This window comes from Manis pentadactyla, chromosome X (assembly GCF_030020395.1).
Source record: "Manis pentadactyla isolate mManPen7 chromosome X, mManPen7.hap1, whole genome shotgun sequence".
Classification (NCBI taxonomy): Eukaryota; Metazoa; Chordata; class Mammalia; order Pholidota; family Manidae; genus Manis; species Manis pentadactyla.
Window position 1 is genome coordinate 43,219,593 of NC_080038.1, and position 142,114 is coordinate 43,361,706.

General features: G+C 44.0%; 6 protein-coding genes and 1 long non-coding RNA gene across 33 annotated transcripts; 3 read left to right on the plus strand and 4 right to left on the minus strand.

The window, feature by feature from the left end:
• Window positions 1–506: 506 nt before the first annotated feature.
• On the minus strand, window positions 507–20,098 carry GRIPAP1 (GRIP1 associated protein 1). 3 transcript variants are annotated; one of them, XM_036917155.2, is made up of 26 exons: window positions 20,005–20,098; window positions 17,946–18,012; window positions 17,739–17,800; window positions 16,707–16,733; window positions 15,681–15,788; window positions 12,459–12,609; window positions 11,429–11,613; window positions 11,187–11,234; window positions 10,468–10,499; window positions 10,318–10,365; window positions 10,084–10,183; window positions 9,895–9,972; window positions 9,614–9,706; window positions 8,735–8,869; window positions 7,851–7,946; window positions 7,379–7,591; window positions 7,132–7,245; window positions 6,287–6,364; window positions 6,089–6,184; window positions 5,906–5,962; window positions 5,706–5,805; window positions 4,029–4,159; window positions 2,742–2,864; window positions 2,518–2,611; window positions 1,613–1,767; window positions 507–755 (listed from the first exon to the last, which is right to left on the minus strand). In XM_036917155.2, exons 1-26 carry the CDS (start codon window positions 20,044–20,046, stop codon window positions 663–665), a joined length of 2,526 nt encoding a protein of 841 aa, XP_036773050.2. In that variant the 5' UTR covers window positions 20,047–20,098; the 3' UTR covers window positions 507–662. The 3 variants fall into 3 exon arrangements, with proteins under 3 accessions (XP_036773050.2, XP_036773052.2, XP_036773051.2); XM_036917157.2 differs by lacking the exon at window positions 20,005–20,098 and adding an exon at window positions 19,865–19,984; XM_036917156.2 differs by lacking the exon at window positions 20,005–20,098 and adding an exon at window positions 19,618–19,656.
• A 47-nt stretch (window positions 20,099–20,145) lies between these two features.
• LOC130682034 (uncharacterized) lies at window positions 20,146–68,160 on the plus strand. The gene is made up of 3 exons (XR_008995339.1): window positions 20,146–20,217; window positions 65,181–65,317; window positions 66,950–68,160. It is a non-coding gene; the product is annotated as an uncharacterized LOC130682034 (long non-coding RNA).
• A 159-nt stretch (window positions 68,161–68,319) lies between these two features.
• TFE3 (transcription factor binding to IGHM enhancer 3) lies at window positions 68,320–79,089 on the minus strand. Of its 2 annotated transcripts, none has more exons than XM_036917163.2 (10): window positions 78,725–79,089; window positions 76,362–76,475; window positions 75,048–75,351; window positions 74,382–74,441; window positions 74,011–74,115; window positions 72,296–72,413; window positions 71,900–71,956; window positions 71,648–71,723; window positions 70,615–70,762; window positions 68,320–70,140 (listed from the first exon to the last, which is right to left on the minus strand). In XM_036917163.2, the coding sequence occupies exons 1-10, from the start codon at window positions 78,838–78,840 to the stop codon at window positions 69,697–69,699; spliced, it is 1,542 nt and encodes a 513-aa protein (XP_036773058.2). In that variant the 5' UTR covers window positions 78,841–79,089; the 3' UTR covers window positions 68,320–69,696. The 2 variants fall into 2 exon arrangements, with proteins under 2 accessions (XP_036773058.2, XP_036773057.2); XM_036917162.2 differs by having other exon boundaries at window positions 74,196–74,441; window positions 78,725–79,088.
• Window positions 79,090–90,069: 10,980 nt separating this feature from the next.
• LOC118928166 (ATP synthase-coupling factor 6, mitochondrial-like) lies at window positions 90,070–90,401 on the plus strand. Its single transcript, XM_057495813.1, is given in 2 exon segments — window positions 90,070–90,216; window positions 90,218–90,401. Coding segments are annotated over 2 exon segments (321 nt in total). The 5' UTR covers window positions 90,070–90,079.
• A 15,477-nt stretch (window positions 90,402–105,878) lies between these two features.
• On the plus strand, window positions 105,879–121,014 carry CCDC120 (coiled-coil domain containing 120). Of its 15 annotated transcripts, none has more exons than XM_057496033.1 (12): window positions 105,879–106,254; window positions 110,844–111,007; window positions 114,257–114,415; window positions 114,532–114,586; window positions 114,770–114,903; window positions 115,597–115,737; window positions 116,124–116,418; window positions 116,773–116,835; window positions 117,099–117,273; window positions 117,404–117,502; window positions 118,471–119,379; window positions 119,874–121,014. In XM_057496033.1, exons 4-12 carry the CDS (start codon window positions 114,574–114,576, stop codon window positions 119,986–119,988), a joined length of 1,944 nt encoding a protein of 647 aa, XP_057352016.1. In that variant the 5' UTR covers window positions 105,879–106,254; window positions 110,844–111,007; window positions 114,257–114,415; window positions 114,532–114,573; the 3' UTR covers window positions 119,989–121,014. The 15 variants fall into 15 exon arrangements, with proteins under 15 accessions (XP_057352016.1, XP_057352015.1, XP_057352018.1 ...); XM_057496032.1 differs by having other exon boundaries at window positions 114,257–114,356; XM_057496035.1 differs by having other exon boundaries at window positions 114,257–114,299.
• Window positions 121,015–121,429: 415 nt separating this feature from the next.
• PRAF2 (PRA1 domain family member 2) lies at window positions 121,430–124,683 on the minus strand. Its single transcript, XM_036917140.2, has 3 exons — window positions 124,184–124,683; window positions 122,743–122,960; window positions 121,430–122,307 (listed from the first exon to the last, which is right to left on the minus strand). The coding sequence occupies exons 1-3, from the start codon at window positions 124,360–124,362 to the stop codon at window positions 122,168–122,170; spliced, it is 537 nt and encodes a 178-aa protein (XP_036773035.1). The 5' UTR covers window positions 124,363–124,683; the 3' UTR covers window positions 121,430–122,167.
• Window positions 124,684–124,801: 118 nt separating this feature from the next.
• On the minus strand, window positions 124,802–130,258 carry WDR45 (WD repeat domain 45). 10 transcript variants are annotated; one of them, XM_057496042.1, is made up of 11 exons: window positions 130,120–130,258; window positions 128,403–128,474; window positions 128,200–128,274; window positions 128,006–128,110; window positions 127,005–127,164; window positions 126,790–126,884; window positions 126,247–126,326; window positions 125,930–126,138; window positions 125,749–125,850; window positions 125,521–125,666; window positions 124,802–125,264 (listed from the first exon to the last, which is right to left on the minus strand). In XM_057496042.1, the coding sequence occupies exons 2-11, from the start codon at window positions 128,455–128,457 to the stop codon at window positions 125,155–125,157; spliced, it is 1,137 nt and encodes a 378-aa protein (XP_057352025.1). In that variant the 5' UTR covers window positions 128,458–128,474; window positions 130,120–130,258; the 3' UTR covers window positions 124,802–125,154. The 10 variants fall into 10 exon arrangements, with proteins under 10 accessions (XP_057352025.1, XP_057352024.1, XP_057352020.1 ...); XM_057496041.1 differs by lacking the exon at window positions 130,120–130,258 and adding an exon at window positions 129,894–130,046; XM_057496037.1 differs by lacking the exon at window positions 130,120–130,258 and adding an exon at window positions 129,833–130,046.
• Window positions 130,259–142,114: the final 11,856 nt, after the last annotated feature.

The window sequence follows — 142,114 nt, forward strand, 5'->3', positions numbered from 1 at the left end:
GGTGCAGGAAGAAGAGTGAAGTTGCAGCCAGATACCACCCTCCTCATGCGAGACATCCTTCCCCATTCCAATGATGTGACCTCCCCACCCTCCCCATCCTTCCCCTCATGGTTGGAAAGAATGAGAGCAGACAGTCAGTGGGGTGGGCCCATCTGGCCAGATGGTATTTTGGTTGCACAGCCTTTACACACACATGCGCATGTGTGCACACACACACACACTCACATACATACATGTTGCTAGAATGCTAAACATGGGCCACGCCTCACCCAACATCCCCAATCCCAAATGCAGAGTACCCAGGCTTCCAGACATAAATTAAAAAATAAAATAAAATAAAATAAAATAAAAAAGAGTTGGTCTCTGGGAGGGTGAGCTCATGCAGAGATGAAGGCAAAGATCCCTGGGAACCAGGGTCAAGAAGGAAGAGAAATCCCTGCCCCTCCCCACAGGATCCCCACTCCCCCTGGGGCTCAACCCTAAGACAGGGTCATTAACACCAGCCATCAGGCCTCCAACCCCTTCAATGTCCAGTTTCCCACCCTATTGGATTTTGGCATTAGCCCTCCCCACCCCCCCACCCCATTTTCCCACCACAGCTCAAGGGAATGGTGTCCTGGCAGGGGTGCGGAGGGGAGGGAGTGGGTGCAGCCTGCAGGTCTTTAGCTGGCTCCTCCAGGTTGTAGGTCTGGGCCAGGGGACCCGACACACTCCTTGCTGAGCCGCACAATTTCCTGGGACAGAACTTCGATGTCCTAAGAAACAAACAAGCCATCAGGGGCCAGAGAAGACAGCAGAGTAAGCTCCTTCACCAAGTCTAGGGTATCATCTTTCCCACCCCATGAAATCAATGCCCAGTTATGTCTAGCCTGGGACAGGAAAGTATTTGGAGAAGCTCAGAGCCCTCAGTTGTGGGCTGGACTTGGAAAATGTGTGTACGAGTGGTAGGGAGCCTCTGGAGCTAGGGATGTAGATATGGGAGGGATGGGACAATAACAATGAACCCCCCAACCTTCTTTTCTACTAAATGGTGAGCTTGCTTCTCAGAGGCTAAGGATGGATCTGCATCCTTTCTGACTCCCCCAGAGATGGGGGAAATATTTGGTGTCAGAATGGCATGTGGATGTGTGCGGGGACACATGGAGGATCCATGGAAGGCATATAGGTGGACAAATGAACTGTTTTGGAGGACAGATGGAAGACAACCAGTAGGCAGGCAGGTCACTGGGCCAGTGGGTAAAAGGTAAAACAATCAGCAACTGGTGAGCAGATGTGAGAGCAGTATGTCAGGAAATGGGTGTAAAGGAATGGGGCAGATGATGAGATGGGTAGAGAGTATCTAGGCAAGTAGTAGAGCACATCAATGGGAGAGCTGGATGATTGTGTGTGAGTAGGTGAGGGGGTGGATGCAAGGATAAAGGGAAGAGTGAAAGACTAAAGTAACAGGAAGGAAGATGACTGGAAGATGACTGGAAGATGGGAAGATGAGGACTGAGGAGCAGTCGATGAACAGGGTGGGTGGATGGGGGGACTGGCAGGTGACTCAGGGGCTGTGTGATGGGTAGGCAGGTGGCTGGATGGACAGACAGGTAGGCTGGTAGGCCACACTTGCCTTGTGCAAGTGCATATTCTTGGTGAGCTGCTCCTCTAGCATGTTCTGCAGCTTCTTGTTCATCTCCCGAAGGTTCTCATCACCTGGCTTCACTAGGTCTCTCAGGACGCTGCCCAGCCCGCTGCGGTCTGTGTGGCCTGCTGCCACAGACACATCTGCAAGGGCCCAGGCTGAGAACCATCCCCTCGGCAGAGCCAAAGGAGAGACGGACCAAGACAGGGCAGAAAAGACAGAAACAGAGAGCAAGAGAGAAAGGTGGGGGCGGAAGCCATGTAGTGTGGGGGACATAGGCTTCCTGAGATACAGGCATACTAACTCATGAAGCTGGAAAAAAGTACATGCCTGAATGTGAGGCACAGAGCACACAGTCCATCCTCAGCACATCAGTCAGTATTACTCTGATTAATAAGGAAAAAACTGGGAGGTCTGAAAAGGAGCAAAAAAGAAAAAAAAGACAGGGAAGAGGGAAAGAGGAGAGAAGGAAGAAGAGATAAGGACCCAAATGGGATATACGTATAGAGATGACAACTTCCAGAGATGGAACCATAGAGATAAGCAGTAGGAACAGTGAGACAGGATGAAGGGGCATGGGGCACAAAGAAGAGACAGGGAGAGAAAGAGACGCAGGGAGAAGAAAAGAAAAAGAGAAGGACAGAGAGACACACTAGAGAAAAGAGAGTGGAGATATGACAGAGACCAGGAGAGGAGGGAGGGGCCGAGATGAGAGGCAAAGCAGAGGGAAAGACATAGGTGGGGACAGGCCTCAGTTCTCCCCTCCACCAGCTGTTGTCTTGTCAGTAACTTTGCTGAGTCCCCAGAGGACAGAAGCCACAGTACTGGATTGGGGGGTGGGCAGTAAGGGGTGGGTAAGAGGCTGGGCAAGGAGGACTAGGGGGGGCACTGACCTATCCGGCTGTCCATGACATAGGTCTCAATGATGGCACTCTTCCGGCAGAGGTCTTCTGCCATGGAGGCACTGCTCACCTCCAGGTGCTTCACCTGCAGGATGGCCCACCCACCTCAGACCACCTCAGACCACACAACTGCATATGAGGTGGGGCCTGGCCAGACTTTCCCCCACCCTGACCCCGGCCTCCTCATCAAGGGCATGCCAGCAGGCAGACAGCACCTTCTCCTCCAGCATCCACTTCTCCTGCTGCATCTCAGCCAGGCGCTGAAAGAGCTCAGCCACTTCCTCATCTGACAGCTCTGTGGGCCTTGGCGGCTGGGCCTGAGGGCTGCTGGACAAGGACTGCAGGGGAGAGGAGGGGAGAGGCCAGCCCAGGATCAGTGCCACAGCCCAAGACAGGATCAGGGCCTGAGAACCACGCCAGGGGTGGAGCAGGGGGAGGTGGGCTCTACAACCGTGGCTGCAGGCTAGTTTCAGCAGCTCCAAGAGACTCTGGATTCCCCTTTGCCTAAAGGGGAGGCAGGAACCACCATGTCACAGACTTATTGAGGGGATGAAGAATCTGTAGCATATGAGCTCTAACTTGCAGCTGACATGAAAACCAAGGGAGAAAGGAACATGCTAAATGACACCACTAGAAGCCAGCAGAAAAATCAAAGGTGGGACACTTTCTGCAGATAACTGGGCCGGTTTTTTCTACAGACTGGTGTCAGAAAGAAAAGGGACCACACAAGATTCAAGAGACTTAAGTGACATAAAGCAACCAGATACAACATGTGCTCTGAAACTGAGTGCTGCTTTTCATAAACCCAGCAAGAAAAGGCATTTGGGGACCAATGAGAGAAATCTGATTAAGGTCAAAGTATCAGATGAAATGAAAATTTACCAAATTGGGAGGTAGAGATCAGCTGAACAAAACCAAGTTATTTATAATCTCATTTGGGTTTGAAAAAAAGACAGAGAGGTCTGGAAGGATTTATATGGCCATCTCTGAATGGTGAAAATATGATTTCTTTAGATTTAAAAATATCTTTGCTTCTTTGTTTTTTAAAATGTTTTACAATGTACACATACTACCTGCGAAAGAGTAACAAGTTATTTCCAAATAAAAGTGGCTGGCAAGGAAGCTGTTGTGATAGATGTCAGTAACAATCAGTGATAATTACAAATTAGAAAAAAGGACCTCCTACATGGATGGTGTACCTGGTGAGCAGTTATGAGAGCAGTATGTCAGGAAATGGGTGAAAAGGAAAGACACACATTTTATGGCACTAGGAAAGGTGGAATTAATCCACAAGTGATGAAATGGAAAGTCAGTGTTAATAATTTGCCCATCCTTCATTTAACAATCTGAATCCAAGTTGGTGAGCTTGGAGAAAAGTCGACAAGAAAATGTGTGTGCTGGGCCCCAAGTAGGAAATGGTTGCAGGGGAGGGAAAAGAGAGAGCTCCATCCCAGAATTTGGGTAGGAGAACCTGGGGCTATCAGCTCTTCCTTGCCCCATACCCTGGCTGGAACAGTTGAACTCTCCTTTTCCCGCAAGATCTCCCGATAGCTGAAGGAGGAGATGCTACTGCTGTCTCCAGTCTGGGTCCGGCTTGGTGAGTTCATCTCTGAGAGAACCAGCTCCTCAAGGCCTGGGCAGAGAGGGAAAAGAAACCTGAACCCCATTCCCCAAGGGTCCCAGGGCAGTGAATGGCAGAAGAGGCAGAAATAGATTTGACAGAGATGGAAAGAGGCAAAGAGACACTCAAGCATGGGGGAAGGTAGAAGCAGATAGTTGGTAGGGGAAGACAGAAACAGAACAAGGGGGTGCCTCTCTAGGCAAACACACACACCACAGGAGGGACAAAGGTGAAGACAGTGGGAGGGAGTTGGCATCATGGACATGAATGGGCATAAAGTGGTGTACAACTCTGACCCAGGGTATGGGGAAAGGAAGAACTGATGGATGGAGAGGGCCCAGGGCAAAGCACGTGCAAAGGGCAAACCCCAGAGAGACAGCAAGCCGGAGCACATGATAGAGGCCAATGGAGACCTTGGATAAGGACGAGTCAGAGCAGAGACAAAGAGAACAAAGACGGAGACAGGCTCATAGCCAACACCTAAATCTGAACTTCAGCTAACAGACAAGGAGAATGTATGGCACACAATTTGAATGTTTGTTGAATTATACATTAATCTACAACAAAACAGAAACAGAACTCCTCTTTTACAAAGTGAGGTAACTTCAGGAGACTGAATGCCTTGGACAGACACTGATTTGATGAGAGATACATCCATTTTTGCCATGTCACTTACAACATGGCCACTGAGCATGGGCCTCTTCTCTTGCAGCCATTTCTGGGTGTCAGGGGCAGTGGGGGGCTGATACCACATCCCAAGGACCTCCAGTGAGAGCTGGATGGCTGGGGAGGGGGGGCAAGCGAGCAAGTTCTCTCTGTGCCTGTGATATGGAAGATGTACCAGAGCTATCACTGTATCTTAGTTAAACATATTTATAAGCCATTTATTTATAAAAAAGGATCTGAAGCAAAATTCGTTTTGTTTTATCTTCTTCCTTAAGTGGCATAAATAACATGGATTTTAGCTGTATAATAATAATAACGCAGTGCTGCTATCCAATTGTAAGTCTGGCTCCCTAGCTCAACTGGGAGTTCCTGGAGGACAGAGATTCGGTCAGTGTCCTATCAGGAACCCTGGACGTGAGTGTGGGGGCTCAGCTCCTATTTACAGAATGAGAGAATGGATATGAGATTTAGAGACACTGGGTGAGGTGTGGGAGTGTATATGAGGGGGTAGTGGGGAAACAGACATAGACAGACCAAAGACAAAGAGAGAAGAGAGAGATGAAGAGACAGAACGAGGTAAAGGGACAGAGAAGGAAAAGGCAGGAAGAGAAAAAGAGATAACTAGAGAAAGCAGAGAGAGGAATCCAGATAACAGGAGAAAGCAGAGAGACAAAAACAGAGAAGAGACACAGCAAAAAGGAGAGAGACAGAGACATAGAAAGAGAGAATGTGGAGAAAGATCAAAACCCAAGAGAGAGATGTAGAGAAAAGGTAAAAGACAGGACAAGTTTAAGCGGGACAGAAGGTGCAGGCAAGGCCGGCGGAGGAGGAACAGGAAGCTGCTCAGGCTTTCAGGCCCGTGCACTGCCTTCCAGCCTGGCTGGTCCCTCACCAGAGCGGCTCTTGCTATTAGTGAGGATGTCCTGCAGCCGCTCCTGCAGCTTATCCGCCCGTTTCCGCTCCAGGTGTAGCTGCCTCTTGAGGTCCTTGAGCTGTGGGGAACGGGAAAAGACAGGCGATGAGGCCCACTGAGCCCATAGGCAGGGGGCTACAGGGCAGGACGGGCCATGTTTGGACATCTCCCTATCATACCGCAGCACTGCCCTTCTTCTCCAAGATTCGCTGTCCATCCACGGTATCCTTCACCTCCTGGGAGATGGAGAAAGCAGGGCTGGAGGAGACTGGAGGGGATGGGAGTGTGATGCACTCCCTCCCTGCCCCATCACTACACAATGAGGCCCAGCGTGTACAGGGGACTGTGGAAGGACAAGTGACCTGCTTCAGGTTGCTGATGGTTTCCAGGTGGCTGTCCCGCTCCTCCTGGGCCTGCTGGAGCTGATCCTGCAGACCCAATAACTCCTCCTCCTTGCTCTACAAAGCAGAGGGCAGCTCAGGCCACAGTTGGGACATCTTAATTCTCCCACCAGGGCCTGTCCCTCCCTGCAGAGAGGAATGCCATCATGCAATAGCCACCTTCAGCTCACTGGCATGCTGCTCCCGACACTGTTTGAGGGCTCTCTCTTGGTCTTGCTGCTGCTGCTGTAGAGATTCCTACAAGACAAGTCTCAGGTCTGGTCAGGGCCCCTACAGAGGACCTCATGCCTAGTGAGGGGTGTGAGAAATAGAAGCAGGGCCCGCAATGTGCAGAAAAGACACTCCTGCAGGAAACATTGCATACCCTTAGGCAGTACACAGGGTCATATGTAGGGCTTCGCTGTTCACCCTGTAGACCACCATTTGCAGTTAATTTAATTTTATTTAACAAAATATAACACAGCGCTTAATCTGTGCCAGGAATGTTGTAAGGATTTTACCTATTATTAACTCATTTTATATAACCCTCCCATCACACCTAGACAAGCAGGGATGACGGTCCCTTTCTTACTAATGATGATAACGGGCCACAGAAGTCAGGTAACTTGAACCAAAGTCACACAGTTAGAAAGTAGCCCCGCCAGGATTCAAACCCAGGCAAATGACTCTCCACTGCTACGGGACACTCTCTCTTAGATATAATTATTAGTTTTCCAGAAAACGGCAATACAAACTCTTGTTTGAACAAAATTGATATATTACAGTAATTTTCTGACAAGTAGCTTCAGAAGAGGTGCCTTTTCAAATTTGCACATCTGACTTTCTGCCTACTGATGGCCATCCCTTGATTCCCTCCGGAAGGTGCTATTGAGCTGGGGGGGCTGTGGGATGATACCCAAGTCCACAGAAGCTCAGAAAAGTTCCAGGGCCCGACCACTCCCAGTTCTTGCTTTGGCATGGGTGCCCCCCAACCAGTCTCTGCACCTGATCAGGCACCAACTCACTTCTGCTTCCTTCAAGCGCCGTTCATACCAGCCCTTGGCTCCATTCATAGAGTGTACCTGAACTTGAAGTTCCTCCACTGTCTGCTGGAGATTCTCCAGCTCCTGAGCTCGGGCCTGGGAGAGGGCAGACCATCATGAGCCAGGCAGGTGGAGCAGCGGGCCTCAACCACACCATCCCCAGGCCCATCAGCAATGCTGTGCTCCCCTGGTTTTAGAGGCGAAAGGGCAGCATCATCTCTCCACCGACCTTCTCTTCACGGATCTGCCCACGGAGCTCCTCCTCCTGACGTTTCTTGTCTTCATGCAGCTCTCGGAGCTCACGCTCATAGCGGGCGCGCACCCCCAGCACCTCCTTCTCATGCTGTAGTCGGACCGCTCCCAGCTCTTCCTTGTGCTGGGACTTCTCCTGCAGTGTCTCCATTGCTAGCTCATCCAGCATGGCTTTCCGCTTCTCAGCACTCTGTGGGCCAGGAGGATGGCTGCCAACTTCCTCCCCCAATGCCAAGGCCCACCACCCTCTCCCAGGCCCCGGGAATGAACCAAACTCCACCTCCTCTCCATCCCCACAGAACTGGTGAAGTCACTCACCCATCGTCATGGAATTGGTCACTTTCTACCCACTCCCACTCCCACAGGTTTGCCCATAGCACCTGCCCCATCTTCAGGGACTGAACCAATCCCTCCCCCTGCAGCCTCCCCACCCACCCAGCACTGCCCACCTTCCGAGCCTCCTGTAGCTCCTGAGTCAACTGCTCCTTCTCCTGCCCGACTTCTTGAAGTTGTTCCAGCAGCCGACTATTGGCCCGTAATGACTCCTAATGAGGGGCAAAGGGAGTGAGTTTGATAAAGAGCTCCCAGGAGGTGCTGGTCACTCAGGACACTTCTGATAAACCATCTCCCTTAGGCCTAGTAAAGCGGGTGCTGTTCTCTATTGCTCGATGAGAAACATGGCACAGACTGCTAGCTGCTCCCCAGTTTACAGTCTCCCCTTCTTGTCTAGCAACAGACTTTGTAGTTTGGCATGTGATTATCTAGCTAACAGCCCCCCCCACCTCTCGAGAAGTTAGGTGTGGTCATGAGACTCATTTCTATACGTAGAAGTGGTGAGGTAACTTAAGTTATGTCCGTTAAAGAAAGGGGTATGCCGGGCCCTTCCCCCTTTCTTCTTTCCAGATGGAAGACAAACACGATGGTAGGAGAGCTTGAGTAAGCATCTCGGATGCCAAGACAGAAGTTCTGTGTTCAAGGTGGCAGAACAGCAACAGAGAAGGAACTGGGATCAGTGGTAATTGGAAAGCCACTGTCCCATCCTTGGACAACCTATCTGGGTTCTTACATAAGAGAGAACAAAACTTCTATCTTATCTAATGTGCTATTATTCTGTATTCCTCTATGGAATCAGAATGGCTATCCTAACTAACTGAAGAAGCTTTGTCTCAGAGAAGTGAAATGAGTTGGTCTAGGACACAACGTGCTAGTAAGTTAGGGAGCCAGACTGGAACCTGTATCCTGGCTCCATAGTCTTTCCATTGTACCTTATAGGGGACTCTGCTGAGCCAGCACTAGGGTACTGGAAGTAGACAGGTCAGACCAGAGACATCACCTGCAGCTGGGAGTTGAGGTCATCTTTCTGTCCCATGAGGTCCTCATACTCTGTTTGCCGCTGCTGCAACTCAGCTGTCAGCCCAGTATTCTGTTCCCAGAGCACGTTCAGTTCTTGCGTCTTTGCTGTTTGGATCTGGAGAAAATGGTGGTGATGGGATGTGGAGTGAAAAGGGCCCAGGGGCCAGTCACAGGGTGTGAGCCTCTCAGTTCCAGGGAGACAGGGAGAGGGGTGGAAAGAGAGCCAGGAGAAGAGAGAAAGAATTCCAAACAGAAAGACAGTGAAAGAAAGAGATTGACAGGGGAATCAATAAATGTGGTGTATTCATACAATGGAACACTACACAGAGGTACAAGAACAGACAAAGGCTGCATATGAATAAACCTCACAGACATGATGCTGCAGGAAAGAAGCCAGACACAAAGATGGGGGTCTGATTCCATTTACATGAAGTTAAAGAACAAGTAAAACAAATCTATTCTGCTAGAGGTCCAGAGGAGGGTGACTTCTGGGCAAGTACTGATTGGGAAGGGGTAAAAGGGACCTTCCCAGGGGCTGAAGATGCTCTATATCTTGATCTGGGTGATGGCTACATTGAGATAGACAGACAGACAGACAGCAATGATTCACTGTTTGTACACTTAAGATTAGTACACTTCTTGCACTTTATTGGAGAGAAACCAGAATGCAAGAGAAGCAAGGATAGATGGCCAATGATAAGAGGGGTGAAAGCCAACAGAAAGGAGAAGCTGAGAACAAAACAGAAACTGAGGCAGGAGAACAGTATGAAGTCCAGACTACCCTGCCCCATGTGAATGAGAAGCAGAGAGAGATGGGGTACTGAGGAAGGATCAGTAAGGGCTCCCGGGTGTCCTGTACCTGCTCCAGGGCAGCCAGGCTAGTCCTCAAGGCACTGTTCTCTGCTAAAAGTCCTTCCACGTGTTCCTGTGCATCTGCGCTCTGGATGGACACCTGGCCCCAGCCCCACAACCAGTGAGAGTGGGTACAGAACAGGGGGACAGGACCTACCCACATCCAAGAAAGGACACACACACACAGGAACCACAACCAGGGGAAGCAGGACTCTTGGGGCCTTGAGGGCCTGTACAATATCCACGGAGGTGGCCCCACCCCTTCCGAGCCCACCAAGTACAGCATACCTTATCTTGTAGGGCTCGTAGAGCTGCTGCATGCTCCAGGCGTTCCCCCTGACACTGATCTCTCAGCTCTACCAAGCTCTGTGGGGACCAGGTTAGGGGAACCCATTCCAGACCTCAGCCTCCCCTGAGGTGCAGTCTACACACCCAGCCCTGGTCCCTATCCCAGCAATCCCAGAACCCAGCCTTCACCTGATTGGCAGCCTCAAGTTCTTGCTGTAGCTTCTGAGTTTGAGCCAACTGGGCTTTGAGATCAGCTTCCTTCCGCTGTTGTAACTCCTCAATCTTATTCCTGGGGATGATGGGGGTGGGGGGGTATTCACCACGGCCTGAGACTCAGCAACCAGGTCTGCCCCTGTGGTCTTCAGTTAATTCTGCTGGGTACCATCTCTGTTGTCCACCAATACACCCAACCCTGGTAGTTACCGGCTGTCGTTGAACAGCATCTCCTTTTCTGTCTGCAGACGGCAAAAACTAGGAAGATAAAGACAGACATAGATGGGTCAGTTCCACAAGTCAGTCCCCTCCCTAGTCGCCCAAAACCCCTTCCCCTGCCTGTGGAGAAGAGAAATTTACCTTTCTTGTTTCTTTTTCAGTTTTTCAGAGAGCTGGAATGGGGGAGGGGAGACAGATATGTGATAACAAGAATATTAATAAAGATCAAAATAAAATATTTACAAACAATGCTTGTTAAATCCTGTTTTGGAAGCTGGAATTTACTTATGTTATCTTGTGGGATCCTCAAAATAGTCCTAGGTAAACTGCTGGTTTTACAAATGCAAAAACTGAGTCTCAGAAGTTTTAAGTAATTTGGTTGCCTATCTGGTCTTCAGCAGCAACATGATCTCCACCCAGTTCCTTCAGGCTTCAAAGCTTAGCATTTATGCCCCCAATATATTGACCAATGGCCATGTCATAGAATGGCTAGGCTGGGAGGCCTGGAAAGATGGATCATGACTGAGTGCCTCACTACTACATCTCCAGTTTGTAAGATCAGAGCCAGCAGTCAGTCTGCTTGGTTAGATAGATGGACAGATGCATGGATAGATGAACAAGCAGAGCTGGGAGGACACAGAAGTAAGGGATAGGGCCTGCATGCACAAGACTTAGAGAGACCACATTAGCCCATTCCGTATTGAAAACAACTTTGAAACACAAATGTGAGTCTCTCCATATCACAGATAACAGAACTTTGAGTGGGTACTCTGCCCCTTCAGCTCTGCCAGGGCAAGTATGGCAGGTGGGGAATGGTGGGTGGGGGTGGCATAAGTCCAAGGAAAGCTCAGCAGCCCCACCTTAGCAAGTTCTTCCTGCAGCCTGGATGTTTCAGCCTGCTTCAAGCTCTGCAGGGAAGAATGAGGGAGGGGTTTGTTATCAGCAAGGGGCCAGTAAGGCCTGTACCTTCCCCTGCCTTCCTGCCTCCCTAATCCATCAGCCCACAAGATGGTGATGTCACAGACATCACCATGGGACCATAGGCAGAGCCAGGTCATCTGTCTGCCTCCTGGCACCCCAGCCCCAACAGACCCAAATTCACCTCCAAGCCTTGTAGTTGTTCCCAAAGCAACCTCTTTTCTTCCTTTTCCATTTCCCATTTCAGTTCCACTTCTGCCAAAGGCATGGGGGACAGGACAGTGGGTGCTGGGCTCCCTGGGGGATCCCCTTGGCCCTCATTGGCAGTTGGGGATTTTCCAGCTTCTTTCTCATAGCGCTCCTGCAGGGCTGGAGGGTAGAACAGAGAAAAATGATGGATGAGGTGGTCTCTGAAGACCCCTGCCATACCTCAGGTAGAGAGAAAATTGGCCTTTGATCCCTCAGGTAGCAGACACCTTGCCCCGAATGACCACAAGCCTGCAAAAACAAAGGTTCAGCCCCATCTACATCTCTCACAAATCTTTTAAGCCCTACCAACCACAGAAATCCTGTCTACCATCAATCAAATCAGCCCATGATGGTTTCACAAGCACCACCTCCTATCCCCCAGGCCCCATCCACAACCCTCCAAGGTGATGCCCAACATCCCCACCTGCTACTTACAGCTAAATCCTCCTATAATCTCATAATCCCTGGCCACATTCTAGTCTCCTTCCTGATCACCAAACTACCACCCACCACACCACAAGCCCCAGCTGTTCCAAAAGTCCACACACTGGGACCTTCCTGCACTCTACCAAACTTTCTTTCAGCTTTCATCTCAGACCCCATGGGGAATATGGACTCAGACTCTTCCCAACGATCCTTCATTCACATTCTCCATTTAGTAAGCATCTCCTTTCTGATATTCAATCTGCTAATCTAAAATTTTCTAGGTACTAGGCACTGAACTAATCTCAGACAGATACCACCTTTTATGTTGACTACAATCTTCCAGGTTGTGGACATCACTACATGCACTTTGTAGACAAGGAACCTTTGGCTCAGAGAGGTGAAAGGGCTCGTCCAAAGTTCATGAACACTGGTTCACGGCAGAGCCAAGCCTGATTCTAAAGTCTTTCCCCTGCCCCCAGCAGGAGAACACTCTGTTCAAGCCCCAAGGTCCCCACATCCCCAGGAGAGTCTCCATGCACCTGCCACATTCTTCTGCAAGGCTGTGTTCTCCGCCTGCAGTCTCAGCAGTTCGCCATCCACGAGGCCCACAGCTTGGGCAGCCCCTGCCCCGGCAGCGCCATCCTTCAGCTGCTGGTTCTCTTGCTCCAGATGTTCCATCTGGCTGCACAACTGAGGAGGGGAAGAGTGAGGTAGCAGAAAAGCAGAGTATCAGAACAGTATTTGCTGAAATACACCTAATAGTTGGCCCAAGCACTTAACAATTCACTTAATTCCAATAACATCTCTGTGATGTAGATGCTCTTGTTATTTATTACCCCCACTTCACAGATAAGGACATTGAGTCACAGATGCCAAACAACTTCAAATTCACATATCTGTTAAGTTGCTGAGTCACAGAGGACTGAGAATACTGAGAACAATTTTCTGCTTGCCCACTCCAACCTCACAGTCACAGTCCAAGACTTCAGTCTCCTCCAAAAGAGTTGCTGGTCTAAGATGTCAACATCACAGATAGGCCCACTGTCAGCCCTCATCTATAGACGAGAGGTCTGTATCTGGGAGCCTAGCTTTCAGGTCCAGGGCCAGCACTGCCCACAGCCCTCCACTGTGAGGCCTACAATGCAAATAAAACTAGGCCAGGTCCTTGCTCAACTCCTGGCAAAGATACAGTTGTCAAGGCAGTTCTGATAAGATCCTCTGTTCCCATTTTCAGATGAGAATACTGAGTCCCACAGATAATTTGCAATTTATTGCCTGGGATATTTTCTATCCAGAACACTAGTCCTTTCATGTAGCTCTCCACATGACTGGCTTCTTTGCATCCTTCAGTGCTCTGCTCAAATATCACCTTTCAAGAAGTATTGCCAAACACAGAAATTCCAAAACTGTCTAGCACAGCACTCTGTTCATTTCCTTCTAACCTAGCACTAATCACAATTAAATTTACCTAATATGTTCTTAATTTTGTAAAGCTCTGAAAACTTTGGGATTGTCAACTGTGACTGACAATTATATTTTATTTTGCAACATACAGTCACAAGAACAGATTCTGAAACCAGACTGCTTGGATGTGAATTTCTACTCAAGCCATGTGACCTTGGGACAAATTACTTTATCTCTCTGGGGCTCAGTTTTCCACATCTGTTAAATAGGGATACTAATACTATCTCACTGGCTTGTTGCAAGAATTAAATGAGAGAATAACATAAAGCAATAATGAGTGAATAACAAAGATGAGTGAATAGCACAAAGTCAAATAAACAGGACTTTGCACACACAGTAAACCGTATATACCTGTCAGCTTATAGAACTATCACTTATTTACTATGCTATCATCTTTCTCCCCATCCCACGCACAGAATATAAGCTACCCAAGAGTGGGGACCATTTTGTGCTGCTCGCAACTATTTCCAGAACACAAAGCACATAACAGGTACTCAATGACTATTTGCTAAAGGAACAATTGAATTGAAAAATCTTGGCAAATATGTGATGGAGGCAGGCCTTAAACCCAGGTCTCTCTGTGAGCACTTCCAGTTCCTAGGAAGTGGTGCTGGAAAACATGAGCTAGATTTATGGAGGAATGCCTGTCCCTGCCTCATCCCAAAAGCCATGATACCACTGAGGCTGGAGGCAGGAAGCAGCAAGAAGTGAGGCAATAAGGTCTGTTATATGAGCACCAGGGGCTCTGAACTTTAAGGGGCAAGGACCCACTGGGAGGAGGTGTTTAAATAAGTGATACAGTTAACAACGAAGCAAAACTGAAGGAACAAAACAGCAGCAGACTCACAGACTCCAAGAAGGGACTAGCGGTTACCAAAGGGGGGGGTGGGGGAGGGTAGGGAGGGAGAGAAGGAGAAAAGGATTGAGGGGTATTATGATTGGCACACATGGTGTGAGGGGATCATGGGGAAGACAGTGTAGCACAGAGAAGGCAAATAGTGACTCTGTGGCATCTTACTACACTGATGGACAGTGACTACAATGGAGTATGGGAGGGAGTTGACATGGGTGAATGTAGTAACCACATTGGTTTTCATGTGAAACCTTCATAAAAGTGTGTATCAATAACACCTTAATAATAATAAAAAAAGAAATGATACAGTAAGACCTGCAGGTCAGGATAACCTCTAGGGCTTGGACTAGTAGAAGAAGCTAGAAGGAAGGAGACCAGCAAGGAGGCTGTGAGAACACAGCAGGTGAAGAGGTGGTAGGGCTGAGACAGGGCAAGGCCACAGGATGGATATAAAACTTTTAAAGGGTCTTAGAGGGAAAATCAATTAATAAAAGGATACTATTAGTAGCTAACAGCTACATAGCTGATCATGTGCACAGCTCTGTTCTAAGTGGTTTACAGACACTGACCCATTCAGTCTTCACATAAACCATGCAAGGCAGGTACTGTCATTATCATTTCCATTTTAAACATTTGGGAACCAAGAAACAGGCAGGTAGAGGACTTGCTCGAGGTTACAGTTAGCAAAAGGTTAGAACCAAGAGTTTAATCTAGGTTCTGGCTCTTTACTACTACTTACTAAATCACCTCTCCTGGTATTTTACCTGCTTAAAGGTTGTTTTTCTTGCTTTGTTTTTTTAAGGTCTTAAGCACTACATTCTCACATGGAGCCTTGGAAATACCATTTTTGTTGCTGTGAGGCTTTTTTCCTTGAAACACACTAAAAACTTACAAAATTACTGACAATGTATACAGAAGCTAGATAAGGGTACAAAAGACAAGGTCTTCAACTGTCCACTGGGTTTAGAAACAGCCCTGACACTAAAATCAGTGAGGAGAAAAGTATCCAATCCAGGATGAATCATCTAGAACAAGAACCCAGGCTCATGTCAGATGAAGGGAAGGAACAGAAAAGGAAAGTAGTTCAAATATCTTTCCATCCCATGTTGAGGCACTAAGAACTTTACCTAAGACCCAACCAACATGCTGGGGGACTCCATAGCATTAGCTCCAAAATATACAGAAGGAGACTGAAACTCAAAGAAAAGGAGTGTTTTGGTCAGGAACCAGCTGACCTCCAGGCTTGCAGCCTCCTAATCCCAGCCCAGTGGGTGGCCTCATCTGTCAAATTACTGCTCCCCCATGAGAGACCCAGGTCCTATTTCAGCACCATGGACAGTGACACAGGGCCAGATTAGTCCCACCACGCTAGCATGCCCTTAAGCCTCAACTCAGGCCCTCCCTACCCCTGCGAGTTCCCCTCGGCTATCCCAGGCACCAGCACCTTGCTGAACTCAGCCATAAGCGTGCTGTTCTGCAAACGGAAGTCTTCCTCCTGGCTGTGCAGCTTTGCCTGCAGCATCTCATTTTCACTCAGCAGTCCCTCGACTTCCTGCAGTGGCAAACATGGGCCAGGTCTCCAACAGAGGCATAAAGGGTGGGGCAGTAGGGCCAAGAAACAGAGAGAGGGAGAAAATTACATGAGAGGAGAACAGAGGGTACAAGGAATGAGATGGGTGAAATCAGGAGATACAGGGAGATAAAAACACAGGGAGGGATAAAGAAGAAACAGGGAGATAGACAGAGACATGGCAGGTAGAGAGAAGGGAAGATGGGGAGCAAGAGAGGGATATGGGGGCAGAGAGTGGGAAGAAAAAGAGGAGTAGATAGAAATAGGAGAGAGGTGGCAGAAGGAGATGGGGAAAGAGGGGTAGATATGAAAGGAGAGAGGGATGAGGAGGGAGAGAGAAAAGTGGCAGGAAGACAGATCACAGAGAAAGAACAGAACAGAGAGAGAAGAGAAAGGAGATAAGGGAAAGAAATGAGTTGAAGAGATAAAGAAGTGGGGGAGAGAAGTACAAGGAATAAGAGAACAGAGAGAAGAGAATGGAGATAAGGGAAATAAAGAAGTTGAAGAGATAAAGGAGTGGGGGAGAGAAAAACAAGGAATAAGAGAGAGATAAAGGTAAAGGAGAAAAAAGAAAAACGATGGCAGACATAGAAACAGGTTGGGGAAAGACAAAGAAAGTTAGGGAGAGAAGCAAATGAGAGAGAGAAGAACAGGAAAACAGAGACAGAGACTCAGAGAGAATAGAGAGAAAGGGAGAAGGGAAGCCACCCAAAGAAAGGCAGAGTGAGAGACAACCCAGGAAAACAGAGACAGACACAAATGCCTGGCAGTAAGGCAGTCACAGACACAAGTGCACACACTGAGAAAGGAAGGACAGTACGAGGAGATCCCAGCATCCAGAAATATCGCCGCTAAGATAACAGTCTTTCAGACACATTCACCCACCATGGGTCCCCTTACCTGAGCTTTCTTGCTCTTGCTCAGTGCCTGAATATGAAAGGGGTGGGAAGAGAGACAAGGTGAACAGAGATGGACTCACTCACTAGGGAATGGAGACATTGTGGCAAGTGTTCAAGGGAGGAAGGGCAATGATGACAGGAGTTGGGGGATAGGTGTCTTCAACCACAGAGCTTGCATGAAATTTGTAGCCCACAGAAGTGATAGAGTGAGTGAGTGTATGAGGGACATTCTGCTTATATCCTTTCCTCTAAGCTCCTGAGGTTGTTCACGGGTCTTAGTATTTAATCCTTCATGGGATGGGTCTCCCGGCTCAAAAACTGTGGCTTAATTGCTGCATATGTCCAAACAAGTCTATGTGGTCCCCTCTCATGCACTGTGGAAGCTGCTGTTCCCCTGCTGGGTGGCCAAGGGCCTTGCCAGATTGGGAAATCAGTACCCTTCCAAAGAGAAGCCCAGCTTCCTGACTGCCAGAATTTCTGCCTACTGTATTCTTTTACCTAACAAATATTTATGGAGCACATACTATATATAACATTGGGCTATGCATGGGGACAGAGAAGTGAAGAAAGAGGCAAAGAGGGGCCTTGAATGCCCTGAGGGGCTATAATAGGTTAAATGCTATCTCATCTATCTCATCTTCAGAGGATCTGAGAGATAGGTTTAGTTTCACTTTACTAATAGGACCAGGACAGGGATGGGAAGTAGGAGCACAAGGCAGAAGTGTGAGTGGAAGATAGGAGGCTATTCAAGGCATATTTACTGACAGATTTGACTATTTTGTTAGAAGTTAGTGAATGAGAATGAGTAATTGAAATTATAAGTGAATTAAGAGTAAACTCAAATTGATCAATAAATTAAGCAGGATTAGGTAAAATTACCAAACTAAAGAAACTTCCATGAGAACTTTTTGAATGACTAATAACAGCATGTTACATTAGGTCTGATTCACTGTAGGTGCTCACTGGCTAGATGAATGAGTCAGATGGCTACAGGGAAGCCCTGGTGGGTGTATGAGTGGGTGGCAGCAGGTACCTTCTGAGCTTTGTTGAACTCCTTATCCAGGTAGGCAACCTTCTGTCGAAGACTGGTGAGTTCTGGTGTGGGAAAAGCAAGGAGTCTTGGTCTCAGTTAGTGGCAAGTAGCTAAAAGGACTTCCTGCCAGGCCTCTTGAGATTTTTTTTTCCCCTTGGCCTCTGCCCCTCAAAGCCACCCCCATCTAATGAGACCCTTTTGGCTCACCAACACCATTCTTCCGTAGTTCATCTGAAAGCTGGTAGTTATTTGTCCGGAGTTCCAGGAGCTGAGCCTTAGGGGAAAGCAAAGAAGGGAAGCACCTTGGTCACGAATGTGTACCTACCCTTACCATGAACCCCACAGATGCTGCTGCCCTCCATGTGCCTCTCTGGTCACTCAAGACCTGTGCATTCTGCCTCCCAAATGAGTTTCCAGCCCCTCAGCCCCTGTTCACCTTCTCCAGTTCTACTTATAACCACAGCCAACCTCACCCCTCCATCTCCCTGCTGCCTCCATGTCTTCCCTTGCAATCCACTGTGCACTTAGGCCATTACAGAGTGCTGACCCAGTCAGATTCATGTGTGTTCCAGGGCTCTCCATGCCCACAGGGTAACATTCCTCCTCCTCCTCCTGGCTAACCTCATCAGACACTAAACACTATTCTGTCTATTCTTTTGGCCAGACTTGGAGACCCCTGAGGGTAGAAGATAGGGGCTTGCCTTCCTCCCTTTCCCAAGGGATGAGGGCCAGGTGGTAGTCACCTGCCCAATTTTCACTAGTCAGGGGGCTGCCTGCGGTCCCCACCCCCAAAGCTTTTAAAATATGTCCAGACCCCTTTCAAGAATTAAGATTAAGTGTGGGCCATTCCAAAAAGCATACCCTATCTACCAGCCCTGTAGGGCACTGAGGCCAGTTCTTCCCAGACCCACTGTCCCTTACCCCACCAGGAAATTTCCTTCCCTCCCATGGCACCAGACTCTATGCCCTGGTGGGTGTCTGCTAAAGGTCAAAGGGCTTGTCTTCTCCCAGAGCCAGTGATCTGTCTCCATGAGTGCTGATCCAATTCAAAGACCTTTGGCACCCACTTACGAGTTCCTATCTATAAGATCCATCAGAAATCCATGGTTTCTCCCTCACTCATGGCCCATTGTGATCAATTTTCCTCACCCAGGGGTCTCCCACACCCCTTAAGATCTCCCCAGTCATGCATGATACAATGGGATGGCCCTACTTCCTTCAGGGTTTCTATCCACAAGACCTTGAGTGAACCGGTTGGATTACTCTTAAGGAGAATTCCCTGCACAGTTACAGGGGTCTTCCCCTTTCATGATCCAATGATCTCACCCTTCCACCCTCACATCCTGCACACAGGGACACTGGTTTCCCTCATTCAAGGACCTTAGCAACACCTATCCTCACTCAGAGTTCCTCCTCCCCTCCCACAGGACCCTACTCAGGGTTTCCGCCTTTCAGTCTCCCTACACCCAAAATCCAGTGGTCTTACCCAGTAAGGAACTCTCTCAACAATAGCCCACTCTAGCCTTTCATCCCATTTCAGAGTCCTCCCCAAAAGAAACAGGGCACATCTCCAAATCCCAGTGATCTCCCCTCCACTCTGTCCAAAGTGGACAACTTTCACCTCCTCTGGCCCTCTCTCCAACAATGATTAAGGATATTGCCCATTCTGGGCCTTCTTCACCCCCAGAGCCTAATGGGATCATCCTTAATCATCCAAGGGTACTAACCCCCTCTCAGTATCCACCACTCACACTACCACCGCTCACACAGGATCTCCACCTCCCAGGAACAATGACAACATGTGGGGTCTTTCCCCAGTGCCCCGGCATAGTAGTATCTCTCACAAAAATTTCCACCTACCAAAAAAAATGGTTATTACCCTCACAAGGGCTCCCCCCACCATGACGCAAACGTCCCAACGCCCGCTTCCTCCGTCTCCAGACAAAATGGTTTCACGTTCTCATGATCTCCTGTCCTCGAACATTATCATTACACACCATGGTGTCCCCTCCTGGTCTGAGTGCGTATCACCCATGCTGGGACTCTTTCCTCCGCCCACAAAGCTAACAGAATCCAACCCCTCAGAGCCCAGTAGTATCTCGGAATCCAATATTCTCCCTACTCACAGTCTGTTTCCCTTCTTCAGACCAACCCTTTAGACACAAGGTCCATCCCAACCAACCCCTTCACAGAGCCGGTAGCACGACCTCTCTCTACTTCGCCCCCCTTCGCCTAGCACGATGATCTTTTCCCAGGTGAGCGGCACCTGCATCCGCTGAAACTCCTCCTCAGACAGAGCTTGCGCCATGTTCCTCCCCCCCAACCCCCCCAAGTACTGCTTTCTGCGCAGACGCAGTTCGTCCCTCCTGTCAGTATTAGGGTCAGGCCAAACCATTGGCCCAGAACGGAGGGGGAGGAATCTCCTCCGGAAGTTCAGTGTATTGCAGGCAGAGAGAAGAAAATGAAACCGCGTGGTCAGGTGAGTTGCAATTTAACATTTTATTAGAATCTAGGTCATCTGATACGACTTTTGAAACCTCATAGACCACCCATTGTGATGCAATTCTACGGAATCCCTGTGCCATAGGTGGACTCGTCTCTAGGGAAGTGTTTGCCGCTGTACTCCCTACCATAGAAATGAAAGCAGAAGCTTTGCGCAGGCCTGTTCCGGCCCTCCTCCGGTTGACCCTTAAAGGGAAGTGCCGCCTCTTGTGAAGCTCTTGGCTTTTTTTTGTAATTTGACGCTGATGTTCTTAACATGATACTGAATATCATGTTAGGTAAAGGGCCTACCCACTAATAAATTTAAAATACCTAAGAGGAAAGAATAACAGTGAATCAAACTAGGGAGCGTCATTTAAAAAACAAAGCAAAACAAACAGGATGGCAAAACACCAGGAACACTGCAATAAATATTAAAATGCATTTTAAGCCTCCCTTGTTTTCCGGATCCCCTCAGGAAACCCTGCCACCCAAACAGCACCTTTTATTTGGGAAAGAAAAAAATTAGCATGTTTGGCAACAGCATATAAGTTCTAGAATACTCCCTATATTCTTTTCTCTCTTTTTTTGGGAGAGAGCATAACTTAATTTTGATACCATTTTAAATGAACAGGAAAGCAGGAATGGTACAGGGAAATTCTGCATACTCTTTACCCAGATTCATCAGTTGCTCACATTTTGTCACCTTTACTTTATTATTCTCTCTATCAATTTTTTGAACCATTGGCTTCAGCATCCATTAATGATTTTCTAACACCAACATTCCTTTGATATTTGTTACTATTCTACTGTAAGGAAGAGCTGTCTCTTTCCCCCATGACAAATCAAAAACTATAGAAATGGAGAGGTCTCTGAAATAAAAGGGTTTTTTAAGCGGTTACAGATGCTACCCAGAAAAACGACAGTCCTGAGACAGGATATTTCTGTTTCACCAACAGCAATGCCAGTTAGCAGAATCAACTTGTCCACCAGATTCAAGAAAGGGGGCACATTTATAAAGAATCTCAAGGAAAGACAGTTGTTTAAATTTACATTGAAGTGGGGATAACTGTAAGCAGGGTTAGTCTGGGATAGGTGGTTAGTTCACAGAGAAGGCTCAAGGTTGGTTGGTGGGTGATGGTCAGGGACTATTCACGTGTAAAAAGAGGGCTGCAGTAGTTCTGGGGGCCTTCATTTAGGGACGTGGAATCTCTGGTTAGCGACAACTGAAGCTATTGATTAATTATCTTCCCTTGACTCTTTCCCCCATTCTCAGGCCCTTATGTCACTTAATTTTAGGACATCTCAGAATCTTTTCCTCATCACCCACTCATGTATATATTTATATCTGTACAGACTCATGTTCTTATTTTATTTAATGAAGTATAACCAATCAATATCATTCTTTCCTTTGATGCTCAAAATCTCCCACATTGACTAGTCAGAGCTCCTTCAAGTTGACTTCTGTGTCCCTTTGACAAGCCCCATCATTTTTCTTTTAGCACTTTCTTGCTTTTTGACACTACAAGATGTTCCAGACTCATCTTATTTTTTCAGCCCCAGTTGAGAAAGTATTCACTGCTATTAGAGTATAATTATTTCTAGGCCCTCTCAGTGTACAGAGCTAGGAAATATATGTATATATTCTAATCCATCTATACACACATATCTATTTCTATTTATATATTTTGCTATAGGTATATATATTTTTAAAACATAAATTCATTATTAATACCTTCCATTTCAATCCAACAACACAAGGTTCATTTTAGCTTTCTCACTTTACATATTTGTAAACCTTTCTCCAATAGTAAGAAACCTGGCTCCCATTATCCACAGTAAATTTACTTACTTGTATAATCATATAATACCCATTAATTAACCAGAATTACTAACCCATAAGACTGAAAAATCTACCAACTAGAGGTCGGTGCTTTATTAGTTTCTTTTATCTTTCAGTTCACATGATCTATAGTCAAAATACTGTGTTTGAGACTACTGTTGCTTCATTATTTGGTGTAGTTCCTTTTGTCTTTAACCTCATGGTAGTCAAAATACTGTGTTCAAAAATTACTTGGGGTAGTTCTCCTTCCCACTTCCCCCTTCCATGAGGCTGTGTGATTCTTTTGAAATAGTTAGGTTCCTTTGTTTCTGTTTGAATTCCATTTGCCCCTCCCACCTTTGTTGAGGTAACCAATCTACTTACTTACCTGTTTATCTTTTGTGTGAATCTTTTTGCACAAATAAACAGATACATATATATTATCTTATTTATTATACAGGGAAGGTAGCCAACTTTGCATTTTTCCTTGATATCTCCTCTCTTTCACAACTATGTAGTATCCCATTTTGTAGATGTATTGTAATTTAACCACTCTTTGATGTTTGCCTATATTTTGGAACTATAAACAATGCCCCAAAGAATACCTTTGTACATATATATATTTTTTTACTAGCTGAGGTAAATTCATACAACTGGGATTGCAGCATCAAAAAGCACATAAGTAGGCACAAGAACAGACCCATAGACCAATGGAAGAGACTAGAGAGCCGTGACATAAACCCAACCATATATGGTCAATTAATATATGATAAAGGAGCCATGGACATACCATGGGGAAATGACAGCCTCTTCAACAGCTGGTGTTGCCAAAACTGGACAGCTACATGCAAGAGAATGAAACTGGATTATTATTTAACCCCATTCAAAAAAGTAAACTCAAAATGGATCAAAGACCTGAATGTAAGTCATGAAACTATAAAACTCATAGAAGACAACATAGGAAAAAATCTCCTGAATATAAGCATGAGCAATTTCTTCCTGAGCGCATCTCCTCAAGCAAGGGAAACAAAAGCAAAAATGAACTCATGGGACTACATCAAAATAAAAAGTTTCTGTAAGGTAAAGGACACTATCAACAGAACAAAAAGGCATCCTACAGTATGGGAGAATATATTTGTAAATGACATATCTGACAAGGGGTTAACATCCAAAATATATAAAGAACTTACACACCTCAACACCCAAAAAACAAATAACCCAACTAAAAAATGTGCAGAGCATATGAAGAGACAGTTCTCCAAAGAAGAAATTCAGATGGCCAACAGACACATGAAAAGATGCTCCACATAACTAATCTTCAGGGAAATCCAAATTAAAACCACAATAAGATATCACCTCACACCAGTAAGGATGGCCAGCATCAAAGACTAAGAACAACAAATGCTGGCGAGGATGCAGAGAAATGGGAACCCTCCTACACAGCTGGTGGGAATGTAAGCTAGTTCAACCATTGTGAAAAGCAGTGTGGAGGTGCCTCAAAAAACTCAAAATAGAAATACCATTTAACCCAGTAATTCTACTCCTAGGAATTTACCCTAAGAATGCAGGAGCTCAGTTTGAAAAAGACATATGCACCCCTACGTTTATCGCAGCACTATTTACAATAGCGAAGAAATGGAAGCAACCTAAGTGTCCATCAGTAGATGAATGGACAAAGAAGATGTGGTACATATACACAATGGTATTCTATTCAGCCATAAGAAAGAAACAAATCCTACCATTTGCAACAACATGGATGGAGCTGGAGGACATTATGCTCAGTGAAATAAGCCAGGCGGAGAAAGACAAGTGCCAAATGATTTCCCTCATTTCTGGAGTATAAGAACAAAGCAAAACTGAAGGAACAAAATAGCAGCAGACTCAGAGACTCCAAGAAGGGACTAGTGGTTACCAAAGGGGAGAGATGTGGGAGGGCAGTTGGGGAGCAAGAGAGAAGGGGATTGAGGTATATTATGTTTAGTACACATAATGTGGGGTATCACGGGGAAAACAATGTAGCACAGAGAAGGCAAATAGTGAATCTGTGGCATCTTACTACACTGATGGACAGTGACTGCACTGGGGTATGGGGGGACTTGATAATAAGGGTAAATGTAGTAACCGCATTGTTTTTTCATGTGAAACCTTCATAAGAGTGTATATCAATAATACCTTAATAAAAAAAATTTTTAAGTACATAGGTAATTTTGTTAAGTATTTCCAAATTCCCTCCCAAAAGGGCTCTTTCAGTGTCATTCCCACTAGTAACAAATTTAGTGTCTGATTCCCCACAGACACTCCAATTGTCTGTACGGTCTTATTTGAAAATTTTCTCCCATGTGAGAGGTGAGATCCAGAGGTATCTCACTGTAGTTCTTTTTTTTTTTTTAACCTCATTTTCCTAGAAGTAAATAAGTTGCCTGCTGTAGGAAAATGTTTTCAGTGAGGGCTCCTTTCCTTTCATAATTTCATGAACTTTATTGAGATATATTCTTCCTCCCTTTCCTATCCCCGCATCTCTTTCTCTCCTGCCTCTCTCTCTCAATCTTCCTCTCCCTCTCCCTATCTCCCTCCCCCTTCGCCCTCCCGTCTCTCCCATCTCCCTTCTCCCTCTCTTCCTCTCTCCCTCTAAATCTCTCTCACCTGTGTCTCTCAATATCTCTCCTGTCTCTCTTTTCTCCTTCTCTCCCTCTCTCTCTCTATATATAAATATATAGGTTAAAAGACAAACTGAGGCATATTACAGGGTTATTTTTGGTATCATTAATCTATAATTACATGAGGAACATTATGTTTACTAGGCTATCCCCTTCACCAAGTCCCCCACACAAACCCCATTTCATTCACTGTCCATCACCGTAGTAAGATGCTGTAGACTCACTACTTGTCTCCTCTGTGTTGCACAGCCCTCCCCGTGCCCCCCCACATTATACAGGCTAATCATAATACCCCTTTCTTTTTCCCCGCCCTTATCCCTCCCTTCCCACCCATCCTCCCCAGTCCCTTTCCCTTTGGTAACTTAGTCCGTTCTTGGGTTCTGTGATTCTGCTGCTGTTTTGTTCCTTCAGTTTTTTTCCTTGTTCTTATACTCCACATATGAGTGAAATCATTTGGTACTTGTCTTTCTCCGCCTGGCTTATTTCACTGAGCATAATACCCTCTAGCTCCATCCATGTTGTTGCAAATGGTAGGATCTGTTTTTTTCTTATGGATGAGTAATATTCCATTGTCTATATGTACCACCTCTTCTTTATCCGTTCATCTACTGATGGACACTTAAGTTGCTTCCATTTCTTCGCTATTGTAAATAGTACTGCGATAATCATAGGGGTGCATCTGTCTTTTCAAACTGGGCTGCTGTATTCTTAGGATGAATTCCTAGAAGTGGAATTACTGGGTCAAATGGTATGTCTGTTTTGAGCTTTTTGAGGAACCTCCATATTGCTTTCTACAATGGGTGAACTAATTTACATTCCCAACAGCAGTGTAGGAGTGTTCCCGTTTCTCCACAACCTCACCAACATGTGTTGTTGCTTGTCTTTTGGATGGTGGCGATCCATACTGGTGTGAGGTGATATCTCATTGTGGTTTTAATTTGCATTGATGACTAGCGATGTGGAGCATCTTTTCATATGTCTGCTGGCCATCTGAATTTCTTCCTTGGAGAACTGTCTGTTCAGCTCCTCTGCCCATTTTCCTTTTTTTATTTTGGTACAATTAATCTACAAATACATGAAGAACATTATGTTTACTAGGCTCCCCCCTTCACCAAGTCCCCCCCACATACCCCTTCACAGTCACTGTCCATCTGCGTAGTAAGATGCTGTAAAATCACTTGTCTTCTCTGTGTTGCACAGCCCTCCCCGTGCCCCCCACCACACTATACATGCTTATCGTAATGCCCCCTTTCTTTTTACCTGCCCTTGTCCCTCCATTCCCACCCATCCTCCCCAGTCACATTGGTAACTATTAGTCCATTCTTGGGTTCTGTGATTCTGCTGCTGTTTTGTTCCTTCAGTTTTCCTTTGTTCTTATACTCCACGTATGAGTGAAATCATTTGGTACTTGTCTTTCTCCGCCTGGCTTATTTCACTGAGCATAATACCCTCTAGCTCCATCCATGTTGTTGCAAATGGTAGGATCTGTTTTTTTCTTATGGATGAGTAATATTCCATTGTCTATATGTACCACCTCTTCTTTATCCATTCATCTACTGATGGACACTTAAGTTGCTTCCATTTCTTCGCTATTGTAAATAGTACTGCAATAATCATAGGGGTGCATCTGTCTTTTCAAACTGGGCTGCTGTATTCTTAGGATGAATTCCTAGAAGTGGAATTACTGGGTCAAATGGTATGTCTGTTTTGAGCTTTTTGAGGAACCTCCATATTGCTTTCTACAATGGGTGAACTAATTTACATTCCCAACAGCAGTGTAGGAGTGTTCCCGTTTCTCCACGACCTCACCAACATGTGTTGTTGCTTGTCTTTTGGATGGTGGCAATCCATACTGGTGTGAGGTGATATCTCATTGTGGTCTTAATTTGCATTTCTCTGATAACTAGCGATGTGGAGCATCTTTTCATATGTCTGCAGGCCATCTGAATTTCTTCTTTGGAGAACTGTCTGTTCAGCTCCTCTGCCCATTTTTTAATTGGATTATTTGCTTTTTGTTTGTTGAGGTATGTGAGCTCTTTATATGTTTTGGATGTCAACCCTTAATCGGATCTGTCATTTATGAATATACTGTCCCATACCATAGGATTCCTTTTTGTTCTACTGATGGAGTCCTTTGCTGTACAGAAGCTTTTCAGCTTGATATAGTCCCACTTGTTCATTTTTGCTTTTGTTTCCCTTGCCCGGGGAGATATGTTCATGAAGAAGTCATTCATGTTTATGTCCAAGAGATTTTTGCCTATGTTTTTTTTTCTAAGAGTTTTATGGTTTCATGACTTACATTCAGGTGCTTGATCCATTTCGAATTTACTTTGTGTATGGGGTTAGACAATGGTCCATTTTCATTCTCTTACATGTAGCTGTCCAGTTTTGCCAACACCAGCTGTTGAAGAGCCTGTCATTTCCCCACTGTATGTCCATGGCTCCTTTATCATATATTAAATAACCGTATATGTTTGGGTTACTGTCTGGAGTCTCTATACTCTTCCACTGGTCTGTGGCTCTGTTCTTGTGCCAGTACAAAATTGTCTTGATTACTGTGGCTTTGTAGTAGAGCTTGAAGTTGGGGAGTGAGATACCCCCGACTTTATTCTTCCTTCTCAGGATTGCTTTTGCTATTCAGGGTCTTAAGTGGTTCCATATGAATTTTTGAACTATTTGTTCCAGATTGTTGAAGAATGCTGTTGGTAATTTGATTGGGATTCCATCGAATCTGTATGTTCCTTGGGGCAGGATGGCCATTTTGACAATATTAATTCTTCCTAGCTAGGAGCATGGGATGAGTTTCCATTTGTTAGTGTCCTCTTTAATTTCTCTTAAGAGTGTCTTATAGTTTTCAGGGTATAGGTTTTTCACTTCCTTGGTTAGGTTTATTCCTAGGTATTCTATTCTTTTTGATGCAATTGTGAATGGAATTGTTTTCCTGATTTCTCTTTCTATTAGTTCATTGTTAGTATATAGGAAAGCCACAGATTTCTGTGTATTAATTTTGTGTCCTGCAACTTTGCTGAATTCAGATATTAATTTTAGTAGTTTTAGAGTGGAGTCTTTAGGATTTCTTATGTACAATATCATGTCATCTGCAAATAGTGACAGTTTGACTCCTTCTTTACCAATCTGGATTCCTTGTATTTCTTTGTTTTGTATAATTGCCCTGGCTAGGACCTCCAGTACTATATATATTGAATAACAGTTGAATAACAGTGGAGAGAGTGGGCATACCTGTCTTGTTTCTGATCATAGAGTAAAAGCTTTCAGCTTCTCACTGTTCAGTATGATGCTAGCTATGGGTTTTTCATATATGGTCTTTATTATGTTGAGGCACTTGCCCTCTATATTCATTTTGCTGAGAATTTTTATCATGAATGAATGTTGAATTTTGTCGAATGCTTTTTCAGCATCTATGGAGATGATCATGTGGTTTTTGTCCTTCTTTTTCTTTATGTGGTGGATGATGTTAATGGATATTCAAATATTGTACCATCCTTGCATCACTGAGATGAATCCCACTTGGTCATGGTGTATGATCCTCTTGGTGTATTTTTGAATTTGGTTTGCTAATATTTTGTTGAGTATTTTTGCATCTACATTCATCAGGGATATTGGTCTGTAATTTTCTTTTTTGGTGGGGTCTTTGCCTGATTTTGGTATTAGGGTGATGCTGGCTTCATAAACTGAGTTTGAAAGTATTCCCTCCTCTTCTATTTTTTGGAAAACTTTAAGGAGAATGGGTATTATGTCTTCTCTGTATGTCTGTTAAAATTCCGAGGCAAATCCATCTGGCCCAGGAGTTTTGTTCTTCGGTAGTTTTTTGATTACCTCTTCAATTTCTTTGTTGGTAATTGGTCTGTTTAGATTTTCTGTTTATTCCTTGATCAGTCTTGGAAGGTTGTATTTTTCTAGGAGGTTTTCTATTTCTTCTAGGTTTTCCAGCTTGTTAGCATATAGGTTTTCATAGTATTCTCTAATAATTCTTTGTATTTCTGTGGAGTCTGTCATGATTTTTCCTTTCTCGTTCCTGATTCTGTTGATGTGTGTTGAGTCTCTTTTTCTCTTAATAAGTTTGGCTAGAGGCTTATCTATTTTGTTTATTTTCTCAAAGAACCAGCTCTTGGTTTCATTAATTTTTTCAATTGTTTTATTCTTCTCAGTTTTATTTATTTCTTCTCTGATCTTGATTATATCCCTCCCTCTGCTGCTTTAGGCCTCATTTGTTCTTCTATTTTCAATTTCGATAATTGTGTCTTAGGCTATTCATTTGGGATTGTTCTTCCTTCTTTAAATATGCCTGAATTGCTATATACTTTCCTCTTAAAATTGCTTTCGCTGTGTCCCACAGAAGTTGGGGCTTTGTGTTGAAGTTGTGATTTGTCTCCATATATTGCTTGATCTCTATTTTGATTTGGTCATTGATCCATTGTTTGTTTAGGAGCGTGTTGTTAAGCCTCCATGTGTTTGTGAGCCTTTTTGCTTTCTTTGTACAATTTATTTCTATTTTCATACCTTTGTCGTCTGAAAAGTTGGTTGGTAGATTTTCAATCTTTTGGAATTTACTGGGGCTCTTTTTGTGGCCTAGTATGTGGTCTATTCTGGAGAATGTTCTATGTGCACTTGAGAAGAATGTGTATCCTGTTGCTTTTGGGTGTAGAGTTCTATAGATGTCTATTAGGTCCATCTGTTCCATTGTGTTGTTCAGTGCCTCTGTGTTCTTATTTATTTTCTGTCTGGTGGATCTGTCCTTTGGAGTGAATGGTGTGTTGAAGTGTCCTAAAATGAATGCATTGCATTCTATTTCCACCTTTAGTTCTGTTAGTATTTGTTTCAAATATGCTGGTGCTCCTGTGTTGGGTTCATATATATTTATAATGGTTATATCCACTTGTTGGACTGAGCACTTTATCATTATGTAATGTCCTTCTTTATCTCTTGTTACTTTCTTTGTTTTGAAGTCTATTTTGTTTGATACTAGTACTGCAATACCTGCTTTTTTTCTCCCTATTGTTTGCATGAAATATCTTTTTCCATCCCTTGACTTTTAGTCTGTGCATGTCTTTGGGTGTGAGGTGAGTCTCTTTTAAGCAGCATATATATCGGTCTTGCTTTTTTTTTTTTTCCAGTTATGGAACTGAAGTCTTCTGGTTTATTTTGTTAATTGAACTGGCACAATAAAAAAAAAATCTTTAGCTAATAAGTACGTATTTTTGTTATCATTAATCTACAATTACAGAAAGAACATTATGTTTACTGGGTTCCCCCCTTCACCAAGTCCCTGCAACATACCCCTTCACAGTCACTGTCCATCCGCCTAGTAAGATGCTGTAAAATCACTACTTGTCTTCTCTGTGTTGCAAAGCCCTCCCCGTGGCCCCCATGCACTATACATGCTAATCGTAATGCCCTCTTTCTTTTTCCCCACCCTTATCGCCCCCTTCCCACCCATCATCCCCAGTCCCTTTCCCTTTGGTAACTATTAGTCCATTCTTGTGTTCTGTGATTCTGCTGCTGTTTTGTTCCTTCAGTTTTCCTTTGTTCGTATACTCCACATATGAGTGAAATCATTTGGTGCTTGTCCTTCTCCACTTGTCTTATTTCACTGAGCATAATACCCTCTAGCTCCATCCATGTTGTTGCGAATGGGTAGGATCTGTTTTTTTCTTATGGCTGCGTAATATTCCTCCATTGTGTATATGTACCACATCTTCTTTATCCATTCATCTACTGATGGACATTTATGTTGCTTCCATATCATGGCTATTGTAAACAGTGCAGTGATAAACATAGGGGTGCATCTGTCTTTTTCAAACTGGGCTGCTGCATTCTTAGGGTAAATTCCTAGAAGTGGAATTCCTGGGTCAAATGGTATTTCTATTTTGAGCATTCTGAGGAACCTCCATACTGCTTTCCACAATGGTTGAACTAGTTTACATTCTGACCAGCAGTGTAGGAGGGTTCCCCTTTCTCCACAACCTCACCAACATTTGTTGTTTGTCTTTTCGATGATGGTGATCCTTACTGGTGTGAGGTGATATCTCATTGTGGTTTTAATTTGCATTTCTCTGATAATTAGTGATGTGGAGCATCTTTTCATGTGCCTGTTGGCCATCTGGATTTCTTCTTTAGAGAACTGTTTATTCAGCTCCTCTGCCCACTTTTTAATTGGGTTATTTGCTTTTTGTTTGTTGAGGCATGTGAGCTCTTTATATATTTTGGATGTTAACCCCTTGTCGGATATGTCATTTTCAAATGTATTCTCCCATACTGTAGGATGCCTTTTTGTTCTATTGATGGTGTCCTTTGCTGTACAGAAGCTTTTTAGCTTGATATAGTCCCACTTGTTCATTTTTGCTTTTGTTTCCCTTGCCCGGGGAGATATGTTCATGAAGAAGTCACTCATATTTATATCCATGAGATTTTTGCCTATGCTTTTCTTTCTAAGAGTTTTATGGTTTCATGACTTACATTCAGGTCTTTGATCCATTTGGAGTTTACTTTTGTGTATGGGGTTAGGCAGTGATCCAGTTTCATTCTCTTACATGTAGCTGTCCAGTTTTGCCAGCACCACCTGTTGAAGTGACTGTCATTTCGCCATTGTATGTCCATGGCTCCTTTATCAAATATTAATTAGCCATATATGTTTGGGTAAATGTCTGGAGTCTCTATTGTGTTCCACTGGTCTGTGGGTCTGTTCTTGTGCCAGAACCAAATTGTCTTGATTACTGTGGCTTTGTAGTAGAGCTTGAAGTTGGGGAGTGAGATCCCCCCCCACTTTATTCTTCCTTTACAGGATTGCGTTGGCTATTCGGGGTCTTTGACGGTTCCATATGAATTTTTGAACTATTTGTTCCAGTTCATTGAAGAATGCTGTTGGTAATTTGATAGAGATTGCATCGAATCTGTATATTGTTTTGGGCAGGATGGCCATTTTGACGATATTAATTCTTCCTAGCCAGGAGCATGGGATGAGTTTCCATTTGTTAGTGACCTCTTTAATTTCTCTTAACAGTGTCTTGTAGTTTTCAGGGTATAGGTGTTTCACTTCCTTGGTTAGGTTTATTCCTAGGTATTCTATTCTTTTTGATGCAATTGTGAATGGAATTGTTTTCCTGATTTCTCTTTCTATTAGTTGATTGTTAGTGTATAGGAAAGCTACAGATTTCTGTGTGTTAATTTTGTACCCTGCAACTTTGCTGAAATCCAATATTAGGTTTAGTCGTTTCACAGTGGAGTCTTTAGGGTTTTTTATGTACAATATCATGTCATCTCCAAATAGTGACAGTTTGACTTCTTTACCAATCTGGATTCCTTGTATTTCTTTTTTTTGTCTGATTGCTGTGGCTAGGACCTCCAGTACTATGTTAAATAACAGTGGAGGGAGTGGGCATCCCTGTCTTGTTCCTGATCTCAGAGGAAAAGCTTTCAGCCTCTCGCTGTTCAGTATGATGTTAGCTGTGGGTTTATCATATATGGCCTTTATTATGTTGAGGTACTTGCCCTGTATGCCCATTTTGTTGAGAGTTTTTATCATGAACGGATGTTGAATTTTGTCGAATGCTTTTTCAGCATCTATGGAGATGGTCATGTGGTTTTTGTCCTTCTTTTTGTTGATGTGGTGGATGATGTTGATGGATTTTCGAATGTTGTGCCATCCTTGCATCCCTGGGATGAATCCCACTTGGTCATGGTGTATGATCCTCTTGATGTATTTTTGAATTCGGTTTGCTAATATTTTGTTGAGTATTTTTGCATTTACGTTTCATCAGGGATATTGATCTGTAGTTTCCTTTTTTGGTGGGGTCTTTGCCTGGTTTTGGTATTAGGTTGATGTTGGCTTCATAGAATGAGTTTGGGAGTATTCCCTCCTCTTCTATTTTTTGGAAAACTTTAAGGAGAATGGGTATTATGTCTTCTCTGTATGTTTGATAAAATTCCGAGGTAAATCCATCTGGCCTGGGGGTTTTGTTCTTGGGTAGTTTTTTGATTACCGATTCAGTTTCATTGCTGGTAATTGGTCTGTTTAAATTTTCTGTTTCTTTCTGGGTCAGTCTTGGAAGGTTGTATTTTTCTAAGAAGTTGTCGATTTCTCCTAGGTTTTCCAGCTTGTTAGCATATAGGTTTTCATAGTATTCTCTAATAATTCTTTGTATTTCTGTGGGGTCCTTCGTGATTTTTCCTTTCTCCTTTCTGATACTGTTGATTTGTGTTGAGTCTCTTTTCCTCTTAATACGTCTGGCTAGAGGCTTATCTATTTTGTTTATTTTCTTGACGAACCAGCTCTTGGTTTCATTGATTTTTTTCTATTGTTTTATTCTTCTCAATTTTATTTATTTCTTCTCTGATCTTGATTATGTCCCTCCATCTGCTGACCTTAGGCCTCATTTGTTCTTCTTTTTACAATTTCGATAATTGTGACATTAGACTATTCATTTGGGGTTGTTCTTCCTTCTTTAAATATGCCTGGATTGCTATATAGTTTCCTCTTAAGACTGCTTTTGCTGCGTCCCACAGAAGTTGGGGCTTTGTGTTATTGTTGTCATTTGTTTCCATATATTGCTGGATCTCCATTTTAATTTGGTCATTGATCCATTGTTTATTTAGGAGCATGTTGTTAAGCCTCCATGTGTTTGTGAGCCTTTTTGCTTTCTTTGTACAATTTATTTCTAGTTTTATACCTTTGTGTTCTGAAATGTTGGCTGGTAGAATTTCAATCTTTTGGAATTTACTGAGGTTCTTTTTCTGGCCTAGAATGCGGTCTATTCTGGAGAATGTTCCATGTGCACTTGAGAAGAATGTGTGTCCTGTTCCTTTTGGATCTAGAGTTCTATAGATGTCTATTAGGTCCATCTGTGGGTCTTGCTTTTTTATCCATTCTATTACTCTGTGTCTTTTGATTGTTGCTTTCAGTCCAGTTACATTTAGGGTGTTTATTGAGAGATATGTACTTATTGCCATTGCAGACTTTAGGTTCGTGGTTACCAAAGGTAGCTTCTTTACTATCTTACTGTCTAACTTAACTCACTTATTAAGCTATTAATAACACTGTCTGATGATTCTTTATTTCTCTCCCTTCTTATTCCTCCTCCTCCTTTCTTTATATGTTAGGTGTTTTATTTTGTGCTCTTTTGTGTTTCCTTTGACTGCTTTTGTGTGTAGTTGATTTTATTTTTGCCTTCATTTTTTATTTGTATGGCCTGCTTTCTCTGCTGTGATTTTTTTTCCTCTGGTGATGTCTATTTTGCCTTAGGAGTGCTCCCATCTAGAGCAGTGCCTCTGAAATACCCCGTAGAAGTGGTTTGTGGGAGGCAAATTCCCTCAACTTTTGCTTGTCTGGGAATTGTTTAATCCTTCCTTCATATTTAAATGTTAATCATGCTGGATACAGTATTCTTGGTTCAAGGCCCTTCTGTTTCATTGCATTAAATATATCATGCCATTCTCTTCTTTCCTTAAAGGTTTCTGCTGAGAAGTGTGATGATAACCTGATGGCTTTTCCTTTGTAGGTGACCTTTTTTCTCTCTCTGGCTGCCTTTAATATTCCGTGCTTGTCCTTGATCTTTGCCATTTTATTTATTATGTGTCTTGGTGTTATCCTCCTTTGGTTCCCTTCTGTTGGGCGTTCTGTGGGCTTCCGTGGTCTGATCGACTATTTCGTCCTCCAGTTTGAGGAAATTTTCAGCAATTATTTCTTCAAATACAGTTTCTATCCCTTTTTTTCTCTCTTCTTCTTCTGGTACCCCTATAATGTGGATATTGTTCTGTTTGGATTGGTCACAAAGTTCTCTTAATATTCTTTCATTCCTGGAGATCCTTTTATCTCTCTCTGAGTCAGCTTCTCTGTGTTCCTGTTCTCTGATTTCTATTCCATTTACGGCCTCTTGCATCTCTTCCATTCTGCTTTTAAGTCCTTCCAGAGTTTGTTTCATTTCTGTAATCTCCTTCTGGACTTCATCCTGTAGCTACTGCATTTTTCTCTGCAGCTCCATCAGCATGGTTATGACCTTTATTTTGAATTCTTTTTTAGGAAGATTAGTTAAGTCTATCTCCCCAGGCTCCTTCTCAGGGATTGTCTCTATGATTTTGGTCTGGATCAAATTCTGCCTTTTCATGGCGATAGAGGTAGTCGTGGGCAGTTGCCGCGTGTGTCAGCTGGGAGAACAAAGTCCATTCGTGCTTGCCGGTCGCTTTCTTCTCCTGTGAGGACGGCAACCCTAGTGGCTTATGCTGGGCTTCTGCACGCCGACGGGGCCTCTTCGTCTGGCCCTGGGTGGCTGTGGAGGCAGCTCTGCGTGGCTGCTATGGGCATGGCCATTCTCACACTGCTGTCCTGCTATGGCGGGGCTGTGCCAGAGGGGGACAGGCAGAACGCTGTTTATTGCTGTGAGGGGCCTCAGAGCTGCACTCCCACCCATAGGGTTAGGGCTCCCGGAGTTCCCTGGGATTCCCAGCTGCTGGGCTGAGTGTGTGGGATGCTTCCGTCCAGCTGTGAGTCTCCTGTCCCTTTAGGACTTTCAAAAAGCATTTGCTTTTACTTTGTCCCAGGGGCACCAGCTGCAGGGACCCGTTCACTGATTTTACTGTTCCGTTTACCTAGTATCCAGCACACCATGCACTGTTTGTCTCCGCTCCCGGCTCCTATGACTAGAGCTGGTTATTTAGCAGTCCTGGTCTCCCTTTCCCTCCCCACTCTGACTCCTCTCCTCTCGCCAGGGAGCTGCGGTCGGGAGCCCTCTCGGGTCCCACTGGGCCGCAGCTTGTATCTTACCCCCTTCATGAGGTGCTGGGTTCTTGCAGGTGTAGGTGTAGCCTGGCTGTTGTACTGTATCTTCTGGTTTCTCTTTAAGGGATAGTTGTATTTGTTGTATTTTCAAATATATATATGGTTTTGGGAGGAGATTTCCACTGCCCTACTCACGCTGCCATCTTGCCAAGCCCCCATCTTACAGTTTTTAATTGTTTATTTGAGCAAAAGTCAGTTTGAATGAAGCAGAATCTAATCTAGGAGGTAGAAAGGAGCCCTGAGGAGCTGTACAAAATGAAAGATTTTTCTAGCCAGGAGGGACCACGAACAAGGAAGTTATGGTGGCAAAACGTTTTTGCAGGATTAGTTTCCTCTGTGGCGTGGCATGGGTCTCTCAGGCAGATTATTACCTCACTAGTGCTGATCAGGTTGTTCCTGGTTGACCAGTGTAAGATTCCATTGCTGATGGAGCCAAAACTGTAATTAAGTTATGTCAGTTCGGTGACATGAGGATTAGCATAAGTGGTTCCATTTTGGGCCTGTTGCCTTGTTTTTTTAACAGTATATTACCTATTTTATGAGTACAGTTCAGTGAGTTTTGACAAATGTATACAGCCTTGTAACCACCACCACAATCAATATATAGAACATTGCCATCACCCCCAAAGGGTCCCTTTGTGCCCCATCCCAACCCCTCCACCTACCTCAGGCAACCATTGATTGGCTTTCTGTCACTACAGATTATATTTGTCTTTTGCAGGGTTTCATGCAAATGAAATCAGACAGTTTTACTCTTTAGTGTCTGGCTTTTTTCACTCTACATAATGCTTTTGAAATTCATCCAGGTTGTGTATATCAGTATTCTTTTTCCTTTTTATTATTGAGTAAAATTCTGTAGAATGAATATAGCAAAATTTATCCATTCTCTTAGTGTAGTTTTAATTTGTGTTTCTCTGTGAGAGAGATTACACTTTTCACATATTTAAGGGCTATTTTAATATCCTTTTTTGTGTCATGTATCCACATCTTTTGTTTATTTTTCTATTGGCTTTTCGAACTTCCCTCAATTTTTAAGATTTCTTTTGTATATTGAGAATATTAACACTTTACTGTAATGTATGTTGCATATATTTTCTCCCAGTTTGTCAATTGTCTTGACCATGTGTATGATCCTAGGAGCTAGGAAATAGATGCATGTATACCAATTATATGTATACACATATAACTTTAATTATTTCTGTATCTATCCATCTGTTGTATTTTAAGATAAATATAAATTCATACTGACATTGCCGTACCACGTGGCTCATTCTAGCCTTTCCTTCTTGCTTATCTAAAGCCTCCAGCTTTAACCTGCAAGAAACCTGGCTCCAACCAGCCACCACCCATTTACTAAACTGTTCAATCCCAGGAAACATGTATAGCAATATCAGAATTGTTAACTGATACCCCTATGGGAAACACGTTTTCCAGTATTGAGTTAAGTGCTTTTCTGTGGTTGATTTTGTCTTTTTAACCTTGGAGTTCCCAGTCAAAATACCGTTTTCTAAGGTTACTTAGGTCAGCATGTCTTCCCCCAACCCCTTTCAGTTAGGTTATGTCATATATTTGTAACACAGTTACATTATTTTGTTTGTTGGGGGAGCATTGTGTATTTTACTCTGTCCTTGTTCCTGGTGAGAAAAAGAATTGAAGGGCAGAGACACAGTAGTGAAGTATAGAAAAAGTGATAGGGAAGATTTACAAGGACAGCAACCTAGCTGGGTGACTTCACTCTGTCTCACCCCCCCCTCCTCAACACAAACAACACTACAAGGACAGTAATTTATGAGGTGGCACCCCTCCACCTCTCCCCCCTCCTCAACACAAACAAAAAAATCCACTCCCTTAGTTTCCTGCTCTGCTGAGCACTGGTTCCCAAGGTTCACTCCCTAAACTCCCTCCCCCTTGCCTGCTCGCTTGCTGTGCACCTAGGAATGTTACAGATAAGGAAGCAGAAAGATATAAATTGCTCCCTTTTCCTTTGTTCAGGGCTCAGACTTTTTGGGAGATTACTCCCCTCTGAGCCCGCCAGTGTAAAATAAAGCCTCCACACTCCAAGACCTCCGAGTGCTGCTTGGTTTTTCCGTCAGTGATCCAGTCCAGCTTTTATTTTCAGTATTTTCCGTAACAAAAGTTTTATTTAAAGTTACTTAAAGAGAGAAAAAGTATAGGCCACCTCAGCAAGGAGAGGTGCCCTGAAAGGTTGGAGAGAGAAAGTTTGAAGTTAGAAGGTTACGCACTTAGAAAGTGCAGAGGACCTCAGGCAGAGGAGCTTGGGGGTTCCCCCTTTTAAGGATTCTTCAGGAATGTGACTAAGGCCTGGGGGTGCAGACCTGTTAAGTGGTCTTTGAATACTTAGAATTAACTTCACACAAGGAACTTCCTGCTCTTGATTTCTCCCTGGGATACCGGCGTCTTGGTCTGGGAGCACATCAGACTGCCTGCCTAGCCCCCAATGTGGGCTAAGTCTGTTTGCTAAATAGTAAGTTAAGAATCTCATTTCTTAACTTTCTGGGTATTAAAATACAATCTTTAAGATGGAATCCTTCCTGCCTTTTACTATGTTGTTTACAGCTGGGCCTGCATGATAAATTAGTTGCCTAAGTTACAAAGTACTTGATTAGGGCCGGAAGGAGAAAAAAAACAACAGTATATAACTAAAGGTAAAAAATAAGCTGGGCCTGCATGATTAACATAATAAAGACATGGGCTATGCTGAAGTATCCTCCTTTATCTGGGGAATATTCAAACATTCCAGGCCAAGTTGCTCCTGGCTTTTTGAGCTTTGATTGATTAACTCAGGGTCTTTTTAGTGGACTTTCTTGGCCTTTTTCTCTTTCCACCCCACTCCTATTTATTTTCCTGCCTAACATTGTTTACAGACTACATTCTATGCCAGGACTCCCTGGCCTCCTAGTTGATTTTTAAAAATATTTATACATTAAGGTGCATTTGTTTGTGTTCTGTAAAGATCTGTGGCTTTGACAAATGCGTTTTAACATTTTCCTCACAATTTTTTTCACATTTTTGGTTAGGTTCCTTCTCAAGGTATATTATCTTCTTTGTTGCTATTGTGAATGAGGTTTTCTCTATCATTATATCCTCTAACATTATTTGTATATACAAAGGCCATTGATTTCTCTATGTTAGTTTAATATCCTTCCACTTTTCCGAATATTTTTATTGATAGAGTTAGTTTTTTCACTGATTCTCTAGGGTTTTCCAGGTACAAAATCGTAACACCTGAAAATAGAGACACCTTTATTTCTGCTTCTTCAGTTCATGTGTCTCTGATTTCTCATGTTCAATTGCTTTCACTGTAATAAATCTTAACTGTGTGTACAACTATATGCTGAGTTTTGTGAGTCCTCCTACTGAATCACCAAACCAGGGGCTGGGCCTGAGGGCCCCTGTCACAAATACACACACACAGACAGAGACATATAAGATTACATAATGCACAGACGTATAAGAGACAGAGAGAAACACAGAAATAGACAGGGAATAAGGAAAGGTGGCAAAATGTTAACATAGGAATTCAAAGGAAGGAGCCACACACAGCAGCCATTCACCGGAGAGTTCACTTTATTGGGGAAAATTACTAGGTTATATAGGGAGGGACATAAGCTGATTGAGGTGTCACTTCAACGGGACTGGTGGCTATTGGCCGGGTGCTGGGATTGGGGGGGGCGAGAGGTGATTGGGCCTCGGGTGGCGCCGGCGGGAACCGAAGACCCGGAAGAGAAGCAGGAAGTTCGCCATCTTACGGGTGGTGGCCCTTCAGGAATATCTGAATAAAAGATATATAGGAATTCTTCTTTTGCAACTTTTCTGTAAATCTGAAGTTATCTCAAAATAAAAATGAAAAAAATAGAAATTGAAACCCAGTATGTACCCCTAAGTGGGTTCATTGCTCATTGCTAGAGGTAGATCTGCTTCTAGACCCTCTCAGTGAATGAACATGGGACATACACTCTCTCTCTCTCTCTCTCTCTCTCTCTCTCTCTCTCTCTCACACACACACACACACACACACACACACACACACACTTCTCTTTCTCTGTGTTATCTAAAACCATGAGATCATCTTGAAACCTCCAATGCCAATTCAACACTTTGGGGCGTATTCTTGTCTTCCTCTATCCACATTTGTAGCTTTCTTCTTACATTTGTAACTCCTTTAGTAAGTAACCTAATTCCCTTTATTCCTAATATTTACTTGTTTCCTTAAGCCTTGATTACACAAAAGGGATTTTCAGAATTGTTGACCCATATATCTGCAAAAGCCAATCTATTTATTAGAGTTCATTATTTGTTTACAGACATTGAAATGTGAAGTTAACATACAGTAAAATTCACAAATCAAAATTCATAGCATCCTGATAATGATGAATATACTCCAGTAGCCCATACCCCTTTCAAGATATAGAATATTTATGTCAAGGGGCGGAAGATGGCGGCGTGAGTAGAGCAGCGGAAATCTCCTCCCAAAACAACATATCTATGAAAATATAACAAAGACAACCCTTCCTAGAATAAAGACCAGAGGACACAGGACAATATCCAGACCACATCCGCACCTGAGAGAACTCAGTGCCTCGCGAAGGGGGTAAGATACAAGCCCCGGCCCCGCGGGAGCCGAGCGCCCCTCCCCCCAGCTCCCGGCGGGAGAAGAGCAGGCAGAGCGGGAGGGAGACGGAGCCCAGGACTGCTGAACACCCAGCCCCCGCCATCCGGGCCAGGTGCAGGGCCCTCGATACTGGGAAAACAGGGCAGCAAGAACAGTGAGCAGGCACTGGAGGCTGGGCGACAGAGGACATAAGAAAAGCGCGCGACCATTTTTTTTTTTTTTACCATTTTTTTTTTTTTTTGCTTTTTTGCTGCTTTGTTTTGGAGAGCGCTTTTTGGAAGTCTTAAAGGGACAGGGACCCCAATACTAGGGAAACAGGGCAGAAAGACCGGTGAGCAGAGGCCTGAGGCTGGCACCGGAGAATAAAGAAAAACGAACGACCACCTTTTTTTTTTAATTGAAAATTTTTTTTTTTTAATTAAAAAAATTTTTTTTCTTGTTTTTTCTTGTGGTCGTTTTGTTTTGGCGGGTGCTTTTTGGAAGTCTTAAAGGGGCAGGGCGGGTCACTTAATCCAGAGGTAGAGAATCCGGGATCTCGGGGCATCCTAACCCCTGGGCTGCAGGGAGCAGGAAGGCCCCTTACGGAGATAAATAGCCTCCCAGCAGCTCCTGCTCCAACGCGACTCCACCATTTTGGAGTAGCTGCCCGAGCCAGGCCACGCCCACAGCAACAGCGGAGATTAACTCCATAGCAGCCGGGCAGGAAGCAGAAACCCTGTCTGCGCGCAGCTGCGCAGCACAAGCCACTAGAGGCCGCTGTTCTCCCAGGAGAGGAGGGCCACAAACCAACAAGAAAGGAAGTCCTTCCAGCCGTCACTCGTCCCAGTTCTGCAGACTATTCCTATCACCATGAAAAGGCAAAGCTACAGGCAGACAAAGATCACAGAGACAACACCAGAGAAGGAGACAGACCTAACCAGTCTTCCTGACAAAGAATTCAAAATAAGAATCATAAACATGCTGACAGAGATGCAGAGAAATACGCAAGAAAAATGGGATGAAGTCCGGAAAGAGATCACAGATGCCAGAAAGGAGATCGCAGAAATGAAACAAACTCTGGAAGGGTTTATAAGCAGAATGGATAGAATGCAAGAGGCCATTGATGGAATTGAAATCAGAGAACAGGAACGCATAGAAGCTGACATAGAGAGAGACAAAAGGATCTCCAGGAATGAAACAATATTAAGAGAACTGTGTGACCAATCTAAAAGGAACAATATCCGTATTATAGGGGTCCCAGAAGAAGAAGAGAGAGGAAAAGAGATGGAAAGTATCTTAGAAGAAATAATTGCTGAAAACTTCCCCACACTGGGGGAGGAAGTAATCAAACAGACCACGGAAATACACAGAACCCCCAACAGAAAGGATCCAAGAAGGGCAACACCAAGACACATAATAATTAAAATGGCAAAGATCAAGGACAAGGAAAGAGTGTTAAAGGCAGCTAGAGAGAAAAAGGTCACCTATAAAGGGAAACCCATCAGGCTAACGTCAGATTTCTCAACAGAAACCCTACAGGCCAGAAGAGAATGGCATGATATAATTAATACAATGAAACAGAAGGGCCTTGAACCAAGGATACTGTATCCAGCACGACTATCATTCAAATATGACGGTGGGATTAAACAATTCCCAGACAAACAAAAGCTGAGGGAATTTGCTTTCCATAAACCACCTCTACAGAACATCTTACATGGACTGCTCTAGATGGGAGCACTCCTAGAAGGAGCACAGCACAAAACACCCAACATATGAAGAATCGAGGAGGAGGAACAAGAAGGGAGAGAAGAAAAGAATCTCCAGACAGTGTATATGACAGCTCAATAAGCGAGCTAAGTTAGGCAGTAAGATACTAAAGAGGCTAACCTTGAACCTTTGGTAACCACGAATTTAAAGCCTGCAATGGCAATAAGTACATATCTTTCAATAGTCACCCTAAATGTTAATGGGTTGAATGCACCAATCAAAAGACACAGAGTAACAGAATGGATAAAAAAGCAAGACCCATCTATATGCTGCTTACAAGAAACTCACCTCAAACCCAAAGACATGTACAGACTAAAAGTCAAGGGATGGAAAAACATATTTCAAGCAAACAACAGTGAGAAGAAAGCAGGGGTTGCAGTACTAATACCAGACAAAATAGACTTCAAAACAAAGAAAGTAGCAAGAGATAAAGAAGGACACTACATAATGATAAAGGGCTCCGTCAAACAAGAAGATATAACCATTCTAAATATATATGCACCCAACACAGGAGCACCAGCATATGTGAAACAAATACTAACAGAACTAAAGGGGGATATAGACTGCAATGCATTCATTCTAGGAGACTTCAACACACCACTCACCCCAAAGGATAGATCCACTGGGCAGAAAATAAGTAAGGACACGGAAGCACTGAACAACACAGTAGAGCAGATGGACCTAATAGACATCTATAGAACTCTACATCCAAAAGCAGCGGGATATACATTCTTCTCAAGTGCACATGGAACATTCTCCAGAATAGACCACATACTAGGCCACAAAAAGAGCCTCAGAAAATTCCAAAAGGTTGAAATCCTACCAACCAACTTTTCAGACCACAAAGGCATAAAACTAGAAATAAACTGTACAAAGAAAGCAAAGAGGCTCACAAACACATGGAGGCTTAACAACACGCTCCTAAATAATCAATGGATCAATGACCAAATCAAAATGGAGATCCAGCAATATATGGAAACAAATGACAACAACAACACTAAGCCCCAACTTCTGTGGGACACAGCAAAAGCAGTCTTAAGAGGAAAGTATATAGCAATCCAAGCATATTTAAAAAAGGAAGAGCAATCCCAAATGAATGGTCTAATGTCACAATTATCGAAATTGGAAAAAGAAGAACAGATGAGGCCTAAGGTCAGCAGAAGGAGGGACATAATAAAGATCAGAGAAGAAATAAATAAAATTGAGAAGAATAAAACAATAGCAAAAATCAATGAAACCAAGAGCTGGTTCTTCGAGAAAATAAACAAAATAGATAAGCCTCTAGCCAGACTTATTAAGAAGAAAAGAGAGTCAACACAAATCAACAGTATCAGAAACGAGAAAGGAAAAATCACGACGGACCCCACGGAAATGCAAAGAATTATTGGAGAATACTATGAAAACCTATATGCTAACAAGCTGGGAAACCTAGGAGAAATGGACAACTTCCTAGAAAAATATAACCTTCCAAGATTGACCCAGGAAGAAACAGAAAATCTAAACAGACCAATTACCAGCAACGAAATTGAAGAGGTAATCAAAAAACTACCAAAGAACAAAACCCCCGGGCCAGATGGATTTACCTCGGAATTTTATCAGACATACAGGGAAGACATAATACCCATTCTCTTTAAAGTTTTCCAAAAAATAGAGGAGGAGGGGATACTCCCAAACTCATTCTATGAAGCTAACATCACCCTAATACCAAAACCAGGCAAAGACCCCACCAAAAAAGAAAACTACAGACCAATATCCCTGATGAACGTAGATGCAAAAATACTCAACAAAATATTAGCAAACCGAATTCAAAAATACATCAAAAGGATCATACACCATGACCAAGTGGGATTCATTCCAGGGATGCAAGGATGGTACAACATTCGAAAGTCCATCAACATCATCCACCACATCAACAAAAAGAAAGACAAAAACCACATGATCATCTCCATAGATGCTGAAAAAGCATTTGACAAAGTTCAACATCCATTCATGTTAAAAACTCTCAGCAAAATGGGAATAGAGGGCAAGTACCTCAACATAATAAAGGCCATCTATGATAAAACCACAGCCAACATTATATTGAACAGCGAGAAGCTGAAAGCATTTCCTCTGAGATCGGGAACTAGACAGGGATGCCCACTCTCTCCACTGTTGTTTAACATAGTGCTGGAGGTCCTAGCCACGGCAATCAGACAGAATAAAGAAATACAAGGAATCCAGATTGGTAAAGAAGAAGTTAAACTGTCACTATTTGCAGATGACATGATACTGTACATAAAAAACCCTAAAGACTCCACCCCAAAACTACTAGAACTGATATCGGAATACAGCAAAGTTGCAGGATACAAAATCAACACACAGAAATCTGTGGCTTTCCTATATACTAACAATGAACCAACAGAGAGAGAAATCAGGAAAACAACTCCATTCACAATTGCATCAAAAAAAATAAAATACCTAGGAATAAACCTAACCAAGGAAGTGAAAGACTTATACTCTGAAAACTACAAGTCACTCTTAAGAGAAATTAAAGGGGACACTAACAGATGGAAACTCATCCCATGCTCGTGGCTAGGAAGAATTAATATCGTTAAAATGGCCATCCTGCCCAAAGCAATATACAGATTTGATGCAATCCCTATGAAACTACCAGCAACATTCTTCAATGAACTGGAACAAATAATTCAAAAATTCATATGGAAACACCAAAGACCCCGAATAGCCAAAGCAATCCTGAGAAAGAAGAATAAAGTAGGGGGGATCTCACTCCCCAACTTCAAGCTCTACTATAAAGCCATAGTAATCAAGACAATTTGGTACTGGCACAAGAGCAGAGCCACAGACCAATGGAACAGACTAGAGAATCCAGACATTAACCCAGACATATATGGTCAATTAATATTTGATAAAGGAGCCATGGACATACAATGGCGAAATGACAGTCTCTTCAACAGGTGGTGCTGGCAAAACTGGACAGCTACATGTAGGAGAATGAAACTGGACCATTGTCTAACCCCATATACAAAAGTAAACTCAAAATGGATCAAAGACCTGAATGTAAGCCATGAAACCATTAAACTCTTGGAAGAAAACATAGGCAAAAACCTCTTAGACATAAACATGAGCGACCTCTTCTTGAACATATCTCCCCGGGCAAGGAAAACAACAGCAAAAATGAGTAAGTGGGACTATATTAAGCTGAAAAGCTTCTGTACAGCAAAAGACACCATCAATAGAACAAGAAGGATCCCTACAGTATGGGAGAATATATTTGAAAATGACACATCCGATAAAGGCTTGACGTCCAGAATATATAAGGAGCTCTCACGCCTCAACAAACAAAAAACAAATAACCCAATTAAAAAATGGGCAGAGGAACTGAACAGACAGTTCTCCAAAAAAGAAATACAGATGGCCAACAGACACATGAAAAGATGCTCCACATCGCTAATTATCAGAGAAATGCAAATTAAAACTACAATGAGGTATCACCTCACACCAGTAAGGATGGCTGCCATCCAAAAGACAAACAACAACAAATGTTGGCGAGGCTGTGGAGAAAGGGGAACCCTCCTACACTGCTGGTGGGAATGTAAGTTAGTTCAACCATTGTGGAAAGCAGTATGGAGGTACATCAAAATGCTCAAAACAGACTTACCATTTGACCCAGGAATTCCACTCCTAGGAATTTACCCTAAGAACGCAGCAATCAAGTTTGAGAAAGACAGATGCACCCCTATGTTTATTGCAGCACTATTTACAATAGCCAAGAATTGGAAGCAACCTAAATGTCCATCAATAGATGAATGGATAAAGAAGATGTGGTACATATACACAATGGAATACTACTCAGCCATAAGAAAAGGGCAAATCCAATCATTTGCAGCAACATGGATGGAGCTGGAGGGTATTATGCTCAGTGAAACAAGCCAAGCAGAGAAAGAGAAATAACAAATAATTTCACTTATCTGTGGAATATAAGAACAAAGGAAAAACTGAAGGAACAAAACAGCAGCAGAATCACAGAACTCAAGAATGGACTAACAGGTACCAAAGGGAAAGGGACTGGGGAGGATGGGTGGGTAGGGAGGGATAAGGGGGGGAGAAGTAGGGGGGTATTAAGATTAACATGCATGGGGGGGTAGGAGAAAAGGGAGGGCTGTACAACACAGAGAAGGCAAGTAGTGATTCTACAACATTTTGCTATGCTGATGGACAGTGACTGTAAAGGGGTTTATAGGGGAGACCTGGTATAGGGGAGAGCCTAGTAAACATAATATTCGTCATGTAAGTGTACATTAGTGATAGCAAAAAAAAAAAAAAAAAAAGGGCAGTTCCTGTGTGGTAACCTCCAACGAGTTCTACACAAGGGTTTAAAGGGCATATAAAAGTGTAGGCAAAGGGTCTGTTTGTGTTTATACAGAGGATCAAAGCCTAATTGGGCTACCCCGAAAATGAACTAAGCTACGATATGAAAAAAAACTTCCAACATCTGCACTCTCTAGAAGACTCATGCCAGAAGATGATCATCAAAAAACCCCAACAAAGATCCACGCACTGCTACAGCTGTAGATGCACTCATCCCACCAGTTCCTGAACTTGCCTTGGGAATGAGGAAGGAGATATCTAAGCTGGCCTGTGCATACAGTAAAACAACAAAATTGGACTGGATCTATACTGTTGGAACTCAACCAAGAATTTGGAGAAGTGCAAATTGTAGCGCTCCAAAGTCTTACAACTACAAACTATTTACTGTTAAAAGAACATATGGCATGTGAACAGTCCCCAGGAATGGGTTGTTTTAATTTGTCTGATTTCTCTCAGACTGTTCAAGTTCAGTTGGACAATATCCACCATATCATAGATAAGTTTTCACAAATGCCTAAGGTGCCTAACTGGTTTTCTTGGTTTCACTGCAGATGGCTGGTAATTACAGATATGCTTTGGTTATGTAACTATACTCCTATTATGTTAATGTGTGTGTGCAATTTAAGTAGTAGATTAAAACCTATACATGCTGAAGTTACTCTACAAGAAGATATATCAAAGAAATAATCAATCTTCCCATGTTTTCTTCCACCTGCTACTTCTATAGCTTTTCTTCTTCCTTCCTAATTACAACCCTTAAATAGAATTCGTGCCTCATATCAAATTTACCGAGTATCATAATTCTTCCAAGTGGTAAAGATACCTCAAGACAAATGCTGGGCATAGAAGCCACAGGGCATAAATATGCAAAGAAGTAAAAAGCTAACTTTTTCAAACAATAAGGCTTCTCTCTCACTTACCAACTTCACATTTCCCTGTATGGCCCCGGAAGATGACTGGTTAGCCAGAGACGGGTAAGATTCCTCAAGGGAGGAACAACCTAAGACAGGCACAGTCGCAGGGGGGCCATCAGGTGAGAAATTGGGGATCAACAGAGGTGAGGCTTAGAACCTCACCCCCCCGTTCTGAGAGAAATCTTCTGCATACGTGGATGTTTTATTGCCCTGGTCTAGCTTGGATTAACACATAGTCTACAGGCACTCACCTGATCATCTACATGTGCTCTCTTACAACACTAAACTATGTTTTCTACCTTTATCTTGTATCTACCTACCACTTCAGCATTTTATTAAAAATAATAATAATAAAGAGAGAAATGTGGTATCCACATATAAATCAAGTATAAAAACCAAATGAGTATTCATATTTGAACTGACTGTTTATAGTTCATAATGCATGAGCAAAACCGAAAGTTTCTGTGATGACTGCCCTTGTACTGTTCACTATGTAACTTATTCATTATGTAAGAATTTGTTCTACATGTAAAAACTTGTTTGTTATGCCTCAGAAGATTGGAGACTGACAAAAATTAGGCTTGGGGTGGAATAATGATTGTGCATTGAGCATTGACTCCCCTATACAGAATTTTATTGTCATTAACAACCATTTGATCAATAAATATGAGAGATGCCCTCACAAAAAAAAAATAAAATAAAAATAAAAAAAAAAATAAAAAAAATAAAAAAAAAAAAAGGACAGACTTCCAATGGTAAAATAAATTAGTAACCAGGATGTAATGTATAGCATAAGGAATATAGTCAAGATATTGTAACAGCCTGGTAGGGTGATAGCTGGAACCTAGAATTATGTATATAAATGTTCTACCACTGTGTTGTACACTTGAAACTCATGTAATGTAATACTGTGTGTCAACTACCCTTCAATAAAAAATAATTATTAAAAAAAAAAAAAAAAAAAAAGAATATTTATGTCACCCCCCAGAGAGTTCCCTCCTACTCCTTCTCAGTCAATCCACTCCCCCATGGGGCAATCACTGTTCTAAGTTGGTTTTGGGGGAGCATGTGAATGTTCAATTGTTCCAACATAATTTGTTGGACAGATGATCCATTCTACACTGCCTTGGCACAGTTTTAAAAAACCAATTGACAAGCCAACTAGTATTTATTGAGTACCTACTATGTGCCAAGTACTGTGCTGGAACATATGAAATATTCTAGGACATAGTCTGGTGGAGAGGACTTAAAGTGGTTTAAATACTGGGACTGATGAGAAAAATGATATTAAGGAGGAAGATTTTTTTTAAAAGGTACATATAAACCCTTGATTGCAGCACTTGATAACTTAGATGAAATGGATCAATTCCTTCAAAGACACAATCTACCAAAACAACATGAGGAGAAACAGATAATCTGAATAGGTCTGTACCTCCTAACAATATTAAATCAGTAAGTAATAACCTTCCAAAACAGAAGGTACCAGTCCCAGATGGTTTCACTGGTTTATTCTGTCAAATATTTAAAGAAGAAATTATACCAATACTCTACAATCTGTTCCAGAAAATAGAGGGAGAGGGAATAGTTCCAAACTCATTCTATGAGGCCAGCATTACCCTAATACCCAAACCAGACATATACTATCTCAATGGAAATGCCAGTGAGTTACATTGTGGATCAAGAAAAAATGATTCTAAAGTTTACATAGAAAGGCAAACGTCCCAAAATAGTTAACACAATACTGAAAAAGGTCAAAGAGGATCTGAAGCTATAATAATCAAGACAGAGTGGTATTGGCAAAAGACTGGACAAACAGATCACCAGAAAAAAATAGAGTGCCCAGAAATAGATCCCCATAAATATAGTCAACTGAACAAAGGTGATTCAATGGAGAAAGGGACAATCTTTTCAGCAAATGGTGCTGGGACAACTGGAAACCCACCTGCAGTAAAATGATTCTAGACACTGACATTACATATTTCACAAAAATTAATTCAGAATGGATCACAGACCTAAATGTAAAATGCAAAAATACAAAACTCCTAGAAGGTAACATGAGAAAAAAATCTAGGTGATCTTGGGTTTGCATGAGTTTTTAGATGCAACACCAAAAGCACAATCCTTGAAAGAAAAAGTTGAGAAGTCAGACTTCATTAAAATTTAAAAACTTCTGCTTTGTGAAAGACATTGTTGAGACAATGAAAAGACAAACCATGGCAAGGAGAAAATATTTGCAAAACATATATCTGATAAAGGACTTTTATCAAAATATATACAAATAACTCTTAAGACTCAATTGAAAAAACTAAACCCAACTAAAAAGTAGGCAAAAGATATGAGCAGACACATTATCAATGGAGATACCCAGATGGCAAATGAACACGTGAAAGGATGATCAGTATCATTATTCATTAGGGAATTGCAATTAAAACAATGAGACCACCACACACCTATTAGATGGTTAAAATCCAAAGCACTGGATTGATGGAGATTTGATTTTTAGTCCAGAATATGATCTAACTTGGTAAGTGTTCCATGTACATTTGAGAAGAATGTGTATTCTGCTATTGCAATTGACATATAAATGTCAAATAGGTCAAAGTGGTTCAGAGTGGTCAGCAGAAATCTGCTATTGTGTTTATTTTTCTTCCTCTGTGTTTTTTTCCTCTGTCTACTTTTTTTTATTATGTTATTTTTTATTGAAGGGTAGTTGACACACAGTATCACATTAGTTTCAGGTGTACAACACAGTGATTCAACATTTATATACATGATAATTCTAGGTACTAGCTATCACCATACCAAGTTGTTATAATATTTTGACTATATTCCTTATGCTATACATTACATCCCGGTTACTTAATTATTTTACAATTGGAAGTGTGTACTTTTTTGTGTGTGTGTGAGGGTATCTCTCATATTTATTGATCAAATGGTTGTTAACAACAAGAAAATTCTGTATAGGGGAGTCAATGCTAAATGCACAATCATCAATCCACCCCAAGCCTAATTTTCGTCAGTCTCCAATCTTCTGAAGCATAACAAACAAGTTCTTACATGGAGAACAAATTCTTACATAGTGAATAAGTTGCATGGTGAACAGTACAAGGGCAGTCATCACAGAACCTTTTGGTTTTGCTCATGCATTATGAACTATAAACAGTCAGTTCAAATATGAATACTCATTTGATTTTTATACTTGATTTATATGTGGATACCACATTTCTCTATTATTATTATTTTTAATAAAACGCTGAAGTGGTAGATAGTTACAAGATAAAGGTAGAAAACATAGTTTAGTGTTGTAAGAGAGCAAATGTAGATAATCAGGTGTGTCCCTGTAGACTATGTGTTAATCCAAGCTGGACAGGGGCAATAAAACATCCACGTATGCAGACGATTTCTCTCAGAACAGGGGAGGTGAGGTTCTAAGCCTCACCTCTGTTGATCCCCAATTTCTCACCTGATGGCCCCCCTGCAACTGTGCCTGTCTTAGGTTGTTCCTCCCTTGAGGAATCTTACCCGTCTCTGGCTAACCAGTCATCTTCCGGAGCCATACAGGGAAATGTAAAGTTGGTAAGTGAGAGAGAAGCCTTATTGTTTGAAAAGGTTAGCTTTTTACTTCTTTGCATATTTATGCCCTGTGGCTTCTATGCCCAGCATTTGTCTTGAGGTATCTTTACCACTTGGAAGAATTATGATACTCGGTAAATTTGATATGAGGCACGAATTCTATTTAAGGGTTGTAATTAGGAAGGAAGAAGAAAAGCTATAGAAGTAGCAGGCGGAAGAAAACATGGGAAGATTGATTATTTCTTTGACATATCTTCTTGTAGAGTAACTTCAGCATGTATAGGTTTTAAGCTACTACTTAAATTGTGCACACACATTAACATAATAGGAGTATAGTTACATAACCAAAGCATACCTGTAATTACCAGCCATCTGCAGTGAAACCAAGAAAACCAGTTAGGCACCTTAGGCATTTGTGAAAACTTATCTATGATATGGTGGATATTGACCAACTGAACTTGAACAGTCTGAGAGAAACCAGACAAATTAAAACAACCCATTCCTGGGGACTGTTCACATCCCATATGTTCTTTTAACAGTAAATAGTCTGTAGTTGTAAGAGTTTGGAGTGCTACAATTTGCACTTCTCCTAATTCTTGGTTGAGTTCCAACAGTATAGATCCAGTCAAATTTGTCATTTTACTGTATGCACAGGCCAGCTTAGATATCTCCTTCTTCATTTCCATGGCAAGTCCAGGAACTGGTGGGATGAGTGCATCTACACCTGTAGCAGTGCGTGGATCCTTGCTGGGGTTTTTTGATGATCATCTTCTGGCATGAGTCTTCCAGAGAGTGCTGATGTTGGAAGTTCTTTTTCATATTGTATCTTAGTTGATTTTCGGGGTAGCCAAATTAGGCTTTGATCCTCTGTATAAACACAAACAGACCCTTTGCCTACACTTTTATATGCCCTTTATACCCTTGTGTAGAACTCATTGGAGGTCACCACACAGGAACTGCCTTTTTTTTTTTTGGTATCATTAATCTACACTTACATGACTAATATTATGTTTACTAGGCTCTCCCCTATACCAGGTGCCCCCTATAAACCCCTTTACAGTCACTGTCCATCAGCATAGCAAAATGTTGTAGAATCACTACTTTCCTTCTCTGTGTTGTACAGCCCTCCCCTTTCTCCACCCCCATGCATGCTAATCTTAATACCCCCCTTTTTCTTCCACCCTCCTTATCCCTCCCTACCCACCCATCCTCCTCAGTCCCTTTCCCTTTGGTACCTGTTAGTCCATTCTTGAGTTCTGTGATTCTGCTGCTGTTTTGTTCCTTCAGTTTTTCCTTCGTAGTTATATTCCACAGATCAGTGAAATCATTTGGTATTTCTCTTTCTCCACTTGGCTTGTTTCACTGAGCATAATACCCTCCAGCTCCATCCATGTTGCTGCAAATCGTAGGATTTGCCCTTTTCTTATGGCTGAGTAGTATTCCATTGTGTATATGTACCACCTCTTCTTTATCCATTCATCTATCGATGGACATTTAGGTTGCTTCCAATTCTTGGCTATTGTAAATAATGCTGCGATAAACATAGGGGTGCATTGGTCTTTCTCAAACTTGATTGCTGCATTCTTAGGGTAAATTCCTAGGAGTGCAATTCCTGGGTCAAATGGTAAGTCTGTTTTGAGCATTTTGATATACCTCCATACTGCTTTCCACAATGGTTGAACTAATTTACATTCCCACCAGCAGTGTAGGAGGGTTCCCCTTTCTCCACAGCCTCGCCAACATTTGTTGTTGTTTGTCTTTTGGATGGCAGCCATCCTTACTGGTGTGAGGTGATACCTCATTGTAGTTTTAATTTGCATTTCTCTGATAATTAATGATGTGGAGCATCTTTTCATGTGTCTGTTGGCCATCTGTATTTCTTTTTCAGAGAACTGTTCAGTTCCTCTGCCCATTTTTTAATTGGGTTATTTGTTTTTTGTTTGTTGAGGCGTGTGAGCTCTTTATATATTCTGGATGTCAAGCCTTTATCGGATGTGTCATTTTCAAATATATTCTCCCATACTGTCGGGTTCCTTCTTGTTCTATTGATGGTGTCGTTTGCTGTACAGAAGCTTTTCAGCTTAATATAGTCCCACTTACTCATTTTTGCTGTTGTTTTCCTTGCCCGGGGAGATATGTTCAAGAAGAGGTCACTCATGTTTATGTCTAAGAGGTTTTTGCCTATGTTTTCTTCCAAGAGTTTAATGGTTTCATGACTTACATTCAGGTCTTTGATCCATTTTGAGTTTACTTTTGTATATGGGGTTAGACAATGGTCCAGTTTCATTCCCCTACATGTAGCTGTCCAGTTTTGCCATCACCATCTGTTGAAGAGACTGTGGTTTTGGCATTGTACGTCCATGGCTCCTTTATCAAATATTAATTGACCATATATGTCTGGGTTAATGTCTGGATTCTCTAGTCTGTTCCATTGGCCTGTGGCTCTGTTCTTGTGCCAGTACCAAATTGTCTTGATTACTATGGCTTTATAGTAGAGCTTGAAGTTGGGGAGTGAGATCCCCCCTACTTTATTCTTCTTTCTCAGGATTGCTTTGGCTATTCGGGGTCTTTGGTGTTTCCATATGAATTTTTGAATTATTTGTTCCAGTTCATTGAAGAATGTTGCTGGTAGTTTCGTAGGGATTGCATCAAATCTGTATATTGTTTTGGGCAGGATGGCCATTTTGACGATATTAATTCTTCCTAGCCACGAGCATGGGATGAGTTTCCGTCTCTTAGTGTCCCCTTTAATTTCTCTTAAGAGTGACTTGTAGTTTTCAGAGTATATGTCTTTCACTTCTTTGGTTAGGTTTATTCCTAGGTATTTTATTTTTTTTGATGCAATTGTGAATGGAGTTGTTTTCCTGATTTCTCTTCCTGTTGGTTCATTGTTAGTGTGTAGGAAAGCAACAGATTTCTGTGTGTTGATTTTGTATCCTGCAACTTTGCTGTATTCTGATATCAGTTCTAGTAGTTTTGGGGTAGAGTCTTTAGGGTTTTTTATGTACAGTATCATGTCATCTGTAAATAGTGACAGTTTAACTTCTTCTTTACCAATCTGGATTCCTTGTATTTTTTTGTTTTGTCTGATTGCTGTTGCTAGGACCTCCAGTACTATGTTAAATAACAGTGGGGAGAGTGGGCATCCCTATCTAGTTCCCGATCTCAGAGGAAATTCTTCCAGCTTCTTGCTGTTCAGTATAATGTTGGCTGTGGGTTTATCATACATGGCCTTTATTATGTTGAGGTACTTGCCCTCTATTCCCATTTTGTTGAGAGTTTTTATCATGAATGGATGTTGAACTTTGTCAAGTGCTTTTTCAGCATCTATGGAGATGATCATGTGGTTTTTGTCTTTCTTTTTGTTGATGTGGTGGATGATGTTGATGGACTTACGAATGTTGTACCATCCTTGCATCCCTGGGATGAATCCCACTTGGTCATGGTGTACAATGGTTTTGATGTATTTTTGAATTCGGTTTGCTAAAATTTTGTTGAGTATTTTTGCGTCTACGTTCATCAGGGATATTGGTCTGTAGTTTTCTTTTTTGGTGGTGTCTTTGCCTGGTTTTGGTATTAGGGTGATGTTAGCTTCATAGAATGAGTTTGGGAGTATCCCCTCCTCTTCTATTTCTTGGAAAACTTTAAGGAGAATGGGTTTTATGTCTTCCCTGTATGTCTGATTAAATTCCGAGGTAAATCCATCTGGCCCGGGGGTTTTGTTCTTTGGTAGTTTTTTGATTACCGCTTCAATTTCGTTGCTGGTAATTGGTCTGTTTAGATTTTCTGTTTCTTTCTGGGTCAGTCTTGGAAGGTTGTATTTTTCTAGGTAGTTGTCCATTTCTCCTAGGTTTCCCAGCTTGTTAGCATATAGGTTTTCATAGTATTCTCTAATAATTCTTTGTATTTCTGTGGGGTCTGTCGTGATTTTTCCTTTCTCGTTTCTGATACTGTTGATTTGTGTTGAGTATCTTTTCCGGTTAATAAGTCTGGCTAGAGGCTTATCTATTTTGTTTATTTTCTCGAAGAACCAGCTCTTGGTTTCATTGATTTTTGCTATTGTTTCATTCTTCTCAATTTTATTTATTTCTTCTCTGATCTTTATTATGTCCCTCGTTCTGCTGACCTTAGGCCTCATTTGTTCTTCTTTTTCCAATTTCGATAATTTTGACATTAGACCATTCATTTGGGATTGTTCTTCCTTTCTTAAGTATGCTTGGATTGCTATATACTTTCCTCTTAAGACTGCTTTTGCTGCGTCCCACAGAAGTTGGGGCTTAGTGTTTTTGTTGTCATTTGTTTCCATATATTGCTGGATCTCCATTTTGATTTGGTCATTGATCCATTGATTATTTAGGAGCGTGTTTTTAAGCCTCCATGTGTTTGTGAGCCTCTTTGCTTTCTTTGTACAGTTTATTTCTAGTTTTGTTCCTTTGTAGTCTGAAAAGTTGGTTGGTAGGATTTCAGTCTTTTGGAATTTACTGAGGCTCTTTTTGTGGCCTAGTATGTGGTCTATTCTGGAGAATGTTCCATGTGCACTTGAGAAGAATGTGTATCCTGTTGCTTTTGGATGTAGAGTTCTGTAGATATCTATTAGGTCCATCTGCTCTACTGTGTTGTTCAGTGCTTCCGTGTCCTTACTTATTTTCTGCTGGGTGGATCTATCCTTTGGGGTGAGTGGTGTGTTGAAGTCTCCTAGAATGAATGCATTGCAGTCTATTTCCCCCTTTAGTTCTGTTAGTATTTGTTTCACATATGGTGGTGCTCCTGTGTTGGGTGCATATATTTTTAGAATGGTTATATCCTCTTGTTGGACTGAGCCCTTTATCATTATGTAGTGTCCTTCTTTATCTCTTGTTACTTTCTTTGTTTTGAAGGCTATTTTGTCTGATATTAGTACTGCAACCCCTGCTTTCTTCTCGCTGTTGTTTGCCTGAAATATGTTTTTCCATCCCTTGACTTTTAGTCTGTACATGTCTTTGGGTTTGAGGTGAGTTTCTTGTAAGCAGCATATAGATGGGTCTTGCTTTTTTATCCATTCTATTACTCTGTGTCTTTTGATTGGTGCATTCAATCCATTAACATTTAGGGTGACTATTGAAAGATATGTACTTATTGCCATTGCAGGCTTTAAATTCGTGGTTACCAAAGGTTCAAGGTTAGCCTCTTTAGTATCTTACTGCCTAACTTAGCTCGCTTATTGAGCTGTTATATACACTGTCTGGAGATTCTTTTCTTCTCTCCCTTCTTATTCCTCCTCCTCGATTCTTCATATGTTGGGTGTTTTGTGCTGTGCTCTTTCTAGGAGTGCTCCCATCTAGAGCAGTCCCTGTAAGATTTTCTGTAGAGGTGGTTTGTGGGAAGCAAATTCCCTCAGCTTTTGTTTGTCTGGGAATTGTTTAATCCCACCGTCATATTTGAATGATAGTCGTGCTGGATACAGTATCCTTGGTTCAAGGCCCTTCTGTTTCATTGCATTAAATATATCATGCCATTCTCTTCTGGCCTGTAGGGTTTCTGTTGAGAAGTCTTATGTTAGCCTGATGGGTTTTCCTTTATAGGTGACCTTTTTCTCCCTAGCTGCCTTTAAAACTCTTTCCTTTTCCTTGATCTTTGCCTTTTTAAGTATTATGTGTCTTGGTGTTGTCCTCCTTGGATCCTTTCTGTTGGGGGTTCTGTGTGTTTCCGTGGTCTGTTCGATTATTTCCTCCCCTAGTTTGGGGACGTTTTCAGCAATTATTTCTTCCAAGATATTTTCCATCCCTTTTCCTCTCTCTTCTTCTTCTTGTACCCCTATAATACGGATATTTTTCCTTTTGGATTGGTCACACAGTTCTCTTAATATTGTTTCATTCCTCTAGATCCTTTTCTCTCTCTCTATGTCAGCTTCTATGTGTTCCTGTTCTCTGGTTTCAATTCCATCAATGGCCTCTTGCATCCTATCCATTCTGCTTATAAACCCTTCCAGAGTTTGTTTCATTTCTGTAATCTACTTTCTGGCATCTGTGATCTCCCTCCGGACTTCATCCCATATCTCTTGCTGATTTCTCTGCATCTCTTGTCAGCATGTTTATGATTTTTATTTTGAATTCTTTTTCAGGAAGACTGGTTAGGTCTGTCTCCTTCTCTGGTGTTGTCTCTGTGATCTTTGTCTGCCTGTAGTTTTGCCTTTTCCTGGTGATAGGAATAGTTTGCAGAGCTGGAACGAGTGACGGCTGGAAGAACTTCCCTTCTTGTTGGTTTGTGGCCTTCCTCTCCCCCTTTACGAGGCACTGGGTTCTTGCAGGTGTGGATGTGGTCTGTATGTTGTCCTGTGTCCTCTAGTCTTTATTCTAGGAAGAGTTGTCTTTGTTATGTTTTCATAGATATATGAGGTTTTAGGAGGAGATTTCTGCTGCTCTACTCACGCCACCATCTTGGCTCCACCCTCTCCTCTGTCTACTCTTAAGCTTTTTCTGTTGATCTTTGATTTTGAGCAATTATGATGTGACTGGTAGTTTTTCTTCATATTTCTCAAGTTTGGTTTTAATGATCTATGTGTTACTGGTTCTAAATAAATTCGGAAAAATTTCAGTCAGAAAAAAAATAATTGAACTTATATATGTGTGGATCAATTTCTGGAGATTCTGTTCACTTTCACTGATATATTTGGCTATCTTGACACCAGTACCACAATGTCTTGATTAATATAGCTTTACAATAAATCTTGAAGTCAAGAAGTGCATGCAAATCCTCCAAATTTGTTCTTGCCTTTCAAAGTTGTTTTGTATGAATTTTAGAATCTGCTTGTCAGTTCTACAAAAACAAAACAAAAATAAAACCTGCTGGGCTTTAAGTGTAGTATATTGATCTTCTATCTTGCAATTTTGTTAAAGTCATTTATTAGTTCTAGTAGCTTTTTTGTAGATTCCACATGATTTTCTGTATAGATGACTGTGTCATCTCTGAATAAAGTCAGCTTTCCAATCTGTATGCCTTTAATTTCTTTCTTGCCTTATTGCATTGGTTAGAACCTTCCAGAACAATGTTGAATTGAAGTGATGAGAGTGGACTTCCTTGCTTTGTTCCTGATCTTAGGGGGAAAGGCACTCAGTCTTTCACCATTAAGTCTGATGTTAATAAATGTGCTTTTTTTAACTGTTTATCGTGTTGAGGAGATAGGACCTTTTATTTCTAAGTTTTTGGAGAGTTTTGTTTTTTTTAAAATCAGAAATAGATGGCGGATTTTTTCAAATGCTTCTCTGCATCTCTTGAGATAATATGGTTTTTCTTGCATTCCTTGAGTAAATTCAGCTTTGTCTTGATGTATTATCTTTTGTATATATTGTTAGATTTGATTTACTAAAATGTAGTCAAGAACTTTTGCATCTCTGTTCATGAAGAATAGTTGTGTATAATTTTCTTACAATGATATTCTCTGGTTTAGTACCAGAGTAATGCTAGTCTCATGGAATGAGTTGGGAAATATTCCCTCCTCTTAAAACTTCTGGAAGAGTTTGTGTAGAATTAATATTATTTCTTCCTTAAGTATTTAGTAGAATTTCCCCAAGGAAGCCATCTGGGCCCAGAATTTCCTTTGTGGGAAGACGTTTTATTACAAATTCAGTTTCTTCCACATATATACAGGGTTATTCATGTTAACTATATCTTCCTGAGTGATCATTAGTAGTTTGTGTCTTTCAAGTAATTTTTTGCTAGAATTATTGCCATAAAGATGTTCATAATATTCCCCTATTATTCTTTTTTTTAATTGTGGTAAAATATGCATAATATGAAGTTTACCTTTAACCATTTTTTAGTGTACAATTCAATAGCATTTAATACATTCACAATGTTACATAAACGTCACCACAATGTATTTCTGGAACTTTTTCATCATCCCAAACAGAAACTCTGTACCCATTAGGCAATAACTCCAGATTCTCTCCCACCCCAAACCCCTGGTAACATCTCTTCTGTCTTCTGTCTCTGGGAGTTTACCTATTCTAGATACCTCATAAAAGTGGAATCATGAAATATTTACCCTTTTCTGTCTGGCTTATTTTACTTAGCTAGTTCAAGGTTCATCCATGTTGCAGCATGTGTCAGAATTTCCTTCCTCTTGGTAGCCAAATAATATTCCATTATATGTATAACCTACATTCTGTTTATCCATTCATCTGTTGATGGACACTTGGTCTATTTCTACCTTTTAGCTACTGTGAATAGTGCTACTATGAATGCTGATGTACAAGTATCCACTATTATCCTCTTAATATCTGTACAACCTGTGGTGATGTCACCACTCTCATTCAAGATACTCGAATTCCAGGTATCTTCTCTTTTTTTTCCTAATTGATCTAGCTAGAAGTTTATCACTTTTACTGATATTAGTAATATTGGTTTCATTGATTTTCTTTATTGTCTTTCTGTCTTCTATGTCATTACTTGTCACTCTGACCTTTATTACTTTGTTTCTTCTGCTTATTTTTCCTTAGTTTTCTAGTTCTTTAAGGTAGAAGCTGGGGTAATTGATTTTAGACCTTTCCTCTTTAATATAGATGTTTTCATACTATAAATTTCTTAGTGTTGCTTTAGCTGCATCCCACAAATTTTGACATGTTTTCATTTATTCAGTTCATTTTACAATTTCCCTTTATAATTCTCTTCATAATTTCCCTTTTGATTTCTTCTTTGACCTATGGGTTATTTAGAAGTGTATTACTTAGTCTCCAACTATTTGGGGACTTTCCAGATCTACTTTTGTTATTGGTTTCTAACTTAAATCCATTTTGGTCATAGAACATGGTATGACTTGAATCCTTTTAAATTTCTTGAAATTTGTTTATGGCTCAGGATATGGTATATTTGGTAAATATTTTATGTGCACCTGAAAAGAATGTATTCTGCATTTGCTGGGTGGAATCTTCTGTAAATGTCAGTCCAATTTATTTAGTTGATAGTTCTGGTCTGGTCTTCTACATCTTTACTGATTTGGTGTTTACTTGATTTTCTGACTGAGTGTTCTATCAGTTACCGAGAGAGGAGGTGCTGAAACATCTGACTTTAATCATGGATTTGTCTATTTCTCCTTGCAATCCTCTCAGTTTTGTTTCATTTATTTTGGAGCTCTGTTATTAGATTATGGGTATAGTTGAGTTTAAATCTACCATCTTACTATTTGCTTTCTATTTCTCCTGTTCTTTTTTTTCCCCCTTTCTCTCTTTTCTTGCCTTCTTTGGGATTTACTGAGTATTTTTATACTGTTTAACTTTGTGATTTACTAGTTATAAATCTTTGTCTTATGTTAGTAGTTGTTTTAAGGTTTAACTTAAGCTTATTTTTAACTTATTATTAGTCTTTACTTTCATTAGCTTAATATACACCTTTCAGTGATAGATGCATCCAGTATTATGTACAGTGTAAAAAACTTCTAACAGTGTTATTTCCATTTCTTCCTTTAGAACTTCTGTGCTATTGTTGGCCATACATTTTATTTCTACATGTGTTAGAAACCTCACAATATGTTGTTCTCCTTCTCTCTTTCTCTCTCACTTTCATCCTCTCTCTCTTGCTTATGTTGCCTCTTAAAGGTATTTAAATAACAAGAAAAGAAAAAAATCTTTATGTTTACCCATGTAGTTACCAATTCTGGTGCTCATAATTCCTTTGTATGGGTACTGATTTCCATCTGATTGCCTTCTGCCTGAAGGACATCCTTTAACATTTCTTGTACTGCAGGTCTGCTGATGGTCAAATTTTCTTCGGCTTTTTCTTTTGTGTTCTTCCATATTTAGGTAGCTTTTATCTTGAAGTCTTTATCAGCAGAATTGTATGCTAACATCTTTTATATTTATGTTTTGATTTAAAAATTTTTTAACAACTTCGTTGAGATGCAGTTCACATCCCATACAATTCACCTATTTAAAGTATATGATTAGAAAACAAAAATGAAATAACAAAAAGCAAAATGAAACAAAAAAATAAAGTGTATGATTCTGTGTTTTTTCAGTATACTCACAGAGCTGTGCAACCATCACAGTTTTAGGACATTTGCATTATCCCAAAAAGGAGCTCCTCTATACCCATTAGCAGTCACTCCCCATTCCCTTATAATTCTGGACAACTGCTAATCTGCTTTCTATTTCTATAGATTTACCTTTTCTGGGCATGTCATTTAAATAGAACCCCATAACATGTGGTCTTTTGTGACTGACTTCATTCCCATGGTATAATGTTTTCAAAGTTTATGCATGTTAGAGCATATGTATCAGTACTCCATTCCTTTTTTTCATTCCTTTTTATAGCTGAATAATATTCCATTTTATGGATAGACCACATTTTATTTATTCATTCATCAATTGATGGATATTGGGGTTGTTTCCACTTTGTGGCTATTATAAACAATCATTTTTAAAGTCTTTTTTTCTCTGTGTGTTTCATTGTGGATAGTTTCTATCATGTGTTCAGATTCACTAATCTCTTCTTTCAGAATGTCTGTCTAATCTGCCATTAATCTCCAGTGTACTTTTAAAATCAGACATTTTCACTTCTAGAAGTTGAATTTGGGTGTTTCATATATGTTCTGTGTTTCTATTGAACATTCCAGTCTTTCCTCTAGCTTCTTTAACATATGGAATATAGTCACAATAGCTTGTCATGGCCTTGTTTACTGATTCTCTCATCTGTGTCAGTTCTGGTCTGTTTCTATTAATTTGGTTTTTACTTCATTGTTGGTCATATTTTCCTGCTTCTTTGCATACCTGGTAATTTTTTATTGGGTGCCAGACATTGTGACTCTTACCTTTTAGCTGCTGGATTTTTTTGTATTCCTCTATTTTTTTATTATTATTATTCATTTCAAGTATACAACATAGTGATTCAATAGTTATCTACATTATTAAATGCTTACCTCAATAAGTGTAGTTACTGTCAACATAGAAAGATAGTGCAGTGTTATTGACTATATTCCCATGCTGTACTTTCATCCCCATGACTATTTATATTATGACTGAGATTTTGTGCCTCTTTATCCACTTCACCTATTCCACCCTCCCACCCCAACCCATCCCCCTTGGCAAACACCAGTCATGTCTCAGTAGTCTCTATGAGACTACTGCTATTTTGTTCATTTTGTTTTGTTTTGTTTTTAGATTCCACATATAAGTGAAATCATATGGTATTTTTCTCTACCTGGCTTATTGCACATAGCATAATACCCTCTAGGTCCATCCATGTTGTTGCAAATGGTAGGATTTATTTCTTTTTTATGGCTGAATAATATTCCATTGTGTATATGTACCACCTTTTCTTTATCCATTCATCTATGGATGGACACTTCAGCTTCTTTTGTATATTGGCTAATTGTTCCTCTAACTATTCTCAAGTTATGTTTTGGGATGTGATTAAGCTGCTTGGAAATACTTGGTTACTTTCAGGTACTGCTGTTTTAAGCTTTGTCAGGCAGGACCAGAGCAGCATTGAGACTCAGGTTAATTTCCCCCACTACTAAGGCAAGACCCTTCTTAGTACTCTACCCACTGATCTATGAATTATGAGGTTTTCCTGTCTGGCTTCTGGGAAAAGGCATTATTTCCTGCCATGTATGAATTCCAGGTATTGTTCCCTATAATTTTTATGTGTATTTTTCCCTGGCCTTGGGTAGTTTCCTCACAGGACTGCTGATTTATAACACTCAGCTGAATGCCAGTGGAAACCTTCTGAAGGTCTCTGGAGTTATTTCTCTGTGAATCCCTCTACACTCTGATACTCTGCCCTGCTAACTCTAACTACCTTGGCTTTCACTGGACTCTTGTCTCAACACAGGCAATATTCTAGATTTTGCCTGAGTTGGCCCTTTCTGTCTCCAGGCAGTAAACTGGACAATAAGCCTAATCTGTTTATTTCCCATCTCTCAGGGATCACTTTCCTCCATTGCCCAGTGTCCAATATCTTGAGATTTATTGTTTCATACATCTTGTCTAGATTTTTGTTTCAGGCAGAAAGGTAAATTTGGCCCATGTACTCTATCTTGGTTAGAAGTAAAAATCTCCTTATTGTTTTGCTGATCTTGAAATTCTGTCCACTACTAAACCAGGGGTGTTAAAATCTCCAATCCTGACTGTGGATTTGTGTATTTTTCCCTTTATTTCTGTTGTTTTTTTCCATGTATTTTGAAATTCTGCTATGAAGTGTCTGACACATTTATGATGTTGTATCTTCCTGGTGAATTCACCCTTTTATCAATGTGAAATGTCTCTCTTTAACTCTGGTAATATTCACAGTCTTTAAGTGTATTTTGCCTGTTCTGATATAGCCATTCAAGCTTTCTTAACTTTAGTGTTTGCATGGTATATTATTTTCCTACGCTTTAACTTTCAAACCATCTGTGTCTTTTTATCTAATGTGTTTCTCCTGTAGACAGCATATAGTTGAGTCTAGTGCCATGCCAAGCCATATTGAAGCCTGAGGTAGAAGGAAAACTGGGTGCCCCTATATATTTTTAAAATCATTTTTAATGGTTAAATTTATTATTTATTTTATTTTCCTATTAATTAAGGTATCATTAATATATAATCGTATGAAGGTTTCACATGAGCAACATTGTGGTTTCAACATTCACCCATATTATCAAGTCCTCACCCCCAACGCCCCGTTGCAATCACTGTCTATCAGCATAGTAAGATGCTATAGAATCATTACTTGTCTTCTCCATGCTGTACTGCCTTCCCTATGACCTACCTATATTGTGAGTACTAATTATAATGCCCCTTAATCCCATTAATGGTTAAATTTATTATAAGACATTAAAAGTCATTGAAAAAAAATTAACAAGTTGACAAGTAGATGTATCAAAACTCACATTATTTTAAGTTTAAATATTATACCAAAAGTAAAATTTATTGTAATTTTGCTTTCCTGGCTAATAGAAGCAAACACCAATATTTTCAAAATGTACTTCTTTGTTTATCTTGTTTTCAGTTGAGAGAATTGCCAGATTTCTAGACAAATTTGGTGAAAAATATTTTTTTCAGAAAAGAATTTAATGATAGGAAACTATTTATCATTGTTTTAAGTGACTAAAGTATAAACGTTTCTTGGCAATTTTTTTCCTGATAAAAATTATCGTTTGTTCAGAAAACATTTGATCTTTGATCAGATTTGCGAAAAGTCTTACTAATAAAGTTTGTATTACTTACCTAAGTGCTCTTAATATTTAAGAAATCACACAAACATGTGTTTGTAATAAGATGAAAATTTCCCCTTTACCTTGCAATACTGTAGATTGCAGTTATAAATGGAAAATTTGTCAACTTCCCCCAGGATGAAACAATGACCTTCAAAAGAAATTCTAAGTGAGAGATTTTTGTGTATTGTGTCATTGAGCCTGCTGGCTCCCCACCTCCCAGCAATTTGCATGATTCCCAGGGCAGTGCAAGTGCAGGGTGGAATCCTGTTGTGATGTAAAATTTTGATATTGCATGCATTAGGGATTGCTTTGCATTAGTTTTTATCTTTTTCAATATTGCATTACAATATTATTTATCCCAATTACTGAGGGTTATTTTTTTTGGCATTCATTTAAATTTTGCCCTCCCAAGGCAACTGCTTCACTCGCTTTACCCTATTCCCAGCTCTGGCTGGGTCTTGTTTTTCATTTTTCTGGTCTTAATAATATCCTTGCCTTTAATGGGAGTTTCTAGTCCATTTACACTTATGGAATTATTGATGTGGTCTGATTAAGCTCTTTCACATTGCTGTATGTTTTCTATTTGTTCCTTCTGGTTTTTGTTGCTTTATTCCTCCTTTCCCACCTTCTCTCGAGTTAACCAAGTATATTTTAATATTCAATCATTACTCTTCTATCGGCTTTTCAACTGTGCCTATTTTCGTTATTTTCTTTAGTGGTTGCCCTGGTCATTACCAAATGCACCCTTAACTTATCACTAGTCAACTTTAAATTAACATTGGACCATTTTATAGAAGATGGAAAAGCCTCACAACAGTGTAATTTCCAAAACCGGTCCTTTCTATAATTGTTATTTATATTATGTCTACATACATTCTAAATCCCACAACTCAGCTTGACCCTCTTAAGGCCTGATTTTTGGGCATTTTACAGAGTACTCGAGGGTTGAAGTAGCCTACCGGTCAGGCATGGCCCTTCTGGGCTTTCTGTTTCTCAGTGAAGCATCAGGACTTTCCACTCAGGCCGGTCAAGATACGTATGTCTCCCAAAACTGTGCAAGCCTCTGTTCAGTTCACGTAAGTCCAGGACTGATCTCTGCCTGGCCTTGCAGTGTGTCACTCTAACCCTGCACAGCCTGGTATTTGGCCAAAGACCTATAGCAGTGCCTATGGTGATTTCTGGAAACATCCTTTTTCTCCAGTACCATGCCTGTCAGACTGAAGTCTTAGCAGCCCCTAACTCCGATTTCTGTCTCCCCAGTTCAGCTATGTTGCTTTTCTCTGCCTAGGCTCCACTTCCCTACAGAGAGGTCCTGAAACTGACCCAGGCAAAAAGATGGTACAATCTGGGCTCACTGCATGCCTCCCTTCTCTTGGCCATCACACTCTAACCAGTGGAACACAGGACACCAGGTAGCCTTGATGGGTATTATCTGTAGAATGAAACCAGGTTTGGTCTCATGGCCAAAAAAAAAAAAAGCCAAATTGACAGAAGGAGACAAGAATGACTGTGTTTGCTTAAATATACAACTAGCCTTTCCTTGTCTTTTGTGATCTTGACATTTAAAAAAATACTGCTGAAGTATTTTGTGGGATGTCCCTCAGTTTGTGTTTCTCTGCTATTTTCTCATGATTACCCTGGGGTTATGGGGTTTGGAGAAAGAATATAATGAAGATGAAATGTCCTTCTCATTGTATCACATCAGGAGTACATGGTAGCAGTTTTTCTTATTACTGGGCCACTAACATTCATCTCTTGATTAAGGTGGGGTCTACCAGGTCTCTCCATTGCAAAGTTGCTGTTTTTCACTTTCCATCCTCATCATTAGAAGCAAGTCACTGAATCCAGCTCATATTCAAGTGAAGAGGAATTAAGTTCCAACCCTTGGAGGGAGGATAATCCAATATTTTTTTTCTTTTTTCTTTTGGTATCATTAATCTACAATTACATGAAGGACATTATATTTACTAGGCTCCCCGCTTCACCAAGTCCCCCCGACATCCCCGTTCAGTCACTGTCCATCAACATAGTAAGATGCTGTAAAATCACTACTTGTCACCAAGTTCACAGTCACTGTCTTCAACATAGTAAGATGCTGAAGAATTACTACATCTTCTCTGTGTTGCACAGCCCTCCCCGTGCCCCCCCAACACTATACATGCTAATCGTAATGCCCCCTTTCTTTTCTTCCCACCCTTATCCCTCCCTTCCCACCCGTCCTCCCCAGTCCCTTTCCCTTTGGTAACTAAGGATAATCCAATATTTAATAAATATTTGGAGGTGATACTGTAAGGCTGTGCAACTATCATGGTCACCTGATAGTTTTGCCGACTAATTGTAACATTTAGCAAGGATCAGGTCTGCAGCAATTATTACTGTGGTATTCTAATGGTAACTTTCTATTTCCCTCATTCCTTCTATATTTGTTATTTGGAATTCTTATGTAAGGAAGACTTGTCCCATCTCCAGCATTTATTTATTCAATTATATCAGTTATTTATGTAAGTATGGAATTATTGGTATTTATTTTGGGGACTATAAACCAATACTATTATGTTTAGATTGCTCACATTGTTCAGACTTTGGCCCCTGGGAACTCTTGCAAGCTGGCTCCATCCTTATGACATGCTCCTGTCTTTTTTTTAGGTTTGTCCTTACTTTATGGCACTACACAATGCTCCAGACTCATCTTGTATTTCCCTACCCCAGCCTTAAAATCAGCCATTTCTCATTTACTGGAGGCACGGCATTTAGAAACTGAGGTCTGGGTACTAGATGTGCTCATAGCTTTTGGAACAGCATAATGTCTAGGCCTTCTCAGTGGACAGACAGAAACTGTCAGAGACCAAGATATGACAGCTAACTGAAACATGGTGCCTGTGGTAGGGAGCTTCTATCAGCCATCCCTGCCTACTGATATTCATGGTCTTTTGTAATCCTGTCCCCTTGAGTAACTTGATTCTAACCAAAGGAATACCTTGACATTGAGGGAATGTCCTGGCATGATTAGATTACAAGGGATCGTAATTTTATGCTTGCTAGCTGTCTTTTTTGCAGGCTTGGATGAAGCAACCAACCAGCTGAGAGCTGCCTCTTGGAAGGAAAGGCACATATGGCAGGGACTGAGGGCATCTCTGCCATATGGCCAGCAAGGCAGTGAGGCCTTCAGTTCAACAAGCTGCAAAGAACTGAGTCCTGCCAAAACCATGGGAGCTTAGAGCAGACCCTTCCCCAGTTCCACCTGCAAATGTGTCCTCAATCCCACCCAACACTTTCTCTGCTTGCACCCTTGTGAGAGCCACTGGAAGAGAGGACCCAGCTAACCCAGTCTGGATTCCTGACCCACAAAAACTGGGAGATGTGTTGTTTTTAGCTACTGTGGTAATTTGTTACACAGAAAGAGATAACAATCACATTTTCCCTACTTGGATCCTAGAACAGAAAAAGACATGCATAGAAAAACCAGTGAAATCCAAAAAGCCTTAAGTTGAGTTCCTGGTACTGAGCCAATGTTATTTTCTTAGCATTGATAAATGTGCATGGTTACGTAAGATGTTTACATTAGCAGGAGCTGGGCAATGGGTATGGGATCACTTGCTGTCTTTGAAACTCTTCTGTAAATTTTTAAAACTATTTCAGAATACAAACTTTAAAAAAACACATCTGGGTATGTATTACATGTTACGTTTATAAAATAAGAGAATATAGCAAATTTGAGGAGAAAAGGTAAAGGTATCAGGGAGCCACCAGTCTAGTGGAAGGGACTCCACAAATAGACCTTAGGGGTCACATAGGTTAGAAAGGAGTAGCAAGTGCGGAGCTGAGCCTGCTGGGGGAGATATAGACTGGAAGTCAGAGTGTGGTTAAGGAATTTCAGGAATATTTCCCCCTCACCTCCATTTAAGTTACCACTAAGTGTCAACATCTGTTCGAAAATTGAGTTTTTTACTTATTCCTTTAAATGTTTTGTTCTTGCATTTTCCATCATCTGAAACTCCACTGTCTGCCAGGACATAGCCTCATATACTGATCAGCTTCAGAAGTGAATTTACAAGATCTTTGCCACCTCTGCCCTCAGTGACATTTTTCAAACACCTAACTTTACCATTTAGCTTTTCATCCACTTATCAGCTGTATTATCTTCAGAAGTTACCTAAACTCTATTCCTGGTTTCTTTAAACACGAAATGAGAGTAAGAACCAGCACTTTCTTGATGAATATTCCTTAAAATTATGTGAAACACTTGTTAAGGGTGTCTGTCAGGTAGTTCGGGACTCATTACTTTTGTTTGCAGGTTGTTCTCCTTCAACCCCTTTCTAAATTCTTTTATCCATCTCTCTTAGATCTGTTTCTTTAAATAACTTTTCTTCCCCCTGGCTCATACTGGTCATGCTCACTGCCGTCAAAAGGAAGGACAGGACAGACCCTTTGCCAAAGTTAAAAGCGCATCAAACACGCCTAGCATTTATTTTATCCACAAACCTACAGATCCCTCAGTACACCTTCCTTGGGGCTTAGCCCCAACAACCTGAAACTGATAACCTTGGGTGTATGTGGTAGGAGGGGTGGGGATGATGGGGAGTCTCTTGGTAACTCTGAAATGGGGAGAATTCCTCCAAATTGGTAACTGGGTGAAGGCCAGGAGTTGGGGGTGACCTAACTTCGGATTAGAGGATCCATAAAACTATCAGATAAAATGATGAGGTACATAGACTTTTGCAACCCTCTGCCTTGGGACAGGATTCCACTCTTTCCTGGGATAGGGAACTCCTCAGAAAGGGCCCTTCTTCCATCCTCTTCCTCTATCTGTTGCAAAAGAGTGCTGTGGTGCTGGTTTTGGAAACCTGGATCAGCACCCCCTAATCCCCATCACCTCCCTAAACTGCCCTTCAAGGAAGGAGGTGGGACTCTGCCCAAGGGTGGGAGTCTAACTCTCACTCCTCATCTAGGTCTGGAATGCCAATCCACAGGATGTCAAGATATGCCCCCTTCTGCAAGGGCAAGATTGGCCTAGAGCCCTCCTAGTTTAGGCCACATTGGTCCCACATTAAGGCAGGGGAGCTTAAGTACCACTCCTCCCTGCAGTATGGAATGCTTGGATGGGATGTTGCTAAAAGGGCAAGAGCTGTGATCTCCACACGGTGGCCTGCTCTGACTCCTCCGTGCCTGAAATGCTTTTGCTAGGCTGTTTCCTGTAGGGAGGGTGGTGGGACCAGGCTCGGCCACTGCTACAAAGCCAGGACTGAGTTCCCAGGTGAAGGGGCCGGCTCTTATCCTCACTTCTGTTCCTTGCCTGGGCAGGGTAGGGTTCATGGAGAAGGGGCAGCGCTTCAACCCCCAGGGTAGGACCTCCACCACTTTGATTCCTCTTTGTTGCCATGGTTGACTAGACAGTGGCTCCAAGAAGGGATGGTGCAATATCCTAACACCTCCTTATGCCTGGACACCTGGCTAGGGCAGTTCCTAGGGGACAGGGGCCAACCTCATCCTGTTTACTTCCCTCATCTGGGCAAGGGTGGGTCCCACGGGGCAGGGGCTAGGCTGTAATCTCCAGGGGATAGGCCTTGATGCCACTGCCTACTCCAAATCTGAAATAACTGCACTGGCTGGTCCTGGGGGGAAGGGGCAGGGCTCATCTGACTCCTCCTCCTTGCCTGCTTACAGGGGTGGGGCTTCATCACATCTCTTTTCCCCAGAACACCTGGGCAGGGCAGTCTCCATGGAAGGGTAGAGGAAAAGGTGGGGCCTCATCCTGACTTGTCCTCCTTCCTGGGTAGAGTCCCAGGGGGAGGGGTGAGGCCTGATCAGGACTCATCCTCCATGCTGAAGCTGCTGCGGCGACTGCTGGCCTTGGAGACAGCAGGGGAAACTGAAGAGAGCAGGGGGTCTGAGGCAGCCCGCAGTGGGGACAGTGCGTCCCCTGACAGTGCACCCACCACCCCCTCCTCCTCCTCCATCAAAATGTCTTCCAGCCCCAGGTGGAAGGGGTCCCCCAGATCCCCCAGGTGGTCACTGGGAAAGTGCAGGTCCAGAAGGGCATCCGAGGGTGGTGCTGGGGGCTGCGAATGGGGAACACTCTGGGTAGGTCCCCCTGCTGCGTGAAATGTTGCTGCGCCTGGCCTGCCCTCCTCCTCAACGTCCAGCTGCTCTGGCTTAAGGCCTTCAGAGGCTGAAGTGGTGGCCAGGGAGAGCAGCCCTGGGGTAGGAGGAACTGGCAGACCATGGATCTGTGCCTGCAGTTCTAGCTCCTGCAAAAAAGCAGCAGTAGGGGCGGAATAAGATGGGGTTCAGAGTCCCTTGGAGGCAGAGGGGCGTAATAGTGAAAAGGACAGGCTGTCTGAGTTTGAATTCAGCCTCTGCCATTCATTAGCTGCATAAGTTTGGGCAAGATGCTTAACAGCTCTGAGCCTCAGAGTCCCAATCTGTAAAATGGGTGTAATAATGATCCTGGTCCCATAGGGTTGTTATGAGGATTAATTTAGTAAATACAGATTAAGACTCGTCATACTGCCTGGCACCAGACAAATGCTATATACATTAGCCAATATTCATTATTATTCTTGTTAACGTTGGGATTACTCCCCCCCTTCTCCTCCTCCCCATCATGAGTTGGGAAGCCCAGGGATCCCCCAAGTGTGCAAGGGAAATCCTGACCTGTTTTTCCTCTGCCTCTGCCTCCAGGAAGCCCCACTCACCCCTGCCACCCCCTCCTCCTCCCAGACCTGAATTCGGAGCTGCAGGTTGCGGTTGGCTTGCTCCAGGGATCGCTGACGGCTCTCCAGGTCTTTGGAGCGCTGCTGCTCCTTCTGCAACTTGCGGATATAATCCACAGAGGCTTTTAGAATGGTGCCCTTGTTCCAGCGCATCTCCCTGTGGGGCACAAAGGAAAGGGAAAACAGGAGTGCTGCATTTGGAGTCTCTCAGGAGCCACGGGGGACTGCACCAGGTAGATGGGGCACCCTGCCACAGGCCCCAAACTTGAGGTGGGAGTACATCAAGGGTACGGAATGCTGAGATGAAAGCCCCCTACCTGGAGCCTTCCAGCACTGTCCCATCACACCCTGAGCCCAGGAAGCCTTCTGTGACCTGATTCTTTCCTGCTCTACATCCCTCTGATTCATCTCACTATAGCCACCTTGGCTTCTCAATGTCCTAGAACATGGAAAACCATTTCCACCTCAGAGCCTCCAGCCTAGCTGTGCCCACCACCTTGAATACTTTTCTCCCAGACAGATGGCTCCAGCCTCCTGTTTCTTAGGCTCTTCATTCAAATGTCTCCTTGTAGTTGAGGCCTGCCTGGTCCCTGCCCTCCTCACTCCAAATTATAACCCTCCCCAATATTCCTCCATCTTCCCTCCATCCTTTATTACAGCACTCATCATAGTCACCCAGACTTTCCTGCTTTGCTCTGTCTGCCCCCACTAAAAGAACAGTTCTAGGAACTCAGGGATTTTTGTCCCTTTTGTTCCCTCAAGGCCTAGCATGGTGCTTGGCACAAAGCAGAAGCTCCGTACTTTTCTTGAATGAAGGAGGTACTAAATGAACAGAAAACTAAGTGCCTGTGTCATTCAGGGACCAGATGAGGCACATGGGCCATAATATCATGCACCTAAACTTTTAGGTGGGGACACGGTGAGGAAAGCTGGGTGGGAAAGGGCTAAGGAGAACTGCCAGGGGTTCCCACCCAGTGTGGGCCCACCTGAGAAGGACGTTTGGGAACTTTCTGCCAGCCTAGCACTCCCCGCCCATACTCACGGGTCACTGGACTTGGGGATGAGGGTGCCCAGCTCCTTGATCCTGTCATTAATGTTGAATCGCCTGCGACGCTCAACTTTGGAGGTAGGGGAGAGAAGAAAAGAGTGGTAAGGTCATCTATAGGCCAGAGGGGAAAGAGGACAAACTGGGGGGCTGGGAGGCTGTTGCAGGAAGAGGTCCCTAAGGAAGGCCAGGGTACACAGATAGGCAGAGCTGCAGGACACACTGAAAAAGGTACGTGCTCTCACTCACTTAGGTTGTGATTGTCTTTCTTTTGTCGTTCCTTCAAAAGGGCCTTGGCCTCAGTCTCTGTAAGACATAGGGGTGGTCAGGGCCTCCAGGCATGGGAAGGACATGAGCAGTGGCTAAGGTAGGGTGTGGGGGGTACAGGCAAGGAACAGACTTTTTTAAAAAGTACCACCCTTTATTATTTTTTAAGAAGCCAGGGTGACAGGTTATTTGTTAAGCCCACAATGAGAGGAAGTGCAGTGAAGACAGGATTGTGGGCCATGTGGAAAATGAGAGTACACAGCCCATTTCCATCTGCTTAAACCCCTTCCCCAGAATCAGACCCACCCAGACCTGGTAAACACGGGGCTCACCCCAGGGAACAGGTCGGATGCACAGGGCCAAGACCCTGACCCTTACCAGAAATCTCCCGTTTGATGTTGGGCAGCTCAGCTGGGCAGGAGTTGCTGACAGTGATGGCTGGTGTGGCCACGCCCTGACTACTGTACACATCAAGCAGATTCCCTGATACAGGCAGCTGGGGGCAAGTTAGGCAGAGAAACAATGGTTGGGAATGGACCCCAGGCTTGTCCCCTTCTCAGAACCAGGCTCCTCACCCCTGACACACCCCAAAGACAGGTGCTTTCTTATCCTTCAATGGAATTTCACATGGTGACTCAACAAGGGGATCAAGTGGACCTACCCTGCTTTGCAGGGGGCCTGGAGCCTGTCTGGCCTGTCCATCATGCCTCTGTCGTCCCTCAAATCCCTCAGTGATCTCTGAAGGCCCTCTCTCAAATCCTAGGGCTGGCTCTGAGAAGAAACGCTGGAAAACCATCCTTCTTAGGTCTTTGTCGGCTCCAGTGCAACATTCCAGTCTGTTAGCCCCTCCTAAGCATGATGTTCCAACTCAGCATTCTTGGAACACTCCAACCCAATCTTCTCAGACCTTGGGAAACTGTCATAGCAACATTCCATCCAAAATCCGGCCTTCTGGAGCATTCCAACACAATCTCTAATCTTTTGCTATGATTGCATTGCACCACCTTACATTCATGGTCTCTGGCAGCAAGCTTCTGACTAGTATCTTTCTGCACATTCTAATTTCTCAGGATTTCTTGTTTAACTCCGTAACAAACATTGTTTTTATGTCAGCCTATATTTTTCTCTCTCCTTTGCACTATCCTGGACATACCCTTAATGAGTATACCCCACCTTTTAACAAATTTCTGTCTCTTAAAATTTCCAGCAACCTGCTAAATGTATCTAATATAAAGTCCCAATCTCTAGCTGTGTCCAAATCAATAAAAAGTTCTGATAAACTGGTACCACTTTTATACATGCTTCTATCCTCTTCATAAGTTGGAAAGAAAGCAAGCTACAACCACTTGGTATGTCTAAAGTTAGTTACAGGACTCTTGGAATGTTCCAGAACCAGAATGTTATCATTTATTGGTACATGCCTTGATCTAGAATGTTTTATCCACCCTGTACAAGGACCCAGCCTCTTGGCATGGTTCACTGAAAAGAGATGTGGTACATTCCAATCACTACAAGGTCCAACTATACCAAGTTTTGAGACTTTTGATAGGTTCCAATCATTGTATGATCTGGGTATGCTCCAATGACCTGAATCCCTTGGTATATTCAAACTGCTATAAAAGTCCCACTTCCAGGAGGAGAAAAACAAGTACCATATGATTTCACTTTTTTTGAAGTATAAAAACAAAGCAAAACAGAAGGAACAAAACAGCATTAGACTTACAGGCAATGAGAGACTAGTGATTACCAAGGGGGAGGGGGGTACTTTTGAACCACTGTGATGTACATTTGATTAAAAAAAAAGAGTCCCATTTCTTCGTCCCTCCCACAGTGATACACAGAGGGCCTTAGTATGCCCCAGTGTCTCGATGAGTCCCCACCCTGTATAAATCAAAATCTACAAAGTCTATCTCCTCAAGCAGTCCCACCTAAGGCCCCAGGACACTGGTATGCCCCTTCTCATCATATGGCTTCCCCCTCTATCTTAGTACAATCCAAGGCAACGGTCTCATATACAGCCAATCTGCTGTAGTTTCATTGACTGACTGATGCACTAATTTTCAGAAGACCAACCCTTCACCTCAGGGCCTCACCGTGCTGGGGAGCTGCAGCCCTGTGGTGCCTCCAGGCAGATAGCTGAGCATCTCATCATTGTAACTGGACTCGAGGCTGATGATCTCATCAATAACATCATCAATCTGGGGAAATAAATAAATACGGAAGAGGGTTAGAAGAAGTTGGCGGGGGGAGCATGGGAGGGTTGTCTGCAGCCACTTACCTCCTTCTCTGAGCTGGACCCGATGGTGAGCAGCGCCATAGGGCTGTTGGGAGCACTGCCTGTGGGGCCAGTAGCATGGGCAGTCTCAGGGGCAGGGAGCGGCTGGGCACTAGCAGCCCCTGGTGGTTGGGTTAGGGCTTGGGAAGCCAGCTTGGGGCCAAGTGTGGTGGACAGGTACTGTTTCACCTGCTGCCGGCGCGCCTGCTGCAGATGGTAGCGCGTCGGGTTCTCCAGATGGGTCTGCACCTGTGGGATAAGGGGGAAAAGGATGGGAGGGGACAAGACAGAACAGGCCTCAGAGGGGTGACTGAGCACCAGCCTGACCCTCAGAAGTCATCTGTTCCTAGGCTGAGGCTGGCAGACCATACCCAAAATCCAAGAATGCCCTCCCAAAGTACTGGGAGTCTCCCCCAGGACCCAAACTCCCTTTCTCAGAAATCCCTCATAGCCCCCAAGATCCATCCATGGCTGATGGACTCCCTCTCAGTTTCTGGACCACCCTGTCACATTCCCCAAGACTCCCCCCAGGTCTCTGACATCACCTAGGAATACACATGGCGTCCCAAGTCACCCCAACGGCCAAAGAACTCCTAATGCATCAAACATGCATGAAGCTCTTCTTACACAGCCACTTCACAGACTCCAGGGCCCACTCGAGACACAACCCTCCATGGTCCACCAAGACATCCTAAGGCCCCCAAGAAACCCTCACAGCTCCACAAGAACACCTTGGAAATCCTAAACACTACCACAGCCTATTTTAACAGGAACTGGGACCCTCCTTAGAGTCCCTAAGACCTAACCCAAAAGCCACCAAGGGCCCCCTCCCAGGGCGTCTGGATGTCAACTTACCTTGAGCACCTCCCTGGGCACCTGAGCTGGGGGAGGACGTCCCAACGTGTGGCCCCCAGCAGAGACGCCAACCACAGAGATGGCAGGAGAGGCAGGTGCAGGGCTGGGGAAGGAAGAGGCTGCAGCCTGTTCACGACGCTCACGCCTCTCCTGCTCCTGGGCCTGGGCCCGCATTAGCTGCTGCCGCAGCAAGACCCGCGATGAAGAAGATGACGACATGACAGGGGTCCTGGAGCCCCCTGCAGAAGATGATGCAGAGAGTGTAGCTGGGGTGGCTGGGGTGGCCTGCAGTGGTATTGGGAGGCTGTGAATGGGAAATATGGGGCCACAGGTAAGCTAAAGGTTCCTGTCCCAAGCCTAAGGACTCTTAGTATGATGGACAGACACAGGACCCGAGTCTGTTCTCTGCCCTCAGAGGCCACAACATGGAGGAGACGCCAGAACCAGACCTGGTTGTGTCCCTCAGGGGTCAGAGTCTGATGGGGGATACCCAGTCTCAACCCTCAGGGATCACAGTCAGGTGGCAGAATTTTAGCTCTCACAGTCCTTATGATGAAGCCTGGATTTGGGCCTGTTCAAACGATTCAGCACTGGGAGAGAGGGCTCATCCTACCTAAAGGAAAGCAGAAGGATGCCGAATTGAGGCTGTGGCAGTAGATGTGGATATAGGGGGCTCTTAAGCTCAATTTGGGTCTGGAGATGCTCTCTGAGCTCCTGGGAGTAGGCATCAGGCTACAGGGGCAGCTGCAGACCCTTCTTCCTCTCCTGCTTGGGTGTCTACTTGGAGGACCTAGTGAATCTTGAAAATCTCCGAGATTTCACAATCCTCTTTTCCCGCCCCTCTTCCAGGTCCCCTCCCATCTCTTAGAGCCCAGGCCGATGACTCAGCAAATTTAGACTTCTAAGCTTGGAGAAAAAAGGCACCAGTAGGGCTTCCTCAAGGCTGGGGGTGGGTGAGTTTGTAGTCTGGGGAGCAAGCTGGCTTAGCAGGGGTGTGGATGTAGCTCCGCCCACCTGGGGGCTGAGCTTGAGTAGGCCACGCCCTATCCCTGGACAAGCTAGGCAAGCTGCAATACTTGTGTATGAATGGGCGTGCTGGTGGGGTGGCGGGAGGCAGGGGAGCTCTAGCTCAAGATACTGGAATCCTAATATTTGCTTTCCTTTGAGGCAGGTTCTTTCTGGTCTCAAATTTTACTATCTGTAAAATACAGGCCGGTGAGAGAATGGGTTGGACTGGCACTAGGGCCTCTGCCCATCAAGAGAGAATGCAGGGGCCTGAGGAATTGGGAAGACAGTCAGGCAGAAGACACATACCTTGAGCGTAGTGACAGGGGTTGGCTTTTGAGCTCGTAGACGCTGTCGGGACCAAGGACGTTTTCTAACTCGATGTCAGCAACAATCCCCGATTCCGGAAGCAAAGAGTTCAGACTGAGGGTGGTGGGGAGGTAATGGTGGTGGTCAGTGATTGTATAAAAACCTCACTCTTCCCAAAAACAGGGAGAGCAAGACAGCGAAAGACACACTCGCACTCACCCCAGGAGGGAGGAGAACAGTGTTCCCCTCACATTAGGCCACTCTGCCTGGTACCACAACCTTGAATTCCCTTGACTTTCCCCCTCCTCACTCTTTTGCTTTGTGTTACCCACAGCCCCTAATGATTCAAAATAAGAGTGCCAGGATCCCAACTCCTCACTCTAAGAATCACTTGTAGCAACCTGGGTTTGAGGAAAATAGAAATGAATTTAAGAATGACAATTCACTTTGCAGGAGTCCTGACTTTGCATTCAGAATTCTCCCAGCCCCCACACTCCCTACTGTTTTCCTGGCAGTTGAAGGTGAGCCCATGGTGGTCCACATGCATACAGCACTGTAGGGGCATCCTTCAGCGTAACAGTTCATTGTAACACAAACTGATGCATCACAAAGAGAACTGGGGTTCATGATTCACTTTACCGAAGGATCCGCCACTTTGCAAATGAGTTTTACCTGTCCCCGCCCCCCACCTTAGCCAGAGTTCATGGGATGGCAAGGCATACCCAAATACAAAATGGAAATACCAAAGGCTCCTCTCATTCCAACAATCTGGATTTTAAAAAGGGAGAATTTGGGTGGATGATACACCTATACAAGCATTTTTTTCTTGGCCGGAAGCTTGCACTCTCTCCCGCTTTGTGAATGGATCAAAACACACACACACATCTCCAATACCAACACCCACTGACACAGTACACACTTCCCTTTCAACTATTCCCACTACTGTGATGATCTAGGTTGTTATAAAGGCACTAAAAGATGGTAAATCGATACACAGAAAGGCTCCTGCTCAGCACTCCATGCTGGGTACAAGACCCTAGTGTGCAGGGAGCATTAACATGAATGAGGATGGATATGCATCCTGCATCCTTGAATTTGGTCAAAGAGTTTGAATCCTGAGAGATTGCGGGTGACTTCACTTGACAAGAATTCTCTCCCCTCCTCAAGGATCTGTCTGCCTTCCATTCCTCAACCTTAGCTGGGAACCTAATGTCACCCAGGAAGTCAGGAAGAGGAAGCTGGGGGGAAGCCGCTGAGATCAGCACAATACCAGGCAGAAATCAGGCAAAGCCTGCACTCGTGCTCACACACCCACTGGACAGAAGTTGGAAGAGATGGGTGATGGGGTGGGCAGGGTGTGGACAGAGGGCTGGGGCTTTCAAGTCTGTTGATGGAAGTGAGGATGAGAAGAGCCTAGAGAGGACCCGCCCAGGCAAGCAGGGATGGTGCAATTGGTGTTCATTCCAGCTCTAGGGACAGATTCAAGATTATCCCCAGGACCTGAGAGGGGGAGATAAAAAGAACACGTGCATGTGTGTGGCGTGCGTAAGGGAAGGAGCAGGGTAAGCAAGCAAGAAGAGAGGCTAAGGGAGGGTGGTAGCAGGAAAAAAGACCCTCCTCCGGATTCCCAAATAAGGTCTGAGGCCTTCTCTATGCTAAGAGGGTAACACTATCTCAGTCACCTCTGACTCCCATTCAAGCCCTCATGAGGGTGTGGAAAGGCGGCTTTTCCACTCTCCCTGGGTTCTGACACAGCTGGGTGGGTGGGCAAGTGTGAAGGGATTATTTTGGCCAAGTTTTGATGAATATTGCTTCTCTTGCTCACTCACAAGGCACATGTGAGATAACCCCAAATTCATCCGCACACAAGCCTCCAGCAACAAGCCACTGGGAGTCACCAAGCTCCCGACAGCATCTCTGTCTGCCAGGACCCCTCCTCTGGCACCGAGAGGAAGTCTCTTAAAATCTGTGACTCACCTACAGAGTGCCCTCTCAAAAATCACCCTCCTCATGCCTAACTCAAGGACCCTAAATTCTGCCTCAAATCAGCGTCTCAGTCCTCCACGTTCAGCTACCCTAGACCAGTTTCTCGACTCTGCAACACAATCTGCTCCTTTAGACCTAGTCAAGGGCCTCCCAAATCTGACCCAGGCCTCTCTTAATGCACTTCCACAACTCCTTTAAGCCTCAGTGCAAGCAGGCCACCGCCGGATTCCTTAGGTGCCCCTCCCCCTAAGACCGGCGCCCCGACGTCCTTAAAGCCTAGGCTGAGGGCCTCCAACTCCAGTCCGAGGCCCCTGCTTCCTTCGGATCAGGCCCCGGGGAAACCCAATCAGCGCTACCGGCCCCAGGCGGCCCCGCACCTGAGCAGCTGGGCTGAGTCGGCCGGCCTGCGCTCCTCCAACAGCAAGAACACGGCTCGAGAGCCCTCCGCGCTGGCCTCTACGCCGTCCCGAGCTGGCTCGGCCTCATGAGACATGACGCCCGGCCCCGGGCGAGCCCTGCCAGGCCTGTCGGGCCTTGGCCCGATCCCCCTAACAAAATAAGAGTCCCCTTCCCCCCATTCGCCACTGCCTCCTCCGCTAAGCCATAGAGCGAGCTCTGTGCGGGCGGGCGGTGTCGCGGCGATGGGATGGGCCGTGAGTCATCCCCTGCCCTGCACGGACCAACTCCCTCCACCCCACCACCACAACCTAACCCGGACGACCGCCCTCCTTCCCCTGGCGTCCTCTTCCCCCTCCTTCTGGGCTGGGGAAACTCCACAGGAAGTGACTGCACGGAGGATGAACGGCTCGCCGGGCCACGCCTTCCGAGTGAGGCGACCAATCGTCTAGGGGAGGTTTCGGGCGCCCACCCTAAACCACACCTCCGACGCTGAGGGAAAACGCGATTCGTACAGCCCTCATTCCGAGATGGGGGGCACTTACGCCAGCCCTCAGAGAGAGGCAAATCAGCTAGAGGGAATTTGGTTGAGCCACGCCTTCCCTTCTTAAAGTATCCCTCCGCAGGAGATCAAGCCGCTCCTTGGGTCCTGTGCGCCTGCGCACCTATGGCCAGTCGGCAGGGCGCAGAGGTCTCCCGGCCATGCTTCAAACTGCGGAACCGCGCCCCCTCTCGGCCAACATTCGTAGTATCAGCTCTCCTGGCGCGCTCCAACCTCCGTCTAACCCTGCGTCCTCAGCCAAAGCCTAACTATGAGGCCTAAGCAGCCACATTCCCTGAAGGTGCGCACCAGAAAACCCATCATTTCGGTACCCACAGTCCTGCCGTTCAGTTGGCCTTCTCCGGAGCGCTCTGCCTACTATATGTCATCTAGAGCTGTTGTACTAAGTCATTGCGTCACAAGGTAAATGCTTCATAAATCCCTGACAGACGAAGGAATGGAAGGATAAAAATTAAATCTGATCTTTTGGTGAATGACTTCTGGAATCATAAAGACCTGGGTTTGGATACGGCTAAGGGACTCCCCCTTTCTGAGCCTCAGCTTTCTTGGTCTGTCAAATGGGTGTGATAATACCTGTCTGGCAGGGTTGTTATGTCTAGCAGGATTAGAGATAATTTATGAAGAATGTTAGCAGGTTATATGGCGTACAATAAACTTTACAAAAATTAATTGATTTACTCATTTGTGCACTGATTCAACATTTATTGAGCTCCTTTGTGTGCCAGGTACATGCAAGCTGGCTTGTACACAGCGGAGGGTCCACCCATACCTTCAGGTGCACAGTTAGCTCACAAGGCACCAGGACATACAACCTTCCCTTTCCTCCTTACCAATCCTAAATTGGACCTGCGGGAACTTCACTGAGCTCCCATTTGCCTTGCACCTTCCTGTATTGGCACCCTTATTTTCCAAGTCAGTTTGGTAATCATGAACGTCGCCACACACTCACATACAACCATTATCCACATAATAAAGATGACAGTTCTTCCCCCAAATTAATCTTTAAAAAATCAATACATTACCAAAAAAAATTCTAAAATAGAACATGAAGACCTGATGTTAAAATTCCTATGCTGCCTTAAATATGTAAGAATACCTAATTTTATAAAAGAAGAAGAAAGAGGAGAGTTTTGTCTTACCAGATTCAAAATGTATTACAAAGCACGAGTAATTAAAACATTGTGATATGGGAGTAGGAACAGAAAACTAGATCAATGGTACTTAAAAGAGGATCCAAAAATTGATCTAGGTATTTGTGGGTATCAGTAAATTATAAAAGTGACATTTCAAGTTGCTGGGAGATAAATGGAATATTTGCTAAAATGGTGTGGGGAGAAATGACTATCTTTTTGTGGGAGGAATTAGATTCCTAATTCACACAACTCAGAAGAATGAATTCCAGATTGGCTAAAGACATAAACTTAAAAAAACAGGAACAACAAAGAACTACCAGAACAAAATATATTTTGAAAGATATTTTTAAGACTTTGGCAAAAAGAAGGCCTTCTTCACACAGAATTTTACAGATCATTCAGCCTTCCCCTGCCGTGGTGCAACAGGAAGCTGAAAGCCAGAGAGGCGAAGCAGCAAGGCACCACCAGGGAGGCACTCAACCACCTCACCCAGGGAGGGGTGGAGCTGTCACTCTGTCCATGTGTCAGGCTAACACAACTCACTGATTTTGACTCTGAGCTTCATTTCACATGAGCTTTCTTTTACTCAAAGAAAGGAACTCACATACAAAAATGACGGTTGTTTGTTTCCACTGTGTTTGTAGCTTTTTCTAAATAAATGAAGCATGTAATGGTATCTTAAGGTGTTATCCTACGTGACAATTTTATAAAAATTTGTTGTGAATTTTTATTTCAAAATAGAAACACCAACTTAAAATAAAAAAAAAGGCCTTCTTAAACAAGATACAAACAAAACAAAAGGTATAAAGAAAAGTAACAATAAGCCACACTGATGGGTCATTCTTGACACTTTATCTGCATTAATTCATTTTTTTATTGTTACTTTATAGTAAATTTTTGTGGTTGTTGTTGTCACTAATCTACAATTACATGAAGAACATTATGTTTACTAGGCTCCCCACTTCACCAAGTACCTCACACATAAGCCATTACAGTCACTGTCCATCAGCGTAGTAAGATGCTGTAGAATCACTACTTGTCTTCACTGTGTTGCACAGCCCTCCACATGCCCCCCCACTATATTATACATACTAATCAAAATGCCCCCTTTCTTTTTCCCCACCCTTATTCCTCCCTTCCCACCCATCCTCCCTAGTCCCTTTCCCTTTGGTAACTGTTAGTCCATTCTTGGGTTCTGTGATTCTGCTGCTGTTTTGTTCCTTCAGTTTCTCTTTGTTCTTATACTCCATATATGAGTGAAATCACTTGATACCTGTCTTTCTCCGCCTGGCTTATTTCACTGAGCATAATACCCTCTAGCTCCATCCATGTTGTTGCAAATGGTAGGATATGTTTTCTTCTTATGGCTGAATAGTATTCCATTGTGTATATGTACCACTTCTTCTTTATCCACTCATCTACTGATGGACACTTAGGTTGCTTCCATTTCTTGGCTACTGTAAATAGTGCTGCAATAAACAAAGGGGTGCATCTGTCTTTTTCAAACTGGGCTGCTGCATTCTTAGGGTAAATTCCTAGAAGTGAAATTCCTGGGTCAAATGGTATGTCTATTTTGAGCTTTTTGAGTAACCTCCATACTGCTTTCAACAATGGTTAAACTAATTTACATTCGCACCAGCAGTGTAGGAGGGTTCCCCTTTCTCCACAACCTTGCCAACATTTGTTGTTGTTTGTCTTTTGGATGGTGGCCATCATTACTGGTGTGAGGTGATATCTCATTGTGGTTTTAATTTGCATTTCTCTGATGACTAGCGATGTGGAGCATCTTTTCATGTGCCTGTTGGCCATCTGAATTTCTTCTTTAGAGAACTGTTTATTCAGCTCCTCTGCCCATTTTTTAATTGGATTATTTGCTTTTTGTTTGTTGAGGTGTGTGAGCTCTTTATATATCTTGGATGTCAAACCTTTATCGGATCTGTCATTTATGAATATATTCTCCCATACTGTAGGATGCCTTTTTGTTCTATTGATGGTGTCCTTTGCTGTACAGAAGCTTTTCAGCTTGATATAGTCCCACTTGTTCATTTTTGCCTTTGTTTCCCTTGCCCGGGGAGATATGTTCATGAAGAAGTCGCTCATGTTTATGTCCAAGAGATTTTTGCCTATGTTTTTTTCTAAGAGTTTTATGGTTTCATGACTTACATTCAGGTCTTTGATACATTTCGAGTTTACTCTTGTGTATGGGGTTAGACAGTGATCCAGTTTCATTCTCTTACATGTATCTGTCCAGTTTTGCCAGCACCATCTGTTGAAGAGACTGTCATTTCCCCATTGTATGTCCATGGCTCCTTTATTGTATATTAATTGGCCATATATGTTTGGGTTAATGTTTGGAGTCTCTATTGTGTTCCACTGGTCTGTGGCTCTGTTCTTGTGCCAATACCAAATTGTCTTCATTACTGTGGCTTTGTAGTAGAGCTTGAAGTTGGGGAGTGAGATACCCCCCACTTTATTCTCCCTTCACAGGATTGCTTTGGCTATTCAGGGTCTTTGGTGGTTCCATATGAATTTTTGAACTATTTGTTCCAGTTCATTGAAGAATGCTGTTGGTAATTTGATAGGGATTGCATCGAATCTGTATATTGCTTCGACAGGATGGCCATTTGGACAATATTAATTCTTCCTAGCCAAGAGCATGGGATGAGTTTCCATTTGTTAGTGACCTCTTTAATTTCTCTTAAGAGTGTCTTGTCGTTTTCAGGGTATAGGTCTTTCACTTCCTTGGCTAGGTTTACTCGTAGGTATTTTATTCTTTTTGATGCTATTGTGAATGGAATTGTTTTCCTGATTTCTCTTTCTATTAGTTCATTGTTAGTGTATAGGAAAGCCACAGATTTCTGTGTGTTAATTTTTTGTCCTGCAACTTTGCTGAATTCTGATATTAGTTCTAGTAATTTTGGAATGGAGTCTTCAGAGTTTTTTATGTACAATATCATGTCATCTACAAATAGTGACAATTTAACTTCTTCTTTACCAATCTGGATTCCTTGTATTTCTTTTTTTTGTCTAATTGTTGTGGCTAGGACCTCCAGTACTATGTTGAATAACAGTGGGGAGAGTGGGCATCCCTGTCTTGTTCCTGATCTCAGAGGAAAAGCTTTCAGCCTCTCGCTGTTCAGTATGATATTAGCTGTGGGTTTATCATATATGGCCTTTATTATGTTGAGGTACTAGCCCTCTATGCCCATTTTGTTGAGAGTTTTTATTATGAATGGATGTTGAATTTTGTCAAATGCTTTTTCAGCATCTATGGAGATGATCATGTGGTTTTTGCCCTTCTTTTTGTTGATGTGGTGAATGATGTTGATGCATTTTCGAATGTTGTAATATCCTTGCATCCCTGGGATGAATTCCTCTTGGTCATGGTGGATGATCCTTTTGATGTATTTTTGAATTCAGTTTGCTAATATTTTGTTCAGTATTTTTGCATCTATGTTCATCAGGGATATAGGTCTGTAGTTTCCTTTTTTGGTGGGGTCCTTGCCTGGTTTTGGTATTAGGGTGATGTTGGCTTCATAGAATGAGTTTGGGAGTATTCCCTCCTCTTCTATTTTTTGGAAAACTTTAAGGAGAATGGGTATTATGTCTTCTCTGCATGTCTGATAAAATTCTGAGGTAAATCCATCTGGCACGGGGATTTTTTCTTGGGTAGTTTTTTGATTACCTATTCAATTTTGTTGCTGGTAATTGGTCTGTTTAGATTTTCTGTTTCTTCCTTGCTCAGTCTTGGAAGGTTGTATTTTTCTAGGAAGTTGTCGATTTCTCCTAGGTTTTCCAGCTTGTTAGCATATAGGTTTTCATAGTATTCTCTAATAATTCTTTGTATTTCTGTGGGGTCTGTCGTGATGTTTCCTTTCTCGTTTATGATTCTGTTGATGTGTGTTGACTCTCTTTTTCTCTTAATAAGTCTGGCTGGCTTATCTATTTTGTTTATTTTCTCGAAGAACCAGCTCCTGGTTTCATTGATGTTTGCTATTGTTTTATTCTTCTCAATTTTATTTATTTCTTCTCTGATCTTGATTATGTCCCTCCATCTGCTGACCTTAGGCCTCATTTGTTCTTCTTTTTCCAATTTCGATAATTGTGACATTAGACTATTCATTTGGGATTGTTCTTCCTTCTTTAAATATGCCTGGATTGCTATATAGTTTCCTCTTAAGACTGCTTTTGCTGCGTCCCACAGAAGTTGGGGCTTTGTGTTATTGTTGTCATTTGTTTCCATATATTGCTGGATCTCCATTTTAATTTGGTGGTTGATCCATTGATTATTTAGGAGCATGTTGTTAAGCCTCCATGTGTTTGTGGGCCTTTTTGCTTTCTTTGTACAATCTATTTCTAGTTTTATACCTTTGTGGTCTGAAAAGTTGGTTGGTAGGATTTCAATTTTTTGGAATTTACTGAGGCTCTTTTTGTGGCTTAGTATGTGGTCTATTCTGGAGAATGTTCCATGTGCACTTGAGAAGAATGTGTATCCTGTTCTTTTGGATGTAGAGTTCTATAGACGTCTATTAGGTCTATTTGTTCTAGGGTGTTGTTCAGTGCCTCTGTGTCATTACTTATTTTCTGTCTGGTGGATCTGTCCTTTGGAATGAGTGGTGTGTTAAAGTCTCCCAAAATGAATGCATTGCATTCTATTTCCTCCTTTAATTCTGTTAGCATTTGTTTCACATATATTGGGGCTCCTGTATTGGGTGCATATATGTTTATGACGGTTTTATCCTCTTATAGGACTGAGCCCTTTATCATTATGTAGTGTCCTTCTTTATCTCTTGTCACTTTATTTATTTTGAAGTCTGTTTTGTCTGATAGTAGTATTGCAACACCTGCTTTTTTCTTCCTGTTGTTTGCATGAAATATCTTTTTCCATCCCTTGACTTTTAACCTGTGCATATCTTAGGGTTTGAGGTGAGTCTCTTGTAAGGAGCATATAGATGGGTCTTGCTTTATTATCCATTCTATTACTCTGTGTCTTTTGATTGGTACATTCAGTCCATTTACATTTAGGGTTATTATTGAAAGATATGTACTTATTGCCATTGCAATCTTTAGATTTGTGGTTACCAAAGGTTTAAGGTTAGCTTCTTTACTACATCACTGTCTAACTTAATTCGCTTATTGAGCTATTATAAACAGATTCTGATTATTTCTCTCCCTTCTTATTCCTCCTCCTCCATTCTTCATATGTTGGGTGTTTTGTTCTGTGCTCTTTTTAGGAGCGCTCCCATCTAGACCAGTCCCTCTAAAATACCCTGTAGAGGTGGTTTGTGGGAGGCAAATTCCCTCAACTTTTGCTTGTCTGGGAATTGTTTATTCCCTCCTTCATATTTAAATGATAATCGTGCTGGATACAGTATTCTTTGTTCTGGGTTGTTCTGTTTCGTTGCATTAAATATATCATGCTGTTCTCTTCTGGCCTGTAAGTTTTATGTTGTGAAGTGTGATGATAGCCTGATGGGTTTTCCTTTGTAGGTAACCTTTTTCCTCTCTCTAGCTGCCTTTAAATCTCTGTCCTTTTCCTTGATCTTTGCCATTTTAATTATTATGTGTCTTGGTGTTGTCCTCCTTGCGTCCCTTCTGTTGGAAATTCTGTGTACTTCCGTGGTCTGAATGATTATTTCCTCCCCCAGTTTGGGGAAGTTTTCAGCAATTATTTCTTCAAGTACACATTCTATCCCTTTTTCTCTCTCTTCTTCTTCTGGTACCTCTATAATGCAGATATTGTTCCTTTTGGATTGGTCACACAATTTTCTTAATATTGTTTCACTCCTGGAGATCCTTTTATCTCTCTCTGCGTCGGCTTCTATGTGTTCCTGTTCTCTGGTTTCTATTCCATCAATGGCCTCTTGCATCTTATCCATTCTGCTTATAAATCCTTCCAGAGATTGTTTCATTTCTGTAATCTCCTTCTGGACGTCAATCCTTAGCTCTTGCGTATTTCTCTGCAGCTCCATCAGCATGGTTATGACCTTTATTTTGAATTCTTATTCAGTAAGATTCGTTAGGTCTGTCTCCCCAGATTCCTTCTCAGGGGAGGATGTCTGGGTTAGTCTGGTCTGTATCAAATTCTTCTGCCTTTTCATGGCGATAGAGGTAGTTGTGGGGAGCTGGCACATGTGTTGGCTGGGAGAATGTTCCTTCTTGCTGGTTTGTGGCCTTCCTCTCCTGGGAGAACGGCGACCCCTAGTGGCTTGTGGTGAGTAGCTGCGCGCAGATGGGGTCTCTGATTCTTGCTCGGTAGCTGTGGAGTTAAGCTCCACGGTTGTTGTGTGCATGGCCGGCCTCAGGCTGCTGATCTACTATGGCGGGGTGGCGTCCGAGGGGAAACGGGCGGGATGCTGTTTGTCTCCATGAGGGGCCTCTGAGCTGCACTGCTGCCCAGGGTATTAGGGTACCCGGAGTTCCCCGGGATTCCCAGTTGCTTGACTATGTATCCCGGGATGTTTCCATCCAGCTTTGGGGTCCCTGTCCCTTTAAGCCTTTCAAAAAGCACCCACTTTTCTTTGTCCCAGGGGCCCCAGCTGAGGGGAGCCACTCGTAGGTTTTACTGCACCATTTCCCTAGTATCCAGCACCCCACGCACTGTGTGTCTGCGCTCTGTTGCGGATGGCTAGGGCTAGTTGTTTAGCAGTCCTGGGCTCCCTCTCCCTCCCCACTCCGACTCCTCTCCTCCCGCCGGGAGCTGGGGTGAGGGTTGCTCAGATCCTGCTGGACCATGGCTTGTATCTTACCCCCTTTGTGAGGCGCTGGGTTCTCGCAGGTGTGTATGTAGCCTGACTGTTGTCCTGTACCTTCTGGTCTCTCTTTTAGGAATAGTTGTATTTGTTGTATTTTCAAAAACATACATGGTTTTTGGAGGAGATTTCTGCTCTTCTACTCATGCCACCATCTTGGCTCTCCCCCGCTTTATAGTAAATTTTGACATTGAATTATGAGTCCTTCTATTTTAGTCCTCTTTTTTTAATTTTTTTTTTATTTTGTTATCATTAATCTACAATTACATGAGTGACATTATGGTTACTAGACTCCCCCCATCATCAAGTCCCCACCACATACCCCATTACAGTCACTGTCCATCAGCGTAATAAGATGCTATAGAATCACTACTTGTCTTCTCTGTGTTTTACAGCCCTCCCTGTGCCCCCTACACCCTACATTATGTCTCCTAATCATAATGCCCATTTCCCCCCCTTGTTCCTCCCTTCCCACCCATCCTCCCCAGTCCCTTTCCCTTTGGTAACTGTTAGTCCATTCTTGGGTTCTGTGAGTCTGGTGCTGTTTTGTTCCTTCAATTTTTTTTTATTGTTCTTATACTCCACAGATGAGTAAAGTCATTTGATACTTGTATTTTTCCACCTGGCTTATTTTACAGAGCATAATACCCTCTAGCTCTATCCATGTTGTTGCAAATGGTAGGATTTTTTCTTTTTATGGCTGAATAATATTCCATTGTGTATATGTACCACATCTTCTTTATCCATTCATCTACTGCATTAATACAGTTTTAGTTCTCACTAAATACCGTAAAGAAGGTTTCCCAACATATAGATCAGGAATCCAAGGTACAGCAAGATGAAGTCACTTGACACAGTTGACTTATAAAACCTGGGATTGGAACCCAGGAACAATTTAGCATTAAGCTCCAACCATCTCTCCTGGTTGACCATATCAAAATATAAAACTATAACCTGATGAAAGATTCTACAAAGTTAAAAGACTTGCAGCAGACTGAGAGAAAAAACTTTATAGCATTAAACCCACAGATTAATTATTCTGACTCAAAGTCCAGTCCTATCAACACCAGCTTCCTACACACATCCCAAATATCTCATGACAAGTGCTTCCTCACTATGTACCCTGCACAACAAGCCCATCTGCTGTCTCACTCAGTCTCTCTTAATCTCTTGTTCACAACTTTACATTTTTTCACTGCTCTCTCTCTCTCTCTCTGGTGCAGCTGGGGTTTCAGTGCAGGCATCTGCAAGGCATGGGTGGGGCATATGAATGGGAGATATGGAGGGAAGGGAGAGTGCCGGAGTCCAGCTGTGGGTCACAAAGGAAAGGACAGCATCAGTGAGTGAGGAAATGAAAGAAGAGACGAAACACCCTATCAAGGTTGAAACATCTCCCGACATCAAGCGGCAGGGTCTTTATTTTTATATCTTTTTAAGGTTTACATAATATTAAGTATTTTTCTTTAATCATGAATAATACAATCTTTTTTCTATCAGTTTTTGCATAATTCTGGTTTATTACCTTTAAGTAAATATCATTATTTCCTCGAATAGTAGCCGTTTAACATTTAATTTTTAACTTTCCCCTAGTCTATTTTGATTAGTAATTAATATAAGCTACGTGCTAGGTGCTAAACAGAAAATGGCGTGAGACAGCATGTGGGCTATGATTTTTACTTACAAGCTTGTAAGATTATATAGGGTTTAAGATATGTGTCTAAGGCTATATAAAATTTAAATAGGTTATATAAAATTCAAGCTATATGTCTTTTGGTTATTAAATGTAATATTATATTATTAATTAAATCTTATCCTACACATGTGGGTTTAGGCTTACATCTAAAGTCTAGGGATGGTACTCCTATTACCCATACATTTCGACATTCTTCATTATTCCTATGGATACAATAGGAACACCTTATTCTTTTACTATATTTGTTCCACAATTTCAGGTGTTTAAATCTTTCCTCCTGCGTTTACAGGCACTAGGGTCTTGCAGTCCCTTTAATCTTTTATATAATAACACTAAATCTGCTCTTACTACCTTACTATTAATATAGTAATATTTTGTCATAGATTTATCATAAACTTCTATATATGGGATATTTGTAAATATAAATCTTCCTATTTTTCTCATAAATTCTTTCTTCAAGGGGGATACCAGAGGTGTCTTCTAATATTATAAGCAACATAAGGGGGCTATGGGCAGTGGGGACTATTAATCTCTTTTTATTACTTTGCTGTTTCATCTAAGTTTCTTGGAAGAATGGGTTTTTCCATGGCTCAGGTTCCCATAACTCCTTCTCTGCCAATATTCTAAAGAAATCTTGGTTAATCATGTTTAGATTGTTACAAAAGGGAGGACAAACTGCATCCACTTTTAAGACAGGCTTGAGTTGTTCTGCCTCACTTATTTATGGCAGTATGCCTAGAACAGTTGGTCCTGTAATACTGCTTTCATTTCTGAAATTGCTGTTTTGATCAATATTTGGGGTTATGTTATTTATTAAAAATGAATTAATCTTAAATACATAAGATTTCCCATATATGAACCCAATCACCAACATCATAACTGCAAAAATAAGTGTGGGAATTGGCTGGGGCCAGCTATGAGGTTTCCTGGCTTTCAGGATTCCTCCTCTTGCCTGGACCTTGTCAAACAGCATGAGCAGCATGGCCCACACCAAGAGAGGACAATTGGATGGTCAAGTTGGGTATGTTTAGGGATTGATGTGAGTGGTGATGAAAGGTTGGTTGGGGTAATGGACAGTTTGCATGCAACTAAAGGATATCTTGTACAGGTCTTCAGGAGAAATGGAGCTGCTAGAGGACAATTTAAGTGGTGGGGCGGGGACAGCTCCTAAGTGAGTGCTAAGTCACAGAATCACTATGATTCTTAAGAGGCTCTTCAGGTTCTCCTGTCTCATCCAGTCTGCAGTCTCAGTCCATTTGAGGAGGAACATTGGTGTTGCAGCAGTGGCATTTAAGGAAATTGATCCTACACAGAAACTCTTCTTGGTAAGATTAGAGATACAGAACTAAGTGACAGTCATCCGGAGGACCTGTTGATACTGGTCCAGAGTATCAGCAGGACCTGGAGAGGGAGCTTTTTAAGAGTAAGCAAATGTATGGTAAAGGAGACATGGCTACATTCCCTAACTTCAAATTAGAAGATCACAAATTTAAAGTCATTGAAAAGCCCCAGTCCTGAACATATGTATAAAATTTACTTGAAAATTTTGTTCTAGATTAGTTGTACCATTGATCATAAGTATCAGAATAAACATAACATTTCACACACATACACAAAAAGAATGCAGGGGGGGCTTTTGGCAAGTAAATTGGGAATACAGTTGGGGGTTTGGAAGATGACTTGGGGTACAGATGGGGAGACTATGGAAAGATAGTGAATGTTTAGAGACAGAGTTTGGTCTCCTGTAAGGTAGTCTAAGTAGAAGAGTTGTTAATTGTCATAAGATAGTACAGTATGCTGATGAATGGCCTCTCCAAAAATGTCCATGTCCTAATCCCTGAAACCTGTGAATACTACCTTACATGACTAAAAAAAAAGGATTGAGGTGTGATTAAATTAAGGATTTTGCCATGGGGAGATTATTGTGGATTATCTGAATGGAATCTAATTGTAACCACAAGTGTCCTTCTTATAAGGCAGAGGCAGATTTTTCGGACAGAAAAGGAGAAGGCAGTGAGACCATGGTGGAGAGATTGCAGTGCAGCCACAGGCCAAGAAATACTGGCAGCAGAAGCTGGAAGAGGCAACATATTCTCCCCTAGAGTCTCTAGGGAGAATATAGCCCTACTGACACCTTGATTTTGGTCCAGTGAAACTGATTTTGGAATTCTGGCCCCCAGAACTTTAAAGGAATAGATTTCTTATATTTTAAGTCATCAAATTTGTGGTAATTAGTTACAGCAGCCACAGGACACTAATACGGATTTTTGGAACCCGGATGTGGGATGCTACTGTGTCTTAGTCTGCTTGGGCTGTCATAACAGAATACCATAGACTGAACACATTAAACAATAGAAATTAATTTTCTCAAAATAAATTTTCCTTCTATTACTGAATAGTATTCCATCCAATGACCTTTCACTGTTCCCCAAATAACCCAGTGCTGGCTCCTCCATTATAGCTCATAATAGCCCCCCAAAAAGTTCTGGAAGCTAGAAGTTCAAGATCAAGTTACCCTCTGGGTTGGTTTCTGATGAGAGATGTCTTCCTGACTTGCAGAAGGCTGCTTCTTGCTGTATCCTCACATGGCCTTTCCTTTGTGCACATGCACTCCTGGTGTCTCTTCCTCTTCTTATAAGGACACCATTCCTATTGGATTAGGGCCCCACCCTTATGATCTAAGTTAACTTTAGTTACCTCCTTAAAGGCTGTATTTCCAAGTACAGTCCTATTGGGGGTTAGTACTTCAACATATGAATTTCAGGGCAGGGGAACACAATTAAGTCCATAGCGTGTAACAAATACCTAAAAATGTTGAAGTGGCTTTGGGATTGGATAGAGGGGTAGAGCCTGGATGAATTTTGAGTCACGTGATAGAAAAAGCCTAGATTGCCTTGAACAGACAATTGGTAAGGATATGAATGTTAAAATCACTGTCTGTGAGAGATGGAGCCAAGATGGCGGCATGAGTAGAGCAGCAGCAATCTCCTCCCAATACCACATATATTTATGAAAATATAACAAAGACAACTCTTCCTAGAATAGAGACCAGAGGACACAGGACAACATCGGGACCACATCCACACCTGCGAGAACCCAGCGTCTCGCGAAGGGGGTAAGATACAAGCCCCAGCCCAGCAGGACCTGAGCGCCCCTCCCCCCAGCTCCCGGAGGGAGCAGAGGAGTCAGAGCAGGGAGGGAGAGGGAGCCCAGGACTGCTAAACACCCAGCCCCAGCCATCTGGACCAGAACACAGACACAGTGCATGCGTGGGGTCCCGGATACTAGGGAAACAGGACAGCAAGACCTGTGAGCGGGTCCCTGAGGCCGGCGCCTGGGGACAAAGAAGAGCGAGTGGCATTTTTTTTTTTTTTTGCGAGTGCTTTTTGGAAGTCTTAAAGGGACAGGGACCCCAAAACCGGACGGAAGCATCCCGAGACACTTAGTCCGGAAGCAGGGAATCTGGGGATCTCTGGGCACTCTAACCCCCTGGGCAGCAGGGAGCACGGAGGCCCCTCATGGGGATAAATAGCCTCCCAGCCGCTCCCCCTCCAACGTGGCTCAACCATATCCGAGCAGCCACCCGAGGCAAACCACGCCCACAGCAACAGTGGGGATAAACTCCATAGGAACCAGGCAGTAATCAGAAGCCCTGTCTGTGCGCAGCTGCCCAGCACAAGCCACTACAGGTCGCTGTTCTCCCAGGAGAGGAAGGTCAAAAACCAACAAGAAGGAAAGTTCTTCTAGGCGTCACTGGTGCCAGCTCTGCAAACTATCTCTATCACCATGAAAAGGCAAAATTACAGGCAGACAAAGATCACAGAGTCAACACCTAAGGAGACAGACCTAACCAGTCTTCCTGAAAAAGAATTCAAAATAAAAATCATAAACATGCTGACGGAGATGCAGAGAAATATACAAGAGCTAAGGGATGAAGTCCGGAGGGAGATCACAGACAACCGGAAAGAGAATACAGAAGTGAAACAAACTCTGGAAGGATTTATGAGCAGAATGGATAAGATGCAAGAGGCCATTGATGGAATAGAAACCAGAGAGCAGGAGCACATAGAAGCTGACATAGAGAGAGATAAAAGGATCTCCAGGAATGAAACAATATTAAGAGAACTGTGTGACCAATCCAAAAGGAACATTATCCGTATTATAGAGGTACCAGAAGAAGAAGAGAGAGAAAAAGGGATAGAAAGTGTCTTTGAAGAAATAATTGTTCCTTCCTAATTACAACCCTTAAATAGAATTCGTGCCTCATATCAAATTTACCGAGTATCATAATTCTTCCAAGTGGTAAAGATACATCAAGACAAATACTGGGCATAGAAGCTACAGGGCATAAATATGCAAAGAAGTAAAAAGCTAATCTTTTCAAACAATAAGGCTTCCCTATCACTTACCAACTTCACATTTCCCTGTATGGCCCCGGAAGATGACTGGTTAGCCAGAGACGGGTAAGATTCCTCAAGGGAGGAACAACATAAGACAGGCACAGTCGCAGGGGGGCCATCAGGTGAGAAATTGGGGATCAACAGAGGTGAGGCTTAGAACCTCACCCCCCCTGTTCTGAGAGAAATCTTCTGCATACGTGGATGTTTTATTGCCCTTGTCTAGCTTGGATTAACACATAGTCTACAGGCACACACCTGATCATCTACATTTGCTCTCTTACAACACAAAACTATGTTTTCTACCTTTATCTTGTATCTACCTACCACTTCAGCACTTTATTAAAAATAATAATAATAAAGAGAGAAATGTGGTATCCACATATAAATCAAGTATAAAAACCAAATGAGTATTCATATTTGAACTGACTGTTTATAGTTCATAATGCATGAGAAAAACCGAAAGTTTCTGGGATGACTGCCCTTGTACTGTTCACTATGTAACTTATTCATTGTGTAAGAATTTGTTCTACATGTAAGAACTTGTTTGTTATGCCTCAGAAGATTGGAGACGGACGAAAATTAGGCTTGGGGTGGATTAATGATTGTGCATTGAGCATTGACTCCCCTATACAGAATTTTATTGTCGTTAACAACCATTTGATCAATAAATATGAGAGATGCCCTCACAAAAAAAAAACAAAAAAAAAAAGGACAGACTTCCAATGGTAAAATAAATAAGTAACCGGGATGTAATGTATAGCATAAGGAATATAGTCAAGATATTGTAACAGCTTGGTAGGGTGATAGCTGGAACCTAGAATTATGTATATAAATGTTTTATCACTGTGTTGTACACTTGAAACTAATGTAATGTAATACTGTGCATCAACTACCCTTCAATAAAAAATAATTATTTAAAAAAAAAAAAAGAAATAATTGCTGAAAACTTCCCCAAACTGGGCGAGGAAATAATCAAACAGACCACGGAAATACACAGAACTCCCAACAGAAAGGACCCAAGGAGGACAACACCAAGACACATAATTAAATTAATTAAATTGGCAATAAATAAATTAAAATGGCAAAGATCAAGGACAAGGAAAGAGTTTTAAAAGCAGCTAGAGAGGAAAAGGTCACCTATAAAGGAAAACCCATCAGACTTCTCAACAGAAACCTTACAGGCCAGGAGAGAATGGCATGATATATTTAATGCAATGAAACAGAAGGGCCTTGAACCAAGGATACTGTATCCAGCACGATTATCATTTCAATATGATGGAGGGATTAAAAAATTCCCACACAACCAAAAGTTGAGGGAATTTGCCACCCACAAACCACCTCTCAGAGCTTCTTACAGGGACTGCTCAAGATGGGAGCACTCCTAAAAGGAGCACAGAACAAAACACCCAACATATGAAGAATTGAGGAGAAGGAATAAAAAGGGAGAGAAGAAAAGAGTCTCCAGACAGTGTATATAACAGCTCAATAAGGGAGCTAAGTTAGGCAGTAAGATACTAAAGAGGCTAACCTTGAACCTTTGGTAACCACGAATCTAAAGCCTGCAATGGCAATAAGTACATATCTTTCAATAGTCACCCTAAATGTAAATGGACTGAATGCACCAATCAAAAGACACAGAGTAATAAATGGATAAAAAAGCAAGACCCATCTATATGCTGCTTACAAGAAACTCACCTCAAACCCAAAGACATGTACGGACTAAAAGTCAAGGGATGGAAAAACATATTTCAGGCAAACAACAGCGAGAAGAACGCAGGGGTTGCAGTACTAATATCAGAAAAAATAGCCTTCAAAACAAAGAAAGTAACAAGAGATAAAGAAGGACACTACATAATGATAAAGGGCTCAGTCCAACAAGAGGATATAAACATTCTAAATATATATGCACCCAACACAGGAGCACCAGCATATGTGAAACAAATACTAACAGAACTAAAGGGGGAAATAGACTGCAATGCATTCATTTTAGGAGACTTCAACATGCCACTCACCCCAAAGGATAGATCCACCAGGCAGAAAATAAGTAAGGACACGGAGGCACTGAACAACACACTAGAACAGATGGACCTAATAGACATCTATAGAACTCCACATCCAAAACAAACAAGACACACATTCTTCTCAAGTGCACATGGAACATTCTCCAGAATAGACCACATACTAACCCACAAAAAGAGCCTCAGTAAATTCCAAAATATTGAAATTCTACCAACCAACTTTTCAGACCACAAAGGTATAAAACTAGAAATAAATTCCACAAAGAAAACAAAAAGGCTCACAAACACATGGAGGCTTAACAACATGCTCCAAAATAATCAATGGATCAACGAACAAATTAAAATAGAGATCAAGGAATATATGGAAACAAATGACAACAACAACACAAAGCCCCAACTTCTGTGGGACGCAGTGAAAGCAGTCTTAAGAGGAAAGTATATAGCGATCCAGGCACACATAAAGAAGGAAGAACAATCCCAAATGAATAGTCTAACATCACAATTATCGAAACTGGAAAAAGAAGAACAAATGAGGCCTAAACTCAGCAGAAGGAGGGACATAATAAAGATCAGAGAAGAAATAAACAAAATTGAGAAGAATAAAACAATAGCAAAAATCAATGAAACCAAGAGCTGGTTCTTTGAGAAAATGAACAAAATAGATAAGCCTCTAGCCAAACTTATCAAGAGAAAAAGAGAATCAACACAAATCAACAGAATCAGAAATGAGAACAGAAAAATCACGACAGACTCCACAGAAATACAAACCATTATTAAAGACTACTATGAAAACCTATATGCCAACAAGCTGGAAAGCCTAGAAGAAAAGGACAACTTCCTAGAAAAATACAACCTTCCAAGATTGACCAAGGAAGAAACACAAAAGTTAAACAAACCAATTATGAGCAAAGAAATTGAAACGGTAAAAAAAAAAACTACCCAAGAACAAAACCCTCGGGCCAGCCAGATTTACCTCAGAATTTTATCAGACACACAGAGAAGACATAATACCCATTCTCCTTAAAGTTTTCAAAAAAATAGAAGACGAGGGAATACTCCCAAACTCATTCTATGAAGCCAATATCACCCTAATACCAAAACTAGGCAAAGACCCCACCAAAAAAGAAAATTACAGACCAATATCCCTGATGAATGTAGATGCAAAAATACTCAATAAAATATTAGCAAACCGAATTCAAAAATATATCAAAAGGATCATACACCATGACCAAGTGGGATTCATTCCAGGGATGCAAGGATGGTACAACATTAGAAAATCCATCAACATCATCCACCACATCAACAAAAAGTAAAACAAAAACCACATGATCATCTCCATAGATGCTGAAAAAGCATTTGACAAAATTCAACATCCATTCATGATATAAACTCTCAAGAAAATGGGTATAGAGGGTAAGTACCTCAACATAATAAAGGCCATATATGATAAACCCACAGCCAACATTATACTGAACAGCGAGAAGCTGAAAGCTTTTCCTCTGAGATCGGGAACAAGACAGGGATGCCCACTCTCCCCACTGTTATTTAACATAGTACTGGAGGTCCTAGCCACGGCAATCAGACAAAACAAAGAAATACAAGGAATCCAGATTGGTAAAGAAGAAGTTAAACTGTCACTATTTGTAGATTACATTATATTGTACATAAAAAACCCTAAAGACTCTGCTACAAAACTACTAGAACTGATATCGGAATACAGAAAAGTTGCAGGATACAAAATTAACACACAGAAATCTGTGGTTTTCCTATACACTAATAATGAACCAATAGAAAGAGAAATCAGGAAAACAACTCCATTCACATTTGAATCAAAAAGAATAAAATACCTAGGAATAAACCTAACCAAAAAAGTGAAAGACCTATACCCTGAAAACTACAAGCCACTCTTAAGAGAAATTAAAGGGGACACTAACAAATGGAAACTCATCCCATGCTCTTGGCTAGGAAGAATTAATATCATCAAAATGGCCATTATGCCCAAAGCAATATACAGATTTGATGCAATCCCTATCAAATTACCAGCAACATTCTTCAATGAACTGGAACAAATAGTTCAAAAATTCGTATAGAAACACCAAAGACCCTGAATAGCCAAAGCAATCCTGAGAAAGAGGAATAAAGTAGGGGGGAATCTCACTCCCCAACTTCACGCTCTACTACAAAGCCATAGTAATCAAGAAAATTTGGTCCTGACACAAGAACAGAGCCACAGACCAGTGGAACATATTAGACTCCAGACATTAACCCAAACATATATGGTCAATTAATATTTGATAAAGGAGCCATGGATATACAATGGCAAAACGACAGTCTCTTCAACAGATGGTGCTGGCAAAACTGGACAGCTACATGTAGAAGATTGAAACTGGACCATTGTCTAACCCCATATACAAAAGTAAATCAAAATGGATCAAAGACCTGAATGTAAGTCATGAAACCATAAAATCTTCGAAAAAAACTTAGGCAAAACCTCTTAGACATAAATATGAGTGACTCTTCTTGAACATATCTCCCTGGGCAAGGAAAACAACAGCAAAAATGAACAATTGGGACTATATTAAGCTGAAAAGCTTCTGTACAGCAAAAGACACCATCAATAGAACAAAAAAGGTACCCTACAGTATGGGAGAATATATTTGTAAATGACAGATCCAATAAAGGATTGACGTCCAAAATATATATAGAGCTCACCCACCTCAACAAACAAAAAACTAATAATCCAATTAAAAAATTTGCAGAGGAACTGAACAGTTCTCCAAAAAAGAAATACACATGGCCAACAGACACATGAAAAGATGCTCCACATCGCTAATTATCAGAGAAATGCAAATTAAAACCACAATGAGATATCACCTCACACCAGTATGGATCACCACCAACCAAAAGACAGACAACAACAAATGTTGGCGAGGTTGTGGAGAAAGGGGAACCCTCCTACACTGCTGGTGGGAATGTAAATTAGTTCAACCATTGTGGAAAGCTGTAAGGAGGTTCTTCAAAACGCTCAAAATAGACTTACCATTTGACCCAGGAATTCCACTCCTAGGAATTTACCGTAAGAATGCAGCACTCCAGTTTGAAAAAGACAGATGCACCCCTATGTTTTTTTTACAGCACTATTTACAATAGCCAAGAATTGGAAGCAACGTAAGTGTCCATCAGTAGATGAGTAGATAAAGAAGATGTGGTACATATACACAATGGAATATTATTCAGCCATAAGAAGAAAACAAATCCTATCATTTGCAACAACATGGATGGAGCTAGAGGGTATTATGCTCAGTGAAATAAGCCAAGCAGAAAAAGAGAAATACCAAATGATTTCACTCATCTGTGGAGTATAAGAACAAAGGAAAAACTGAAGGAACAGAACAGCAGCAGAATCACAGAACCCAAGAATGGACTAACAGGTACCAAAGGGAAAGGGACTTGGGAGGATGGGTGGGTTTGGAGGGATAAGTGGGGGAAGAAGAAAGGGGGTATTATGAAAGGCATGCATAATAGGGGGGTGGGAGAAAGGGGAGGGCTGTACAGCACAGGAAAGACAAGTAGTGATTATACAACATTTTGCTATGCTGATGGACAGTGACTGTATGGGAGTTTGTGGGGGGGACCTGGTATAGGGGAGCGCCTAGTAAACATAATGTTCTTCATGTAATTGTAGATTAATGATAACAAAAAAAAGAGAAAGAAAGAAAAGGGGGATTACTCCCTGATAGGATAAAACTAACTGCAAATCACCGATTAATGCATCCTTTAAATATCCTTAATTTTGATCATTTAAAGGGTGTCAGATGATCTGCTGTGGAAGTGCATTTTTCTGATAATATTCCTTTCTCTTTAAAAAAAAAGCAGTTTCTGTGTGGTGATCTACAATAAGTTCTTCACAATGGTATAAAGGGCATATCAAAGTGTGGGCAAAGGGTTTGTTTGTGTTTATACAGAGAATCAAAGCCTAATTTGGCTACCCAGAATATGAATTAAGATACAATATGAAGAAGAACTTCCAACATCAACATTCTCTGGAAGAGTCATTCCAGAAGATGATCATCAAAAAACTTCAACAAAGATCCTGGCGCTGTTGCAGTTGTAGCTGCATTCATCCCACCGGTTCCTGCACTTGCCATTGGAATGAAGAAGGAGATATCTAAGCTGGCCTGTGCATACAGTTAAACAACAAATTTGACCAGATCTATACTGTCGGAACTCAACCAAGAATTAGGAGAAGTGCAAGTTGCAGCGCTCCAAAATCTTGCGACTATAGACTATCTACTGTTAAAAGAACATATGGGATGTGAACAGTTCCCAGGAATGTGTTGCTTTAATTTGTCTGATTTTTTTCAAAATATTCAAATTCAGTTAGACAATATCCATCATATTATTGATAAGTTTTCACAAATGCCTAGGGTGCCTAACTGGTTTTCTTGGTTTCACTGGAGATGGCTGGTAATTGTAGGTCTGCTTTCGTTATGTAGCTGTATTCCTATTATGTTAATGTGTGCACACAATTTAATTAGTAATCTAAAACCTATACACGTTTATGTTACACTACAAGAAGATATGTCAAAGAAATAATCAATCTTCCCATGTTTTCTTCCATCTGCTACTTCTTTAGCTTCTCTTCTTCCTTCATAATTACAACCCTTAAGTAGAATTCGTGCCTCATATCAAAATTACCGAGTATCATAATTCTTCCAAGTGGTAAAGATACCTCAAGACAAATGCTGGACATAGAAGCCACAGGGCATAAATCTTCAAAAAAGTAAAAAGCTAACCTTTTCAAACAATATTGCTTCTCTCTCACTTACCAACTTTACATTTCCCTGTATGGCCCCAGAAGATGACTGGTTAGCCAGAGACGGGTAAGATAAGTTTCCTCAAGGGAGGAACAACCTAAGACAGGCACAGTCGCAGGGGGGCCATCAGGTGAGAAATTGGGGATCAACAGAGGTGAGGCTTAGAACCTCACCCCCCCCCTGTTTTGAGAGAAATCTTCTGCATCCGTGGATGTTTTGTTGCCCTTGTCTAGCTTGGATTAATACTTAGTCTATAGGCACAGATCTGACTGATCATCTACATTTGCCCTCTTACAGCACTAAATTATGTTTTCTACCTTTATCTTGCATCTACCTACCACTTCAGCATTTTATTTAAAAATAATAATAATAATAAGGGAGAAATGTGGGATTCACATATAAATCAAGTATAAAAATCAAATGAGTATTCATATTTGAACTGTTTATAGTTCATAATGCATGAGCAAAACCGAAAGTTTCTGTGTTTACTGCCCTTGTACTGTTCACCATGTAACTTATTCACTATGTAAGAATTTGTTCTCCATGTAAAAACTTGTTCATTATGCTTCAGAAAATTTGAGACTGTTGAGAATTAGGCATGGGGTTGATTAATTATTGTGCATTGAGTCCCCTATACAGAATTTTATTGTTGTTAACAACCATATGATCAATAAATATGAGACATGCCCTCTCAAAAAAAAATATCACTGTCCGTGAAGGTTGAGAAGGAAGTAAGGAGCATATTATTGGAAACTGGATAAAAGAAGATCCTTATTATATAGTTACAGAAAATTTATCTGAATTGTGTCCTACAGTTGTGTCTATAACTCTTGTCTATGCCTGTTCCACAATTGTATTTTGAGAATAGATAACACGTTTCCTAGTTTCAGAGGTCCAGAGATGGAGAGGAATTTTGCCTCAGGGTGGATTGTATCCATCGTCTCACTCAATAAAATCACCTGATTTAGGTTATTAAGATGATGAGATTTGCAACTTTCAGGCTGATGATATTAAAGTGAGATTTTTGAACTTGGGTTGATGCTGTAATGGGCTGAAACTTTGAGGGGTATTGGGATGAGGTACTTGTGCTTTATACATGGGATAGTTGTGTATCTTTGAGGGCCAAAGGGTGTACTGTTGTAGGCTGAATGATGCCTGCCCAAAATATGCACACCTTAATCCCCAGAACCTGTGAATGTACCTAAAATGGAAAAAAAAGAATAAAAGAAAAAGAAAGAGGACTTTGCAGTTTGCAGATGTGATTAAGGAAAGGATTTTGAGATGGGGAGATTATCCTGGATTACCCAGGGTACCCTAATTATAATCACATGTGTCCTTATGGGAGGAAGGCAAAGGCTCATTTCACATAGAAAAGGAGAAGGCATTGGGACCATGGAAGCAGAGACTGTAGTAGTGTGGCCACAAGCCAAGGAATACTGGCAGCCCCCAAAAGAGGAAGAGGCAACAGAATGTGCCCTAGAGCCTCTGTAAGGAGCATGGTCCTGCTGGCACCTTGGTTTCAGTCTTCTGGCCCCAAGAACTGTGAAAGAACAAATTTCTTATGTTTTAAGCCATCAGATTGGTGGCAATTCACCACAGCAGCCAGAGGAAGCTAATACAGATGATTTAGGCATAGATTTGGGGGCTGTTGGAGGGAATTTAAGGGTGTGCTTGGGGGTTATTGAGGATAGCTCGAGGGTATGATTAGGGGCCATTGGAAAGTGAGCACAGGTATAGCCATCAAAGCCATCAAAGGTGGGGTTGGGGGTCACTGGAGGGTGGTCTGGAGGTGGTTGGAAGACTAGGAAGATAAATGGGAGATGTTTAGGGATGGTATTAGGGGCTATTACAAGGCGGTTTAAGGGGTAATTAAGAGTTCATGCAGGGTGGCTTGGGTGGTATGGTTGGGAAAAGTTGGAAGATGTTTTGTGGGTGTATTTGCATGTGTAAGTCCGAGAAGAGGAAATCCTGGGGCAAAATACCTCTAAAAACCGAAATCAGTCAAAGAGAGAAATAAAGTTTAAAACCCATTTATTGCTTATAAACTGTAATCCAGGGCAGTCTCTCTCTGCTCTTGAGGAAGCAAACAAGAAAGCAAGCCAGACCCTCCCTTTAAACTTTCAGTTTCAGACACGCCCTCAGTACGCCCAGGTAATTACCCATTGACATGGTGATGAACTCCTCTCCACCCCTGAGGATATGCAAATGCACCAAATCCAGGTGAGATACTCTGGAAATGTTACAATTTTACCCACAGGCCACCCCTCCAGAAATCTTACCTTACAATCTACTCGTTCCCCTTCTTCTGACCAAACTAATGACATACAGTAGCAACAACAATAAAATCACGATAATCCTCAAACCAGAGGATTCAGCCTATACAGATTAAGTAAATGTACTTTACAGCACAATCTCTTACTCAGCACAAAATATGTTTCTACACTTGTTAACTCATTCCTAACAACCATGCTAGATTGCTCACAAAACTTTTACCAAACACTAGACAAAGTCAGGCCTCTCTTTAAGCACTTTTTTCTTGACAACAGCAACACAATCATAATTCTCAAGCCAGAGAATTCAGCTAGGTTCAAAGTCCCATGCGGATTAAGTCCAAAACTCATCCATTCCAGCCATCACGCGGCAGCTGCAGCCAGGGGGCACATCCAGGCCACAAGGACTGTAGAAGCAAATAACCATGATTGTGGGGGGCCAATTTGCTGTTATTCCAGGAATACACAGGAGGCCAGCTTCCAGGCCTTGTCCCCAAGGTGCCAGAAGAGCCAGTCATCACCGGTCCATGTGTCAAAATGTCCAGGGCCAGGTCCATTTTACTCCTAATTGCTGCACCCTTCCTTGCAATGGATGTCCAATAAAGTGGGTGCCTTGATTGCTCTCAATCACTGGCGACCAGCCATAGGCTGCAAATAGATGCTCTAGGCCCCTCTTGGCAGTTTGCTGATCTGTACAACATGTAGGGCACTCCTGGGCTTGGCTGACTTTTTCAAAGGTCAATGGCAAGCCCCACCAATGGGCTACAGCCCACATTGTCTTTTGCCCCACGTGCACCAAATGCTGCTATAGTCATTGGGCCACATCAGAGGCAGATTTTCCTTCTAGCCAGTGCACCTGGGCCAATGCATCTGCTTCATTATTCCCTGAGGATGCCAAAGGCAAATGGCCAGTCACATGATATACGGTAAGTGTCTGTGCCACACCACTCCATGGCCTTTGAGTCCAGTCTCTCACCCACCCTGCGATGGGATTGGTGGTTATTACTTTGGTTGGAGCTTTTCCAGCGATGGGCTCCATATCCAGCAACGCATGGTACACAGCAGCCAGTTTCTTCTCTCTTAAGATGTACCGGACCTCTGCTCCTTTTCATAGTTGTGACCAGGATCCAGCTGGCAGTTGAAGCAGCAGCAGTGGCAGAAGAGTAGCTTTAGGCTCAGGTCACAGGCCTGGGTCAGTGCGGCCAGCAGCAGTTGTGGTGCCTCCATGACCACACAAGTGTAAACACATGTCTCTCGGCGTGAGCGCTACTTCTCCCCATCATTTCTAGGGGCGGCCCTCCCAAAGGTCACGCCCATTATGACAGATTTCGGGTTCAGAAAAACCCTACCGACTACACCAGATGTTAGTCCGGGGAGAGGAAATTACAGGGCAAAATACCTCTAAAAACCAAAATCAGTCAAAGGGAAAAATAAAGTTTAAAACCCGTTTATTGCTTACAAACTGTAGTCCAGGGCCGTCTCTCTCCTCTGCTCCTGAAGAAGCAAGCAAGCAAGGAAGCAAGCAAGCAAGCAAGCAAGCCAGTCCCTCCCTTTAAACTCTCAGGTTCAGATACGCCCTTGGTTGCCCAGGTAATTATCCATTGACATGGAGATGAACTTCTCTCAGGGGATATGCAAATGTGCTAAAACCAGGCAAGACACTCTGGAAATGTTACAATTTTACCCACAGAATGTAACTTAAGACAAGGTTGGGTATAGTGGTCATTGAAAAGTGGTTTGGAGTAAAATTTGGGGCTGTAGCTGTGGAACCAAGGGAATGTAGTTAAGAGGTACTTAGGGGCAGAGTTGGGGCTCTTGGAAAGGGAATTTTAGAGATGAGGTTTGTAATTTTCGGTAAGTAGTTTGGGGTTAGAGTTGGGTATCACTAGAAAGGCGCTTTGGGGATATTCTTGGGAGTTCGAGGGCAGTTTGAGGGTAGAGTGGGGGCTGCTGGATGGCGTTTTTGGGGGTGAAGGTGAGGCTCTGCGAGGCTAGTTTAATGATGAAGTTTGGGGCTCAGGAGCATGGTTTGGGGATGTAGTTGAGGGTTGGTGGTACAGTCTGGGATGCAGTTTGGGGGCCTGTTTTGAGGTCTGGATGTCAGAGGGCTATTATGAGCTATAATGGAGGAGCTATCGCTGGGTGATTTGGGGAGCAGTGAAAGGTCATTGGATGGAATACTATTCAGTAATAAAAGGAATGAATCATTGACACATGCTACGACATGGCTGAATCTGAAAATACTATGCTAAGTGAAAGATGCCAAACACCAAAAATTCACATATTGCATTTATGTAAAATGCCCGGAAAAAGTAAATCTATAGAGACAGAAAGTAGATTAGCAGTTGCCTGGGACTGGGACTGGGAACGGGAATTCAGGCATGACAGATGTTTCTGGGATAATGAAAATGCTCTAAAATTATGGCAATCATTGCACACTTTGGTAAATTTACTAAAATAGTCACACACTTAAAATGGTGACTTTTATGGCATACAAATTATACCTCAATTAAATTGTTTTCAGAAAAGATGATTGGAGCATGATTTGTAATATGTTTGGGTATAATTTGGGGTGCAGGGAAGAGTCATTAGAGGGTTTGGGGGACATTTTGGGCCACTGGAGTATGATTTGGGGGTTCAGTTCTGTAACTACAGAAAGAAGGTTGGTGGTTACTTGGAGGTATAGTTGAGGACTATTGGGTGTTGACTTGGGGATGAAGTCTGGATCAGTGGAATGTGGTTTGAAGGTGGAGACAGTGTTGGAGAGCAGTTTGAAGTGCAGTTGGGGGATTACACGTTGAGTAGCTGGGAGTTTATGGGATAGTGATAGGGACTGTTGGAAGGTAGTTTGGCAGGGGGTGTAGGGGTCATGAAACATGATTTGGAGGTAGAGCAGGTGACTGTTGAAATCAATTTGGGGTGCAGGTGGGGGCCATGCCAAAGGTAGTTGAGAATGTCTAGGCAGTGTTGGGGGCTCTTGGAAAGCCATTTGGGGATCAATAAAGTATGGTTAGAAGGGTGGTTTGGGGTGAATGGAGGGTATTTTGGGTACATATTGTGGATAGATGGTGATTTGAAGTGCTCTTTGGAGGTTAATGGTTTCAGGCATAACTGCAGATGGTTTGGGGAGACAACCTGTGGGTAGTGAAGGGTAGTTTATTTGTACGTCTTGGGTGTCCATGGAGGGCGGACTGGGGTACTGCTTGGGTTTCAATGAACAATAGTTTGGGGATACAGTTTGGAGGATGAGGGAGGGTGATGTGGGGCATGGAGGGTAGTTGGGGAGTTTAGAGGTGTGATGGTGTCTTACAGAAGGCAGTTTGGGGTGGGGCTTGAGGGTCCGTTGAGGGGTGACTTGGGGTGAGGGGCACCAGTTAGATCCCTGAGGGGCATGGCCTCCGTGAGAGCCTCCACCTCCGAGAAACCAAGTGCGCACGCGCTCCCAGCTGGTTCGCTCCTGCCGCTCGCAGGGCAGGAAAACCTAAGACCGGAGTTGGCGCCTGCGCACTTGGTCTCCGCCGCTGCTGTGGTCTCGCGCCCCGCCTCCGGTCCCCCCGAATGCCTCGGGCTCGCGCTCAGCGGCAGAGGTGGCGGTGCCGCCGGGAGCGAACCGAACCGAGTTGAAGGTGGGGGGCCCGGGGTCCACCGCCCGCGGCCGAGCTGGCGCCCCTCTCCCGCCTTCCTCGTGCCATCCCGTCTGGCCCCCATGGCTAACAGTCTCGCGGCCGAACGCGGCCCACTGGCAGGGCGCCAAGGGGAGTAGGCGCAAGCCCGGGGACAAGCGGCGGGGCCGCGCAAGAGGGGCGCACTCACCAGCCCGGCCAGCCTACATCAACCCCGCCTATGCTGCGGGGTGAGGACCCTCGGTGAGTAACACCCGCCTGGGAGAAAGGGAGGAGACAGGGCAGGGTGAGGGCTGGGAAACACCAACAGGGGCTGTACCTGCGCACGCACCCTCGACCTCTGACACCGTGGTCTCGCTCGACCCATACCAGACCTGACTACATCTTTTTTAACCTCCAACCCCAGCCATTCTTGACCCCAAGACCTCTGGCCTGACGCCTGACCTAACCATATTCTGGTCTGGCATAATCTTCATCCCGTTTTGTCCCCCTAAACCCAGTCCTGACCCAAAACCTATCCAGTTCTGTTCTCATTATGCTTGGCCTGAGCCCAGATTCATGCTTGACCTGTTCCATTTATGAAGCTCATCTTGCCTTGTCCTGATCACCCCAGTTTCTGTCCTGATACTGTTCCCTAAACTCTTGCCTAGTGTTTGAACCCCTTCCAGTCGTGTCTTGTCCCCCTAACCCCAATCTGATCCAGGTCTGTTCATATGCCTGATCTCTGACTTCTGTACTTTCTTTCCACCCTGTACTGCCCCCCTAGTCCCTCTCCTGACTCCTGATCTCCATCTTGGCTCACCACCTTTAGACCATTTCCCCTGCCTCCTTTCCTGTCCCTGTCCCCAGCCCTGTTCTGTTTTCCCCGTCTTCTCTTGTACCATCACTGCCCTCATTTCTTCTTTTTTTTTTATTAAAAAGTGTTGTTAATATACGATCTTATGCTGGTTTCAAATGTACATCACAGTGGTTCAACAGTCTCCTTGATTCACTTATATTGTGATTGCAATTATTGTGTGCCTTTATCCCCTTCCCACTCCTCTCCCCACCTGCCCCAACCCCTCCTCCTTGGTAACTACTAGTTCCTTTTCTGTGTCTGAGTCTACTGCTATTTTGTTCCTTTTGTTTTGCTTTATTTTTATATTCCACAAATAAGTGATAGCATACGGTATTTGTCTTTCTCTGCCTGGCTTATTTCACTGAGCATAATACCCTCTAGATTCATCCATGTTCTTGCAAATGGCAGGATTTTTCTTTTTATGGCTGAATAATATTCCATTGTATATATGTACCATATCTTCTTTATCCATTCATCCATTGTTGGACGCTTAGGTTGCTTCCATATCTTGGCTATTGCAAATAATGTGGCAATAAACATAGGGGTGCATATATCTTTTCAAATCAGGGGTTTTGTTCAAGTGGAATTACTGGGTCAAATGGTATTTCTATTTTTAGCTTTTTGAGGAACCTTCATACTGATTTCCCCAGCAGTTGCACCAATTTACATTCCCACCAACTCACTGCCCTCATTCTTACCCTCATTCCGTCCTGGTCTTTTCCTGTTCCTTACCTCCATCCTGAACCTACCCTTTCCCTTATGCCCTCCCTTAAGTACTGTCTTGGCCTGTCTGCCTTCATTTCTTCTGACTAGTGTTCTATACTGACCCTGACCCTTGTGTCCCCTACTTTTTAGCCCTGATCTTTTGTCCCCTACTTTTTCTCTGACCCTTGTCCTGAACCTCATTCCATCCCATCCCCTGGCCCATGGTCCTGGCTCCTTCTCTGTCCAGTCTCCTGACCTCTGTCCTACAATGACTGTGATTCTGTCTTGGCCCCTACACTTCTTCCTGTCCTGTCCCTTCATCCTATCCCAATCCCAGGCCCCTGTTACACCCCTTACCATGCCCCTCCACGCAGTTCAGATCTTCCTCTTTCCTAATACCCATTTTCCATCTCCTCTGAGCTCAGAAGGGACTGTTAAACCCTGCCCCCAAACTTGGAGGTTCTGCTGTTCCCATTATCTCTGAAGTTCATCCCAAATGGTTCTCTTACCATGAGCAAGAGCAGACAGCCTTGTGGGCCCTGTGTGGCTGAGGGTGTTCTTGTATGTGATTTCCTCCACCCCACCCAGTTATCTCACATAAAGCTTGCATTTCCAGGAGAGTATGGAGCTGTTTCTATGGCCCCCACCATCCCCAATGTGAAAGAACCCTCTAAATGATTCAGTGACTCTCTGGAAGTGTGCAAGGCAGGTCATGTTTCCAGCCTTCCTAGGTTGGGGACTGCCCCGTGTTAGGGGGAAGCCATAAGCAAGTATGTGGAGGTGGGGGACTCAGGGGTAGGTGTGCATCTTCTAGGTCATGTTGCCCTAATCTCCTATTCTTGATCTCGAATGCATGATCTCTGCTTTCCTGGCCTGAAGAAAGGCTATTGTAGGCCAGAGGCCTTGGGCTTGGTAGGGGTGGGATGGGAGCAGAGGTTTATCCCCTTTCTTTCAGCAGTAAGCAGTACAAATCTTGGTGGTAAGTCCAACCCACCTTTGTGGGATGGAGAGGTGGCCCAGCAGTCTCTGGGTATTAGAATCAGGCCTATCCAGTAGTGACAATAACAAGAACAGTAAGAGGTTCTCTCACTGTGAATCATCTTGGTTCTGAGAACAGACAGGGAGAATTTGGATACTGAAGGCGTCATATGTAATTCAATTATGTTTTGTTCCTGCATTCCTCAGAGAGAGAAGTAAGACTTTGAATAACAAGATGCCAGGCCCATCTCATTTACTTAAATCATTTCTCCAAATCTATTCATAACAGTAAAATCATCCCTTACTGTCCCAATCTATTTGGTGCCCAAGCCCTAGAGGGAGAGTTCGGATAGTTCAGACAGTGAAAGATACCAAGTTATCTGAAGGTATTTTGTTTTTACATTCTACATAGTGAGTAGGGAGAGTTCAGATGAGAGAGAATGGATCTAACTAAAAAATGTATTCAAATGTATTCACTTCCCTGAGCTCCAAGGGGGATAGTAAGGGCACTGTGTTGTGTAAGTATATTTGGTTCCTGCATTCTTTTTGGTAAGGAAAGCTCAGCAAGTACGGATACAGTTCTATCTCAAAAACGTTTCCAACTCCATTCATTTCCTGTATTTGGATAGTGAAAATTTGGACAATTTATCTGAATGTATTTGGTTCCTGCATTTTTTTTCCATTTTTTAAGATTTTGGTATTTTTAATGTATAATTACTTGAACATTATGGTTACTAGACTCCCCCTATTATCAATTCTCCCCCACATAACCCATTACAGTCACTGTCCATCAGTGTAGTAAGATGCTATAGAATCATTACTTGTCTTCTCTGTATATACTGCCTTTCCCGTGTCCCCCCACCCTGCTACATTATGTGTTCTAATGGTTCCTGCATTTTTGATGTTGAATAGGGAGAGGTTGGATAATGAGGGAAAACAAATATGTTTTTCAAATATGTCTGGTTTGATGAGTAGGGAGGGTTCCATGTCTGGGTAGTGAGTAGGGAGGGTTTGGAGGCTGAGAGATACCATGTCTGTCTAAAAAAAAAATACATGTAGGTATGTATGTATATATACATATATATGTATATATATGTATATATACATATTCAATTCCTGATTTGGATTGGGAGGAATACTTGTAATTATGGCAGCTAATTCATCTTGAGCGCTTACCTCAGGCCAGGCAGTGTTCTAAGCAAGCTTTAACTGTAGTAACTCATGGCATGCTCACAACAGCCCTGTGAGGCACATACTGTTATCATCACCCCCATTTTACAAATGAAGGCATTGAGGCACAGAGAGGTTAAGTGACTTGTCTAAGCAATCACACAGCCAGTAAGTGGCCGAGCTGGACTGAATCCCAGACCTACCATTTGCTGCCCCTATGTGAGGCCACATGAGGCTCAAGTCCTGGCTGGGGTGGAGCTTAGCAGTTGGCCATTTTCCAGGCTGTGAAAAGTTGTAGACCAGGGCACTGATGTATGTGGGTGACTGGTCCACCTGTCTTCCTGGCCCAAGAGGCCCAGTTATCTGCACTCCCCTCCTTACTCCTGCAGCAGCTCACCTCTTCATGCATTTATTATTTATTAACAGTTATTAATGACATGGAGTGAGTTTCCTTGCACTTCGAAATGCCTTCCAAAGTTACTTTGGCCTCTGTTGGCCCTGTAACTACTGTTTACCCATTTTACAGATGAGGAAACCTAAGCCTTGAGACTCAATCTGCATTGCCATCCAAATAGCCTTGGCCTTCCTGGCTCTGATTTTATAAACGTCCCTCGTCCTACCATCCTAGGTGTCTCACAAGAGACGGGAGAGGCCATGCCTGAGAGAACACTCCCTGCCAACACCCAGCTGCCCACTTTATGGCTGCTGCTTCCACCAGCCCCAGGCAGTGAAGAGGGAATTGGGGGGTGATGAAAGGGGCCTTTGTGTCCCATGCCGGAAATCTTACACCCAGGAAGAAAGGTGGACAGGGTGGCAGGAGGCCTCAATAGCATGTACACAGGGCACTGCTGATACAGAGCAAGCTTTTCTCCAAGCTTGGCCCACCTGCCAGGCAGGGAGGGAGCTTTCTTCACTCTGCTCTTTCACATTACAGCGTGGGCTGCTGCAGGGGCCTGCCCTGAGGTCACAGAGCAGATGGTCCCAAATGAGGCACAGGATGTGTGGTGTGTGCTGGGGGCAGGCCCAGAGCCCTTAATTTCCTTGAATCCTGGCCAGAAATGCCTGAAGGGGAGGAATGGGGGAGACCCAGCCTGGACATAAGGGAGCATGAGCCCCCTTCCTCACTCCTCTTCCCTTGCAGGAGTAGCCTCTGTCTGCCTGCAACCCAGGACCTGGCCCTCTGAGTTCTTGTCCTACCTGCTCTTATGCCTCTGTGATCAGAATCAGGCCTCTTCACCAGTCTGAGCCCCAGCTTCCCCATCTACAAGCTGGCTATGAGGAGCTGGGTCTGCGCCATCTTCCCAGGTTTGTGGGCACCAGAAGGGGTTAAAACACGTTGGCATTTTGTTGGTTTCCTGGGATGATTTCTTCCAGAGCTGCTGAAGGTGGTAGGGTCTTGAGACCTGGTCTGTCCTTAGAAAAGTCGATGTCCTCTGTCCCCAGCTTGGGAAATTGTTAACCCAATGAGGGTGGGAATTGCCCAAAGACCTTCTCCTACCCCTGCCTTGCCCTGGGAGGAAAGTGTAAGGGTCTCAGGAATGTAATGCTGGCTGCCAAGAGACATATACCCAGTTTACACAGCTGAGGCCTCCCATGTGCCTAGTAACTCCCCAGACCTCTATCACCCAGCTCCCAGGTAATAACCCCTGGGTGGGCAGGGTCTGATGTGGGTACTTGAACAACACCAGAGGCAGCAGCCACTCTCAGACCCTTAGCCCTTCTTCCTTGGTTCTCCACTAGGCGCACTAGGTGTGTGGTGTGAGGGTGGAAGTCCAGGCTCTCTTCTTTGCCATGCTGGACACCCTTAGGGGACCTGGCCCCAAGACTGCCCGTAAGGGTGGCCTGAGCCCTGGTGGCAGGCAGGTAAGGGTTAAGAGATATGGGCCTGCCCAGTCCCTGGCCAGGTAGGCTGGGCCACTGCCCAGTGGGAGGTGGCCTAGGTTTCTGCCACTGAGCTCACCGCTCACTGTCACTGCCAGCCACAGCAGGGCCTGGTTGAGACAACTATTTTTTGAGGTACCTAAGGCCCACCCTACAGCACCTGTTTGGCATTGGTGAGCACCTGGGAACAATGGGCCCAGGGACAGGGTGGGAAAGAGGGTATGGGGTGTACTGAAATTCTCTGTGGAGGGAGCCAGGCCTGGGCAGGAGATACAGGGAGGAAGGAAGGCCTGAGTAGAGGGGTGAAGCCCCAAATGTCCAATTTCCTTTTCTGGCATGAAGCCAATTTCTTGCTGAAAAATGGACAAAGGGAAAGAATGGGGGAAAACAGAAGCCAGAGTCCCTCCCAACCTACTTCCTCTCCCCCTTCCTCCCCTGTGGGAGTAGCTTCTGCCTTCCCTCAACCTGGGGCCCAGCCCCTCAGGAAAACCTAAGCTGGGCCATTAAGAAACTACTTCCCAGTGGCACCTGCCTGTCTGCCCCCGATCTGCTCAACTACAGTGGGGGCAGGGGGCCTGTAGGGCAGTATGGAGAATGGTCCCAGACACTGCTGTGAGGGTGGCAGGATGTGGAAATGGGGGTCTCACTGAGGGCATTGGGGTGCCACCCAGGTGAGGTGTCTTGGTTGTAAACAGTCATTACAGCCAGGAATTTCTTTCTTGGCTGTGGTGTCAGAAGGGCAGACCTGAAAAACCTGCTGGGCCCACCTCTGGTTGTTGGGGGTGCCCTCTGCGGCTCTCCTGCTGAGCCCATCCTGAGGCACCAGTGGGGAGACACATGGACTGGTGTTGGGGTGTGTTTGGGAGGGTGCTGCTGGGATCCCCTTTCCTACCATCTCTGGGTGGGGACAGGGCAGCGATGGGCCCCAAGGAAATGAGCAGAGAAGCAAGCAGAGGCAGAGGTTTGGGAGCTGGGTGTGGGGGTGTGGGGCGTTGACCCTGTGTCTAGCCTTCCCAGTGACCCCATGAGTCAGGCCATAGCTATATCCCCGAGGTCAGGCTGACAGGGTGGAGCTGGGGTTCCTGTCTGAACCCTGTGTTGACTTCCAGGATGCCATAAACTCCTGGAGAAGGAAGGCTCAAGGCAACATAGTGTGGGATGTGGACCAGTCCTGGTGAATGGGCCCACTGGGTAGGAGTTGAAGCTCCTGTTAGGGTGGAGGAGCATTTAGGGAAGACTTGGGGGAGCTCTCAAACCCAGATGGGGGCTGGGGAAGAAGGAGCCAAGGGGCAGAGGAGGCTGAGCTGGGACTTCAAGGAAACCCCCACTGTGCTGGCAACATCAGACCTTGGAAGGTGAGCATGTGAGTGCCTCTGCAAAGTGTGTGCCTGGTATGTACAAAAAGGCTCTAGGGACTGACCCCACTGCTCCTGAGGTTGAGGACAGGGAACTGCTGCTTTGCTGGAGGAGTACATACCCTATGAGGTAGTTAAGACAATTGCCAAGAAATTGGTGCTGCCATGTTAGCAGCTTGGCTACATCCCCCAGGGTAAAGATGGGAAGGGGCTTGAATTACTGCCTTCTTGGTTGCCTGGGTCTTTTCCATACTGGCCACCTTGTCGTGACAAACGGGATTTTGAGGTAGGTGGGGATGGAACCTCCATGGCTTCATAAGGCCCTCCCAGTTGCTTGCCAGTGAGGTGAGGCGAGGTGGTGGGAGGTGATGTCACCTGGCTGCCCAGCTGGAGATGGAGCAGGATGTAGGAGGGAGGGAGCAAACTTCAAAGGAGGGGCAAGGGCTGGCAGTCAGCCAAGTCAGACTCCGTGGTCAGCCAGGGCATCTGGGGGCAGAGAAGGAGGCAGGAGGAAGCCAGCTTGTTAGCTGTAGACATGGACTTTGCTGCTCATGGTCCCAGCAGGGTGACTTCCCTATGCTGGGCACAGGACAGGCTGGGATGGGGAGAGGGGTTGGTGGGGTCCTGGGGCCAAGTGAACACTCCCTGCCGTACCAGGACCACGGGATGCAGATGGAACAGGTAGAGACCTACAGATCTGGGCTTGATCCCTGGCTCAGCTACCTTGTCATTCTTTCCTTCACCCAGCAGATATTCATCGAGCATTTGCTGTGTGCATAGAAACATTCTGAGTGCCAGAGATACTGATGAAAACAGGAGATAGCTGTTTCCTATCTTCGTGAATGTATGAGGAAAGCAGGTCTCTTGTTGGACAGCAGTTGTGAGGGGACATGATGTAGGGGCCCATTTCTGGAAGTGACATTTAAGCCCCAGGGTGTAAGGGAACCAGGGGCTGGAGTGGTGAGGTGAAAAATGCACTCCAGACAGCAGCCACAGCCTGGGCAAAAGCCCTGAGGCCTGGTGGACTGGGATCTTAGGAGGAATTGGTGGGGTTGGAGCAGTTCTAGTGAGGGAGAGCATTTGCCTGGAGGGGCAGGCCTGGGCTACCTCTTTAGCCATGGGCAAGTTATTTCACCTGTCTGTGCCTTACTTTCCTCATCTCGAAAATGGGGTGATAATAATCACAGAACTACCATCACAGGGTGGTTGTGAAGATTAAATGTGGCATGGAAGGTAACTTTTGGGCACCCAGGTGCTTAATAAATACCCAGTGTTGTTATAGTTGGTTGAATGTGTACCATTAATTCTCCTTCCCCAGGCAAGACTCCTGACTGTGGTCCATGGGCCTCTGAGGAGGCGTTGTAAGTCTGCCCAGCTCCCCACTTGCTGTGCTCCCACTCAATGGGAAGGGAACCAAGGTACCAGGGCCAAGTGGGTCCAAACATTGACACAGATTCTGAGAGGGCAGGTCAAGCAGGTGGGTGGGGTAAAGGGACCCCTTATTCCCAGCTCCTGTGTGGGAAGCTGGGTAAGGGCAGGGGTTGTGAGATCATGAGGCATGTTTCCTTAATGGCCCCTGTGCATCATTGCCAGGCCTTGTCCAGCCATCAGCCACGGCCTCTCGAGAGCACCAGGATGGAAGTCAAAGGTCAGCTGATCAGCTCTCCCACCTTCAATGCCTCAGGTTGGTGGCTGGTTCCTCCTTCTGCTCCCTCCCTCCCTGCTCTGAGTCACCACCTACCTGCTTGGGAAGGGTTGGTCCCTGGCCCTGCAGCTACTCCATGATGCCCTGGCTGACCTTTGCTCCGATCTTCATTCTCTCTTTGTTCAGCTGCCCAGTTTGGAGAGGCTGCTCCTCAGGTGAAGTCAGACCGTCTTCGGGGGCTGCTCGACCGGCAGCGGGCCCTGCAGGAGGCCCTGAGCCTGAAACTTCAGGAGCTACGCAAAGTGTGTCTCCAGGAGGCGGTGAGGGTCCAGCCCTGAGGGTCAGGTGGGAGATACGGAGCTGGGGCCCCTAGGTAGGCAGGCGGGGGTGTCAATTGCAGAGGCCCTTGTCTGAGCTGTAGATTCCCTGTCATCCTCCAGCCCCTCAGTGCTCAGCTTAGGTGTCTTTGATTCAATAAAATATGGCAATGTAGGCTCATAATCCCCTGTCAACAATTTGAAATCCAAAAACCTCAAAAAACAATGGCTATTTCCAAAATTTGGCAGTAAAACCTGACCTGAGCTGGCTTGGGATGATTTATAGTTTTGATTTTACCCCTCTTGGTATGAATGTCCACACAGTTTGCCAGAAATAATAAACTGATTCAGAGCATGCAGCCCCAGGCCCTGAAGGGAGTGCTATATAACATGTAATATATAGACTATGTCGCCTTTATAAAAACTAAGACATTCTGGATTCCAAAGCAAGGGCTCCCTGCCTCCCATGCCCACTGCCCCTGGCATTTTGGTCATTGAGGGGCTGTGGCTCTGCCCTGCACACCTGATGGTGTGTGGGTATGGTGGGGGTTGGAAGGAGGAAGAGAAATAACAGGCATAGGGTGTGGAGCAGGACTGGGCTCCAAGTAGGACTCCTGTTACTTCTGGGGTCATTACTGCTTCATCCCATCCCTCTAACTAACCCTTGGTAGTTGCTGATCCCTGGCCCCCCACCAGGAGCTGACTGGCCAGCTGCCTCCTGAGTGCCCACTGGAACCTGGTGAACGGCCCCAGTTGGTCTGCCGGCGGCCCCCTGCAACCCAAGCCTACCCTCCACCACACCCCAACCCTGCACACCACTCCTTGTGCCCTGCTGAGGTGAGCAGATGGGCATGGCAAATGAGATGGGGGTGGGACAGGCACAGAACAGGAGCTGGAAGAAGCCCTGGGTAGAGCGGGATTTGCATCCTGGGCAAAGAGAGACTAAAGTGAGAAGGGACCAGGCCTGAGGGAGGCTACTGGTCCCTAACTGTCAGGATAAGCCTTTTCACTCTCAGGAAGATAATGGGTACAGCCCCTAATCAAGACAGATCCTGCCTTCCCACGCAATGAGCTCTATCCAAGAATAGGCTGCCCGCCCACCCCCCAGCCCCAGAAGAGCAAGCCCCACATCCAATGTTGATGGGCTCTGCCACAGCCTGGTCCCTGTGCATGGCCATTTCCTACATTTAGTTCTGTCCTACCCTTTGGGGTGGGCCCCGCAGGCACTGGCTCTTGAAGCCCTGGAGCGTGAGGTGTCAGTGCAGCAGCAGATTGTGGCAGCCGCCCGCCGCCTGGCCTTGGCCCCTGAACTGAGCGCAGAGCAGCGCCGGCGCCGGTGCCAGGTCCAGGCAGATGCACTGAAGAGACTGCAGGAGCTGGAGGAACAGCTTGGGGACTTCCGGGCCCGCCTCAGCCTCCCAGTGCTCCCACTGCCCCAGCCTCTGCCACTGTCCACAGGGGCAGTTATCACTGCCCAGGGAGTCTGCCTGGGCATGCGCCTTGCCCAGTTCAGCCAAGGTGAGTCAGGCCCTATCAGTCCATTGATGAAAGCAAGAGAGTGGACATTGGCTAAGGGACATGTTAGAGTTGGGGTTGGTGAACAGCCAGGGAGAAGTGGGAGGTTCACAGAACTTAAGGGACTCAACCAGTGAGAGGAGTTGGGATAAAGTGGCTCCCAGGCAAAGTTGTGGTCACTGGGAACTGACCAACAGGCACCAGGAAAGTAAAGAGCCAAGCCTCTGGTGGTCTTCCATTCAGGTGAAGGTGGATTCCTGGAAAGGGAACAGGGGTGGGAGGAGATGTCCAGTGGTGTAGAGGGGTACGCCCAGGCCTTGCATTGATAAGCCCGGGTCTCCCCCTTCTCACCTGTAGAGGATGTAGTTCTGCACTCAGAGAGCAGCTCCCTCTCAGAGTCTGGAGCAAGCCATGATAATGGTAAGGATCCCTGTCCCCACAACCTACCTATCCTTTGATGCTCAGCACCCCCACTTCAGCTCCTCCTTTCCTCCCATCTTCCCTTTGCTTCACACTGCCCCACTTCAGCCTTCTCACCTCATCCCTTAGCTCCTCCTCAGCCTGCACAGCCCTGCCCAGCCCTCTGCCCCTGCCTGCCTTCCTAGCCCCTGCCCTTTGCTTTGCAAAACCCATCAGTCCCCTTCTCTCACTGAATTCTCTCAAACCTTCTCCATTCCACCCAGAGGAGCCCTGTGGCTGCTTCCCTTTGACGGAGCGCCCCTCACCACCCAAGGCCTGGGACCAGCTGCGGGCTGTTTCTGGAGGCAGCCCTGAGTGGCGAACACCATGGAAACCACCGCCGTCTGATCTCTATGGGGACCTGAAGAGTAGGCGCAACTCTGTGGCCAGCCCCACCAGGTAAGGGTGAGCCCCTTCCCTCCCCCAGGAGCCAGGAGTGGGATCCTGAGCCTGGGCTGGCAGGAGGGCCTGCTGGTGGGTGTGGTCTCTAACCTGGACCCCCACCCTGGGCCTGCCTATCTCTGTCTAGCCCAACACGCTCGCTGCCCAGGAGTGCCTCCAGTTTTGAGGGGCAAAGTGTGCCTGCCACTCCTGTCCTCACCCGGGGCACTGGCCCCCAGCTCTGCAAGTAAGGGGACTCTGAGGGTGGGTTTGAGGACCAGAGGAAGGAACTGTTAGTTCTGACTGGGAGAGCATTATCAAAGGGTGTGGTACATGAGAGTCTGGGCTTTGAAATGTGAATAGGAGTTGTCTTGGTAGAGAAGAAGGGAGTGGAGTTTGGGGGCAGAAGCACTGAAGTTTGACTATGGACGTTTCTGTGCATTTTGAATAAGTCGTTTCCCTTCTCTGTATCTTTGTCTCATTTGTGAAATGGGCATAATAACATTGGCCTCTGAAAGATGCTGTAGGCATAAGTTCTGGTTAACATGTACTGAGTGCCTACCATCTGCTAGGAATCAGTGCTTTACATGGTGTCGACTATTTAATTATACAAGAGCCCTCTGAGGTAGGTGCTATTGTTATTCCCATTTTATAGATGAGGAAACTGAGGCACAGAGAGTTAAGTGACTTGTTCATAAACCGGAGACCTGGTATTTGAACCCAGACAAGTTTGACTCTGGAGTCTATGCATCCTATGAAAGGTGGCTGTTAGGATGATAGGTTTGGGTGGTTCATACACATGAAGGAACAGAGTTCAGGAAGGGTCTTGAATTCCAGGCCTAGGACCTCATCATGGAGGAGGTGGTAGCCATGAGAGGTACCTTAGCAGGGGATGAAGGGTCAGATGTGTTAGGAAGAGCCTTCTGCTGGGCCCCTCTGCCAGCCCTATGCACACTTACATTTCCCTTAGAGCTGACAGCCCCAGGCCCTCTATTTATTTTCAGCCCCTTCCCCCCCCCAGGTCAGGAACAGAACCTCTATTGCCCTTTACATGCCACTACCTAATACCTTTATATACACACAATTTCTACTCCTGGGTCTGTTTTGGAGATGTGGAGTAAAGGCTCAGAAAAAGGAATGGTAGGGAAGGGCACTCAGCCCATCTGCCCGGTATTTCTGACCCTATGCCCATCACCCCCACCTCTGTGCACCCAGACCTGAAGGTCTCCATTCTCGCCAGTGGTCTGGCAGCCAGGACTCCCAGATGGGCTTCCCCCGGGTGGACCCTGCCTCCGACCGTGCAACCCTCTTCGCAGCACGCACCCGCCGCAGCAACAGCTCTGAGGCCCTGCTGGTGGACCGGGCAGCTGGTGGGGGAGCTGGCTCCCCACCTGTGCCTGTGGCTCCCCCTGCCGCTGGCCCCCCGGTCTGCAAGAGCAGTGAGGTGCTGTATGAGCACCCCCAACCAACCCCTGCCTTCTCCTCCCGCACAGCTGGCCCCCTAGACCCTCCCCGAGCTGCCCGGCCTAGCTCAGCTGCCCCTGCCTCCCATGGGGTTCCCCGGCTCCCACCTGTGTGTGGAGACTTCCTCTTGGACTATTCCCTGGACCGGGGCCTGCTCCGCAGTGGGGCAGGCTGGGGCGATCTGCTGCCTGCAGCTGAGGCCCCAGGACCCCTCTCCTGCCGGGATGGGCTCCTCGCCATGCTCCCAGGCCCACCACCTGTATATACAGCTGATGGCAGCAGCCCCCTCCTCCGTAGCAAGGACTCCCACACCCGTGCCACCCGCACCAAACCCTGTGGCCTGCCCCTGGAGGCCGCCGAGGGTCCAGAGGTGCATCCAAACCCTCTCCTGTGGATGCCTCCACCCACCCGTATCCCCCCAGCTGGTGAGCGCAGCGGCCACAAGAATCTTGCTCTGGAGGGGCTGCGGGACTGGTACATCCGGAACTCGGGCCTGGCTGTGGGGCCCCAGCGCCGACCTGTGCTCCCCAACATGGGCCCACAACACCCACCCTTCTTCCATGCCCGCTGCTATGAGGTGGGCCAGGCGCTGTATGGGGCCCCCAGCCAGGCGCCGCTCCCGCACTCGAGGAGTTTCACAGCGCCCCCTGTCTCTGGCAGGTATGGGGGGTGCTTTTATTGATGGGTAGGGGTCTCTTGAAGCAGATGGCAAAGGCATCCAGGCCAGGGAGCAGCTGGTCATGATAGCTAATGGCTTGGACCATGAGAGAACTAGCTGCAGCCGCTTCACAGGGTCATGGGCCCTGGCTGCCGTGCATTGGGCTGTGGGTTCTTGGTGGAGGGGTATCTTGAGCCCTGGTAGCAGCAGTTTTTCACCAAGCTCTAGAAGAATTTTACTATTTTAACAACCAGTGCATGTCAGCTAAAAATGAGCCGTGAAACCAGGGTGCTGGGAGGAAGGGCTCTCCTGTGCCCCAGCCTTTCTCTTCTGCTCTTCACCATGCCCATGCTTGGGAGCCTAATGATACTGTCCTGTGCCTGCCTCCACCTCTTTAATGAGCCTCTTTTCCTCTCTCTTTCTGTGTCTTGTCTGTCTTTTCCTCTCTTCTCTGTCTTCCACCTTGTCCTCCGGATTCCTGCTACCCCTTCTAAAGATACTACACGGACTTCCTGTACCCCCCGGAGCTGAGCGCTCGCTTAACTGACCTGACGCTAGAGGGGGAGCAGTCCTCCAGTTCTGATCCCCAGACCCCTGGGACACTGGTCTGATCCCTTCTGATATGCCCCTTGTTAGCTTGGCCATGACTCTCCAGTCTGGGGAGCACACAGCTGACCTTGCTGAGCCCTGGGGTATGGTTTCTCTCAATTCTGGGGGTGCCACCCCAATCTTCCAAGGCCTCTGGCTCCCAGGGACTCCTAAAGGTGTCTGACACCCTGCTTCTTCTCTCATACTGCTAGGAACTGGGGGACCCCTCAGCTACTTAAAACAGGCGGTGTGGTGTAATGGGGACTCCAAGCCCCTTTCTCCATTTCTGTTTACAGTTGTGATTTAAGTATTCACTGTCTTCCCCCAGTACTAGACGTTTTATAAAAGGGAAACTGATCTCATCCTGGTTGCTTTCATTCCTGTCCACATGCCCAGCCTGTTCCATTCAGGAACCCTCTCCATAAAATAGACCATGTAGGGTCTCAGGGCTCTGTTTGGGGCAGCCAGGAAACTGTGGTGAGAACAGAGCTCCCTGCCCAGAGCTCTCCACCAGGACAGTTCTTGGGGAGGTGGGCTCTCTGCCTATTTGGAAGGACTGAAGTCTGGGTGGTGGTGGTGGGTTCATTTTCCCACCCCCAGGGGTGCCTAAAGGAGGCCAAGTCCCTGTCTGTCTGTACCTGCTTCCTCTGCCCATATGGTAAGATGGCCCAGCCTTTGGCAGCAGCCTCTGCGCTATCACTAATCAGGAGGCTCTGCAGGAGGGCCATAGGGCAGAACCATCTGGTGTGTTGTATCCTGGGATGCTGCGGTGGTGGAACCTGGCATCCAGCAGATGCCAGTAAAATCCTCAGGTGACGGCTGGCCATGAGCTACGTCATGTCTTCCCTGGCTTTCTTTCTATCCACCACTTTTTAAACAAATCCACACACGTGGTTTTCTATATCTATCTGTGACTTTCCAGAGCTGGGGGTCCCTCTACCCACTTTACCTGGTGTTAAAGTTTTCTTTTTGTACCAGTGGATCTCAGCCCAAGACACTACCTACAGTGGAAGGGAATTTCTATAATAAACGTATAAACCGAACCTACATGTTGCTTCTCTCTCCACCTTGCCTTGGGGACCCACACCTGTAGTTAAGACCAGATAATATATCTTTATGACACCATGTTATAAAATACATAATGCTGTGGAACAGCCTGTGATAATGTCATCCACTTTGGCTTACTTGCTTTGCAGTGTGGGGCAACTTAAATGCCTGTCTGTGCTTTAAGATTCCTAGCCAGCTCTGACAAATAGCCCTTAGTAATACAAATGATGATAGGAAACATGCCAGGCCCTTAACTACCTTGTGCATTAATGCTACTACAGAGGTAACAGGTTTGAGGAAGGAACTGAACACACTCCTTCAGTCCACATATTTGACAGAGACCCAGTCAGAGTAGCAGAATTGAAAACAGAAGGCCACTTTTGGCCATTGAAACATGCAGACTTTAGGAGGCCCAAATTCACTTAAGCTATCCAACAACCTTTATTGTCGTAGCAACATAGATATATATGCCCCATTTCCAATCAGGGATACCCCCCACCCTACCCTTTGGTCCTTGCCACTGTGGAACTTTGGGTGTGTTGTGCGTGAGTGTGTGTGTGTGCACACACACGCACATGCAGAATCCCCAAGCAGAACTGGAGGGAAGCAGTTGGGACTGGAATTGGGTCACCTGGGAGCAGGATACCTGAATCCTCCACTCAGATGGGGCCTGGGAGCACTTGGGTGCTAGAGTCAAGATTTGGCAATGCCCTGACCTGGGTTCAAAGCTGGGTTGGGGTCTGGAAAAGCTTTGGTCCAGGGTTCAAGATTTGAAAAATGCCTTGGTCGCAGACCCCAGCTCTGGGGCTCAACATGGAAGACAGGTGGGTCCCAGATTGGGGGCTTAGGGACAGGAGTATTTCTGGATCCAGAGTTTGAGGCTGGCCATGGATGTTCTGGTCTCCAAGCCCCAGTTTTGGGCTGGATGTGGGTGGCTCTGGGTCCCAAGTACAGGGACAGGGAAGACTAGTCACCTAGGTAATGGGGGCTGGGTATGAGGGATACCCAGTTTTGGACCTGGGAGGAAGGTCACAGATGTCCTTTTTTACTAGGCAGGCGTTGCCTATTAAAAGGGCTGGGAAAGGGCTCTGGGTCCCGGGTATGGGCTGGGATGGGAGTGGCATTCTCCAGATCTTGAGTACAGATCTCAGGCCCCTATGATCCAGCCTCCTGCTCTTGTCCCAGCGCCTCCAGTAGCAGCCCCATTGGCGTCCGCTTGAGACCAATGCTCTCGATTTTGTTCTCAATCTTGTTCTTGAGGTTGCGCAGGCGCAGGGAGGCGTGCACCAGGATCACTGTGGGAAATACCGAAAGGAGAGGGATCGAGGATGGGCCATCAGCTTTTAGCCAACGGGGACCCACAGAGGGGAACTGGAGCACAGGTAGGCCAATGCAGTGGTCAGTGGCCAGGACGCCTCTGATCCTAAAGTGTGGCCGAATTAATGCGCTTTGCAATAGGGGCGTGGCCAGGGAGGGCGCACACTAACAGGGACGGAGACGTGGCTGGTGGAAGGCACTTAATACCAGGAATAAGGCCTGGAAAGGTGGTAGTAAGAGGGACGTTCCCAGAAGAGGGGAGCAAAGCCAGGGAAGGTGACTTGTAAAGGGGATGTGGCCATGCCCGCCAGGTCCCAGCCGCCTCTCAGCCCAGGAACCAGGGCGGGATGGGCGTGGCGCCGTGCGCAGGCGCTGGACGTATTCAGGTCGGTCTCAGGGTAGTGGCGACTCACGAAGCACTGGCCCCGCGATGCTGAGCAGGAAGGTGTAAGCGCCGCCCACCGCCCAAAGAACAAGGAGGCTGACGGCAAGCACTGCGGCCAGGCAGGCAGCCGGGTGGCTGCGGCGGCAGCGGCGCACGGTTGCGCGGGTCTCAGCCGCCCACACCAGCACACCAAGGGCCACTGCCACTATCAGCGCACTTAGGAGGGTGTGCAGCGGGCGCAGGTACCTGCGGGGACAATGGAACTAAGCTAGCTGGGCAGGCGGGGAGAAGGCCACCCGGCCTCCGAGCCTCCCTGACGCCGTCCACCCAATCCCAGGCCCCAGGAGCTTCGGTCCCCGTTCTCCAGACCCTCCCGCTTCGCCCCCAGCCTGGCAAATACTCCCGTCAGCCGTCTACAGCAGGACCACCCTCCAGGATTTTAAACTCCAGGGAGCCCTGAGCTCCCCTGTAGACTTTCATTCCTTTTTGTCAATCCTACAGTCCCATCTTTCTGAGACCTCCAGATTCAGTCCCTCCCATCCTGCTAGGCCCTCAGGCCCCGAGCCCTTCCCTGCTTTTTTCCCCTTCCACTCTATCCTCACAGGGCCCCTCTCCAGCCTCCATTCCCCCAAACCTACCTTTTGAGCCCAGACCTTTCAGATTCCTCTTCCAGGCCTTCTGTCTCCATATATTTCTCTCTCCCCAGCCCAGAGTTCTTATGAGACCCCCTTCCAGACTTCTTCCCCTTCAAGTACCCTCTCCAGTTTATAATTTCCCTATGGATTCCTCCCTCCATCATTGCTAGAACCCCTTCCAGGCTTTTGGCCCTCTCTTAACATCTAACCCTGCCCAAGTCCCTCTACAGTCTCCATCCCTCTTGAACCTCAGGCCTTCCACCTCTGGGTTCTCCTTCTTGGCTCCAGTTCCCCAAAAGGTACTCACTCCTGGAGCATTCCATAAGCCAGGCTCCCCTCCAAGCCCAGATCATCCACAAGTCTAGCCTCCAAACCCTTGAACTTGACCACATCCCTGTCCCTGTCTCTGCCATAAGTGTTCCAGGCAGGGCCACCTTAATCTGGCCCCATCACTCACATTGCTCCCCGCCTCCCCCTTCATTCCTGTTCCACTTCCAGGCCCTCCTCATTCTTTAGATCCACCTCCCTGCCCATAGTGTGGCCCTAAAGTTCCAGCCCCTTTGTCCTTCCTCCTCAGGCCTTCCCTCCAGACCCTCCATCCCTCCCTTTTCAGACAGGCCCTATCTTGCCTCAGGCCCTCCTTACAACCAGCTTCCACTCTCTTCAAGGCCCCCCTCCCAGTCAGCTTTCCATCTCTAATGAATTTGGCCTTCCAGGCCTTGCATCGCCCTCAGGTTACCCCCGACCGGTCCTGGAAATCCCGCAGTTCCACCTTCTATGCCTTGCAGGCGTCCTCTGCCAACCGGCCTCTCCCTCCCTCCCTCCCTGCCTCACCCGGCCACAGCGAGACCGAAGGCGAAGCACATAAGGTAGTTGGTTTGGTAGTAGAGGAGATTGTTGATGACGCGGTGACACCATCGCTGCGGGTCGCAGGGATCCGGGGCCGCCAGACGCGTCGACCCCAGAACGAAGTCGTCCAGGGGGCGAAGCGGTGGCAGCCGCACCTCCGACATCCTGCCAGTCGATGTAGCTGGACCAGCTCGAAAAGCGGCGGAACTACAACCCCCATTATGCGCCGCAACACCAGTGAGGATACTGGGAAATGGAGTCAGCCTGGCAGCCGCTTTCTTATCCTAGATGCATGCGCATGCGCAGCGGCGCACGTGACCAGAAAGTGCCTGTAACGTCCCGGAACTGTTGAGCAGCAAAGGCTGCTGTGAAATCAAGTGTCCGCCGGCGGGCAAAGCACTGCAACTACTCGCAGGCGGCGGCGCCCCGGGGGCTGTTCTGGGCGGTGCTGACAGTTCAAGCACAAAGGAGAACATTCAGAGAGGACAGGAGAGACTGTCAGAAAAACCGGAGCAGGATCCTGTCGGGGTCCAACTTGGAAACTCTTGCAGGTCCTTTTCACCCTCATATCTTCCAGGTCCCACCCCCAGGTCCAGCCATTAATATTGTTAAGGGCCTTTTATTCATATTCATCACATCAGAGATCATCTCTTTCCCGTAAATTTTTTAAATCCCCACAGGTTGGATTAGGGCACTCTCTGGGTCCCTAACAGTCTTCTCCAGGCTGGGAGCCCCAGGGAGTCTGCTGCTTCCCTGTGTCCTAGGCTTGGCCCTTTGGGCATAGAGTCATCAAAAAGTGCTTGGGGTAAGTGAGCTATTTAGGCATTGCTCTGCAGAGTGGAAACTGGGCATCTGCCCCATTAATGTTTGCTGGTTTGTGGCTTCCACGGCACTCCCAACCCGGCAAAGTCTTTGCAGTCTGCCACTGCAGGTCCCTAGCACAACCCACAGGGTCCTTAGAAGTCATCGTCATCACAGATGTCAAGGTACACATCGAAAGCCTCTCTGTTGCAGTTTCCATCAGGAGTGAAGACATACTTGTGGAAGGTCCCATCTACACAGATGGCTGGGGGGTGGCGGGGGGTGGGTTGAGATCAGTAAAATGTTAGATTCTGCCAAGCCACACAATTCAATCCTCTCAGGTGTCCCATGGCCTAGATTCTATCTCCAGGCCTTTCCTATATGCCATATCCCTTACTGATGATGGAGTTGAGCCACAGATTCTAACTCCCTTAGGCTTCCCATGCCCTAAAATTCTTTCAGGTCCAACTTGCAGGCCTTTGCCCATGCAGTACCCCCAAACAAGGTCTATTCCTACTCACCAATGACAGAGTTGACATTCTTGGAAGTATTGCGACCAAAGGCGCAGATGCAGGCTGACTCAGCAGGCACGGTGAAGCTCGCCAGGCTCCACTGAGAGTCCACATACTGCCCAATCATAGGCCCCACCTTGCCCACACGAGCCAGCCTGCAGGTAGCACTGGCTAAGCCCAGGTGTGGTACATGGCAGGGGGATGGGGACACAGCAGGGTGGGGCAGGGGGTACTCACGCGGAGCGGCGGTTGAGGCGGGTATCCTTGAGAGCAAAGATATGGACTGTGCCCTTATCACTGGAAGCGCAGAGGAAGGAGGAGTCATGGCTGAAATTGATGCTGGAAGACAGACCAGCAATGACGCCTATGTGTCATGGGTTGTGGGGTCACCAGCCCACCACATGTACCCTATGCTCACCAGTAGAGAATAGCAGGGTCAGTGCCTCGGCGCAGTTCCACCAGTTTCTCCTTGGACTGTGTGTCAAAAAGGCGAATAAGGGTGCCCTTCTGGGAGGCCGAGGCCACTACAGTGCCTGGCTGGTTCAGAGACACGCAGGCCACATCGCTCTGATGTGCATTGATGGTAAATGGAGCAGAGGAAGTACCTGGCTTTGTGCTCACCAGGTCCTGTAGTGGAAGGAGCAGCTCAGGCTTGGGGGTAATACAGAAGGCAGAGGCTAAAAGTCCACAGGGGGAGCCAGCCCAACCACCTATCCACCCTTGCCACAGGCTTACCACAAGTTGCAGACTTCCGCACTTGTGTCCTGGGAACACTAGCAGTTGCTTCTCCAGGCTGGGGCAGAGGTCACAGAGCCCTAGGTTGTAAGGATGAAGGTGGGGGCGGCTGATGAAGGGGAGCTAGGGAGGGGCCAGGCAGGGTCTCAAAATGGACAGAGCTGGGTAAGGGCCAGACTTCAACCTTCCATGATATATGTTATCCACAGACCCCTCAGGGGGCTAGCCCTCAGCTGTGCTTACCACCAGCCAAGCAGATTCCCTACCTCCCAATGCAGCTGTGGAGCCCCAGGAGGCCCAAGGAGCCCTGGCTCACCCACATGTCCTTACTGGGTGTGTCTGCTCTGTGCTTGGGGGCAGGGTTGAGGGTGGGGACAGAGAACTGGCTACAGAAAGATGGACAGACTAGAAGTATGGACATCTCTATGCAAAGACTCTCCCTGTGTCTCTTTCCCAGTTTCTCTGTGTGCCTGTTCCATTTTCCTCATTTCTGCCCCGTCCAATGCCTCCTGCCCTAACACCTGCATATCTGGATCCTCTCACCTTTGGGGTTTTCCCGGGTGTCAAATTCAAACAGCTTTTGGGGATTGTCGGGGAAGGAGTACACATAAATTCTGTTCCTCAGCACGATCACGATTCTGTGGGCATCACACAACACAGGATGGTCATGAGGGAAGGGCAGGATGCCCAAGTAGGACTAACCCTCTTACCTACTGTGGGGACCTCCTACCTCCCTCACCCCCAGTCCTTAGGCTCACTTGTCATGGCGCATGCGCACAGCCAGCACTGGCTTGGTGAAGGTGAATTCCAGCACCAGCTTGTCCTTGGAGTCCTTGCCCTCCCGGGCATCGTCCCAGATCAGCACTGCTGAGCAGGTGGGTGCGTTGTCGGGGCCAGGGTTTAGGGTGAGGGACAGCCCTGGTGACACAAGACCCATCCCTTCTCCCCATGGGACATCAACCCACTTGCTTAACCTTTTGCTGTAACACCTGATGTCAGCCTCACACAGCATGAGCACTCGCAGATGTGATTCCTAAGAGAACAGGTTCTAGAACTGTTACTCATTTAGAGAAGAGGAAACTAGAGGCTTGAAGGGGTTGAGTATCTGATCAAGGACCTCCCACCCCATCAGCAACCAAGTAGGGACTTGCACCCAGGCCTGTGACTTCCCATCAGTAACTACTGCCTCCAGGGTTCCATTCTATATCCCCAGAAGATTTCTCTGAGGAATCCTAGGAATCTTGTGACTTGCCTAAGGTGTTTCTTGTCATGTCCCAATGGGATCAACAAAAACCCTTAAAACAAGATGGCACTTGAGACTCAAAGCAAGAGGGCATTGGGAAATAGCCCCAAGATTTTAAAACCTATTGGTTGTGTGACCTTGGATAAGTCACTCAACCTCTCTGGGCCTCGGTTTCTTCCCCTGTAATAATGGGGATAATGATACTTCCTACCACATAGATTTACTGTGAGGATTAAATGAGTCAATATGTGTAAAGTACTTAAAATAGTAACAGGCTCACAGCAAACGCTCCATAGGTAAGGACATGGCATACAGGAGGCATTTGATAAGTGTTTGTTAAATGAAGACAAAACACCAAGCTTCTCAAGTGGTAAGATCCACAACTTCCAAGATGTAGGCCTCACTGTGTGACTCTCAGATGTTGATATCTTCATCTGCCAGTTCCTTGGGATGCCTAGGGGAGGCCAGGATTCTGGGGAATCTGGGCCAAGGGCAGGATGGGAGGAGGATACTTACCTGAGATCTCTGAGAACTTGGGGCTGCTACCACCACCCACCAGGGCCAGCAGGTTGGAGCGGTGCAGCATTTCCACCAGGCCCATGCTGCCCACCTGCTCATGGTCTGGACAAGGACCAGGGTATCAGTAGGGGTGGGAGCCAATGTCCAGCCCATCCCTTCTGCCCATTGCCCCTTCCCCATTGACAGCTCACCCAGATGTCCCTTCTCCATCAATGGCTCTACATTGTAGATGCGCACACCTGTCTCCATGGCGCAGCAAAAGCAGCCTGGGGGATGGGAGGAATTGGGCTACCCTCAGAGGATTCCCAGGTGGAACACTAGGGGCTTAACACCCACCTCTGGCTATTCTCTCCTTCCCTCCCTCCAACAAAGGTTCAGGCACAGCCTCTCTCACTTTGGTCTTGGTTGAAATGAAGACTAGTCACTCCTCGAAGTGGCTGCTGAGTCATGGTCCAGGATTGCTTCCCTGGACACAAATGGGGATAGGGTTGGGAAGAGTCCTGGGGTGTGCTTTCTGAGTCCTATAACTCCTGTCCCCAACTGATTTCTTCTTCCCCCTCCCACTATGCTACTTACTAACTCCAGCAGGGCTGCAAAGAAGGCAAAAACGGGGAGTCCTGGGGTCTCCACTCTAAGCTCCCAAGACCCCAAACAGCACGACCAGGAACCTCCCCATTTCTCATACTTGGGTTGATCCCAGTTCCAGGCCTGCCCTGACCTGGACACCCCCACTTCCTCCTTATTACTTGGCTCCAACTGCTGATCAGGAAGTAATGGGGTAGGAGGTGCCCCAGTGATATATCTTCCCCACTCCCAGCCAATCCTGGTCCCAATACCCGACACGGCCTGGAACCAACTCCCACCCACTTCTCATCTTCAAACCTGGACCAAGCACCCAACTCCACCTGTCAACAAATGGGGACAAGGGGCTAGAACATCCACCTCTTTCTGCACGTCCCAGACCTGGCCCTGAGACCTGCTATGGTTGGTCCACCACTGACAGGAAGACCCCTCCTCAAGCCTTTCTGACCCTCCCAACCTATTCTACCACCCCAGAGCCCTCTCATACCTATCCTTCTCACAGGCTTTCCCAAACCTTTTCAGGACCCCACGTCTACCTCTGGACAACCCCTTCTCATGCCATGCTAACTTCTGCCTAACCAAGGCCAGCCCGGACATTCGCCCAGATCCCCTTATGCCCTAAAAGCCTTACGTGAGGATTTCTCTATCACTCTAAATTCTTCACCCCTAGGACATCCTCTGCCAAACGCTTTTCTGTCCCTGACTCCAACACAGGCTGGCTTGGATCTATCCCCAGGAATCCCATCCCCCTAAGATTTCACCACCAAAACCTATATCCTCTCCCTAAGACACATGCGCTGCGCCCCCTTTAAGATTCCTGCCCTAGAGCTCCCATACTCCCTTCAATTCCCCATTTCTCCAAGATTTTTGCCCAGGCACATACTGCCCCCAACCTCCAAGAGCCCAAACCGCCTATCTTCCCCTCTGCACCACCTCCATTGGCCTGCCTCAGTCCCCAGAGACCCATTCTTTGGACAGCCCCACCTTCCTAGACCCCTCTTGTGGACCCCCAATACAAAGACCCGCGCCATCCAAGAACCCTGCCCAGGTATGCTTCACCCCGCCACATACTTCTTCATGTCCAAGACCGCCCTCATAACTCCTTCCAACGCCAGCACTCACTCAAGATCCTTGTCCTAAACACCCCCATCCACCAAGACACCCTCTGCTCTAAACACCCTCCACCTTCCCCCAGAAAACAACAGATTTTGGGATCATGCTCCAGCTCCCCGTCGCGTGTACCGACTTGACTCCGTGCGTCCACTATCCAAGCCCAAGCTCTCGGTGGCATCGGTTTACTGACCTCCTGGGCCGGCTCCGGTGTTTACATTAGGTCTCACTTCCGGGGTAGGGAGTCTGTGACTGGAAATGACGCATCCTGGCCGGAAACCGTGCCCGCAGCCTTCCTTTCCCAGGTGGCGGGTGTTTGGAGCAACGAGAGTTAAGAATGGCGTTATCCGAGCAGGAGGCCACGCAAAGGAATGGCCGACTGAGGGGACAGAGGAGGCGTGGGCGAGAGAAATCCTTACCGTCGCTGCACTGGAAAGAGCCGAGTGTTCCCCATCTAGGTACAGCTCGGAGAATGAGGCGTTAACCTGGGCCAACAAGACTTGGACCTCCGAGGTTGGCTAGAGTGGCCGCCCCTGTTAGCAACATGTCGTCCTCCCAGACTTGCAGAGAGGCAACTGGGGAGGCTTGAGGCGGGGCCGTACTTGGAGACCTTGAAAGCTGAGGACCTCCCCTTTGTCAGGAGACGCCAGGGATGGGATCTACCGCCCTCACCACCACCACCGCTTTGTAAATGGATTTTTGATGGTAAGAAGTATAAATGCTTAATGTGGAGAAAAAAAAAAGACCCCAATTAAGTATATACAGGAAATATTTTAAAATTCAACTTTCAGACTTTTGAGACAATTGTGGATTCCCATGTAGTTTTAAGAAATAACACAAGAGAAATCCAATGTACTTTCAAGTTTACCCCAAAAGTGACATGTAAAACTATAGTAAAATATTACACTCAGTATTGGCATTGATGCAATCCCCCCATATGCTGGCCCCATACACTGCCCTAGACATGACTCCATTGTCATGCTTCTCAGCAAAACCTATCTTCTTGTTTTGGTCAGCCTGTGCTAATTCAGCCCAGAGCATACTTAATTTAGTTTGGGTTCTGTCACTCCCATGTCTCTGAGACTGCTCTTAACCAGATCACTGATGAGTATCTTGCCAAACCCGCAGTCGCTTCTCCACCCACCCCTGTGACTGCTCAGCACATTCTATACAGTTTTTTGCTGTCTTGGTTTTCTCTTGTATCTCTGGCTACCCATTCACCTTCATTTGATTTCCAAATGTTGGAATATCTGTGGGTATAATCCTGGCTCCCTTACTTTTGTAGCTACTATTTTCTTCATCTGGTGTCATAGCCTTAATTATTGCAAATATTTGGAAGATCCACTAATTTAGACCTCTAGCTAGACTTATTTCCTGAACGTCAGACTCTAAGAGTGAGCTGTGGCCTGTTGGGCATGTTCTTGGGGATGTCTCATAAGGCATCTCAGACTTAACCCGTCCAAACAGATCTCTCAAATTTCCCTGGCTCAAACACCCACCTGTTTCCCTCATCTCAGCCAGTGGCACCACAACACTAGGTTTGTCACTCAAGTCAAAAAGTAGATAAATTGTGCTTGATTCTTCTCTCTTGTCACTGGCAAATTCTGTTGGTCCCACCATCAAAACGTGTCACAAATATAACCCCTCAGTCATGCATTTTCAGTGAAGATGGAGTAACAAGAGACCAAATTCACCCTCTCATATGAAACAACCACCCCACCCCACCCCCCATAAAAAAAGACAAAATACATGAAACAGTGGTTTTTAAGACATAGACATCAGGCAGTGAAGGACTGTGATCCTTGAGAAATGGGAAACAAGATGAGTCCTGCAATTGTCCCAGCATACCACTTGGAGTTTCCATGCTATAAGCACAGGAAAGGGAAACGCAGAACCTAGCGGCTCCCCTAGGTTGAGATAGTCCAGAGAGACAAACTCATCTAAAGTTCAAAGGACATAATCATAATATCAGGAGACAGGTGCATAGAGAGAGAACCACGGGGGTCTTCAGAGGATAAGCTTTGAGTACTGTGGAGTAATGGTGAATATTATATTCACCAGAGTACTGGTTAATAGTGTATCCCATATAAGGAAACTATTCAAGACCAGGGAAGAGTACTCTTCAAGACCAAATAGAGTAGAGGAAACAGGGCCTGGCATATAGGCAGAAAATAGTTCCTGCTTCTACCAATCAGACTGGAAAAACATAATTTGCAAGGCATAGTATACACAGGAAGGTCTTGCCTCAGTCATAGGGAATCATTAGCCCTAGACTTAATACTTCTCCAAACCCACTTAACAGATGATAGAAGACAGACCATGAAAGATGGATCTGTTTCCAGGTAACTTAACTCTCAGTACAGAGGTCAGGAAGCTTTATACGGAAAACCACAGCAACAACCCAGCCCATAAAAAGGTAAAATTTATAATGTCTGTTATCCAAACAAAGATGATCATGCATAAAAAAAGACAGGAAGTAGGGGAGTATGGAAGAACCTTGAAAAAGTATGCTAAGTGAAAGAAGCCAACCACAAAGGACCGCCTATTGTATGATGCCATTTGTATGAGAGATCCTGAATAGGCAAGTCCATAGAGACAGAAAGTAGATTAGTGGTTGCCTATGGCTGCTGGGGAGAAAAGGGAGTGGAGACTGGGGAGAAAAGTACAATGACTGCTGAGGGGTATGAAGTTTCTTTTTGGTGTGACAAAAATGTTCTAAAACTGTTGTGATGGTTGTACAACTCTAACTATACTAATAAAAACTTCAGTTGTACACTTTAAATGGTAAATTATGTGGCATGTGAACTATAACAATATAGATGTTATTTAAAAAGAAAAGAAGAAGGAAAACATGACCCATAAATAATCAGTTAATGGAAACTGACTCTGAATGGACACAGATGTTAGAAGACCAGAAGATATTAGAAGGCCAGAAGACCACAGGATGACATATTCAAAGTACTGAAAAAGAATTCTACACCTAGCAAAAATATCTTGCAAAAACAAAGGCAATATGATATTTCCAACCATGAAAAAACTGAAAGAATGCAACACCACTAGACCTGCAATACAAGAAATGTTAGAAGACATCCTTCTTGCAGAAGGAAAATGATACCTGACAGAAATCTGGATCTCCACAATGGAATGAAGAGTACTGGAAATGGTAACTACATAGATAAATATATAAGATATTTTTCTTATTTATGTCTGTTTAAAAGATAATTAATAAAAATAACAGTGTTTTGTTGTGTTTATAACATGTAAAAGTAAAAGGCATGAAAACAATAATATAAAGGTCAAGAAGGAACAAATGGAAACTTACTATTGTAAGACCCTTGTATGATACAGAAAGTGGTATAATATCAGTTAAAGAGGTATACTATAAGTTAAGGATGTATACTACAAATGTTAAAGCAACCAATAAAATAAAAAAATGAGAGATAACTAACAGGAGATAAAAAGAAATTAAAGAAACTTGATTAATCCAAAGTAAGGCAGAAAAAGTGGGAAAAGGGAACAAAGAAGAGATGGAACAAATAGAAAATAAATAGCAAGATGATACACTCAAATTTTATCATATCACATTTCACATTAATCACATTAAAGGTAAATGACCTAAATACCCCTGTTAAAAGACAAAGATGGTCAGATTATATAAAAAGCAAGACCCAACTATATCCTGCCTATAACAAACACAATTTAAATATAAAGGCACGAATAGGTTAAAAATAAGAGGATGGAAAAAGATATGCCATGTTAACACTAGTTAAAGGAAAGGTGGAATTACTATACTGATACCAGACAAAGTAGGTTTCAGAGCAAAGGAATTACTAGGGTAAAGAAGGCTATTTCATAATGATAAGGGGATCAATTTATCAAGAGAAAATTACAATCTTAAGCATTTATGCACCTAATAACAGTTTCAAAATATGAGAAGCAAAAATTGATAGAACTGCAAGGAGAAATGGACAAATCCACAATCAATCACAGTAGTAGATTTCCTTATTCCTATCTACATTATTAATAGAAGAAATATGAAATCATCAGTAATATAACAGACTTAAAACAATAGTAGCAACCAACTTGACTTGATTAAAATCTGTGAAACATTCCATCCAACAACAGCAGAATAACACTCTTCTCAAAATGCACACAGAACATTTACCTGTCAAGCAAGGCTGCAAAATTTGGCCAGTCAAGACACAATATGCCTTTGCTAGATTCAGGTGGATTATATTTATATAGATAACAAAAATATGAATAGCAAAGGTGCCAGTTTCCCAAATCCTTTGTCCCACAGGATGACATCAAAGCAAAAAGGGCCAGGTGACTGCAACACAAGTGATGGAATGGCCCTGTTGCTAACGAGGTGATTTCATACTGCCACTAAGCACTTTTGTAGCCTGCAGCTGTACCCTAAGGGGTAGGTGAGACAAAAGGCCTCACACCTCATCAGAACTTTAAATTGATGAGAAGATGTTTCATGATGGCTTTCCTCAAAGATAGGGAAGTGAGTGAGAAATGACCCTGTGGCATCTCCTCACATACTTCCCATGCTCTAATGTTCTGGAAGGATCACAAGGCTTCTGCCAAGACCTAGATAGATCAGCTGTGGTTAAGCCTTGCTTACATGAACTATGTGGATATACGCAAAATTGTCAGGACACCAGCATGAAGCAGTTCCACAGACTGTATTATGAGCCATAACATTAGAGTCAGTAAATGCAAAAGGATTAAGGTTATACAAAGTATTTTCTGTGACCACAATGGAACTGAATTAGAAATCAATAACTGGAAGATCTCTGGAAAATCTCCAAGTATTTGGAAACTAAATAACACACTTCAAAATAACATAAATCAAAAAAGAATCACAATGGAAATTAGAAAACATTTTGAACTGAATGAAACTGAAAACTCAACATGTTAGTGTTTGTGAGATTCCACTAAAGCAGTACTTGGAGTGAAGTTACAGCATTAAATGCCAATATTAAAGAAGAAAGGACTAAATAAGAAAGGTCTAAAATCAATTACCTCAGCTTCCACCATAAGAAGCTAGAAAAAGACAAGCAGAGTAAACCTAAGGTAAGCAGAAGAAAGAAAGTAGTAAAGATCAATGTGGAAATCAATGGAAACAGGAAAACAATGGAGAAAATGAATGAAACCAAAAGATGGTTATTTGAGATCAATAAAACTGATAAACATGAAGACATATAAGGAAAAAAAAGAAGACACAACTTACCAGTATCAGGAATGAGAGAGATGATGTCACTACAGATTCTACAGATAACTGTAAAAGATAAAGGGCTGTTATGAACAACTTTATGCCAATAAATTCCACAAATTAATTAAAATGGAAAAAAATTTCTTGAAAGACACAAATTACCAAAGCTCACTCAAGAAGAAATAAGTAGTTTCCAGGGGCTGGGGAGGGGAAAGAATAGGGAGTAATTGTTTAATGGGTACAGAATTTCAATTTTATAGGCTGAAAAGAGTTCTGGAGATGGATGGTAATGATGTTGTATAACAATGTGAATGTACTTAAAGCCACTGAACTAACTGTACAGTTAAAAATGGTTAACATGGTAAACTTATTGCTAGGTGTATTTTACCACAATTAAAAAAAAGAAATTATAACCTGGACAGCCTTGTATCTATTAAAGAAGTTGACTTTACAGTTAAAAACCTTCCTACAAAGAAAACACTAGTCCTAGATGGTGTCACTGGTGAATTCTATCAAGCATTTAAGGAAAAAATAATGTCAACTCTACACAGACTCTTCCAAAAATTTGAATAATTCCCAGCCATTCTATATGGGACCAGGATTTCTCTGACACCAAAACCAGGTAAAGACATTACAGAAAAGAAAATGAAAGCCAATATCACTTATGAATACAGATACAAATATTCTAAACATGATATTATCAAACTGATTCCAACAATATGTTAAAAATATAACACATCAGGACCAAGTGGAGTTTATCCCAGGAATGCAGGGTTGCTTTAACATTAAAAAAATCAATCTATGTAATTTCCCATACTAACAAATGAGAAAAAAACAACATATGATCATCTCAATAGATGCAGAAAAATAAGTTGATAAAAATTAAACCCAATTTCCTGATAAAACTCCCAGGAAAGTAGGAATAGAAAATAGGTTCCTCAACCTGATAAAGAACATCTATGCAATGGGTATATGAAAAAATACTCATCATCACTAATCATCAGGGAAATGCAAATCAAAACCACACTGCAATATCACCTCACACCTATCAGGATGGCTACTATAAAAAACAAAACAAAATACAACAATTGTTGGTGGGGATGTAGAGGAAGTGGGACCTTGTATACTGTTCATGGGAATGCAAAATGGTGCAGCCACTGTGGAAAATCGTACAGAGGTAACTCAAAAAGTTAACAATAGAACTTCCATATGATCCAGCAATCCCACTTCTGGATATTTATCCAAAGGAATTGAGATCAGGATATTGAAGAGATATTAGCACTCTCATGCGTATTGCAGCTCTATTCTCAATAGCTAAGATGTGGAAACAAATGTCAATGACAAATGAGTGGATAAAGAAAATGTGGTATATAAATACAATGGAATACTATTTAGCCTTAAAAAGGAAATACTGCAATATGTGACAACATGGATGGACCTTGAGGACATTTTGTAAATTAAATAAGCCAGACATAGAAAGATGCATGATCCCTGGGGAGGATGGGTGGGAAGGGAGGGATAAGGGCGGGGAAAAAGAAAGGGGGCATTACGATTAGCATGTATAGTGTGTGGGGGGCACGGGGAGGGCTGTGCACCACAGAGAAGACAAGTAGTGATTTTACAGCATCTTACTACGCTGATGGACAGTGACTGTGAAAGGGATGTGGGGGGGACTTGGTGAAGGGGGGAGCCTAGTAAACATAATGTTCTTCAAAAAAAAAAAAGAAAGATGCATGATGCCACTTATATGAGGTATCTGAAAGAGTCAAATTCATAAAATTAAACATTGGAATTGTGGTTGCCAGGGGCTGGGGAAAGGGGGGAATGGGAAGTTACTAATCAACAGGCATAAAGTTGCAGTTAAATAAGAAGAATAAGTTCTAGGGGTCTGCTGTATAACACTGTACCTTTAGTCAACAATAATGTACACTTAAAATATGTTAAGAGGGTAAATTTCATGTTGTGTTCTTACCACAATAAAATAATAAAGGTAAAAAGAAAAAAAGATAAGTGAATGGACTGAACTATTGTTGAAGCCTTCTCCATCTTGCATGAACAGAATTGTGGCCTTTGTCCTTAGGGGCATTGTCCAAAGCTTGATCCTGAAACAGACATACCACTGCCATGTATTTTTGGAAGAGCAGTTCTTTTTTTTTACATTTACCAGTTTAATTTTAATAAAGGCTACCATAAAGGATACAAGTTAACAGACAGATAAAGAGAGACATAGGGCAAGGTCCTAAATAAAGGAGCTTCTGTCCTCATGGAACTTGGGGCCTGGCTCAGTGGCAAGTGGAGGCATTCTGGTTCTCCAAGCATAGACGCTCTCTCCAACCAAGGATTAGGATCCAACCGAGCAGAGCAGGCAGAGTACAGAGTGAAACAGAACTCTTCACATGAGTTTTGTGAGGGCTTCATTGCATAGTCATGATTGAGTAAATAATTGCTCATTGGCTGATTCAGTTTCCACCCCCTGCCCTCTTGGGTGGGGGTTCCAAAATCTCTCATTAACATGACAAAATACCTGTTTCACCTTTAAGACTCTGCAGTGTTTTCAGGAACTGTGGCTGAAGACCAAATATACCTGGGAAATACATATTTGGTCATGAATAATCAAATATGTATTTTTTTAAATTAAGGTATCATTGATATACAATCTTATGAAGGTTTCACATGAGCAACATTGTGGTTTCAACATTACCCATATTATCAAGTTCCCCCCACCCCACTGCATTCACTGTCCTTCAGCGTAGTAAGATGCTATAGAGTCATTACTTGTCTTCTCCATGCTTCCAAATATGTATTTCTTTTTTTTTCCTATTAAACAACAAAAATTAATTTTTCTCACTGTTCTGGAGGCTCCAAGATCAAGGAAGGTGCTGGCATGGTTGATTTTCTCTCAGGCCTCTCTCTTGGCTGGCAGCTGTGTCCGCGCTGCCTCTTTTTTTTAAATGTTTTATTTATTTATTTTTATTAAGGTATCATTGATATACATTCCTATGAAGGTTTCACAAGAAAAACAATGTGGTTGCTACATTCACCCATATTATAGAGTCCCCCCCACCCCACCCCCCGCCGGCTTGGAAGAGCAGTTCTTAACTGGAGCTCATGTCATAAGCCCCTGGAGGGTTTGGCATAAAGGAGTATTGGTTCCCACCCCCAACCCCTCAGTGTGTCAAATTCATTAGGTCTGGGGCAGGGGGGCTGAGAGTTTGCAACTCTACCCTGTTTCCAGGTTATGCTGATGCCACTGGTTCAGGGTCCGCATTTTGATAATCACTCGTTGCTACATACTACAAAATAACAGAACTCTGCCCCTAGATACTGTCTCATTCACCACAGGGGAACTCTTGATTCAAGTATGGCCAAAGTCCCTAGAAGGACAGGAATCTGGGACTTTGCTGAATTTACAAACAGGTTTATCATTAGGACCTGCTTGGTAATAAATGTTTGTTTAATAAATGACAGGTATTTTGGAGAGGAAAAAAAACACCCTACAGTTAACATTATATTTAAAATGGTGAAAGACTGAATGCTTTTTCCCGAAAGCCAGAAACAAGATGGACATTTATTCTCACCACTATTTTACATTGTACTGGAGATTCTAGCCAGTGCATCAAGGCAAGAAAAGTAAATAAAAAGCATCCAAATTGGGAAGGAAGAAGTAAAACTGTCTTTATTTGCAGACATGATTATCCAGTAGAAAATCCAATAGAATTTATAAAAAAATGAATAAAATGAATAAGGTTAACAAGGTTATGGGATACAAGATCAGTGTACAAAAATCAATTGTGTTTCTACACACTAGCGGTGAACAATTGGAAATTGAAATGTAAAAATAATATGTACAGTAATATCAAAAAATGTGAAATACTTAGGGATTAATCTGATGAAAGATGTGCAAGACCTGTAATGGAAGACTATAAAAACTGCTGGGAGAAATTAAAGAAGACATATATAAATGGACTTTTTTCATAGGTCAGATGGCTAAATGTTATTAACATATCAGTTCTTCCAAAATTAACCTGTGGATTTGATCCAATCCCAGTAGGCTGTTTTGTTTCAGAAATTGATAAACATTATAAAATTCATATGGAAATGTAAAAGACCTAGAATAGCCAAAACAAGAGAATAACAAAGTTGCAGGGCTAACACTACCTGATTTCAAGGATCATTATAAATCTACAGTAATCAATAGAGCATGAAACTGGCATTCGGAGACAAATATATCAACAGAACAGAATAGAGTTTAGAATTAATCCATACATATAAGGACAACTGATTTTTTCTTTTCATTGTGGTGGATAATTGATTTCTGACAAAGGCTCAAGGCAATGCAGTGGATGAAGGACAGTCTTTTCAACAAATGGTGCTGGAACAGTGGGATATCCATATGCAAAAGAATGAGCCTGGATCTATACCTCCCACTAGGCACAAAATGGATCAAAGACATAAACATACAATTAAAATTATGAACCTTCTAGAATACCTTTGTGAGGGTATAAGGCAAAGATTTCTTAGATATGACATCAAACGGACAATTCAAAAGGAACAAATTGATCAATTTGATTTAATCAAAATTGAACAGTTCTGCTTTTCAAAAGACATTAAGAAAATGAAAAGACAAGCCACAGATTGGAAGAAAATATTTGCAAGGTTTCTATCTGATAAAGTATCGTATCCAGAATATATAAAGAACTCTTGAAACTCAATGAGAAAACAAGAAGCCCATTTAAAAAAAAATTGGCAAAGAATTTCAAGAGACTCTCTACCAAAGATACACAGGTGGCAAGTAAATATATGAAAAAATGCTCAATATTACTGATCATTCAGGATATGAAAATTAAAGCCACAATGAGACACCAGAAACATATATTAGAATGGGTAAAGTCAAAATGATTGACCATACCAAAAACTGGCAGAGATGTGGAGGAACTAGAATACTCATACACTGCTGGTAGGAATGTAAAATGGTACAACCACTTTGGGAGACAGTTTGACAGGGTATTTTTTGTCATAAAGACAGTTATTCCTTATAGAACAATTATTCATTAAAAGCTTATTATATGCTACATATTGTGCTGGACATTTGGGATATTGGCAGTCTTTTAAAACATTAATATACACTTGTGATATGACCCAGTCATTGTTCCCAGGTGGTCACTCACAGAAAAAGGAAATAAATGTCCATACAAAGACTTGTGCACTAATCTCCACTAACAGATGAATAGATAAACAAAATGTGGTATATCTATACAATAGAATATTAAGCCATAAAAAGGAATGAAGAATTGATAAATGCTATAATATACATGAACCTTGAAAACATGCTGCAGTGAAGTAAGCCGAATACAAAAAGCCACATATTGCATGTTTCATTTATATGAAATATTCAGAATAGGAAAATCCATGGAGACAGAAAATAATTAGTGGTTGCCAGGGTCTGGGGGCAGGGAAAAATAGAAACTGAGTGCTAATTGATACGGGGTTTCTTTTAGAGGTGATGAGATGTTCTGGAATTAGTGGTGATGGTTGCCACCACCCTGGGAATGTACCAAAACCACTGAATTGTACACTTTAAAGAGGTGATTTTATGGTATGTGAATTTTATCTTTAAAAAAAGGAATGACTATTGATACATGGAACTATATGGATGAATCTCCAGTAATATTGTAGAGTGTATCAGATAGAAAAGAATACATACTCAATAATGCACTTATGGAAAATGCCAACTAAAGTATAGTGACAGAAAGATCAGTGGTTGTTTGGGGATGGGGACAGGGCAGGAAGAAGGGATTCACAAGGGGTAGAGGAAACTTTTGGGGGGTGATGATATGTTGACGATCATGATTGTGGTAATGGTTTCATGGGAGCATACATATGTTATTTTAGGAATAACATGATCCCTCTCTTCTGCCTTCACAGGCCACCATCATTCCCTTCCGTGTGCACATCACTTTGTGATATTTCTGAAGGCATAAACAGTCATCTCTTAGGACCCAAAATATGAAAAATTACCACTGGACGTCATTACTTTCAGTGACGAGGTAATAAAAGTGGGTCACAATGCCTGGTGCCTTTGATGTCCACAGGCAACCCTACTGACTGTTTCATTTCTGATTATATTCTTAATCTTTATCTTACTGCTTTTGAACACAATCTTTTAAAAGGATATGGCAAAGGCAAAGGGGGTTGTGTAGCCCTAATTTTCATAAAGATTCTCCACGCCTTTTTAAAAATCAATAGGCTTTATTTTTTAGAGCGCTTTTAGGTTCATAGAAAATAGTGGCAAATACACCTCTGTTCCCCTCCTCTCCAGACACATCTTACCTCATTATTGACATCCTGCAAGAGAGTGGTACATTTGTTACAATGAGTGAACCTATATTAATCAACAACAGCACATCATTGTCACCCAAAGCCCACAGTTTATGTTAGGGCTCCCTCTTTGTGTTTTACATTTTATAGGTTTTTACAAGTGTATAAAGACATGTATCCACCATTATAATATCATACAAAACAGTTTCACTGCCGTAAAATCCTCTATGCTCTGCCTATTCATCCCTCTCCCCTCTAGGTCCTGGCAACCACTTTTTTACTGTTTTCATAGTTCTGTCTTTTCCAGAATGTCATGTAGTTGGAACCATCCAGTATGTAGCCTTTTCAGATTGGCCACTTTCACTTAGTAATATGCATTTAAGGTTCCTCCCTATCTTTTTGTGGCTTGATAGCTTTTTCTTTTTAGTGATGGGTAATATTCCACTGTCTTCACATACCATGGTTTATTTATCTATTCATGTACTGAAGGACATCTTGGTTGCTTTTTATTTTTTTTAATTTTTTATTAAGGTATGATTGATATACACTCGTATGAAGGTTTCACATGAAAAAACAATGTGGTTACTACATTTACCCATATTATTAAGTCCCCACTCATACCCCAGTGCAGTCACTGTCCATTAGTGCAGCAAGATGCCACAGATCCACTATGTGCCTTCTCTGTGCTACACTGTTCTCCCCGTAATCCCCCACACTATGTGTAGTAAACATAATACCCCTCAATCCCCTTCTCCCTCCCTTCCCACCCGCCCTCCCATACCCCTCCCCTTTGGTAACGACTAGTTCATTCTTGGAGTCTCTGAGTCTGCTGCTATTTTGTTCTTTCAGTTTTGCTTCATTGTTATACTCCACAA

Bases quoted from the DNA above. Each gene is read 5' to 3' on its own strand.
- GRIPAP1 (XM_036917155.2), bottom strand. From the start codon at position 20,046: ATGGCGCAAGCTCTGTCTGAGGAGGAGTTTCAGCGGATGCAG. The intron at 10,184-10,317 runs GTAACTACCAGG...CATCATCCCCAG, and splicing joins ATGCTGTTCAACGACAGCCG to GAATAAGATTGAGGAGTTAC. The intron at 5,963-6,088 runs GTCACTTGTCCT...TCCATCTCCCAG, and splicing joins CCATCAGCAACCTGAAGCAG to GAGGTGAAGGATACCGTGGA.
- TFE3 (XM_036917162.2), bottom strand. From the start codon at position 78,840: ATGTCTCATGAGGCCGAGCCAGCTCGGGACGGCGTAGAGGCCAGCGCG. The intron at 74,442-75,047 runs GTAAGTTGACAT...CTTATCCCACAG, and splicing joins TGCCCAGGGAGGTGCTCAAG to GTGCAGACCCATCTGGAGAA. The intron at 71,724-71,899 runs GTGAGTGAGAGC...CTACCTCCAAAG, and splicing joins GAAAGACAATCACAACCTAA to TTGAGCGTCGCAGGCGATTC.
- CCDC120 (XM_036917142.2), top strand. From the start codon at position 114,574: ATGGAAGTCAAAGGTCAGCTGATCAGCTCTCCCACCTTCAATGCCTCA. The intron at 116,419-116,772 runs GTGAGTCAGGCC...TCTCACCTGTAG, and splicing joins CCTTGCCCAGTTCAGCCAAG to AGGATGTAGTTCTGCACTCA. The intron at 116,836-117,098 runs GTAAGGATCCCT...CATTCCACCCAG, and splicing joins TGGAGCAAGCCATGATAATG to AGGAGCCCTGTGGCTGCTTC.
- PRAF2 (XM_036917140.2), bottom strand. From the start codon at position 124,362: ATGTCGGAGGTGCGGCTGCCACCGCTTCGCCCCCTGGACGACTTCGTT. The intron at 122,961-124,183 runs GTGAGGCAGGGA...TTGTCCCCGCAG, and splicing joins TTCGGTCTCGCTGTGGCCGG to GTACCTGCGCCCGCTGCACA. The intron at 122,308-122,742 runs GTGAGTCGCCAC...TATTTCCCACAG, and splicing joins CATCGCGGGGCCAGTGCTTC to TGATCCTGGTGCACGCCTCC.
- WDR45 (XM_057496037.1), bottom strand. From the start codon at position 129,881: ATGCCACCGAGAGCTTGGGCTTGGATAGTGGACGCACGGAGTCAAGTC. The intron at 128,475-129,832 runs GTACACGCGACG...ATTTGTGTCCAG, and splicing joins GGACGCACGGAGTCAAGTCG to GGAAGCAATCCTGGACCATG. The intron at 126,885-127,004 runs GTGAGCCTAAGG...TGATGCCCACAG, and splicing joins GTGCGCATGCGCCATGACAA to AATCGTGATCGTGCTGAGGA.